This window comes from Gymnoscopelus microlampas, assembly GCF_963454915.1.
Source record: "Gymnoscopelus microlampas genome assembly, chromosome: 24".
Lineage (NCBI taxonomy): Eukaryota > Metazoa > Chordata > Actinopteri > Myctophiformes > Myctophidae > Gymnoscopelus > Gymnoscopelus microlampas.
Genome location: NC_139961.1, coordinates 10,254,795 through 10,398,973, shown reverse-complemented (window position 1 = coordinate 10,398,973; position 144,179 = coordinate 10,254,795). Strand labels below are relative to the sequence as shown.

At 41.6% G+C, this 144,179-nt stretch overlaps 8 protein-coding genes across 12 annotated transcripts; 1 reads left to right on the top strand and 7 right to left on the bottom strand.

Annotated features, from left to right (window-relative positions):
• Positions 1-440: 440 nt before the first annotated feature.
• gucy1b2 (guanylate cyclase 1, soluble, beta 2) lies at positions 441-33,489 on the bottom strand. Its single transcript, XM_084051168.1, has 15 exons — positions 33,408-33,489; positions 31,461-31,621; positions 30,538-30,637; positions 26,402-26,619; positions 25,895-26,000; positions 24,948-25,051; positions 24,601-24,702; positions 6,984-7,095; positions 5,737-5,933; positions 5,441-5,564; positions 5,060-5,208; positions 4,063-4,209; positions 3,156-3,310; positions 1,923-2,101; positions 441-739 (listed from the first exon to the last, which is right to left on the bottom strand). Exons 1-15 carry the CDS (start codon positions 33,472-33,474, stop codon positions 519-521), a joined length of 2,142 nt encoding a protein of 713 aa, XP_083907294.1. The 5' UTR covers positions 33,475-33,489; the 3' UTR covers positions 441-518.
• A 2,073-nt stretch (positions 33,490-35,562) lies between these two features.
• Positions 35,563-39,104, bottom strand: LOC311040829 (calcium homeostasis modulator protein 6-like). Its single transcript, XM_084051187.1, has 4 exons — positions 38,461-39,104; positions 37,224-37,320; positions 36,927-37,061; positions 35,563-35,828 (listed from the first exon to the last, which is right to left on the bottom strand). Exons 1-4 carry the CDS (start codon positions 38,962-38,964, stop codon positions 35,656-35,658), a joined length of 909 nt encoding a protein of 302 aa, XP_083907313.1. The 5' UTR covers positions 38,965-39,104; the 3' UTR covers positions 35,563-35,655.
• Positions 39,105-51,882: 12,778 nt separating this feature from the next.
• Positions 51,883-55,018, bottom strand: LOC311040898 (uncharacterized protein). The gene is made up of 4 exons (XM_084051284.1): positions 54,414-55,018; positions 53,870-53,966; positions 53,640-53,774; positions 51,883-52,181 (listed from the first exon to the last, which is right to left on the bottom strand). The coding sequence occupies exons 1-4, from the start codon at positions 54,915-54,917 to the stop codon at positions 51,913-51,915; spliced, it is 1,005 nt and encodes a 334-aa protein (XP_083907410.1). The 5' UTR covers positions 54,918-55,018; the 3' UTR covers positions 51,883-51,912.
• A 2,126-nt stretch (positions 55,019-57,144) lies between these two features.
• On the bottom strand, positions 57,145-59,753 carry LOC311040538 (uncharacterized protein; the record flags this gene model as incomplete). Its single annotated transcript, XM_084050869.1, has 4 exons — positions 59,145-59,753; positions 58,212-58,308; positions 57,969-58,103; positions 57,145-57,413 (listed from the first exon to the last, which is right to left on the bottom strand). The coding sequence occupies exons 1-4, from the start codon at positions 59,646-59,648 to the stop codon at positions 57,145-57,147; spliced, it is 1,005 nt and encodes a 334-aa protein (XP_083906995.1). The 5' UTR covers positions 59,649-59,753.
• Positions 59,754-67,357: 7,604 nt separating this feature from the next.
• On the bottom strand, positions 67,358-92,535 carry LOC311040873 (glycerol kinase). 2 transcript variants are annotated; one of them, XM_084051245.1, is made up of 21 exons: positions 92,266-92,535; positions 89,038-89,111; positions 88,785-88,891; positions 87,743-87,820; positions 86,428-86,507; positions 85,182-85,319; positions 84,626-84,735; positions 84,373-84,439; positions 82,689-82,706; positions 79,426-79,461; positions 79,236-79,303; positions 78,513-78,555; positions 76,864-76,944; positions 76,505-76,583; positions 75,646-75,742; positions 74,995-75,079; positions 74,231-74,351; positions 73,532-73,675; positions 71,726-71,812; positions 71,066-71,155; positions 67,358-69,882 (listed from the first exon to the last, which is right to left on the bottom strand). In XM_084051245.1, the coding sequence occupies exons 1-21, from the start codon at positions 92,356-92,358 to the stop codon at positions 69,872-69,874; spliced, it is 1,707 nt and encodes a 568-aa protein (XP_083907371.1). In that variant the 5' UTR covers positions 92,359-92,535; the 3' UTR covers positions 67,358-69,871. The 2 variants fall into 2 exon arrangements, with proteins under 2 accessions (XP_083907371.1, XP_083907372.1); XM_084051246.1 differs by lacking the exon at positions 82,689-82,706.
• A 6,802-nt stretch (positions 92,536-99,337) lies between these two features.
• nfkbiz (nuclear factor of kappa light polypeptide gene enhancer in B-cells inhibitor, zeta) lies at positions 99,338-107,214 on the top strand. Of its 4 annotated transcripts, none has more exons than XM_084051056.1 (10): positions 99,338-99,552; positions 100,473-100,570; positions 101,311-102,032; positions 102,424-102,529; positions 103,662-103,808; positions 104,287-104,350; positions 104,492-104,661; positions 105,450-105,560; positions 106,268-106,435; positions 106,628-107,214. In XM_084051056.1, exons 1-10 carry the CDS (start codon positions 99,477-99,479, stop codon positions 106,664-106,666), a joined length of 1,701 nt encoding a protein of 566 aa, XP_083907182.1. In that variant the 5' UTR covers positions 99,338-99,476; the 3' UTR covers positions 106,667-107,214. The 4 variants fall into 4 exon arrangements, with proteins under 4 accessions (XP_083907182.1, XP_083907181.1, XP_083907184.1 ...); XM_084051055.1 differs by having other exon boundaries at positions 100,473-100,582; XM_084051058.1 differs by having other exon boundaries at positions 99,431-99,552; positions 100,477-100,570.
• A 139-nt stretch (positions 107,215-107,353) lies between these two features.
• Positions 107,354-134,160, bottom strand: LOC311040537 (GTPase IMAP family member 8-like). Its single transcript, XM_084050868.1, has 8 exons — positions 134,126-134,160; positions 132,167-133,331; positions 131,876-132,068; positions 121,844-121,919; positions 121,079-121,149; positions 119,936-120,126; positions 110,447-110,460; positions 107,354-110,331 (listed from the first exon to the last, which is right to left on the bottom strand). The coding sequence occupies exons 1-8, from the start codon at positions 134,127-134,129 to the stop codon at positions 108,641-108,643; spliced, it is 3,405 nt and encodes a 1,134-aa protein (XP_083906994.1). The 5' UTR covers positions 134,130-134,160; the 3' UTR covers positions 107,354-108,640.
• LOC311040715 (tyrosine-protein phosphatase non-receptor type 11-like) lies at positions 125,343-127,828 on the bottom strand. Its single transcript, XM_084051059.1, has 4 exons — positions 127,769-127,828; positions 127,201-127,303; positions 126,232-126,366; positions 125,343-125,814 (listed from the first exon to the last, which is right to left on the bottom strand). Exons 1-4 carry the CDS (start codon positions 127,791-127,793, stop codon positions 125,610-125,612), a joined length of 468 nt encoding a protein of 155 aa, XP_083907185.1. The 5' UTR covers positions 127,794-127,828; the 3' UTR covers positions 125,343-125,609.
• Positions 134,161-144,179: the final 10,019 nt, after the last annotated feature.

The following is a 144,179-nucleotide window of genomic DNA, read 5'->3' as shown; positions in this document are numbered from 1 at the left end:
AGTGATCCTGGGCGCTACACTCCCCCCACCAGCCTAGGGGGCCCAGGGCCGAGCTCATGGCTCCTTCAATGCATCAATAAAGATCTTATCTTATCTTTCAGAGTTACTACAGGGGGGCCGTCAAATCTTTCTGTGATAGGATTTTTTTTCCTTATTCTTTTTTACATCAACCTCTTGAACCCTAGCATTTTTCTGAGGAGAACTTTAGCCAAAAATAGCTACAAGCTCACAACGTCTCGCAAAGAGGTTTGGTGTGGGGGGGGAGCAGACCAAGTACAAGTTTTCTAAGTATTGAGGGTTTAAGTGGTTTAACCGTCTGAAAATACACATTAACATGAATCCAACATACAGTAACGCTACACTCTATGAAGTCTATGAAGATTTCTATGAAATCTCCGAAAAAGCTTAATCTGCAACACAATTTGAAACAATGTGTAGAAGCCCTGAATGAAACCTTGTTTCATTTCTCTCTCAGCCAAGGGGTCCGTGGCCTGAAAGAACATTGGAATACCCCTGAGTTAGAGTAAGTGGCAGAATGCGGTGTTGTGTCTGTTTGTGTGTCCGTTGAGTGTCGGGTAGGGCTCTGTGATGTCCCAGGCGTAGGGGGTGACTGCCCTGGACGGACAGAAGGACACGGGGGGCGTGACTCCAGCCGTGGAGGACGAGTGCGCAGATGGGGTCCTGTCTCCTTGTCCGTGTGTCCCGTCGCTCTCCTCCGCATGCTGTCTCTCCTGTGACTCTGTGGGGAACGGATCGAACCATTTCAGGGTTTAGCGGGGTAATGGTTGAACTTAATGCCGTTGGTTCTCAAAGTATTTCATGTCAAGGACTCCCAAATGAATATGAACTGGGAATAAGGTTCATGTAATGCTTTGAAAGATGGAGAAAGGAGCTCTCATATTCAACGCCATGGACAGCACTCCTATCTACATGCATAGTTAAAGGGGCATACCACTCATTTTCAACATTGAACTATGTCATTAATACACCTTAGAGCTGTTGTGTGGAAATAAGAACAAAGTCCCTTCTGTGTTGCCTGGAGAGTTGTTAGAGCATTTTTAGCCAATTGATTTCCATTATCTACACGTACTATGTCTTGTGAAATGTGATATATAACCACATGCCATTATAAACTACTACAAGTCACTGTTTCAGCTGGAAGTCAATGCCTCATTCTAGTAAATGAGGCGGCCTAGAGGGCGGAGCCAAAGAGTACACCGCCCATATGTCACTGATCACATGACCCAACAATCAATTATCCAATTCTAGGCAACCCAGAAGGGGGGGGGGGGGGACTTTGTTCTTATTTCCACACAACAGCTCTAAGGTGTATTAATGACATAGTTCAATGTTGAAAATGAGTGGTATTCCCCTTTAAGCTTCAGCACCATGGACAGCATTCACCTATCTACATAGCTTAATGACATAGTTCAATGTTGAAAATTAGTGGTATTCCCCTTTAAGCTTAAGCACCATGGACAGCACTCACCTATCCACATAGTCTAACTAAACTTTAGCACCATATAACAACCTCATATGACCCTCAAAACAGCTCAAATCCTCAGACTTGCCATGGTATTACCTGTATGTGGTCAATGTGGTCAGTTCAATTTGTTTTTTTTAAACGTTTTTTTATGCATTTGCATTTTTTTTATTTGTTTGTTTACTAATTGAAATGTACTGTATTTTTATATATTTTTTTGTTCCTGTAGATTTTTTTTCTGGACACTATTATTATCAGGTTGGTGGCTTGCATGGTTTCCTCCGCCGTCAGTGTGTGTGTGTGAATGGGTGAATGTAATGCACATCACAAAGCACTTTGGGGAAAGGCGCTATAAAATGCACCATTTTGTTTACGTACAGGGCCCATAGTGATCATATGCTACACACACACACACACACACACACACACACACACACACCTTCCTCCTCGCTCTGCGGGACTTCCTGGTAGAGACACGTTCCTCCGTCATCTCTTCCCATGATGCTCTCCTCTGATGCCAGCAAGTTCCCCAACAGGAAGTAGGTGGTCATCCGACCTTTGCCCTTCACCTCGATCTCCCCACGCTCCCGCAGGTCAAAGCCCGTGCCCTTCAGCACACTGGAGAGAGAGAGAGAGAGAGAGACACACACACACACACACACAGAGAGAGGAAAGAGAAGTGACCAAAAGAAAAAGGGAGAGAGAAAGGGAGGGAAGAGAGGATGAAAGGTGGATGTGAGAGACAAGTGAAAGGGGAATAGTGTTGTACTGTGTGTGTGTGTGTGTGTGTGTGTGTGTGTGTGTGTGTGTGTGTGTGTGTGTGTGTGTGTGTGTGTGTGTGCGTGCACGTGCGTGTGCGCGTGCGTGTGTGTGTTTGCGCGCGCAGGTGTGAATGTGAAATGTGGTTGTTTGGTTCTACTGTAGGTGTTAACAATGTCCCTAATGGCTGGGGTCATGTGGGTACGAGCCACATTTGGCACACACAAGCATATAATGATTTTGCAAACCTTTGAGGTCACTGCATTGACTTATTGATATTAATTGCATTAATGTGACCCTTCGTAAGTCCCTGTGACATAGTACTGTAGTGTCATGTCCAGGGGCCGTACTTGCACATCAAGCCGCCTCACGCAGCACGCTTCACAAACAGGAGATAGGCTCCTGCCCTGTGGGCCTCATGGCTCGGGAACCATTCGTTCCGAAAGGCTACTTACATGAATGTCCTGACCTTAATCCTTCACCCCAATGAAACTACAGTGACACTACAGTAAAATAAATGGGGGAAACACCAATGTGGTCCCCAGTTACACCCGTGTCCCCAATGAACTCGTCTGATGTCCAAAATTGCGATGTGACACATTGTGAGCTTGTAGATCGCCTATTTTCAAAAGAATTGTGAACTTGTGAAATGGGACATTCTGCACAATAAGTACTTTTTACTTTCGGTACTTGAAGTATATTTTGATGCCGATACTTTTGCACTTTTACTCATTTTGAAAACAGGACTTTTACTTGGAACAGAGTATATCTACATTGCAGTATTGATACTTTAACTGAAGTAAAACACTTCTTCCATCACTGCACACACACACACACACACACACACACACACACACACACACACACACACACACACACACACACACACACACACGCACACACGCACACACACCTGTAGGTGTCGGGGCTGAGGTGAATGTGGTCTGGAACTCCATGGCTCTCCATTCTGGAGGCGGTGTTGACCGTGTCACCAAACAGGCAGTAACGAGGCATCTTCTCCCCCACCACCCCCGCCAGCACTGGGCCTGTGTGCAGCCCCACGCGGATCTGGTATATACACACAGACACACACACACACACACACACGCACACACACACACCAAGGTCATTATAGTTAACGAAAACTAATGTATTAACGAAAACTTAAATTGAGTTTTTTTTTCATTAACTTAACAAAAAAAAAAAAGATAACTAACCGAAACTGTATTTTGTGTTTGCAAAAGTAACTGAAACTACTTGAAATTATAGACAAAATGCCATTCGTTTTAATTTTTCTCATTGTCCAACAGTAACTGAATAAATATATTTTTAAATGGTATAGTTTGTTGAGTTTTTAATACACAATACTTACTCTGACCTTTTTGAATCTTGCACCTGACAAATAACCCAGAGTATGAAAAAAAACTAAAAATAACACTAAAACTAATAGAAAACTAAAGTAAAACTAAGCGTTGTCACAAAATAATATATGTATGTATATATATATATATATATATATATATATATATATATATATATATATATATATATATATATATATATATATATATATGTGTGTGTACCCGTAACGGTCCATTTGGTTCCATTTTGTAGCCTACTCTGTCAAAGTTACAGACCTGTAACGGTCCATTTGGTTCCTAACTATGGAATCATTCAGCTGGGGACCCCCTGGAACAGCCCCGAAGGACCCCTGGGGGTCCCCGGACGCCACATTGAGAACCAGTGATGTACAGTCCAGTAAGTTGACAGAAGATGCCACCTGTATGGGTTGCTTGGTGGTAGGGTTGGTGAGCTCTCACCTGTATGGGTTGCTTGGTGATAGGGTTGGTGACCTCCCTGGCAGCGATCCTCATGCCCAGGGCGAAGTTGGCCACTCTCTGGGCGTGGCTGGCAGTGGGCACTGGGACCCCGCCCACCACCATGTACGCGTCGCCTATAGTCTCCACCTGAAACACAAAACACATGGTTATGAGTTGACCACTTTAAGACGTTTAACCCATTTAGACCTGGAACGCATCTGTGTCACTTTATATTTCATTTTTAAAAATCGCCTCAGGTCTCAACGATGTTCCTCTGTAACCATCAAAAAGACGTCCAAACGACATCGATACGATGTCCAAGCCAGATCTCGCCTCAAATAGAATACTGTAAAGTGTTGCCAACTATACTAAACTACAAAAGAACAACTCAAAAGCACTAGAAGACAAATCCGGGGTTGAACAGGAAAGTTACATTATGAAGCGTTTAATGCTGGAGTATTTCAACTTTACTAACTGAATACTAACATACAAATGAGCACTTCAACAGCGCTAAGCGACACATGTTGAGGATAACTGACTGATGGTGTGGTGGTCTTATAGTCTGACTTTCAGCACGGAGAAACAGAGAGACCATGTTCAAGTGCCAGTACATTTTGAAGGCTAAACTCCAAAAGAACAATTCAAAAGCACTAAAAGACAAATCGAGGGTAGAACAGGAAAGTTACATAATGGACACTCTAACCACAAGGCCACCTTTAAGTAACAAAATCGGAGTACTTCTTCCACCACTGTTTACTAATACAACTATTACTATTACTACGACAACCATCCGTCTATCGTCTCTGTCGGGTGGAAACCTCATATGTCCAAAACTGTTACTTTTCAGGATTCAAATTCAAAAACAGCAAAAGTAGCAGATCTACAAGCTCAAAATGTGGTGCTAAGCGACACGTTTCAAGCTTGTGGATCTGTTACTTTTGAGTGACGCTGTAGTATGATCGAGTAGGGCGTTAATTTACGAAAAAACACATTGCACCTTGTAGACATCGTGGACGCTGGTGAGGCGGTCGAACTTGGAGTACATGCAGTTGAGCATGTGGACGATGTCAATGGGTTCACAGGCAGCGCAGATGTTGGTGAAGGTCACAACGTCACTGAACAGGATGGTGCACACCTCAAACTCCCCTGACACACACACGCACATGCACACACATGGATGAATATAGGGGTGCAACATGTTAATCGAAGTGATTTAATCCATGAAAAAATATATTAGATTTTAATAAAATATTTTCTTTGCCATTATAGGTGACAAAAAAAAAGAAATCTAGCAGATCTACACGCTTGAGCTTGTAGATCTGCTATTGCTGCATGACACCGCAAGGAAATATAAAACAGGGCAGATAGATAGACAGACCTGCCTCCACCCTCTTGCCATCTTTCAGCTGGTTGGCGACGTGGCGAGGCAGCATGGCATACAGCAGAGTCTCTGTCTTCTTCTTCTCTACCTCTAGGTGGCGCGACAGGATCCTCAGCTCCTCCTACGCGCGCGCGCACACACACACACACACACACACACACACACGCACGCACTACAAGCTCTTTTGATGCTTTTGTGTGACGCTGTAGTGTGATCAAGTACGGCATTAATTTACGAAGAAAGAAACGACACACAAAAGTTTGAATATGGAGATAAGAGGTTTCCTTCCAGACCTTCTTCCTCTCCAGCTGGTTGGTGAGCTCCATCTCGGCCAGGCGCTGCTGGTTGAGCAGGATCAGGTCTCGGGTGGTGTCGTGCTGGGCGATGTCGGCCAGGTGGAGCCCTCTCTCCTGGAGCTCTTGCAGGCTCCGCAGCTTCGGAGAGCACAGGTACAGCATGCAGCCTACTGACGGCATCCAGATCATCTGACCTACAGACAGACAGACAGACAGACAGGTACAAGCATGCAGCCTACTGACGGCATCCAGATCATCTGACCTACAGACAGACAGACAGACAGACAGGTACAGCATGCAGCCTACTGACGGCATCCAGATCATCTGACCTACAGACAGACAGACAGACAGACAGGCAGACAGACAGGTACAGCATGCAGCCTACTGATAGCATCCATATCATCTGGCCTACAGACAGACAGACAGACAGACAGACAGACAGACAGGTACAGCATGCAGCCTACTGACGGCATCCATATCATCTGACCTACAGACAGACAGACAGACAGACAGACAGACGCTGTCGGGCAAAAACCTCAATTCTTTTGTGTTTTTTTTCCGTAAATGAACGTCCCACTTGATCATACTACAGCGTCACACTAAAGCATAAGCAAAAGTAGCAGATCCACAAGGTGGAAACGCGATGTCCATCAGCTACTTTTTTAAATTTTTGAATCTGAATCCTGAAAAGTAACAGAGACGATAGTATGACCACGTTGTTGGCAGGACAAATGTAGACCAGGGGTCCTTGGGGCGGTTCCCGGAAGCCCCAGCATAATTAGTTAATAGCGTCACAATCCTTTTAGCCACTTTATCCATATTTTATATGTTGGCTGTTAAAAAATAGGGGGTCCTTGGCACGATATGTTCTTGGCCTGTAAGGTAAGGCTTTTTGATTGATTGAAAGATTGATTGATTGGTTGATTGATTGATTACCTCTTTGCCAAAAATAGCCGATCTACAAGCTCGGCTATTTTTGGCTAATGTTCTCCTCAGAAAAGGGATGCTATAGGGTTCAAGTGGTTACGGTAAAAAAAAAATCTTATCACACAAAGATTTGGCGGACCCCTGTAGTAACTCTGAGGACCCCCTAGGGGTCCCGGACCCCCTGTTGAACACCCCTGATGTAAATCTTCCTTCCACAATCTGCACAAGTAACCTGTCTGGCCCCTCCATCCCACCCTGTCCTACCTCACAGTTTGTTTTGTCCCCTCCATCCTAGATTCATTCTACCCCGTCCATACCTCGCAGTTTGAGCATGGCGTGTTGATGACGTTGAGGGACCATTTCCCGGCGCGTCTTGAGAACAAACTGGCTGTTGATGAACTTCCTGATGCTCTCGATGGTAAAGGTCACCTGCAGAGAGACAGAGAAACAGGAGGTCCCACACTGTATGTGCTTGTATGATGGAACAACAAACTCTGTTACATTAATCACGTTAGCCCTATTTCATACCTAGGCTATTTGAAAATAGCAGATCTACAAGCTCACAACGCGTCGCATCGCGACTCGTTGTGAGCTTGTAGATCTGCTATTTTCAAACATTTTAGTACTTTTACTTTTGATACTTTAAGTACATTTTGATACCAATACTTTTGTACTTTAACTCAAGTACATTTTGAATTCCGGATATTTACTTGTAACGGAGTATTTCTATATTGCAGTATTGATACTTTTACTTGAGTAAAATATCTGAGTACTTTTTCCACCACTGCTTGTATGATGGAACAGCAAACTATGTCTGTTCTACTCTATTCCAGTGGTTCTCAAAGTGGGGTCCCAGGTCTCTGAATGCTAACATACACAAGAATGCTTCAACAGTACTAAGAGACACGTTTTCAGAGAGAGAGTTGAATGACGGTGTATCGGTCTAACGATCAGACTCTCGGCAGATAAATTCCGAGTTCAAATCCCAGTCCTCCTATAGTTCATTGCTTTTCAACTTTACCTAACTGAAGGCTAATACAGAGACATGTCCCTTGAGTAACTCGTGAGATGGTGTAGTGGTCTAATTATCAGGCTCTCAACACACAGATTCCATGTTCAAATCCCAGGTCTCCTAGTTCAATCCTGGAGTGCTTTGACGATCAGGCTCTCAGCGAGGTGCCAAATTTTTCAGATGTACGTTTTAAAAGTTAAATATCTCAAAAACGACAAAACATTTCAAAGTAAAACGTTCAAGCATTTGTGTCCACAGTAAGATGAATTATAAAAAGTGTGAATGGAGTTTCTAGGTGAAAGCGTTGTTTGAGGTGCCAATACTTTTAAAGGAGTACATTTCTAAAACTATGAAACATTTCAAAGATTCGTTTTCAGGCAAACATTGTTCACAGTAAGATGAACATTTTAAAGTTTGAATGGGGTTTCTAGGCGTAAGTATGTAGGACTAGTAGCCTGCCAAAGTTTGTACTTTTTACCCTGAAATCTATAAATAAATATAAAAGCAGTGATGGTCAATGAGTGATCAGTGATGGAAAAATGAAATGATGAGAAATGTGCATCAACAGAAGCAGCTATTGCATGCAAGCAATCAAACTCATCTGTGTCACATACTCCCCCTTCTTAGAAACGCTAGTTTTCACATTTCAGTGCTTTTTGAAAATATTCGGATACATAATTGCTTGCAGCAGGATTTTACATGAAGCAGAGGAGTAGATGAGAGACACACGGTCGTAGTCGGGTCTTGAACCTGTGACCTTCTGCTCACCAGATCGTCACTGTGCCCATTCACCTCACAGTGGTTCTCAAACAGTTTCATTTGAAGGACCGTCAAAGTGATATGTATTTGGCCGTGGACCCCCATATGAAAAGATGTAGTACCAGACAGATTTATATTTAAAACTTTTTAGAAAAATTGTCAAGGAACCTTCTTTTTTGTTGTTAATTGTTTTGTTGTCAAAGCAGAATAAAGACTGTAAGAAGACTGTAGTACGAAGAGGTAGCAAATAGCTCAGCCTGTTAAGACGCTGCCTATAAGAATCAAAGGATGTGGGTTCAAACCCCACTCTACTCTTTAACCTGAGGCTTTCCTTTGCAGGCTGACTTCCAGGAGAACAAGTTCAAAGCAGCACAGAAAGCAGTCTGAAGTGCGCTGGACCAATGGCGCAGCAGACTATTCCGCTGGCTATGGCTGTCTTTAGTTACAGTGGTTACATGTCGCCTTTCCGACGTTAACGAACCCTATACCTAACCCTAACCCTAACCCACGCACGCACGCACGCACGCACGCACGCACGCACGCACGCACGCACACACACACACACACACACACACACACACACACACACGTGTCATCATCATCATTAGTGTTTATTGAAAGCAAACTGGGATCCATTCCCTCCAGACTGGATTTGAGCAGTGCTTATCAGATATAAATAGAAGGCAGGTGAGAGATGCCAGGGTGGATCACTTCAGAATGGAACCTGTCCCCTCTGCTGCAGGTAAATACAAACTGTTTGAATGATATGAAAATTACATCTTTTTAGCCTGAATATTTAACATTATTGTTTAAGAATTGGGGTTATAGCCTAAACTATAGCCTACAACTAAACTACAACTACTCAAACCAACTCAATCAGTTGTTTTCAAACCTCTTCCATATCAAGGACTCTCCTATGACAGGGACCCTGTAAGGCTACAAGATGTGTGTTGTATTACAAACAATATTATTAACTTAAATCTTGTATGTGGGTCCCTGGCACATGTTTTCAGATAGGGTCTGTGGCCAAATACAAATGAATTTGGGGGGTCCTTGACATGTAAATGTTTGAGAACCGCTACCTGTCTTTAGTTGTGTATTTCTGAAACCAGAACCAACTATAAGCAAGGTAGTGAAGGCTTCCAAAATGTGACCCTGTAGGCCTACACCTGTGGTTCTCAAACTTTCATGTCAAGGACCCCCAAAATTATATGTATTTGGCCCCATCTCAAATATTTGGTTCCAGGTACCCCCAGAAGCAAAGATTTGAGTTAAGTTTGCTTTAAAAAAAAAAAAAATAATAAATAAATAAAAAAAAAAAAAAAAAAATATATATATATATATATATATATATATATATATATATATATATATATATATATATATATATATATATATATATATATATATATATATATATAAATAAATAAAAAAAATATATATATTTATTTATTTATTTTTTTGAAAAATCGTATATATATATACGATTTTTCAAAAATGGCAGATCTACAAGCTCATAACTTGTACTCGGTGCCACGCTATGAGCTTGTATATCTGCTATTTTTGAATAGCCAAAGTATAAAAGGTTAAAGTGGTTAAAATTATTGTGATGCTATATTAACACCCCCTGGGGGTCCCGGGACCCCACTTTGAGAACCAATGGCCTACACAACTGAACTGTTTTGTCTTTCTTTCCAGAATTTGAAGTTGACCAGAAGAAGACATCTTGAGGACATGCAGGTGGCTGGAGTGACAGAGGAAGATGCAGATGGAAACGGATGATCCGCTGTGACGATCTAGGTTTCTATATCTATGGCTGTTGCTGCAGTGAAGATGGCTGGAAGGTAGGAACTATGATGCTGTTGCTGCAGCGTGTGCAGTGAAGATGGCTGGAAGGTAGGAACTCTGTGCTGCTGCTGCAGCGTGTGCAGTGAAGATGGCAGAAAGGTAGGAACTTTTTTTAAATTCTTTGCTGCTGCTGGTTAGGGTTAGGGAGGTCAATTGCGTTGTGCCATTCGTGTCATAAAATGCGCCGTTCGCGTCATAAAAAAAACAAACGCAAAAAAACAAAAAAAGGCGCTGGTCTGGTTCTCCTGGTTTTACTAGGACAGGGTTCGATTCCCTGTGGTGCCCTGCTCATGGTTTGCGTTGCATTTACATTTATTACATGTTATGGGGGGGGGGGGGGGGGTAGTGTTAAAATGTGTCTAGGAGGGGGGAGGTACAGGTTAAAATGAATATGCGTTACTGCATGCATTTTAATTTTTTCAAAACTTCAGTTCACCAATCCTCTCCCATCACCTGCAAGAACTGCACTGCACCTTACATCAACATGTCCTAAGACACTTGTTCAGACCTAAACTATTCTGTGTTCAGAATGTTCATTTTTTTTACATGCAATAATGGGGTCCTTTAACCTGACGCTACCAGATCCAAGAAGCTTGCTCCACACATTGTTTCACTTCTCGGAGGAAATGATACTCAGACATACTAATGGGGTGGGCCTTGAATCTGTGACTTTCTGCTTACCAGGTGGCCACTCAACCCATTCAGCTATGGCTGTCTCTTTAGTTACAGTGGTTCTCAAACATCTTCATCACAAGGACCCCCAAATTGATATGTATATGGCCGTGGACGCCCATGTCAAAAGATGTAGTGACAGGACCCCCCATAAGTAACATTTATATTAATAACTTGGAGGGAAAAAAAGAGTGTTCCAAATTTGGCAAGATGTTGGGTACACCTTGATACATTGTCAGAACCTGAACTTGAACTTGCAATCTCTCGTATCAAAGGCAGGCGCCATTACTCAGTGAGCCACTGAGCTTTTGTTTAATGCTTCACTCACCCTCACTTTGAATCCATTTCACTGTATACCATTTGTATATTGTTCCTCACACCAGTAGGGATACTATAATACTAGTCCTGTGTAGTGGAAGAAAGCTGGCATCAAAAATTGATACGTATTGGCCACAGACCTCCATCTGAAAAGATTGTGCTGGGATGGCCATAATAAGGGCCGTCAAGATTCTTCAAAATGTTTAATTGTTATTTGTAGGACTTGAACCCAGGACCTTTTCGGACATGCAGAAAGAGTCTTTTCACAGTGAGCTATTGTGGTGACTGCTGGAATAGCCAAATGGAATAGATTTATCACAAAAAAAGACAGAGGATTTCTTCCATAAACATTGAAACATCTAAGCTAAACTAAATAATTTAAACTGCATATTTTGATATGTATTTTGTTGCAGTAATTAAGGAAGTGAAGGGACAGTGGAAGTTACAGTGGATCTTCTTTAATCTGAAGCATGTTTTAAACACCACACTTAAAAACACTAAAGAAACATGTGGAAATGTGTGGAGGTGCCATAGGCAAGCGAGTTCTGACGTGGATACCTAGGCGACCTTGTAAAAAGGCCAAAGCAGGTTCAAGTCCCGCCTAGGCACTGAAGCACATACTCATCGATGTACTCTGTTACCCCCGGTGTACGGGGATGCAGTACAGTGGGGCCGGGGAGCGGTTTAGCTCCCCGGTGTTTCCACACAGTAAAACTAGGTGGTTATGGCAAAAGAAATCACACCTATCTGAACTTTTATGTAACCAAGGTAACAATGACAATTAGGTGAGGTCACTTCCTGAACTGCACTCCTCCCACCTCACTGTACTCCTCCCACCTCACTGTACTCCTCCCACCTCACTGTTTGATGTCTGTGCTGCTGCCCTGTCTGCTGACTGCTGACTGCTGAGCTTTTCTATAACTAAGCTTGTTTATTCACATTGTGATTTATTGAATATTGCTACCCAATGTTAAACATTGGAATGCAGTAGATGGCGCTCACGCACTGTCTTTGGGTTTTCTAGGGTTACATTCAGCTCAGTGATGTTGTGTTTGTCAAGTCTGATACTTTTACTCAAGTAAGAAATGTGAGTACTTTCCAACCACTGGCACACAGCCTATCACTACCTCATGTGTGGAGGTAGTGATGTGTGTGGGCCGGGGGGAACAGTTGTGTTTGTCAAGTCTGATACTTTTACTCAAGTAAGAAATGTGAGTACTTTCCAACCACTGGCACACAGCCTATCACTACCTCATGTGTGGAGGTAGTGATGTGTGTGGGCCGGGGGGAACAGTTTAGGTGACGGACCATTCATTCACAGCATCTGAAGCTACTGAAGGGACATATACTCTAGTCTGTATATACACATTAATAGAGTTATTACAACACATAAATAGAGTTATCAAACACATAATTACACGGAGGCCTTGAAGAATGGGTACGACGGTTTGTTGAAAACTAAAACGGACGTTTGTTATTATGCTGCAGTGGTCACAGCACTAGCACTAGCACTAGCACTAGCACTAGCACTAGCACTAGCACTAGCACTAGCACTAGCATTAGCACTAGCACTAGCACTAGCATTAGCATTAGCACTAGCACTAACACATGGTAGGCCAAAAACTGAACCTTGTAGATCTGCTACTTTGTGTGACCCTTTCGTTTGTTGCAGCTAGTGCTAATGTTAGCTTATTGTTTGAGCACATGTTACTGCTGGCTTTTGTTTGTTTGTTTGCCTATTTTCTGTTGAGCACATGGAGGCTTCCCATGCTCTTTAGCACTTTAATTTAGCCAACATCATTGTGTTTTATTATCTTATTTTAATGCATTTATTTATTATTTCAGTTTTACAAATGAAGTGACCTCCTGTGGTGTCTGTTCTGTCTACCCTACCTGGAGACACGGGTAAAGCAGTATACATTTTATGCATTGCCTCTTTGTGGATTTTAAAGTATTTTAGTTTGTAACATCACTGTCTTCTTTTATACAGCAGCTCTGGTGTTGAGGTTGCCCCCCTCGCCTTGTCCTTGCATTGTGTGCACAGTAGGTTTGTAGGTACACAAAGTAGGTTTTAAGCTGTTTGTTCTTTTAATGATTTGAATATAGTGTTTTATTTAGTGTGATACTAGGGCCGGTAACTAATGCGTCTTGTTTGTTTCCCTAAAGGGACCACACCGGCCACTGTTTTCCACTGTTAATTTACTCTTTTTGTTTTGTTTATTTGAGCCATCTAGCCAAGGTACACTGTAGGCATAGGTTTTAACATTTATCCATATTGGCATATTTTAACTGTTTCTCTCCTCTGTTCTGTTACAGTTTAATTCGTGTAACCCTGTTCAAGGCCGGGTCCGCCCTGCTGCACACGGCTTTCCTCTCAGCTTGGGACTGCATTGGGGACCCCTTTGGTTTTATTGGTGTGTATTGATATAACCTGGCACTGCATGTTTTGTATTTGAATTTTGTATTTATATTGCATGATTTCTTTGAGGCCAGGCCTGTCCCCTTTTCTTTTCCCCTAGTTATTTTGGTATTCACTGTGTGCACGGGCCGACCCGCCCTTCCTTAGACTGCGAGAGGTAACTGTTAGATAGATTGCCATTTTAATACTAAATACCTTGCCTTAAGGACCTTAATTGTCGTGCCATTTTAATACTAAATACCTTGCCTTAAGGACCTTAATTGTCATGCTAGTTTGTAATAGACAACAGTGATGTGTTTTGTGATTTCATGGTAATAAAGTTGTTATATTTTTCCACAAACTGCCTCTAGTAAAGTAATTGTTCCTGTTTAAGGGAAGTTGAACAGTGTAAGGTTTAGGGGTTCCTCCTGCCCCCTCCACAAGCGGGAGGTGGCGTAGTCAGGCATATTACAGTATTACTACTCAGTTACTATGCAATATGGTGTCAACATGGCAAAAAAGCGCTGGTAGTCGGTACACCTGGTTTCTGCTGGGAACAGGGTTCGATTCCCTGCAGCGCTGTGCTTATACTGTTTCACCTTTGTCCTGTTGTGTATGTTTACATAAAATGTTAGCACTCAATTCATTGATTCATAATACCTGAATGCACTTTTTATGCAAAGCTGTTCATGTGAAAGATGGTTGCATACTGAGCAACACCAGAATATTCACCACATGCTGACTGCATGTTTTAATTTCATTGTGGTTCAAGCATAGGATGTTGCTGTGCATTTGATCACTTGGATCTGGGTGTGCTTGCTTTCTTTATTATATATTTTTATGTATTTATCATGTACAATTATTTCATTTCATTTAGACCTATTTGTGTTTGCTATTAGCCTACATATATTATGTGTGCAGTGTGCTTTTTGCAAACTGAAAATGAAATGATGAGAAATGTGCATCAACAGAAGTAGCTATTGCATGCAATACTCCCCCTTCTTAGAAACGCTCTAAAAACGTTCTAAAACATTTTGTTGTCAAGGACCCCCCGAATTGACTTGTATTTGGCAGTGGACCTCAATGTGAAAAGATGTAGTGTCAGGGCCCCCCATGAAAAAGATTTATATTTAAAACTTAAAAAGAATATATATATTTATTCCAAATGTCTTTATTTTCACACAATGTCAGGGTTAAGAATCGAACTCACAACCTTCTGTTTCTCAGGCAGGCTTTAAATCCAGTGGGCCACTGTGCCATGCCTAAATTTGAAGGCCAAATAAATAATGACAGAAAAGCCAAAGGCTTGTTTCCATTGGGGTTCTTTAACATTGAAACATCTAGACAAGTAACAGCACAGCAAACCATAGACAAAGTAATATGCTGTAAAGTTATTTTTTCTTTTCTTTTTTTTAAAGTACTGTTGTGTGTTGTTCGACAAATAGGAATGAAGACCTTCCATAGCAAGGCAGCTGGTAGCACAGTGGGTAAAGACAATGCTAATACTGCCAACATGTTCAGAGATTGTGGGTTCAAACCCCACTGACTCTTTACCCCGAAACCTTCCTTTAAAGACTGAGTTCCAGAAGAACTACTCAGAAGAACTAAGCCGCCCGGAAAGCAGTGAGGATTGGCCGGTACCAATGGCGCAGCGGACTAGTCACAGGGCTAGTGGCGCAGGACACCTTGTACAATGTACTTGGTTCAAACCTCGTGTCAGGTACTGAAAAATAACCCATCGATGCGCGAGCAGTGGGCACCGGGAGGGCCGTGTCCTCCCGGTGGTTTCCAGACAATAAAGCAGAGGGGTTATAGTAAAATTCCAAACGGACAGCTGGAATATTGTGTGTGTGTGTGTGTGTGTGTGTGTGTGTGTGTGTGTGTGTGTGTGTGTGTGTGTGTGTGTGTGTGTGTGTGTGTGTGTGTGTGTGTGTGTGTGTGTGTGTGTGTGTGTGTGTGTGTGTACTAATATACTTACTAATACACAACTAATATACATACTAATATACTGAGAGTTACAGGTTTCCTGGTGGTTTTAACTTGTTTTCTAGAAGTTAGTCTGCAAAGGGAAGCATCACTAAGGATATCAGTCAATTTATCCGTTGCCCCAAGTTACCGGGGACACTTGACTCGAGTGGGAATCGAACCCACTCAAGTCAAGTCATTGGACAGACGCTCTACCAGTTGAGCTATGCTGTTGGCTGAGTGTCACAGGTGTCCTGAACTTGTTTTTCTAGAAGTTAGTCTTCAAAGAAAGCATCACTAAGGATATCAGTCAATTTATCTGTTGCCCCAAGTTACCAGGGATTTCAACCCTGAAGTATGTGACGACTGGGATTTGAACATGGAACCTCGGTGCTGAGAGTCCAACCTTTAGACCACTACTCCATCTCTCCGCCATGCTAAACAGGTCTCTTTGTGGTTTTCACTTGCTCTTTTGTATTTTGGCCATGAAAATCTCAGAGTACAACAACACTGAAGTATGTGACGACTGGGATTTGAACATGGAACCTCTGTGCTGAGAGTCCAACCTTTAGACCACTACTCCATCTCTCCGCCATGCTGAACAGGTCTCTTTGTGGTTTTCACTTGCTCTTTTGTATTTTGGCCATGAAAATTTCAGAGTACAACAACACTGAAGTATGTGACGACTGGGATTTGAACATGGAACCTCTGTGCTGAGAGTCCAACCTTTAGACCACTACTCCATCTCTCCGCCATGCCGAACAGGTCTCTTTGTGGTTTTCACTTGCCCTTTTGTATTTTGGCCATGAAAATTTCAGAGTACAACAACACTGAAGTATGTGACGACTGGGATTTGAACATGGAACCTCTGTGCTGAGAGTCCAACCTTTAGACCACTACTCCATCTCTCCGCCATGCCGAACAGGTCTCTTTGTGGTTTTCACTTGCCCTTTTGTATTTTGGCCATGAAAATTTCAGAGTACAACAACACTGAAGTATGTGACGACTGGGATTTGAACATGGAACCTCTGTGCTGAGAGTCCAACCTTTAGACCACTACTCCATCTCTCCGCCATGCCGAACAGGTCTCTTTGTGGTTTTCACTTGCCCTTTTGTATTTTGGCCATGAAAATTTCAGAGTACAACAACACTGAAGTATGTGACGACTGGGATTTGAACATGGAACCTCGGTGCTGAGAGTCCAACCTGTAGACCACTACTCCATCTCTCCGCCATACCGAACAGGTCTCTTTGTGGTTTTCACTTGCTCTTTTGTATTTTGGCCATGAAAATTTCAGAGTACAACAACACTGAAGTATGTGACGACTGGGATTTGCACATGGAACCTCTGTGCTGAGAGCCCAACCTGTAGACCACTACTCCATCTCTCCGCCATACCGAACAGGTCTCTTTGTGGTTTTCACTTGCTCTTTTGTATTTTGGCCATGAAAATTTCAGAGTACAACAACACTGAAGTATGTGACGACTGGGATTTGAACATGGAACCTCTGTGCTGAGAGCCAAACCTGTAGACCACTACTCCATCTCTCCGCCATACCGAATAGGTCTCTTTGTGGTTTTCACTTGCTCTTTTGTATTTTGGCCATGAAAATTTCAGAGTACAACAACACTGAAGTATGTGACGACTGGGATTTGAACATGGAACCTCTGTGCTGAGAGTCCAACCTGTAGACCACTACTCCATCTCTCCGCCATACTGAACAGGTCTCTTTGTGGTTTTCACTTGCTCTTTTGTATTTTGGCCATGAAAATTTCAGAGTACAACAACACTGAAGTATGTGACGACTGGGATTTGAACATGGAACCTCTGTGCTGAGAGTCCAACCTGTAGACCACTACTCCATCTCTCCGCCATACTGAACAGGTCTCTTTGTGGTTTTCACTTGCTCTTTTGTATTTTGGCCATGAAAATTTCAGAGTACAACAACACTGAAGTATGTGACGACTGGGATTTGAACATGGAACCTCTGTGCTGAGAGTCCAACCTGTAGACCACTACTCCATCTCTCCGCCATACTGAACAGGTCTCTTTGTGGTTTTCACTTGCTCTTTTGTATTTTGGCCATGAAAATTTCAGAGTACAACAACACTGAAGTATGTGACGACTGGGATTTGAACATGGAACCTCTGTGCTGAGAGTCCAACCTGTAGACCACTACTCCATCTCTCCGCCATACTGAACAGGTCTCTTTGTGGTTTTCACTTGCTCTTTTGTATTTTGGCCATGAAAATTTCAGAGTACAACAACACTGAAGTATGTGACGACTGGGATTTGAACATGGAACCTCTGTGCTGAGAGTCCAACCTTCAGACCCCTACTCCATCTCTTTTCGGATTTACCGAAACGAAAAAAAGATTACTAAGTCCAGCGCTCGATGAATGTTAGGGACCAAAAAAAAGTCACTAAAAAGTACTACCAATCAACTTTAAATTGCCTGAAACGTACTCCTAACAGGTTTTTGGGGAAACAATTTTGGCATCCACACTTAGTGATTTTTTCGGATTTAACTTCGTTTCGGTAGTGACACCATTGTGTCACTACCGAAACGAAAAAAAAAAAATAGTTTGTGAACATATAGTAGTATATAGTAGAGTAATGACGCCTGCCTGTGTACCGAGAGGTTGCCCGTACTCACATTTCTTACTTGAGTAAAAGTATCAGACTTGACAAACACAACATCACTGAGCTGAATGTAACCCTAGACAACCCAAAGACAGTGCGTGAGCGCCATCTACTGCATTCCAATGTTTAACATTGGGTAGCAATATTCAATAAATCACAATGTGGATAAACAAGCTTAGTTATAGAAAAGCTCAGCAGTCAGCAGACAGGGCAGCAGCACAGAAATCAAACAGTGAGGTGGGAGGAGTGCAGTTCAGGAAGTGACCTCACCTAATTGTCATTGTTACCTTGGTTACATAAAAGTTCAGATAGGTGTGATTTCTTTTTCCATAACCACCTAGTTTTACTGTGTGGAAACACCGGGGAGCTAAACCGCTCCCGGCCCCACTGTACTGCATCCCTGTACACCGGGGGTAACAGAGTACATCGATGAGTATGTGCTTCAGTGCCTAGGCGGGACTTGAACCTGCTTTGGCCTTTTTACAAGGTCGCCTAGGTATCCACGTCAGAACTCGCTTGCCTATGGCACCTCCACACATTTCCACATGTTTCTTTAGTGTTTTTAAGTGTGGTGTTTAAAACATGCTTCAGATTAAAGAAGAACCACTGTAACTTCCACTGTCCCTTCACTTCCTTAATTACTGCAACAAAATACATATCAAAATATGCAGTTAAAATGATTTAGTTTAGCTTAGATGTTTCAATGTTTATGGAAAAAATCCTCTGTCTTTTTTGTGATAAATCTATTCCATCCATTTGGCTGTTCCAGCAGTCACCACAATAGCTCACTGTGAAAAGACTCTTTCTGCATGTCCGAAAAGGTCCTGGGTTCAAGTCCTACAAATAACAGTGAAACATTTTGAAGAATCTTGACGGCCCTTATTATGGCCACCCCAGCACAATCTTTTCAGATGGAGGTCTGTGGCCAATACGTATCCATTTTTGATGCCAGTTTTCTTCCACTACACAGGACTAGTATTATAGTATCCCTACTGGTGTGAGGAACAATATACAAATGGTATACAGTGAAATGGATTCAAACTGAGGGTGAGTGAAGCATCAAACAAAAGCTCAGTGGCTCACTGAGTAATGGCGCCTGCCTATGATACGGGAGATTGCAAGTTCAAGTCCAGGTTCTGACAATGTATCAAGGTGTACCCAACATCTTGCCAAATTTGGAACACTCTTTTTTTCCCTCCAAGTTATTAATATAAATCTTACTTATGGGGGGTCCTGTCACTACATCTTTTGACATGGTCGTCCACGGCCATATACATATCAATTTGGGGGTCCTTGTGATGAAGATGTTTGAGAACCACTGTAACTAAAGAGACAGCCATAGCTGAATGGGTAGTGTGGCTACCTGGTAAGCAGAAAGTCACAGGTTCAAGTCCCACCCTAGTAGTATGTCTGAGTATCATTTCCTCCGAGAAGGTGTGGGGAAAGGGACTTTAGATGCAGATGGCTTTGAACTATACAGTACATTAAAACACAAACATATTGATGTTGTAGAAAGTAAATGCTTACACCTAATAGCCTTAGTTAAATTAGTTACTATGTATAAAGTAAGTTTGAGTCAGGCATAAATCTATTTAAATAAAGTGAATTACAGTGGTGGAAAAAGTACTCAAATGTTTTACTTAAGTAAAAGTATTGATACTGCAATGTAGAAGGTTACTTTAGTAAAAGTGCTAAAGTATTGGTATCAAAATGTGCTTAAAGTACCAAAAGTAAAAGTACTAAAATGTTTGAAATGTTGAAAGCTCACAACGCGTCGCGCTGTGAGCTTGTAGATCTGCCATTTTCAAATAGCCTAGGTATAAAATAGGACTAAAGTGGTTAATTTATGTTTTATAAAGTAATAAATACTTTATACCTGCAAAGTAACAGAAGGTGCAGTGCATTTCTTGCAGGTGATGAAAGAGGACTGGTGAACTGAAGAAAATTAAAATGCATGCAGTAATGCATATTCATTTCAACCTGTACCTCCACCCTCCTATGACACATTTTAACACTGCTGCCCCACCATAACAATGTAACCTATCAAGTGCTAATAAACCAGGGAAATGTAAATGCAACGCAAACCATGAGCAGGGCACCACAGGGAATCGAACCCTGTCCTAGTAAAACCAGGAGAACCAGACCAGTGCCTTTTTTTGTTTTTTTTTGCGTTTGTTTTTTTGATGACGCGAACGGCGCATTTTATGACGCGAATGGCGCAACGCAAGTGACCTAACCAGCAGCAGCAAAGAATTAAAAAAAGTTCCTACCGTCCAGCCATCTTCACTGCACACGCTGCAGCAACAGCCATAGATATAGAAACCTAGAGCGTCACCGCGGATTCTATCGGCATTTCCTCTGTCACTCCAGCCACCTGCATGTCCTCAAGATGTCTTCTTCTGGTCAACTTCAGATTCTTCTGTAAAGACGACAAAACCGTTCAGTTGTGTAGGCAATTGGTTCTCAAAGTGGGGTCCCAGGACCCTCAGGGGGTGTTAATATAGCATCACAATAATTGTGTGTGTGTGTGTGTGTGTGTGTGTGTGTGTGTGTGTGTGTGTGTGTGTGTGTGTATATATTTTTTAAGCAAACATAACATAATAACTCAAATCTTTGCTTCTGGGGGTCCCTGGAACCAAATATTTGAGATGGGGCCAAATACATATAATTTTGGGGGTCCTTGACATGAAAGTTTGAGAACCACAGGTGTAGGCCTACAGGGTCACATTTTGGAAGCCTTGACTACCGTGCTTATAGTCTGTTCTGGTTTCAGAAATGACTAAAGACAGGTAGCAGTTCGCAAACATTTACATGTCAAGGACCCCCAAAGTCATTTGTATTTGGCCACAGACCCCATCTGAAAACATGTGCCAGGGACCCACATACAAGATTTGTGTTAATAATATTGTTTTTAATAAAACACACATCTTGTAGCCTTACGGGGTCCCTGTCATAGGAGAGTCCTTGATATGGAAGAGGTTTGAAAACAACTGATTGAGTTGGGTTTAGTAGTTGTAATTTAGTTGTAGGCTATAGTTTAGGCTATAAACCCAATTCTTAAACAATAATGTTAAATATTGAGGCTAAAAATATATAATTTTCATATCATTCAAACAGTTTGTATTTACCTGCACTGCAGAGGGGACAGGTTCCATTCTGAAGTGATCCACCCTGGCATCTCTCACCTGCCTTCTATTTATATCTAATAAGCACTGCTCACATCAGTCTGGAGTGAATGGATCCCAGTTTGCTTTCAATCAACACTAATGATGATGACACTAGTGTGTGTGTGTGTGTGTGTGTGTGTGTGTGTGTGTGTGTGTGTGTGTGTGTGTGTGTGTGTGTGTGTGTGTGTGTGTGTGCGTGCGTGCGTGCGTGCGTGCGTGCGTGCGTGCGTGCGTGCGTGCGTGTGTTCTTCATGTGATTAGTGGAAGGTAACTGGGGTCTTCAACGCACGTTTTTCAAGCCACAACGACCCCTGTGTTAGTGAGTGCTACCTACTGGGCTGGCTGCATTTCCAATATTTAACCGTGGGTAGCAATATTCAACTAGACGCGTCGCAATTCAGGGCAATTGCAAAGTGTGGTTGCGCCGACGGAGTTGCGGGTCGCTGCCACCGGGACTCGAGGAATACGCTGGGAAGAATACTGTCAGAGGCTGCGCCAATTACATTGTCACGTAACTCCTGAGATCAATTGCGTTTCATTTTGAGAGGATTGATCCCCCCAAAATAAGGTTTTTGCATCAAACGGTTACATTTTGAGCATTTGTGGCGCCCCCTATGGATCAAAGTGGAAATGCTTTTGGGGATTTGTTGAGTAAACCACCCTTGACATGTGATTCAAATTTGGGATTGACTGGACGTTTCGTTCGTGATTTGTGGCCTTTTTTGTAAAATGGGCCCCTTCCGCTAACTTTGGAAGCCATTTACGGACGAACGGTAATGACTATCAAAATTCCGCTTGGAGTTGTTTCATGTCATGGGTCCAATATTTTTATTCTACGACCTACGGTTCAGGAGTTATAGGCCAAAACGTAAAGTGGCCTGTTATAGCGCCACCATTAGGCCGACTGGTGTAATTATTTTTTTAATAATTTCGCACTAAATGATGAACCTCCCCTCCAAGTCTTGTAACACTAGCCCTTACGGTTTTTGAGAAAGAGTTTTTTCAGTTTCCCATTAAAGTGGATGGGGACATTTAATGCACTAATAAATCAATATCAATTAAACTATGCACCCAATCTCTTAGCAAAATACAAGCGCACGATTCCCGATGAGGCCGGTCATTTTTGACATATGGCACTAAATTGGGAAAAATAAACTGTGGGAGGAGTTACGGTTTGAAATAAAGTTTATCTAGCATAATAATAAAGTGTAAGGATTACTATAGTCTGGTTGCCCTGTTAGGGCAACCAGACTATACCAGACTAATTATAAAACGTGTGAATGGACTTTCTAGGTGAAAGCGTTGTTTGAGGTGCCAAAACTTTTAAAGGAGTACATTTCTAAACCTATGAAACATTTCAAAGATTTGTTTTTAGGCAAACATTGTTCACAGTAAGATGAACATTTTAAAGTTTGAATGGGGTTTCTAGGCGTAAGTATGTAGGACTAGTAGCCTGCCAAAGTTTGTACTTTTTACCCTGAAATCTATAAAAGCAGTGATGGTCAATGGCAAAATGGACGAGAGTTTCTAGGTGAAAGTGTTTTTTTGAGGTCCCAAAGTCTTCCATCGGCCTCCATTATAAATCTCTGAACATTTTAAAGTTTGAATGGGGGTTCTAGGCGTAAGTATGTAGGACTTGTAGCCTGCCAAAGTTTGTACTTTTTTCCCTTTAAATGTCCATTTTGCCAGACATAACCCCCCACCTTTAACTATCAGGAAACAGGGGAGGGACGCAGTGCCCCCAATGGTCCTCCGTGTACATTGATGGCATGGGACTTGAACCTGCGAACTGTCTGTAGCAGAGGCAACCGATCAAGCGCACCACACCACTGCGCCAACGTACCTTTGGGCCCTCGGCAGGTGTCTTCTGGCGACTTTGACTTGCTTTTTTGTATTTTGGCCTTGAAAATGTCAAAGCACTACAACATCGAAATATGGGACAACTGCGATTTGAACAAGCAACCTCTGTGCTGAGAGTTTGATCTCTATACCACTACACCATCTCTCCCTGGCTTAAAGCAGTTATCTCTTGTCAGTTGTCAGCCTTCAGTCCGTTAGTAAAGGTGAAAAGCAATGAACCATAGAAGGACTGGGATTTGAACATGGCATCTCCATGCTGAGAGTCTGATCTTTAAACCACTATATCATCTCTCAGCCACTCCCATCATATGTATCTTCGTACTGTTGAAGCGCTTTAGCCTTCAGTTAGTAAAGTAATGAAAGACTTGAAACCTCTGTACTGGGAGTCGGCTCACCAACCCACTAGGGCATCTCTCACTGATTCAGAACATACTGTATGTCTCTTAGTACTGTTGGAGCACTCTTTTGTATGTTAGCCTTCAGTTAGTAAAGGTGAAAAGTAGTGAACTATAGAAAGACTGGGATTCGAACATGGAACCTCTGCACTGGGAGTCGGATCACTAGCTCACTAGGGCAACTCTCACTGATTCACAACATATGTCTCTTAGTACTCTTGGAGCGCTCTTTTGTATGTTAGCCTAAAGTTTCTAAAGTTGAAAAGTAATGAACAAAGAAAGACTGGGATTCGAACATGGAACCTCTGCACTGGGAGTCGGATCACTAGCTCACTAGGGCATTTCTTCCTGATTCACAGCATATGTCTCTTAGTACTGTTGGAGCGCTCTTTTGTATATTAGCCTTCAGTTAAGTAAAGTTGAAAAGCAATGAACTATTGAAGGACTGGGATTTGAACATGGAATATCTGTGCTGAGAGTTTGATGATTAGACCACTACACCGTCATTCAATCTCTTTCTGCAAATGTCTCTTCGTACTGTTGAAGCGTTCTTTTGTACGTTAGCCTTCAGTTAGGAAAAGTTGAAAAGCAATTAACTATTAGGAGGACAGGGGTTTGAACATGGCATTTCTGTGCTGAGAGTCTGATGACCAGACCACTACGCCGTCATTCAGTCTCCCTCTAGATGTCTCTTAGTACTGTTGAAGCGTTCTTTTGTATGCTAGCCTTCAGTTAGTAAAGTTAAGTTGATATACTATAGCATTGAACTATACTGTACATCGAGCCAATCATGCAGAATTGAGAAACGCGTAGCCTATAGCAAAATATGGTACAATTTCACTTTCTGACCATTCTATTCTATATAATTCTATTCTATATAATGTTTAGTGCTGTACTTGTGGGTGTACGATAGTGAAGTATTGATCCAGTCTGATGTCCATGGTCTGTAGTCCTGGAACAAACTTCTGAACGTTCAACCCAGTTTGTTTCACCTTCAGCTAGAGAGAGAGACATAGAAAAAGATAGCCTGAAAAGTCATGGAAATGCGGGACTGTCCCACGCAAAGGGAGACATCTCACCCTACCTCCAACTGTACAGTACATGTGTGTTTTGACACTTGCTTTGGCAATGTAAACATACAGTATGTTTTCTCATGCCAATGTGTACCCTACAATTCAATTCAAAGTTCCTTTGAATTGAATTGTAGGGTACACAGCTACACAGTGACAGGCATACATCTTACGTCTCTGTCAAAGACGATGTGGAAAGGGAAATTGTTACAGAAAGCCTCCTCTTCCAGCCACAGCTTGTCAGGGTAACATGGTGTGAAGGTGCTCTGGAGCCTGCCTGGAAGGTACATCAAACACACCCATTACAGTGACTTTGATGTGTTATCTTGAGACAACTTGCTGTGATTTAGCAATGTAATAAAGTTTCATTTCATTTCATTTCGTCGGGTGTAAAAAAACTCATATGTCCCAAACTGTTACTTTTCAGGATTCAAATTCAAAAGTAGCAGATCTACAAGCTTGCGCCGTGTTTCAAGCTTGTGGATCTGCTACTTTTGATGCTTTTGTGTGCTGCTGTAGTATGATCAAGTAGGGCGTTAATTTAGAAAAAAACACAAAAAGTTAAAATATGGAGTTAAGAGGTTTCTGCCCGACAGCAACGATTTAATACATGGTAAATGCATGTTCAGACACCAGACTGGAAAGTAGAGCAGATTATGTGAAAACATGGAATAAGCTACAGGCTAGTGATGCACTTCAAATTTGTGTTTTTATGGTTTGGTGGTTTTGATTATTTTGATAATTTTTGGGATTTTAGGTGGTTTTCAGTGTTTTTGTATTTTGTGAGTTAATGCGACGTGCTGCGTGCCATGTAATTGTATTGGACTATTTATTTTCAAATGGCCCAAAGGCCCAATTATTTTCAAATGGCCACATGGAAGTACAGGGCTGGTCTTATGTGTCTCATACTTGACAGTCAAGGGTTTCTTCCTTTGCGTATTTAAACAACACAACAATGCACACACACTAATATGTTTGTTCTTTTGTTTTTACATAATTATTTTAAATTATACTTTTCACTATGGAGCAGTGCAACATCAAATATTATTCAAATAGTACTATTCAAATCAGGTTTAAAGAGAATAATTACAAGCTAATAACATGGAAAATTGGTTCCAACCTTTTCCTAAGAGGACCACGGTCCTGACCAGCTCCCAGCGACTCCTCTTCCCAGCTGGTCGCTCAGGCAGGGAGGCACACCTCTCCTTCATCCTACTCAAGGTCTCCTGATTTCGGCCACACAAAACACAGCAACAGCAACCAACACAGTCACACACACATGATACTGACCATGATACTGACTGTGATACTGACCATGATCTTTTTTTTGGACGAATTTGGAGCCATTTCAAAGATGTGCCCAAAAACAAATAAATAACAAACATATCAAATAGTGTACATTTCCTTAAAGGGAATGAATGTATTTACAGTAATTAAGTCTGACTAGAAGCAAGGATAAAACATATCCCCACCAGGTGATGAAAATGAATTACTAGAAGGAGGATAGCATGGATTCCCCCCCCCCCCCCCCCCCCCAACACACACACACACACACACACACACACACACACACACACACACACACACACACACACACACACACACACACACACACACACACACACACACACACACACACACACACACACACCCTCTCCTCTCTCTCCTGGCCTTGTTCAGTGGCAGCCTGGCAGATGTTGGTGGTGTTGGTGGCCCTGCGAGTCTGTTCCACCACAAACACCACATGCTCCTTCTTCCCTGTGCGCTCATCCTCTTCAGACTGGTCCAGAACCCACATGTTCACCTCACTGTCGAAGAAGTCTTTGGCAACCGCTTCAATGATACCTGCAGCCAGAATAGAATATTAAGACCTGGAACGCATCTTTTTCATTTGAGCTAAAAAGCATTATTTTACACTTTGGCTATTCAAAAAGATATCAAAAAGATAGCAGATAGCAGATATACAAGCAGATATACAAGCTCGTAGCGCGCAAGCTTGTAGATCTGCTATTTTTTTTTTAAATCGTGAAAAAATGTGTGCAAATCTTTGAATATGTAGATAGATAGATAGATCTTTATTGTCATTGTACAGGTACAGGTACAGGTACAACGAAATTAAAAGTGCCAACCAATTAGTGCATCAATCACTCAATATAAAACATCAATCTATAATAAACACATAGCTAAAACACGCATCAACATACAGTACTTCTTGCATTTCACAGACCCCTATTGCACTTAATATGTCATCCCAGCTGTTATTGCACAACCCGCATTGCACATAACTTAAAAACAAAACAGCATAAGAAACATAAATAGCAGCAGCCTATCACTTCATAGCAGCATTGAGTGCAACTACCGCTGTGGGGTAGAAACTATTGCAAAATCTACTGGTCCCTGACATAATTGATCTGTACCTTCTGCCTGACGGCATCAGATGGAACAGGGAATGTCCGGGGTGAGAATTGTCCTTTAGAATGTTCTGTGTTTTTTTGGAAGAGCGGGATCTGTGTAGGTGTTCGAGTGAGGGCAGAGGGCAGCCAATGATCTTCTGTGCTGTGTTAATGACCCTCTGGAGCTTTTTCCTCTGATCTGCCGTGCAGCTGTTGTACCACACGCATATGCAGTACGTTAGAATGCTCTCCACGGAGCAACGATAGAAGGACACCAGCAGTCTCTGTGTGATGTTGTTACCCCTGAGTACCCTCAAGAAGTACAGTCTCTGCTGGGCCTTTTTCAGCAGCTCCGAGGTGTTCACAGTCCAGGTCAAGCCCTCCTCCATGTGGACTCCCAGGAAGCGAAAGGAGGCCACCCTCTCCACACAGTCCCCATTGATGATCAGTGGTAGAATGTCCGTTTTATTTATCCTGTAGTCGATGACCATTTCCTGGGTCTTAGCAGTGTTTAGGAGCAGGTTGTTTCCTCTGCACCACTCAGACAGCTGCCCCACTTCATCCCTGTAGGCAGACTCATTCCCTTTGGAGATGAGCCCTACTACTGTGGTGTCATCCGCAAACTTCACCATGGTGTTGCTGCGGTGGGCGGGGGTGCAGTTGTGTGTGTAGAGGGTGTAGAGCAGTGGGCTCAGTACACAGCCCTGTGGGGAGCCGGTACTGAGGCTGAGGGAGGTGGACGTGTGACGGCCCACTCTCACCCTCTGGCTGCGGTCGGACAAAAAACTCTTAATCCACATGCAGGTGTTATGTGGAAATCCCAGGTCCCGCAGTATGTCCACCAGTCTGTGGGGAAGGATGGTGTTGAATGCAGAGCTAAAATCCACAAAGAGCATCCTCACATAGCTCCCCCTCTGCTCCAGGTGGGACAGTGCAGCATGGAGGGCTGTGGCTACAGCGTCCTCTGTGGATCTGTTGGCCCTGTACGCAAACTGGTGGGGGTCAAAGCCTCGGGGCAGGAGTGATGTGATGTGACCCCGGACCAGCTTTTCAAAACACTTCATCACCACTGGTGTGAGTGCGACTGGCCGGTAGTCATTTAGACTGGAGATATGGCGTTTCTTGGGCAGGGGGACTATAATGGAGGTTTTTAGACAGGGTGGGACAGTGGACTGGGCGAGGGACTGGTTGTAGATCCTGGTGAAGACCCCAGCCAGCTGGTCTGCGCAGTCCTTCAGCACACGTCCTGTGACGCCGTCGGGACCCGCAGCCTTCCTCGGGTTGATGGCCCTCAGCGTGCGCCTCACTTCATGCTCCTCGACAGTGAAGGTGAAGCTGCTGTGGACCGTGGGGTGTGACGTGGTGGCTGTCTCAGGTGGCTCTGCCTCGAAACGGGCAAAGAAGGTGTTCAGCTCCTCTGCCAACGGGGCGTCACCTTCAACAGCTCCGAGGGTGGTCCTGTAGTTGGTGAGATGCTGGACTCCCTGCCACACCTGCCTGCTGTTGTTGCTGTCCAGATGGTCCTCTATCTTCCTCCTGTAGTCCGACTTGGCCTCTCTGATGCCTCTTCTCAGGTTGGTCCTGGCTGTGTTGTAGAGGGCCCTGTCCTCAGACCTGAAGGCAATGTCCCTCTCCTTCAGCAGCCGCTTGACCTCCCGAGTCATCCAGGGCTTCTGGTTGGGGTAGACCCGGATGCGTTTGTCCACTGTGACAGTGTCTGTGCAGTGGTTGATATAACACAGGACACTGTCTGTGAACACATTCAGGTCCTGATGTTCAAAGACGTCCCAGTTGGTACTGTCGAAGCAGTCCTGCAGCTGCTGAGAGGCATCATCAGGCCAGGTTTTAACAGTTTTTATGATGGTAGGTGCAGTTTTCCTGAGAGGGGCATATGCAGGAATTAAAAGCAGGGACATATGGTCGGACTTGCCCAGGTGCGGGAGTTGTTTTGCCCTGTAGCCAAGCTTGATGTTAGTGTAGACCTTGTCCAGAGTCTTAGCTCCTCTAGTAGCACATTTTACATGCTGATGGAATTTAGGGAGCGCTGCTTTCAAGTCTGCATGATTAAAATCCCCTGCTATGATGTATACAGCGTCAGGATGCTTGCTCATTTGGCTGCTAATGCTGCCATGTAACTGTCCAATAGCCGAGCTAGCATTAGCTTCCGGTGGAATGTAAACAACAGTCGTCATGACAACAGTAAACTCTCGGGGGAGATAAAACGGCCTGCATTTAACCGTCATATACTCCAGGTTTGGGCAGCAGTGACTATCTACAATCACTGTATTTGTACACCAGTTGTTGTTGACGTACATACAGAGCCCCCCTCCTGTTTTCTTACCGGCGTTCTCTGTCCTGTCATGACGCAGTGTGGTGTAGCCTTCTAGCTCGATAGCAGAGTCCGATGTGAGTGGGTGAAGCCAAGTCTCCGTGATGAGCAGGATGCAGCAGTCCTTCACGGTCTTATTAGCTGAAGTCTGAAGCTTTAATAACTCCATTTTCTTCGTGTTGAGGGATCTGACGTTGGCGAGATACAGACTGGGAAGCGGTGGTTTGAGCGGCTGCCTCCGTAGCCTGACTAGCACGCCAGCCCTGCAGCCTCTCTTCTGCTTCCTCTCTCCGCGCCGCCTTCGCCTCCTCCCAGCTGGGATAGTGTACCATGGCGAGCCGGGGCTCCTAGCGATATCCTCCGGTGTGTTGTGTACGCGGTGAAACGCGGCTGTAACACTCTGCTTGTTACAAACTCCTATCCTAAGGAGATCCTGCCGGCTATAGGTGTTCGCTTGGCTAAAAGTACACAAAAAGACGAGCGACAAAAAACATAAACAAAGCCATTCAAAGCACCGACCGGGAGAGCACTGAGCCGCAGCAACTGTGTGCGCCGCCATCTTGAATCTTGAAGTATTATTTAAAGCGAACATTTTAACTCTATTCTTTGCTTCTGGGGGGTCCCTGGAACAAAATATTTTGAGATGGGGTTCGGCGGCCAAATACATATGATTTTGGGGGTCCTTGACATGAAAAAGTTTGAGCACCACTGATATAGAAACATACTTTTTTTCAGAATACTGTTGGGATTTAGAAGACATTTGTAGAATCGGCTTCAGGTTTTAATGGGTTAACACAACACAATAGAATAGAATAGAATAGATTCTGCTGTGTCTGTGTAGAGTCATATCAGTCATCCAAGATATTATTTATTTTATTTTATTTTATAGAAATAATGTTATTGAACAAGACAATCAACTAAGCCAATTAAAAATGTATTCATAATATTAAACTTTTCTAAGTCGACCAATTCCTAACAGGCAAAGGAATATGAGAATCTATTTTGTTTTGCCTTGTTAAATAAAGGTAAAATAACGTTTACCTGGTACAATATGATACAAGCCCTTCCTGTCAGAGTAGTAATGCAGTAACATCCTTCCGTCTTCAGTCTTTTCCGTACGGAAAGACGGTGCATTCATCTCCTGAGAACCACAATTAAAGGGAAGTTAACTGTAAGCTCTGCATTGTCAAGCCTTGCCTTGCCAAGCCTCGCCAACTTTTTGCATCGCCAACATGGGAGAATTGCTGCTTGACCTGTTAGTATATGTAAAGTGTTTTGAGACAACTTGTTATGACTTAGCACTGATATCAAATCGATTGATTGATTTATCTAAGGTCTCTGGCATCTCTGCAGTGGTTTGGGTCTGCTGGCATGTTTCAGGAACCAGGAAACCCACACCATATGAGACCCACATCAACTGCCTACCGACAGTGGTGCAAAGTACATTTACTCAAGTACTGTACTTAAGTTTTTTTTTATTTACTGGAGTATTCCCAATTTTCTGTACTTTTACTTCTACTCCACTACATCTCAGAGGCAAATATTGTACTTTTACTCCACTAAAATGATTTGAAAACTTTAGTTACTAGTTACTTTGCGGACATAAATTATTACATTATAAAACATACATTAACCACTTTAGCCCTATTTTATACATACTGTAGGCTATTTGAAAATAGCCGAACTACAAGCTCACAACGCGTCGCGATGCGACGCGTTGTGAGCTTGTAGATCTGCTATTTTTAAACATTTTAGTACTTTTACTTTTGGTTCTTTAAGCACATTTGGATACCAACACTTTTTTACTTTTACTCAAGTAAATTTTTAATTACGGACTTTTACTTGTAACAGAGTACTTCTACATTGCAGTGTTGATACTTTTACTTAAGTAAAACATTTGAGTACACCACACACACACACACACACACACACACACACACACACACACACACACACGCACACACCTCATAGGACAGGGCCAGGTAGCTGTGCAGGGCGTCCAGGTTCTCTATGAACTCGGTCAGGTTTCCCCCCAGTGTTCTCAGCATGGTGTCATAACCCGCCTGCTTGCAGAAGCTGAAGAAGTACTCCCCGAAGAGCTTGAGAACCTGCTCATTGGAGACATCTGTAACACGCACGCACGCACACGCACACATGTTTGTATTACTATACTTGTGAGGACATCAACACTTTAGCACAGCCATGTTATGAATGCCATTTAAATAATAATTGCCATTTTAACCGTAAGCCTAAAGCCGAAAAACAGCAGATCTACAAGCCCACAACGCGTCGCACTGCGACGCGTTGTGAGCTTATAGATTGGCTGTTTTTCGGTGCATGACACTGGCGTGCAACTAAGTATAAATCATGTACTCTAATTCCAATCCCTAAACCTAGCCTCTAAATGTCTAATCCTAACCTGAATGTTTTTCTAATTGCTAACGTATCTCTAAAACATGTTTTTTTTAAACTATAAAACAGCCATTTGTCTTGTGAGGAACAGGAAAACTGTCCTCAAAATGTATATTTCTTCAAATTCTACTATACTTGGTCCTCGCAAGTATAGTAATACAAACACACACGCACACACACACACACACACACGCACACGCACACGCACACGCACACGCACACGCACACGCACACGCACACGCACACACACAGCTGAAGACCAGAATCCTTAGCGAGAACGTCTAAACCCCACCAGACAGTTTCATTTAAAGGAGTAGCTCACCCAAAACATTACTTATTTTCTATCAATTACACACCCCATGAAGCCTTGAATTCATGGAGTTTGTTTTTGTTTTGGTCGCATTCCTAAGCCAATCATTTGATTACTGGCAGAGCCTACGGTAGGAGACTGAAATAGTCTCCTACTGAGTCTCCTATTGACCGATGACCCGGTCATCAAATTATAGATTGATTCTGATTCTGATTTATTAGCCTTATTAATGACTTTGTTTACTTGCTGGTGTCCATCGGCTTGTTTCGACCCTATAGACCTAATCAGGCACCATACAGCCTACAGTCAGTCTCCCACGTGTGGACTTGTTTGTGTTAGTAATGAAAGAGAGAACACTCACAGAGAATCCCTGTAGATTAGAACATAAAACCGATGGGACACAGTAGATTTTCAATTAGGCTATATTGCCAAAGCAGAATGCAGGCTACAATATCAGGGGAATGACCAACACGATCTCTATAGGATAGAAATGCTTTATTAACCAATGTAACTCCCAACCTGATCCACACATACTATAGCAGGGGTTCTCAACCTGTGGGTCGGGACCCCGCATGATTTTGGGGGGGTCCCTAGATGATTTGCTTACGATTTGTTTTCTCACTCTACGGTAAACAAACCAACGTACAGTATAAGTGTATGCCAGGTATCTGCACGTTAGATTTCTTTGGCTATTCAAAAATAGCAGATATACAAGCTCATAGCCCGGCACCGAGTGCCGCGCTATGAGCTTGTAGATCTGCTATTTTTGAAAAATCGGAGCTTGTAGATCTGCTATTTTTGAAAAATCGGAATAGGATTTTGAAAATGTTTAGAAGCGGCCAATGGGTTAATACCTCTAAAATGAAACAAAAAAGAAAAATAAGACCATCAAAAGTAATCAACAAATTAAACTATTGTACTGTATTATCTGAATTGTAGATCTGCTATTTTCACAATATATATCTGTGGAACCGAGTCAAACTACAATGTAATGCCTCAACTCCTACAATTCCAAGTGCTTGTTGTCAGGGTGGGAGGTCCGGTCCCCAGTATGTCATGGAGTCCATATTTCACCAGCCACATTTGATTTATTTGCCTCCAAACTGGACCTGAGGTTTGTATGACCCAATAACATTGAATGTTAACATTCATTCAAAACAGTGATTATGCAGCATTCTAAACATCCTACCCAGCATGCAACAGGCCTCCTGTACGAGCTTAAGGGTCAGGGTGTCATCATATATCTCGTAGGTCATAAAGTGCTCCTGTACACCGGCCAGACACCTGCAACATACACGCAAACATGCTATTAAGCGTGTTATTAAACGTCTTATGTTTAATACATCTTATTAACCCATTAAAAACCGGGGAAGATTTTGTGTAATTTTAGATTTTTTTGCGTTGGCTATTCAAAAATAGCAGACATACTGTACAAGCTTGCAGCGCATCACGAACATCCGTTATATTTGAACATTTTAGAAAAATCTGGAAAGCGTTTGAAAAATGTTGAATAATTTTGAATTACGAAAACGTTTGGGAGCTGCTGATTTAGAGGGCATTTGTAGAATCGGCCTCAGGTCTTAATGGGTTGTATGTGTTATTGCTGTCGCAATGCTATTATTTCTACCACCTATATTATTATATTCCTAGTACCACTACTGTTTTTGCAACTATAGCTATTACAACCACTGCTGCTTAAACAACACAATTACTACTACTACTACTACTACTACTACTACTACTACTACTACTACTACTACTACTACTACTACTACTACTACTACTACTCATCTAACTAGACCATACCCGGTCGACGCATCCGTGGGGGGATATGCGCACATCATCTGGCAACCCTGGAGGCCACATAATATTACACAAGCACATACACCCGCTCACACGCAAGCGCGCGCCACACACACACACGCTCACGCACACGCACACACACACACACACACACACACACACACACACACACACACACACACACACACACACACACACACACACACACACACACACACACACCTCAGTTTCTCCCAGGTCTCCTCTCCAAACTTCTCAGCCACCAGAGACTTAAGGCAGGTGTTGATGAAACCATACTGCAGATAACAACACACATGAACTTAATCATGTTGTTTACATTGGCTGATTTTAACATTCAGTACAGTCTTTATTCACCTCCCCACCAGCTTCCACTACTGCGGTTCCACAACTGTTATTGAATGTATGATTATTAAAGAATAATGCCTATGAAATACCTTTATAAAATATTTGTTTAATTATTCATTCATTCATTCTTTCATTCATTCATTCAATACCTACTGTTAAGGGATGCAGTGTGCCCACAAATCTTTGATTTGGGTAAGTTCACAATGCATCCACAATTCAAATCAGATCATACATTAACGGTCACATACAGTATAAAGGGCTGTCCGTCCTACAGACAGGGACATTATTTGTTGGAAAGAGCCCACAACATGAGGTGGAGGGTGGCTTAGCCATTTTCAATCACTCATAAAGAATCACCATGGCTAAATGTTACAAAGAAAAAGGGGTTATGCATTATTTAATCTGACAGACATCTCACATCTGATGTGAGCATGCTTTCCATTTACTGTAGTCTTGTGAAGATCTGTTTTAACAGCTTAATGTGATCCAAATGTGCAGTAGATATGTTTATTTATGGTTTACTCACCATGTTGCTTCAGCTGGACTCAAGCTCCACTACGATGGCTCAGCAGCACAGTGATTCGTCTTTGAACAGACGATGGGAGTCTCTTTATCCTTCTCTCTTTCAACCTGTTTGATTCTATGTCCATCCCTCTCTTCATCCCTCAGACACACTCAGAAATGTCCCTGGGGCTCTGTCACGCACACGCACACGCACACGCACGCACACGCACACGCACTCAAAGATTTGATGGAATCCTTTTTAATGTGTTATATTCTTTATTGAAATATACAGCTGGAAAATGTCCATGTTGAGAGAGAGAAAATACATAGTTTGAAAGGGTGAGTTGACAGATACACTTTCGATTCTAGCAAACAAGTGAATAAAGCACACACATCCACAGTTTAAAAAGCCAGGTGCTGGGCAGAAGCAAACATTACAAAATAATATAGTCTGCACAAAGCACCAAATGTTTTTGTTTGTTTGTTTTAACCCCCCAGGTGATGTTTCGATTCTGGTAGCTCTTCCTCAGACCAAGGAATTAGATCCACCAGGCTCGAAACGTCTCCTGCATGGTTGAATGAATGAACGAATGAACGAATGAACGAATGAACGAATGAACGAATGAACGAATGAACGAATGAATGAATGAAAGAAAGAAAGAAAGATACACGTGTATCGAGCGGGGGACACTTGTTCGTATCAACTGGTGTGAAAGCAATGATATACTGTGACCCTGTGGACTCTCTTAAGATCACCGGGCAGATCATCTATCTATGATTTCAAAAGCGAAGTTGGAGATAGCCGTCCACTCCATGGTCCTGACTCGTGTTATCACATCGTCCAGCGTCTGCGCTTGGTTTTCTACGTCCACGGCATCAGCACCTGCTGCGGGTCTGTTCTCCGCGTCCTCATGGTCCCCCTCGGTCCACTGCAGCGCTGTGTGTGGACATGAAAAAGTAAACATGCTGACGCAACTAGAAGTAGGGTCCTGGGACCCCCAGGTCTCCTTGAGGGGGTTCCGGGGGTCCCAGGCAAAATGAGTTAATATAGCATCAAAATAAGTTCAACCACTTTAACTTTATTTCTATACTATACTTGGTCTATTGGAAAGAGCCGATCTGCAAGCTCACAACACGAAGACATCTGTAATTTTTGGAAAAGATATTGACAATTCTTGAATAAAAACAACAACGATTGGAATCAGTTTGAAAACTTAACACAATACAAAAACAACACAAATTTTCTCTTAGTGGCTTCACTGGCACAAAATATTTTCATATGGGGTTCCGTGGCATTGCAAGTACCATAATGAAACAGCTAAATGCATTTAAACAGACAAGAAGGCACAAGAATGGAGCTAGAGGAAAGACTATGGGTCACCAAATGTGCCTGTTAGATTATGATATATCTTGTGTTTAAACTTTGTGTTTAAAGCTGTTATTTTGGCCAAAGGGTGGCACTAGAGAAAAGGTGCCACCCCCTGCCCATTAGATTTCGAGAGATATTATTTGCAATTGGATATAAGGGTAGTTCTAGTGGAGGCTAGCAGAAGGAGGGACAGACATTGCTATCTTTAGAGCCATGCCACTCCTCGGGCTAAAATATATATTTGCCAATCGCCGATGAAATTAAACCATATGGGTGACAAATGGCTTTATTGTTGTAGGCTATGCCTTGCAGTAAACTATGTTTTACGTTGTTTATCGTAGAGATGAACAATTACCTGCAATAGAAACGGTCATTGGTTGAGTATTGTAAAATGCACTGTGTTCATTCAAGAGAGTTTGCCTTGCAGGTTGGCAAGTTCATTGTTTTTTTGTTGTTGTTTTTTTTAAGTGAATAATACGGAAATTAAAATATTTGAGTTATGACTTATCAGAGTGTGTCCTTCCTTACTGGTTAGAAAGTAAAACCCTGGCTCTTTGGGATTACCTTTCATCTTGGGGTCCTTGTAAAAGTAAAACCCTTGCTCTTTGGGATTACCTTTCATCTTGGGGTCCTTGTAAAAGTAAAACCCTTGCTCTTTGGGATTACCTTTCATCTTGGGGTCCTTGAACAACTTGGCAGTGACATACTTGTCAGCGGCTGTCTTCAGGCTCATCAGGATCTGTTGGTGAGTTTCTTCTAAGAGGCTGTCTACGAATATGTTTCTGTAGGAGTCCATTGGGCCTGCAGCCAGAGAGGCACACACATATTTATGAAGAAAGATAGATAGATAGATAGATAGATAGATAGATAGATAGATAGATAGATAGATAGATAGATAGATAGATAGATAGATAGATAGATAGATAGATAGATAGATAGATAGATAGATGATTTTATACTTACCAAAGCTTGTCGGGCACATAGATCTACAACACTGGGTGACTGCACTCATGACGAACACCAGAAAAACAAGTGAAGTCAGTATCATCAGGCCAACACCCTGTAGTTTGACAACAACAGGATGGTATTTATAATGGCGTTGTTATCACTTTGCTTTATGGTGGCTAAAGGTATAATATATTTACACACAAGCTAGCGAGATCTACTATTACAGTACATGAGTAGTAATCCTTACCTTTAATGCTAAAAATGTCTCTAGCTGAAAAAAAACCTTAACCTTAAAAATCATAAATGGCCAAACCCCCAAACCCTTTTGTAGACGCTTCAGATTGACTTCAATACATTATGGATAGTGTATTTATTTATATTTATTGAATGAGGTTTTCATCCAGTATGGATGAGGAGATGCTCCTATAAGGTGGATGATGGCTGATTTAAGCAGTCATACCTGGCCTGAGTCAAACTAATTAGACGGTGAGCTGGGTGTGACAACACACCTGATTTGCACCAAAAAAGGATCAATAAGCCATCTGCGCGCACGCGCGCGCACACACACACACACACACACACACACACACACACACACACACACACACACACACACACACACACACACACACACACACACACACACACACACACACACACACACACACACACACACACACACACACACACACACACACATACTGTACACACATACACACACACACACACACACACACACACACACACACACACACACACACACACACACACACACACACACACACACACACACACACACACACACACACACACACACACTCAACAGAGAGAGGGAGAGCCTCAGTCATGATCTATCTTATTGTATCTCCTTATTTCTGTATCCACTTCATGATTACATTGTACCTAATAATGCACTGTAAGAAGTAAAACAAAAATGAAGAGAACTTTGTCATCCCATGAAGACTTGAATTCATGATTTTTTTTTGTTTTTCTTGCATTCCTAAGCCAATAATTTGATGACCAGCGGTAGGCAGCAGTTCCGGTAGGAGACACAAAGGAGACTCTTTGTGCTGCCGGTCATCAAATTATTGGCTTAGGAAAGCGACAAAAACAAGAAAATGTCCATGAATTCAAGGCTCCATGGGATGACTAATCGATAGAATAAAAGTCGTTTTGGGGTTGAACTATCCCTTTAACAATGCCTGGGCTACTAAGGCTTGAAGTTATTGTCTAGCCATTTCTGACAGCTTACCATAGATGTGTTCTTCAGCTGGAAGATGACCTCTTTTTCTGTGTCACTGAGTTTGCTCTTGTCTTTACACGGGATATACGACTGTTCTTCGGGCAGGCTGTACGAACAACAGAGATACCAGTCTCCATGGATCAGCAACACCACCACCCACACCAGCGCTGCGAAACAGGCCCTGTTCAGCAGATCGACGAGTGTCGCGAACAAGTGACACCTGGACCGGGAGTTCTTGCGGCAGCAGTATCTGGAGGTGAAATTCAAACTCCTCTGGAAGCGCTTGTTGATTCCGAGGACGAGGAGCAGGATCAGGATGGCGGGGAGGATCATGATGCTCCAACAGTACCAGAGGTTTGCGGCCTTGTTCGCACAGCTGCACCTGTAGTTCATCCCGATTTGAGAGTGCAAAAGAAAAACGAAACCCATGAGAACGAAGAAGCCTTTCAGTCCAGAGAGGTCCGTGGCCACTCGTTTTATCGCCGTAGCGTCCATGCTCAGGAAGCTCCCCATGATGTTTTACCGGCAGACAATAATGTAAAAGGAAAGATTTTAAAACACACTACTGCACACTAAACAAATTCCTATATGTCTTTCTATGTTAGTTCGTCATTCCTCTCGTTAAGTATTTTAGGACTATTGCTGTGTAGTCGGGTAATGTGAGGCTCACTGTTTGGATTTAACCCTTTAAGGCCGGGAAGGGAACGCATGTGTGTCATTTTAAGATTTATTTGGCTATTCAAAAATAGCAGATACACAAGCTCATTGCGCGGCACCGAGTGCCGCGCTATGAGCTTGTAGATCTGCTATTTTTTTTTAAATCTTGAAAACTTTTAACTCAAATCTTTGCTTCTGGGGGTCCCTGGAACAAAATATTTTTGGATGGGAGGGGGTCCACGGACAAATACAAATTGTTTTGGGGGTCCTTGACATGAAAAAAGTTTGAAAACCATTTAAAATATAGCGACATAAGTAATAAAAAACTTTAGGAAAAAAAAACTGTTAGGATTTAGAAGACATTTGTAAAATCCCCAGAAGCAAAGATTTGAGTTAAAAACTTTCGCTTTAAAAAAGTATATATATATTCAAACTAAAGATTTGCACACATTTTCACGAAAAAAAAAATATATAGCAGATCTACAAGCTTGTAGCGCGGCACCAAGTGCCGCGCTACAAGCTTGTACATCTGCTATTTTTATAGAGCCAAAGAAATCTTAAAATGACACAGATGCGTTCCCGGTCTTAAAGGGTTAGTCTAAATTATGTGCCAGATTCACACCCACATCAGTGGGGCGGCCTGTTGGTAAAATGGGGGTTGATCAAATTCTTCTGAATTTCTGTTTCCCTAGAATGTGTTGATGCAAAGTCATGAATGATGTAGGAAAGGCTACTGCTGATATCTCCATTCAGACTTATCAGTGTCCAGTCAGACGTTCCTGCCCAATAGGGCTGGCAAAGTTCGCTTGGGTGGGGGAGTGATTTGGGGGGCGTGGCCAAGATTCACCATGTTGGTTGGGTCACTACCAGTCTACAGACCCACCCAACAGGGTACACTACTATATAGCTAGTACACACAGTGGCACATACAAAGAATTACATCAACAATGTTAAAAGCCAACTGCAAAAACAAACTTTCAAATGTATAAAATGTATAATAATTTGAAAATAGCAGATCTACAAGCTCACAATGCTTGTAGATTGGCTATTTTCAAATGGCCGAAATGTATGGGCTGAAGTGGTTACAGTATGTTTTGTAATAATAACCAAAATCTACAAAGTAACCACTGTAAGTCAACGTCACATGAAGGTGTCTTTTATTTGAAAACAAGGTACTTTTACAGGTTACTATGTGTATTAAAAAGGTACCTCATCAGACTCAAAGAGGAGTAAAATGGTCTCTGCACATCCATATTATAATGTGATCATTAACAGGTGAGGCAACTGGTGACCTGAGCCATCATCATCATCAGGATTCGGTTATATTTGCATTGAATGAAAGCACTGCATAATGATAGAATGGCCTATGCATTTTAGCCATGTGAAAGAATGCGGTTATATTTGTATATATAATCATTTTATGTAGAAGGACTATGTATTTTATTTGAAAACATGAACAGGTTACTATGTACATAAAAAAGGAACAGATAATGTACTGTATCTACAGAGCATAACCTCATGTCTGCTTTTACTATGCAGAAGGGTACTATTAAAAATAGTTTCAGAACCACACTGGTGCACAAGTTAGTCAGATCACAGCACGCTCAGACAACTTTGTCAAGGATTGTCATGTCCTCGCCCACTCCTGGTTTATGCTAGCCTGATTATCTGCTGACCTCAAATATGGTCTGAGCAGTTTGAGTGCAGGAGTGAAAAAGTACTCCCAGAGATTTTACTTGCAGTAGGCAGTGGTGTTAAGTAACTAAGTACATTTACTCAAGTACTGTACTTAAGTACAACTTTGAGGTACTTTTAGTTTACTGGAGCATTTCCAATTCCAATTCTATACTTTTAATTCTACTCCATTACATCTCAGAGGCAAATATTGTACTTTTACTCCACTACAATTATTTGACAGCTTTAGTTACTAGTTACATTGTAGATTTACGTTATTACATTATATGCTAACTAACACATACATTAACCACACTAGTCCTATTTTATACCTAGGCTATTTGAAAATAGACAATCTACAAGCTCACAACACGTCACATCGCGTTGTGAGCTTGTAGATCTGCTATTTTCAAACATTTTAGTACTTTTACTTTTGGTACTTTAAGTGCATTTTGATACCAATACTTTTGTACTTTAATTCAAGTACACTTTGAATTCCGGACTTTCACTTGTAACAGAGTACTTCTACATTGCAGTATTGATACTTTTACTTAAGTAAAACATTTGAGTACTTTTTCCACTGCTGGCAGTAGGCTTTAATACATCATAAAGTGTGACTACCTACCCTCCTTCAAAACCGACATAAAAGAGCACCTGTGTGCAATTTGCAACTGGACCTAGACAAGTCTTCTAGCTTGCCAAAATAAATGACCACCCCACTATTTTCTGTAAATATACTTTTACTGCTCCTAATATTGATGATCTCTTGAATAGTATTGTCTTTATATGTCTTGATGAATTGAGTACACAGGACCACAATGGAAACAAGCCCTCAGGGCTTTTTTTGTGTTATCCTTTTAGCGTTATTGTATAATCTTACCTCTGTACTTTTTGCAAAGTGTTAATAATGTATTCAATCAATCAAAACAGACAGACAGACAGACAGACAGACAGACAGACAGACAGACAGACAGACAGACAGACAGACAGACAGACAGACAGACAGACAGCTGTCTGTCTGTCTGTCTGTCTGTCTGTCTGTCTGTCTGTCTGTCTGTCTGTCTGTCTGTCTGACACAGAAAACATTCATTCATATTCATTAAACTACATAATGAATTAGTAGTTCTATTATATTATATAACAACTAGTTTACTTTAAAGTTACTTTTCCACAGATACATGTATGCACCGTCATAAGATGTTGTTAAAAATAGCCGATCTACAAGCCCACATCCTTGTAGATCTGCTATTTGTATTCATCATTGTTTTCTCTTCTTTGTCACTCAGAAAGGACAACGGCTCCGTGTCGCCCTCCTGTGGTCCATCATTACCACTACACCCTGAGCTTTGAGTTGCATTGTGAGGCTAAATGCATTAAAAGTTGATAATAGCGCCCTCTGGTGGTGGATCTACTAAGTATATGTCGCATTGGCTTTATTTATTGTTAGCGTTAATTTAACTTTATAATAACTGGTGTTTTTATTCTTGTAATACAACAACTGGTGATTATTTAACACAACTGTTTGATTAATTGAAATAAAGAACAGTTTTACAGCAAATGCAGGACGTTTTACATCATTTGAGGAGCTAGCTAGCAGGCTAACATGCTACCAGATGTAAACACAGTGAGTCAAGTCAAATGTTGTCAAAGGCGAAAGCTCTTACGGACACTTCCGGTGGAAGCATTACAGAATAAAAGCTTTATTACGCGTCAAGTTAACGTGTCAAAAGTCTAACGTCACTCGACGATTTCCGCATTTCTTTCAAAATAATATGAAACCAACAGTTGTGTTAAGTAATCACCAGTCGTTGTATTACAAGAATAAAAACACCAGTTATTATAAAGTTAAATTAACGATAACAATAAATAAAGCCGATGCGACATATACTTAGTAGATCTACCACCAGAGGGCGCTATTATCCACTTTTAATGCATTTTGCCTCACAATGCAACTCAAAGCTCAGGGTGTGGTGGTAATGATGAACCACAGGAGGGCGACACAGAGCCGTTGACTGAGTGACTAAGACGATGATGAAAACAATAGCAGATCTACAATCCCACAACTCTTTGCATCCGCAACGCATTGTGGGCTTGTAGATTGGCTATTTTGGAGCGCAACACCGTTTTAAGAGTTAAGACGGTGCATAAATGTACCTGAGGAAAAGTAACTTTAAATGAATGGTTGTGAAGTAAACTAGTAGTTAATAATATAATAGAAGTACTATTAATGAATGAATTATTTCAATTAATATGAATGAATGTTTTCTGTGTTAGACAGACAGACAGCTGTCTGTCTCTGTCTGCTCCCCCTGCGTGTCTGCTCCCCCTGTCTGTCTGTCTGTCTGTCTGTCTGTCTGTCTGTCTGTCTGTCTGTCTGTCTGTCTGCCTGCCTGCCTGCCTGCCTGCTCCCCATGCCTGTCTGTCTGTCTGTCTGTCTGTCTGTCTGTCTGTCTGTCTGTCTGTCTGTCTGTCTGTCTGTCTGTCTGTCTGTCTGTCTGCCTGCCTGCCTGCCTGCCTGCCTGCTCCCCCTGTCTGTCTGTCTGTCTGTCTGTCTGTCTGTCTGTCTGTCTGTCTGTCTGTCTGTCTGTCTGTCTGTCTGTCTGTCTGTCTGCCTGCTCCCCCTGTCTGTCTGTCTGTCTGTCTGTCTGTCTGTCTGTCTGTCTGTCTGTCTGTCTGTCTGTCTGTCTGTCTGTCTTCCTGCCTGCTCCCCATGCCTGTCTGTCTGCCTACCTGCTCCCCATGCCTGTCTGTCTGTCTGTCTGTCTGTCTGTCTGTCTGTCTGTCTGTCTGTCTGTCTGTCTGTCTGTCTGTCTGTCTGTCTGTCTGCCTGTCTGTCTGCCTGTCTGTCTGCCTGCCTGCCTGCTCCCCATGTCTGTCTGTCTGTCTGTCTGTCTGTCTGTCTGTCTGTCTGTCTGTCTGTCTGTCTGTCTGTCTGTCTTGATTGAATACATTATTAAAAATTTGCAAAAAGTACAGCGGTACGATTATAAACGCTAAAAGGATAGCACAAAAAAAGCCCTGAGGGCTTGTTTCCATTGTGGTCCTGTGTATTCAATTCATCAAGACATATAAAGACACTACTATTCAAGAGATCATCAATATTAGGAGCAGTAAAAGTATATTTACAGAAAATAGTGGGGTGGTCATTTCTTTTGGCAAGCTAGAAGACTTAATTGTCTAGGTCCAGTTGCAAATTGCTCACAGCTCTTTTAGCAGCTCGGTTTTGAAGGAGGGTAGGGAGTCACACTTTATAATGTATTAAAGCCTACTGCTGATATCTCCATTTAGTGTCCACTAAGACAGTGGTTTTCAACCTTTTTCATGCCACGGACCCCTAAATTGATATACATTTGACCGTGGACCCCCATTTGAAAATATTTTGTGCCAGGGAACCCCAGAAGCAAAGATATCAGTTCATTTTCACTTTAAAAATATAAATATTCAAAGATATGCACACTTTTTCAAGGTTTTCCAAAAATAGATGATCTACAAGCTCATAGCGTGGCACTCGGTGCCGCGCTATGAGCTTGTATATCTGCTATTTTTGAATAGCCAAAGCTAAGTGCTTAAAAATGATTGTGACGCTATTAACTAATTTTGCTGGGGACCCCCTGGTACACCCTCAAGGACCACTGGTTGCAAACCACTGCACTAAGACGTTCCCACTTCCTGCCCCATTGCTGACCTCAGATATGGTCTGAGCAGTTTGAAGAAGTAGCCTATACTCACAGAGATTTTACTTGAGTAAAACTAGCAATACCCAAATATAAAAATACTGTGTTACAAATAAAAGGCCTGTATTAAAAATGTTACTTAAGTAGGAGTACCAAAGTAAAATAACTTTTTGAAATTTGTAAAACTTTCAAAAAAATGGCTGATCACAACGCGACGTGGTGTGAGCTTGTAGATCAGCTATTTTCAAATAGCCAAGGTATAAAATAGTGCTTGAGTGGTTAATATGTATGTTGTGCATTAAAGTAGTTCACACTAAAATGACTTGTGTAATTGATAGAAAATAAATCATGTTTTGGGTTTACTAAAGCTGCATAATTGTAGTGGAGTAAAAAGTATAACATTTGCCTCTTAGATGTTGTGGAGTAGAAGTAAAGTAAAATGAAAATGCTCAAGTAATGTAAAAGTATAGGCTAATTACGGTACAATACTGGAGTAAATGTACTTAGTTACTCTCCACCACTGGAGTTCAGAAAAGCTTCTCTCTGCATAAGAAGCCACGGTGAGAGGAAGACTGGAGGTTATCTCGGCTAACAGCTTTACAGTCTAACTCAAACGTAGGAGTCATTGTACATTCATTACTATGTGTCTTAATGTTTTGGTCCAGTACTGCATGAGCTAACAGGTAGTACAGTAAACAACATTATAGGCTAATGTATAATGTTAATAGCTAATAGCAAATACAATACAATACAATACATGATACAATAGATAATGCAATACATGATACAATAGGTTATTATTAAGGAGAAACTGTAGGTGTGTAACTGCTCTTTCTTAATCTTCACTGAATTCAAATGTCCTGTTATAAAGGTGTTTCTTTTGCTTAATGTTTTATGTAAAGCACGTGGAATTGCTTTGTTGTTGAAATGTGCTATACAAATATATACTTATATGATGCATCATGGATGCATGATTGCATGCATTGCTTTTAACGTGACACACCATAATACAATTCATTATTATGTGACACACCATTATCCTGCATATTCAATTTGGCTTCATTCATGCACTCACCAGCACCACACTACATGACCTCATACATACATACATCATACTAAAGACTGCAATGGAAATAAGCTGTAAGCTTTTTTGCGTTATCCTTTTGATTATGGTGGGTCAGATGCATGTTACATGTGACATGTGTTTTATTTCATGATCAATGAAGATATCAATCTTTAATCACAAACAATGTTAATGTTTGCGATTTGTCCAAATATGTGACGTATCATGTCATGTCCCCACTGGAAAATACAGGTGCAATACAATGTTAACAGGTGCGAAATGTCCCAGAACTTGACATTGCTACATCACGTTTCTATATTAGGTTATTAATTAGGTCATTGGTTTAGTGATGTGTCAAGTTCTTTATATGTGCATTTTATAACTTCACCAAGATTCTAATGCTTATCTTTTCAAAAATGTTATACTTTATTGCCCATTGTTACCATACTTTTATCGTCTAAAATGAATCACATATTTGTAGATTAATAACCCACTTCCGGCTAACCAGTTAAAAAAAACCGAAGTTCGACAAAGCATTTCCTCTTCTTGTCCTTCCGGTTAGCAGAACATGCTGTCTTTGGAAAAGGAACTATATTGTCCTATTCCTGCTCTTCAACCACTTGTAATAGTGCCCCTCCCTCTTGTTCTGGCACCTCCGTGCACTTGTCTCTGTCCAATGGTCCTCGATACCGACCATCCACCCTCCTGGTCGCTTCTGGAGCTCTGTTTTGAGAAGCATCCACAAAGGTGGTTGAACTTGAAGTCTCTCTTTTCGCTTCCTTTCTGCCGCCTGATTCAAGTCTTCATCAGGCTTGGCTGTTGCATCCGAGGTGAAGCTGACACGGCCGCTATGGTCTGTGAACATGTCTTGAGTGTCTGTGTCAGATAGTGTGTATCCTTGCATGTGTGTGTGTGCTTGCACATGTGTATGTGTTCCTGCACAGAGTGCTGTCATGTTCAGAAGTGTGAGGATGCTCATATTGACTCTATATGATACAGAGACACCGAGGAGTCAGAACCAAACATGAACCCAGGGTAGAGGGGTTCCGTGAAGTCGGACTGGAACGTGTACAGGTGCGTCCATGTGTCAGAGGAGATGCTGTAGAACGACAGATTCCCGGCGGCAGAGTCCAGATACACTCCTACTCTGTTGGCGCCGGACGGATCGACTTTGAGCTCAGTTGTCTTCCTGTTATGACGGACGCTGCACCTTTTAACATGCCTCCATTTATAACATTCCAGACTCCAGGACTTGTTGTTGTATCCAAAACCACAGTCGCCACCCACTCCTCTCCTGTTGATTCCCTTGTATGCCACCGCTATAGAAACCCGTCCGCTCCAATCTACCTCCCAGTAACAGCGTCCAGTCAGGCCCTCTCTGCACAGCACCTGTTCCCAGTAGTCAAATCTGTCCGCATGATGAGGATACAACTGAATCTCCGTCACGCGTGTCGCCTTTCTGTTGTTCTCGGTCAGAGAGAGGTTTCTGTGTGCCGTGTTCGGGTCCAGTGTGAGTTGACAGACATTTGTCGAGAACTGATCCGTCCGCTTCTCCGGTTTAACGTCGGCCGTGAGAAACTCCGTCCGCTTCTTCTCTGGTTTAACGTCGGCCGTCACGCGTGTCGCCTTTCTGTTGTTCTCGGTCAGAGAGAGGTTTCTTTGTGCCGTGTTCGGGTCCAGTGTGAGTTGACAGACATTTGTCGGGAACCAATTCGTCCGCTTCCTCTCCGGTTTAACGTCGGCCGTGAGAAACTCCGTCCGCTTCTTCTCCGGACTAACGTCGGCCGTCACGCATGTCGCCTTTCTGTTGTTCTCGGTCAGAGAGAGGTTTCTTTGTGCCGTGTTCGGGTCCAGTGTGAGTTTACAGACGTTTGTCGAGAACTGATCCGTCCGCTTCTTCTCCGGTTTAACGTCGGCCGTGAGACACTCTGTCCGCTTCTTCTCTGGTTTAACGTCGGCCGTGACAAACGTCAGAGACGAAACCGCCTTCCCTCTCATCGGTTCGAGATGTTGGAGACTCTCGTCCCTCATCCATTGGTTCCTCTCCCTCCTCACCCTCCTCTGCTCTGCCTCCACGTCCTCCAACCTCTTTTCCATTCGCAGGATGTCTCTAATCCTCCTCTCTTGCAAGAGGTGCCTTTCCTCCCATTTGCTCGTCTCCCCGATGAGTGCCTTGTTCATTTCCTCCAAGGCCTTCAGGAGGGCGTTCTCTTGTCTTTTCTCTCTTTCCTCCATGTAAGAGTAGCCAGCCATTAGAGTTGCTGCTGCCGCCATCGGGAAAACAACAGAAAACAGGCCGACATTAACCATCGTTGATCAACCCTCGAGACTAGACTACGGTGCAACTTCGAATGTGTTAGTGTAGCACTGACATGTTTATTTATGTCTCCAACTCTCTCAAGTTGGTGCGTCACAGCTGGGAACTGATTGGACAGAGTTGACCTATTTAGCGTATTTAGATGACGTCATGATAAATGGTGCATTTATATAGCGCTTTTATCCAAAGGGCTCCACATAGATTGTGCATTACATTCACTCATTCACACACACACATTCAAACACCAATGGCGGAGGAAGTCATGCAAGGCACCACCTGTTCAGCGTCTTGCTCAAGGGGTGCAATACGTTAGTCCGACAGCGCATTCCTCCGACAGCGCAGTGCTCCGACATTAAACAGTAAACCCGAACCAAACCCGCACCCTAACCCTAACCGCACGCGGATGCCACATAGTCGGAGAAAAGGTCTGTCGGATTAACGCATGCCTCCCTTGCTCAAGGACACCTTGACACTAACTCTTGGGGAGCCCGGGATCAAACTGGAACCTCGCGGTTGCCACCCAGCCGCTCTACCGGCCACTCTACCCATGAGCCACTGCCGCTCCATGTCTCCAGGTCATCAGGTCAATCCACATGAACCATGTGTTTAGTCCTTACACACCGTAACCTGACTTTAGAGATAGACTGACCAGCAGCGCGAAGGTCTCCTCTCTTTCAGATGAGCTGAACTGCTTTTATGCCAGATTTGAGATCACAGATAATAAAAATCCACCTCAGACTCTTTGCATGTGGCTGGGGGGCCTTCAGCAGGGCCATAAGGCCTAGCCTGGCGTAGCTAGACTATATCACTGCGTGGATATGAGTCTGGTGCTTCCATGAGGACGTTTTTCTTCCCAAGGGGCGGGATCAAAACAATAGCCCTCGACGCAATTGGTTAGACCTACAACCAACTACCAATTACAGTCTCCCATATTCGAATACTGAGCCCTGATTGGTTCCCCACGTCTCCTGGAACAGGAAATGGATTCTCTATGGAGCGGTGCCAGACCCAAATCGCAGAGTGCAATTTTTTTTGCACTCGCAGATTCGTCTGGTCCCAGGCTACAGATGGCCTGTGTTTAGATCAGGGGTCTTCAACGTTTTTCAGGCCAAGGACCCACTAGCTGAGAGAGAGATGAAGCAGGGACCCCTCTATACAAATTGTTTAAAATTATGTTGCAGATTAAATGTTTTCATAGATTTCATGGATAGTGTTGTCATAGAATAGTTTGACAGCACTATCATCAGTGTTATGTTGGATTCATGTTGATGTGGATTTTCAGACATTTAACCACATAAACCGCCAATTCTTAGTAAACTTGACCTTTCACTCTGTACTTAGTCTGCTCTTTTTTTCCCTCTACAGCAAACGTCTTTGCCGGAAATAGCCGATCTACAAGCTCACAACGCCTCGCAGTAGATCTGCTATTTTTGGCTTAAGTTCTCCTCAGAACTTAAAAGCAAAAGAAATCCTATCACACACAGATTTGGCGGCCCCCCTATAGTAACTCTGAGGACCCCCCTAGGGGTCCCGGACCCCCTGTTGAAGACCCCTGGTTTAGATTATGTGCGATGTAGCTATCAGGAGCTTTCACAGATATTCACAACAATAAAGTCTCCCCTGTTTCACATCAGCTACAAATATAATTCCAGTGAGGAAAAAGGCAAGGTAACCAGCGGTTCAAATGACTGGCTCGCAAATAAAGTTCATCCTTTACCTGGAAAATGTGTGCGGGCTCCTCTTTTCAAATGACTGGTGTACCACGGCCCTCAACCCCATTGTGAGAACATGCTTTGAGAAGCATGTCAAACAGCTGATCAATCGCAGCTGGGTGAAGCTGAAAACTGAATTTCCCCCACAAGAAGCTCTAATTGCCAGACCCAAGGGGTCGGCCTACATGAGGCTTTGTCCCTCTTTCGTCCATACATGGGCATGAAAGGGACCTCGGTCCATTTCGTCCATACATGGGCATAAAAGACACAGAATTTCGTCCCCCTTTCGTCCATACATGGGCATAAAAGGGACCTTGGTTATTCTGGGTCTGGCAGAACCAGGTCTCCTGGTCTTGTTTAATAACACCAATCAACCGCCACGGACAAGAGTCAGCTGCAACATAAACCCCTAATATATCCTTAAATACACAGTTAGAGGTCAACAGATTGTCACTATGAGTGCCTATGAGTCCGGGACTAATTTTGTACAGGAAACATTGCCTAACGAGAAAGGGGCGCTCCGCAGAGCGCATGTCTCTGCCAAGCCAGGTGGCCTAACCCAGGGCTGTAAGAGGTAGAATGTGATATTGGAAGGATTGATGTCAACCCAAGAAACATGGATGTTGTCAGACACTTGCACTTGTATATGGTCTCTGTCGGGTGGAAACCTCATGTCCAAAACTACTACTTTTCAGGATTACAATTCAAAGCTTTGAAAAGTAGCAGATCTACAAGTTCAAAACGCGTCGCTTCGCGTCGCATTTCGAGCTTGCAGATCTGCTACTTTTGATAGTTTTGTGTGACGCTGTAGTATGATCAAGTAGGGCATTGTTTTACGAAAAAAACACAAAAAGTTAAAATATGGAGATAAGAGGTTTCTGCCCGACAGCAACAATATAGTTAATATATATAGTGTGGGTAAAATGACTGGGTATGTGTATGTCATGGACACAGTCTTTCATGGCAGGATTGCATTGATTATAGGTTTGTCTGATACTGGAATTGGTTGATTAAAGGCCCTTACACACACCAAGCTGACGTCGGGCCGTCTGGCCATCGATGTATAATGTTGCATTATGTATGTATACTGTAATTATGTGCTATGTGCCGTACAATACATACTACTTCATATCGTTTACATTTTGACTGCATCCTGAATACAGTTTCTTTTTTATTGACAATCTTATACAAAAAATATCAGGTAATCAACCAGCACACATCAACATGAAAGAAATGCACAACACAGAAAAGGGGAAAAAAAGGAGAACAAAAACAACAACAGTACCATAAATCAATAAAATTAACTTGAGGATTTGGGGAAAATAGAATCGTTTTTTCCAAGTTCCAAGCTTAGAGATCTCATCCTGAACACTGGTGCTACTGTAGCAGGAGGTGGTGGTGACACCAGTTACTGGCTTATATGACGACCTCAGGAGGTTAGTTGGGGAAACAACAACTTGTCAGTTCCAGAATGTCTCTCTTCCATGTTGAGAGAGAAAGAGAAGATAAAGAGATGGAGGGGCTGAGTGGACAGACACGTGTGCTGTGTTCAACCCTAACCCTAGGCCAGGAAAGGGCACACAATGTTGATCCAGTGTTGGGGATCTTGGCTTGTACATCAGTTAGTATTTGTTTATGCATATGTCAATCAACCAAAAGTTTCTGAGCACATGGAACCATGGTGGTTGGTTACCTTGCTCAAGAGAACATTTCATAACCAGCTGGAAACGGTTCAGAGATTTCCAAATCACCATTGCAATTATTACAACCCACTGTTTGTTTCAAGTTTATTTAAATCTGTTATGAAAGGTCTTCTCTTTTTCTTTTGAACCCGCTGTTGAAGGCATGCACACAATAGGACAGACTGAACACACAGTGCATTGAAAGCACATCATTTCAATTAGTGGATAGTATTTAATTTCAAATAAAACTGTCACGTTTATGCAGAGCCAACACAAAAGACGATATTTGTAGACTTGCACAATACCTGTGAGAGAAAGAGAGAGGCATGTCTGCAAATCACCATTCATTCATGAACAAATAACAAACTACTAATTACTACCACCAGACATGTCCTAGTGAAGTTCATTCCTGTGATAAAGACCTCTCTATCCATTCATTGCTATGGTGGTTCATGGTTGATTTTATATTGGAGCCGAGAGGCATCAGGATGAACAACTCCTCAAAGTCTTGGTTTCTGGGTCTTGATTCTGTGTCAATAATTAATTATTCAAATATGTTTTGACACAGAATCAAATGTTTTATTTGATTTATTTGTACGTTTATTTGGGAGGGACAGCACATATTAAAGAACACCACACATACATTGCAACACGCTTGTTTTTTTCCGGGTCATGCTATGCCCTATTCCTCTTGTCCTGAAACATCTGCAGGGTTTGTATCAACTGATATGAGACGCCGATACTGTGACCGCGTTTCTCCGTTGTCTCCGTCATCGCCGGGCAGATCGTCTATGATTTCAAAAGTGAAGTCGGAGATGGCTGCCCACTCCACGGATCTGACATGCGCTATCACCTCATCCAGCGTCTCCACCTTTTCTGCAGCCATGATGGCGGCATCTCCTGTGGATGTGTTCCCCGTCTCCTTGTGGTCCCCTGGGGTCCACTGGAGCGCTGTGTGTGGAACATGAACATGTGAGGAACATGTATAGTATGGGCCCCATGCTCATCTACAGTATGTGCTTTTTAACTAAAAATAGAAGCATCTTCAACTCAATCTATATAGTCTACAGCAGGGGTCTTCAACGTTTTTCAGACCAAGGACCCCTTGCCTGAGAGAGAGAGAAAGCAGGGACCCCCTTTATATATTGCATACATTATTTTTTTTTATAGATTTCATAAGCAGCTTCGTAGACTTGTTTCACAACACTATCATGTTGGATTCATGTTAATGTGTATTTCCAGACATTTAACCATGCACTTAAACAATACTTAGTAAACCTGACCTTTCACTCTGTACTTTCTGTACTTTCACTCTTTTTTCCCCCTATACCAAACCACTTTGCCGAAAATAGCAGATCTATAAGCGCACAACGCCTCGCAGCGCGAGCGTTGTGTGCTTGCAGATCTGCTATTTTTGGCTAAAGTTCTCCTCAGAATAGGGATGCTTGGTTGAAGCGTAATGTTTTAATCACACAAAGATTTGGCGGACCCCCTGTAGTAACTCTGAGGACCCCCTAGGGGTCCCGGACCCCCTGTTGAAGACCTCTGGTCTACAGAAAAAGACATAAAGAGTCTAAAAGCCCTGCTAGTGGACCCGAGCTGACCTGCTGAACATTACCCCCAATACTATAGTCAGTTCAAACCGAAGCAGTTTGAACTGACTGCTATTGGCATCCGCATAGTCCTGTGCTCTAGTGGTGATGGGAGTATAGTATATTCACTGAAGGGTTAACATATACTGTAAACAGCAGCAAAGGCCTTAAAGTTAATTAAAATAAAGTACCTTGATAATGACTTTTATGTCACAAGTGTTTGTTTACTATAGACTTGCAATAGCAATGGTCATTGAGTACTGTAAGCCATTGGCTCTCAAAGTGGGGTCCGGGGACCCCCAGGGGTCCTTGGGGTGGTTCCAGGGGGTCCCCAGCAAAAGTAGTTAACCACTTTATCCATTTATAAGCTGGCTATTCAAAAATAGCAGATTTACAAGCTCACAGCGCGTCACTCTGTGCTGCGAGCTAGCTTGTAGATCTGCTGTTTTTGAACATTTTTGAAAAATCTTGAAATTCTGTACAAATCCTCTCATCTGGGGGTCCCTGGCACAAAATATTTTCAGAAAAAAAAAATCAATTTGGGGGTCCTTGACATGAACAAGTTTGAGAACCACTGCTGTATGCTAAATACACACGTTCATTCAGGGGAGGTTCAACTACAATAAGAGTTGTAGTTTGCAAGCTAGTTGCTTTTTAGACAAGTGAACAGAACTTATTTGAATGATAACTTTGTGTTCTTATAGCCTGGTAAACCCTCCCTCTTGAAATCGAATTGAAATGAGATTTCCGGAGGGAGGGTTTACCAGGCTAGTGTTCTTACTGGTTAGAGAGTAAAACCCTTGCTCTTTGGGATTACCTTTCATCTTGGGGTCCTTGAACAGCTTGGCTGTGACATACTTGTCAGCGGCTGTCTTCAGGCTTGACTCGATCTGTTGGTGAGTTTCTTCCAAGAGGCTGTCTTTGAATCTATTTCTGTAAGAGTCCATTGGGCCTGCAGCCAGAGCACACATGTACAGTATGTATGAATATATTTCAGTATATTTAGGAATATTTGTAGATAGATAGATAGATCAATCTTACACTTACCACAGATTGTTGGGCACACATATCTACAGCGGTGAGTGACTGCACTCAGGATGAACACCAGACAAATAATTGAAGTCAGTATCATCAGCCCAATACCCTGTAGTTTGACAATCACAGGACAGTGTTAGTTATCACTTTGCTGCATGGTAGCTTGGAATCCAGACGGAAGTCTGGTTTGACTCATTTTGTGATGGGTTGTTGTCTTAAAATTGGAACGTTGGAACATATTGGAAAAGTGCAATTGGGTAAAACAAAAAAACGAATAAAAAAAACGAATTAAGAGGTTTCCAAGATTATAGGCCTACAGTACGTGTATGTATGTATGTATAGCCAAACTAGTGTTGCCTTTTTGTCATGTATTTGTCATGCATTTGTTTCTCAGCTCATCACAGCATAATTTCACATATTTTAAAATGAACTTGTCTCTAACTAAACAAAACATGATACAAAAGAAACAAATATTTTCATGAAAAAAAAAACATTTTAAAACATTTAAAAAAATATATAGTGGAAATGAACTCATGACTAGTGCATAATAGCTTACCGTAGAGGTGTTCTTCATCTGAAAGATGACATCTTTATCCTCATCACTGAGTTTGCTCTTATCTTTACATGGGAGATGTGACTGTTCTTCGGGCAGGCTGTACGAACAACAGAGGTACCAGTCTCCATCGATCAGCACCACCACCACCCACACCAGCGCTGCAAAGCAAGCCCTGTTCAGCAGCCCGGTGAGCGCCGAGAGGAAGTGACACTTGGACCGGGAGTTCGCGCGGCAGCAGTATCTGGAGGTGAAATCCAAACTCCTCTGGAAACGCTTGTTGATCGCCAGGACTAAGAAAAGGACGAGGACAGCGGGGAGGATCATGACGGTCCAACAGTACCAGAGGTTGTCGGCTTTGTTCGCACAGCTGCATCGGTACTCCGTCCGAATTTGAGAGTGCAAAAGAAAAACAAAACCAATGAGAATGAAAAAGCTGCTCACTCCAGAGAGGTCTGTGACCATTCGTGCCAGTGCTGTATTTCCAATGCTGAGAAAGTTACCCATGGTGTCCACTTGCAGACAATAATGTCAAAGAAAGTAAGGTTTTTAAAACACTGCTGCACACACAAAAAAAAAATCACCTGTAGGCTATTTCATGAAGTCTAGTGACTATATTGTGTGTCAAAATCCCAGAATGAGCCGGCCTGCAAGTGTCTCTGGTTCTACCTCCCCATGTGTGGCTCAACTTCCTCCTCTATACTCAGGATACTTTCTGCAACCTTCTCGTCACTGTTATTTCCTGTTTGTCTATAATCGGGCCACCACAAGCTAAGATAACACACCCTCAACTGCAGGTCCGTTTTCTCTTTGAGAGAAAAACGGCCCTTTATTAAATTATTAAATGCAAATAAGGTGCCACAATTGCATGGTCATTGGTCATACTGTTCATACAGGACAAGATGCATTTAACCATGGGGTATCAAGGATCATGGGTACCCTAAAGGATATGGGGTACCCTGAAATATTTTGTATTTCAACATAGGAACACTTAAAACAAGCCTGTCAAGAGAAGGATACCTGAAACATAGGGTAAATTTGAGGCAAACATAATGGGGCTTGCTGCCATTCCATTTTATCACCCACAGCTAGCGCTTTAATCCCACTAATATCACTGTGGTTTCGATCCTAAGCCATGAAAGGGCACACAACATCGATCCAGCGTTGGGGATATTTGCTCGGACATGACCTCTCTGAGCACTATTAAGGGTAGTTGGTTTCCTTGCTCAATTTGTATGTCATAACTAGTTGGGAAATGGTTCTGAGACTGACTCTCATTTTCTCTTTTACAACGCTGTTGAAGGCATGCAAGACTGCAGTGCACATCATAGGATCGACTGCACAATGTAGGAAAGCACAACAATAGGCTCTATTCACAGCAGCCATATTATGAAGACATTCACAGGTGTTACCAATGATACTAATGAAGGCTCTGTACCATTCTGGTCAAACAGAGTCAGGGTGCTGGTATTGTGCATGTTGGCCCACTGGAAACACTCTGTTACACCAGTGGGTCTACAGTTGGTGTCCAGGGACCCTCATGGGCTTCCAAATGGCCCCTTACAGGTGTGTAACTCTGAGAGTATACAAATGGAACCAAATGGACCTTTACGGGTCCATTTGGTTCCATTTGTACACTCTCAGAGTTATGGGGGTCGTGGAAACTACTGTGCTACACTAAATGGAACAGAGCCTTCATTAGTATCATTGGTAACACCTGGGAAGGAAGTGATAATATGGCTGCTGTGAATAGAGCCTATTCAAATCACCATTCATTCATGAACAAATAACAAACTACTAATTTCTACCAGACATGTCCTAGACCTAGTGAAGTTAATTCCTGTGATAAGGACCTCTCTATCCATTCATTGCTATGGGGGTTCATGGTTGATTTTATATTGGAGCCGGGAGGCATCAGGGTGAACACATGAAATCATTATTTAATCAGCGTTTACTGTTTAAGCCAAACATTCTCAAAGAGGTCTTCTGCTCTTTTGGGCCATTTTGTGGTGCCACAGATTGAAAACCCATTACTTTTCCCCATAGAGATTTCCACAAATATTTATATAAATCATTTTAAGCCTGGAACCAAGCCATCCAGGCTCCTGGTGAATCATGACCATAAAACATTTGATTCAGTGTCAAAAAACTATTTCAGAAAAGCACAAAAAAAAGGGTATTTATTAAATATAGTATATGATATAATTAAATATTCAAATATGTTTTGACACAGAATCAAATGTTTTATTTGATTTATTTGTACGTTTATTTGGGAGGGACAGCACATATTAATTAACACCACACATACAACCCACTGAGCATATTTCGGGCTATTAGACGTCTAAAATACGTCTAAGGGCTAGGCTAAAATAGGGTTATAATTGATATAAAAGTGAAAGTTTTTTCGACGTCTCGGCTTAGCCCAGAAGTTGATTAGCTGTTTTTTAAGCGTCTATTTATAGACCGTCTCTATATTATAGCCGTTGAAATGACGTCTATAATATAGACGTCTATATATAGACGCTTAAAAAACAGATAGGCTAAGCCTAGACGTCTAAAAAAAGTTCACTATTAGACCAATTATAACCCCGTTTTAGACGGAGGTCTAATAGCCGACTATGGCTCACTGGGAATGCAATCTAAATACGCCAGATTTAACAAGAATGCTCATTTCCATCCGTATAGTCCCCAAAGCAACATGCTTGTTTTCTGTATTTTTGGGTCATGCTATGACCTATTCCTCTTGTCCTGATACATCTGCAGGGTTTGTATCAACTGATATGAGGCGTCGATACTGTGACCGCGTTTCTCCGTTGTTGACGACATCGCCGGGCAGATCGTCTATGATTTCAAAAGTGAAGTCGGAGATGGCTGCCCACTCCACGGATCTGACCTGCGCTATCACCTCATCCAGCGTCTCCACCTTTTCTGCAGCCATGATGGCGGCATCTCCTGTGGATGTGTTCCCCACCTCCTTGTGGTCCCCTGGGGTCCACTGGAGCACTGTGTGTGGAACATGTACATGTGAGGAACACATAGTATGGGCCCCATGCTCATGTGAGTGTGGAGTCTACAGTATGTGCCTTTGAACTAAAAATAGAAGCATCTTCAACTCAATCTATATATACTGTAGTCTACAGAAAAAGCCCTGCTAGTGGACCCGAGCTGACGTGCTGCACCTTACCCCCAAACCAAGTTCAAACCAAAGCAGTTTGAACTGACTGCTATTGGCATCCGTATAGCCCTGTGCTCTAGTGGTGATCGGGGTATAGTATATTCACTGAAGGATTAACATATACTGTAAACAGCAGCAAAGGCCTTAAAGTTAAATAAAATAAAGTACCTTGATTATTAGTTTTGTATGTCACAAGTGTTTGTTTACTATAGAGTTGCAAGAGCAATGAGTACTGTAAGCTAAATGCACACATTCATTCAGGGGAGGTTGCATTGTAGTTTAAAAGCTAGTTGCTTTTTAGACAAGTGAACAGAACTTATTTGAATGATGATTTTGTGTTCTTACTGGTTAGAGTGTAATTAACCCTTGCTCCTTGGGATTACCTTTCATCTTGGGGTCCTTGAACAGCTTGGCTGTGACATACTTGTCAGCAGCTGTCTTCAGGCTTGACTTGATCTGTTGGTGAGTTTCTTCCAAGAGGCTGTCTTTGAATTTGTTTCTGTAAGAGTCCATTTGGCCTGCAGCCAGAGCACACATGTACAGAATGTATGAATATATTTCAGTATATTTTAGGAATATTTGTAGATAGATAGATAGATCGATCGATAGATCGATCTTACACTTACCACAGATTGTTGGGCACACATATCTACAGCGGTGAGTGACTGCACTCAGGATGAACACCAGACAAATAATTGAAGTCAGTATCATCAGCCCAATACCCTGTAGTTTGACAATCACAGGACAGTGTTAGTTATCACTTTGCTGCATGGTAGCTTGGAATCCAGACGGACTTGCTACGTTAATTTTTTGGGTCTTTTCACTCAAACCAAAAGGTGAATGTCATATTTTAAAATTAACTTGACTCTAACTAAACAAAACATGATGCAAAAGAAACAAATATTTTCATGAAAGAACATTTTAAAACATATATAGTGGCAATGAACTTATGCCTTGTGACAATGAACCCAGCAATAGGGCTGGTTGTCACAATGTGGCAGAGATACTTGTACTTAATCGACATTATATCTACCATAAGCTATGGATAGAAACCTACTAGTTCTTACTCAAACATTTCAATCCATTCTGTTGTGGATGTTTGTACTGTGATCTATATTTCTTGTACTGATTTTTATTTTATTTTTTGTTGTTGTTGGGGTAGTTACTCACCCATCTGTGTAATGTCAAGCACCAATCATGTATATATATATTGTGTTATCTTTTGGTCCAATGTAAGTATGTGTAATCTATATTTGTATCAGTGTCCTTGTCCTTTTATAACGTGTCTGAGCTGAGCTGTTTGTCTTGTCTTGTCTTGTTTTGTCTTTGTGTAAAAAAAATAAAATCAATAAAAATACTATTGAAAAAAAAAAAACATTTCAATCCATGTTGAAATAACTCTTTTATAATGTTCTGATGCTGAGAAATGCACAAACGTGTGCAAAACATGCGGTCTTCCCCTATATACACTATACAAAATTGAACAAATTAATTAAACTAAAGATGTACCTATATTATATTATATATTGCTAGTACTTTACTAGTGCGTAATAGCTTACCGTAGAGGTGTTCTTCATCTGAAAGATGACATCTTTCTCTTCATCGTTGAGTTTGCTCTTATCTTTACATGGGAGATGTGACTGTTCTTCGGGCAGGCTGTACGAACAACAGAGGTACCAGTCTCCATCGATCAGCACCACCACCACCCACACCAGCGCCGCAAAGCAAGCCCTGTTCAGCAGCGCGATGAGCGCCGAGAGGAAGTGACACTTGGACCGGGAGTTCGCGCGGCAGCAGTATCTGGAGGTGAAATCCAAACTCCTCTGGAAACGCTTGTTGATCGCCAGGACTAAGAAAAGGATGAGGACAGCGGGGAGGATCATGATGGTCCAACAGTACCAGAGGTTGGCGGCTTTGTTCGCACAGCTGCATCGGTACTCCATCCGAATTTGAGAGTGCAAAAGAAAAACAAAACCCATGAGAATGAAAAAGCCGCTCACTCCCGAGAGGTCTGTGACCATTCGTGCCATTGCTGTATTTCCCATGCTGAGAAAGTTACCCATGGTGTCCACTTGCAGACAATAATGTCAAAGAAAGTAAGGTTTTAAAAAACAGCAGCACACAAAAAAAAACACCTGTAGGCTATTTCATGAAGTCTTTTTAGTGTCTATATTGTTTAAAAATCACAGAATGGGCCGGCTTGCAAGTGTCTCTGGTTCTACCTCCCCATGTACGGCTCAACTTCCTTCTTTATTCTCAGGATGCTCTCTGCTACCTTCACGTCACTGTTATTTCCTGTTTGTCTATAATCGGGCCACCACAAGCTAAGATAACACACCCTCAACTGCAGGGTCGTTTTCTCTTCTTGAGACTCGTTTCTGGCAAAATAATGTAAATGCAAATACGGTGCCACAATTGCATAGTCATACTGTACATACAGGACTAATATGAATGTAACCATGGAGTATCAAAGGATCATGGGTACCCTAAAGGATAAGGGGTACCCTAAAATATTTTGTATTTCAACATAGGAACACTTAAAACAAGCCTGTCAAGAGAAGGACACCTGAAACGTAGGGTAAATTTGAGGCAAAGATGATGGGGCTTGCTGCCATTCCATTTTATCACCCACAGCTAGCTCTTTATTCCCACTAATCTCTCTGTGGTTTCGATCCTAAGCCATGAAAGGGCACACAACATCTATCCAGCATTGGGGATATTTGCTCGGACATAACCTCTCTGAGGACTATTAAGGGTTCCATTTCATAACTAGTTGGGAAATGGTTCTGAGACTGAATCTCATTTTCTTTTTTACTCGCCGTTGAAGGCATGCAAGACTGCACATCATAGGATAGACTGCACAATGTAGGAAAGCACAACAATTGAAAATGGTGGATAATATTTTATTTTCAACTGAAACTTGAGCCAACATAAAGATGATAATATGTACACTTCGAAGATGGCAGAGAGAGGCATGTATGCAAACCACACATTTATTCATTCACGAACAAATTACAAACTTCAAATTTTGAGTTTCATACACAGCAATTTCAAGATGATAAAGACCTCTCTACCCATTAATTTCTATGGGGGTGTATGATTGATTTTAAATTAGAGCCAGGAGGTATTAGGAGACAGTATTCAATAATACTCAAAGCTTTTGTTTTGCTCTTCTGCTACAGTATTCAAACATGCAGGGGTGTGTAGTGCCGATACGGTGACGCTTGGTCTTCACCGGGCAGATCATCTATAACTTCAAAAGCGAAGTTGGAGATGGCTGTCCATTGCAAGGATCCGACTTGTGTTACTTGGTTTTCTGTGGTCATGAAGTCAGTACCTAGTAAGGCTGCATGATCCGCCACCTCCTGGCCCCCTGTGGTACACTGAAGCACTGTGTGGGGACAACCATAGACATATAATAAAAGGTAGACACCTCCTCCGACTCTGGGGGCGTCTGTATCGCGGCCGCCATATTTGGAGAGGCACACTGCCTGACTACTGGCCAATCACAGTGCATCTTTTCCGGGACTTGGCAGAATATAGTCGTATAACTAGAACCAGGAGACCTGGTACTGCCAGACCCCTAGTGATTGAAATCTGAATGGCCGGGCTTCGCATGACGTGTGTCCCTTCTATGACGAAAGGGGGACAGACTTTTTTGGCTGGGGCCGGGGGACAAAGTGACATACCATGTATGGAGAAAACAGATACAAAGCCTCATGTAAGCCCGACCCCTTGGGTCTGGCAAAAATATAACGGGATATCTTTATACAGCTAGATTCTGACAAGTACCGGAAAAGACGCGCTGTGATTGGCCAGTAGTCAAGAAGCTTGCCTTCTCCAAATATGACGGCCGCGATACAGCTCGCTCCAATGAACTTCAGCGGCCAATGAGGTATCTAGGTTTCTATACTGTATCTGAGGACAACAACATGTGAGGAACACGTATTCGAGTATGGAGTTTGTACACACCTGCATATCGTTGTGGTCGGGCAGAAACCTCCTATCTCCATACTAACTTTTTGTTTTTTCGTAAATTAAACGGACGAACTTGATCATACTACAGTGTCACCCAAAAGCATCAAAATTAGCAGATCCACAAACTCGTAACTTGTAGATCTGCTGCTTTTGCCATTTTTTAAATTTGAATCCTGAAAAGTAACAGTTTTGGACATATGGATTTTTTCCACCCGACAGAGATGATATGCCAGTGGTGGTTCTCAAACCTCTTAATTTCGAGGACCCCCATAACTCTTAGTATACAAATGGAACCAAATGGACCCCATTTGTATACAGACCTGTAAAGGTTGAGGCCCCTCAACAAACCCTGAGGGTCCCTGGACCCCACCTTGAGAACCACTTACATATGCCTTTGAATTAAAAAGAGAAGCATCTTTAACCCAATCTACAGGCTACATAAACACAAGACGAGAAGACAGAGTCTACTGTAAAAGTCCTGCTATTGGCTCCTAGCTGCCAAGTGTCCCCACTGGTTAGAACAAAGCATTGGTTCTCAAAGTGGGGTCCCAAAAAGTCCAAAAGTGGGGTTCCCCTTGGGGAGATACCAGGGGGTCCCCAGCTAAATTAGTTAATAAGGCGTCACGATCATTTGAACCCCTTTATCCATATTTTATACTTTGGCTATTTTTGAAAAATCTTGAAAATGGGTGCAAAGGCGAACATTTTTAACAAATCTTTGCTTCCGGGGGTCCCTGGCACAACATATTTTCAAGTGGGGGTCCGTGGCCACATGCATATGTTCTCCGGTATTACCTTTCAGTCTGGGGTCGTTGAACAACTTGGCCGTGACATACTGGTCAGCGGCTGTCTCCAGGCCTGACTTGAGGTGTTGGTGAGCTTTTTCTAAGAGGCTGTCTTTGAAAGTGTTTCGGTAAGAGCCTATCGGACCTGCAGCCAGGGGTACACACATGCATTTAGGAACGCTTTAGATAGATGTTGAAGGGTGGGTTAAGTGATATCTTTTGGTTAAAACAACAAACCTTTTTTGTTTTTGTTAAAAAGGTTAAAGCACTATATGCAATAGTACTCATTGCAATAGAATATCCCCATCTCTCCAGCTCTTAAACAAACAGGGAATACATTTTCAGGTGGGTCTGCAATTTCTATCAATCAGGAAATAGTACCCATTTATCAGCTTAAAATTGTATAGTGTCCCAGTTCCAGGTTTGTCTGCTAATTCCTTTGTGTCATCACTTCTAATTTCACTCGTTTATGTGTGTGTTCTCTCTCCTGATTGGATACAATTGGTATCCTGACCTGAAAATGCATTGTCTATTTACCAAAGAGCTGGAGGGCAGAGGAAACCCCTGTTACTGATTAATCATTCCATGGCAATGATAACTAGAATACAGAGGTATTTAACAATTATTTTAACAAAACAAACACACAGAGAGACAAAGACAGAGTGAGAGAGATACAGAGCGAGAGACTTACCACAGAGTGCTGGGCACAGAGATCTACAGCACTGAGAGACTGCACTCAGGATGAACACCAGAAGAACAACTGAGGTGAGTATCAGCAGGCCAATAGTCTGTAGTTTGACACAAAAGAGGACAGTAGTTATGAAACATTTATCATCACTTTTCCGCATGATACCGTACAGTAGCTACTGTACAGGCATACATTTTTCTAATCCTCAGCTCACATTATCATTTCACACATGTTAAAACTAGAAAAGTGCGCTCCTCAGAGTGCAAATCCCCACCAGGCCCGTTTGCCTTGGCTGTCAGTCATGGGGTGCAGCCATCAGGACACAAGGAAGCTGCGGGGGAGATTTGGAGGTTTGTACGACTGTTTGCGTTTGTGGTAGAAGTGGGCAGAACACGTTTAATTGACTGGACATGGGGTTACAGATTATTTAAAAAAAAATCTCAATAAAACTTTCAATCCACGTTCAAATATTTTTTGTTTGATGAGAAATTCAAACAAGTAAACAAAAAGAGAGAATCAAAACAGAATTGTCTTATATAAAAATAATTAACAAACTAAAAGACAAATTTGGAACAATCAATGCAGTATCGATGAAATGCTCCTTTAATGCCAACAATGCAACACTACTGTACTAAGACTTCCAAGTGATTGTCTAGGATTTCTGACAGCTCACCATTGACGTGTTCTTCAACTGAGAGACGACATCTCTCTCGTCATCACGGAGTTGGCTTTTATCTTTACACGGGAGATATGACTGCTCTTTGGGCAGGCTGTACGAACAACAGAGGTACCACTCTCCATGGATCAGCAACACCACAACCCATGCCAGCGCTGCGAAACAAGCCCTGTTCAGCAGTCCCATGAGCGTCGTGAGGAAGTGACACTTAAACAGGGTGTTCTTGCGGAAGCAGTTTGTGGAGGTGAAATGCAAACTCCTCTGGAAACGCTTGTTGATCCCGAGCACGAGGAACAGGAACAGGATGGCGGGGAGGATCATGATGCTCCAACAGTACCAGAGGTTCGCGGCTTTGTTCGCGCAGCTGCACCTGTACTCCATCTGCATTTGCGAGTGCCAAAGGAAAACGATGCCCATGATGACGAAAAAGCCGCTCACTCCGGAGAGGTCCGTGACCACCCGTTTCATCGCTGTGTTTCCTAAGCTGAGAATGCCCCCCATGCTCTCTACCTGCAGACAACAATGACAAAAGGAAAGAAGATTTTAAAACACTGCTGCAGACAAAACCCAAGTCTTTGGGTGGCAGATCAATATGGCAATATGGACTTTATCTGTTTGACCAGTACATGTACCGATTCACTCTCATCCAATAGTACCAATGGTACTGACAATGGACTAATGGCATAGCACTGTAGCTTAGTGGGTAGAGTGGCTGTCTGGTACAGGTTCGCCATCCTGGCCCCGGTCTATGTATCGAACCCACAACTCGTCATAACCATCTCAGCAGCCATCAACTGAGTGAAGCTGAAAGCTGAGTTTACCCTGTGGGATTAATATGGTAATCAAATCTGTGTAAAACATACCAATATACTTGTGACCCCATGCACGGTCACTGCTTTATCAGGACACTCCAAATGACTTGATGCAACTGTCTAACTACATGTACTGGTCCAGGGGTGGGAAACTTTGATGATGGAGAGAGCCACTATATTTCCACACTCACTCCAGAGGGCCATATTGCATATACAGTCGGGCCATTCTATGTCACACAAAAGTAGCCAAAATAGCCGATCTACAAGCTCAAAACGCGTCGCAGTGCGACGTGTTTTGAGCTTGTAGATCTGCTATTTTGGCTATTTTTTCATTGGAATCCTGATTTTTTTTTTGCTATTTTTTAATTGGAATCCTGAAAAGTATGTATTTTTAAAATTTCAAATGCATTTAGTTATACTTATGTTACCTTTATGAACTTAAATACAAAAACATTGGACATAGAAAAGACAATAGAATTTTAATACTAGTCATTAAGCTACTAATATATACATAAGTCATTAAAGCGGGTCATGTTTGCATGTTTGGAATTGTAACAGCTGAAATCAATATCAGGATTCTGATATTAACCTGCGGCCCCCGGGCCGCCAGTTGCCCATGTATGTACTGGTCAAACATAAAGGTCAAGCCTAACAGGTCAAGACTAAGATATATCATAACAGCACTTCATGAAGTATCTTATTGGGCAGGTCTTGTAACACAAAGTGGGTCATACTTTGCTCTCCCCCACTGTGGGTGAGAACACACCATTTGTCCCCATTGTAACAGTACCATTGCTTACAAATTAAAAAATGTTTATTGGCTGTGTTATGGATTAGATAAGTTTAATCTTTTTTGGATGATGCTTACCAAAGTATGCATGTGCTCAAAAGAAAATTGGGGGAAAAACACAAATCACTTCCTGTATTTATACACTGTGACATCATCAGTGATGTCACTGGATCAACCCAAGTACGCGGTGGGGGGTCAGGTAAGTTAGGTAATTGATTGATGTTGTTTGTGATATGATTATGTAAGGCTGATGTAATTGTATATGTGTTCAATGTAAACCATGTGAAAGTGTGTCTATTTTGAAGTTGGTGAGAAGGAATAATCCTGTTTTAAGGCTAATGTCTTAACCTGCAGGAATGCTTTAGGTCCAGTAGAAGTACTCCTGCTGATTCCTAACTACTTTTTCCTTGGGTTGTTTCATTCTCAAGATGTGAAAGAAAGGCAATTTGTTTTTTACTGGTTACCTACAGCCAATGCAACCTTTGCTGCTGTGTGCCAAGCAGGGAGGCATTGGGTAATTTGGTTACTATTTTTATAGTTCAGTCAGACAACTATTGGATTGGATTAGAATATATATTTATTAAGCAAGCTTGAGCATAGATATAGGAAGCATAAAGAAGCATAGTTTGGCGTCAGGTCTCTGAATCCATTCACTCCCTGTAAGAATAACATTTTAATAAATGTTACATGCCAAATGGCATTTACAGGGAGTGAATAAAGACCCCCACGGGGATCTAGAAATAGAACCTACAGGTGGATGCCGGGGAGGCGGTGGGATGAGACAATTCATGGTAGCAGCATACGTAGGTAAGCAAAGGCAGCAGATCCGGCAGGATCTCAGCAACAGCGCAGCAGCAGCGTCGGCACGACAGCCCATTAGAATGCAACTAGAATGCGCAACTAGAATGAACAGGTAGGCAGAGCATTACTTATAACCCACCGACCAGAAGAAAAAATGCATGTGACTAGTCACCTGGTCGGATGGCCCAATCCCTGAGTTGCCTGGCCTGAACTAGCTCCGTAAACTGCGCCTCATTTCTTCATATGACTCAGCCGGGGTTTGAACCCCGGACACTCCACAAGGCCAGGGTTCATCGCCATGCTGGCTTGTGGTGGACATTCTATTTTTGCCATGGACATACAAATGAGTGGAAAAGTATATTACCAGAAACACACAAAGAGCTATAGCCTTAAATGACCTTTACAGGCCTGTAACTCTGAGATTGGTTACACATCAACACAGCATGGAATTGTGGACAAGATCGTATCCAATGACAACAAAATATTCAATGTCTTGGGTCTGAGTCTAAATCTCATCAAATGGTGGTCCGTGGCACAAATGCCAAATAAATAATGGACCTTGATATGAAAAGGGTTGAAAACCACTGAAATAAAAGGATGAATAAAAGATATGACAACATAACACATTGACCGCAATAAACCCATTTCCCACCTCTCAGAGACTGGAGACACCCACTACTGTACTGCATGTTCTCATGGACTGCTTCATCCTCCACCCACTCTGCTTGTCTTACCATACATGGGCATGTACAGTATGCCCATGTATATGGGTTCAACCCATATAGAAGGAAAAGGGCCTGAATAAATACTTCACCCAGACATAATTCTATGAAACCCTGTGAGTGTTACTGCTGAAATCTGAGTGGGCTCCAGACTACCTTTTTAGTGTGTTGATGAAATGTTATGGAGATCTGTCTATGTGTGTGTATGTGTGGGTGCACACATGCATTTAATGTATGTGTGCACTCACACATACACACACAGACCGATCTGCTAAATGTATGGTGCAATGGTGCGACCAATGAAATGTTTTAGTTGCACAGGACAGGTTCTTTGGGTGCATCCGCGCCCAAAATGGGTGCACTCTGGAGCCCAGTATGGACACTCAATGAGAGGGGGGGGGGACCAGGTAAATAAGTAGGACAGAGTGGCTTATTGTTGGCATCAGCTGAGCAATGAGGTCGTTGTGTCAATCACAATCAATGCAATCCTTTCAAATAATAATAAAATAAACACACAGAGACATTTTTCCCTTTGTATTCAATTCACTGACAAGTAAATGGATCCCAACCCTGCATTGTACATAAGTGTTGTTCAGATAGATAAAGGCCGCCTCATGCCTTTGTTGTACTCTGTAATGTTGTCATTTGGGCACTTCAACAAGAGTGGCTAGATCATTAAATAAATAACTGTCCAAACAGTACAAACCAATAACACATCATATGGAAGAATATCGTCAACATAGCAAAAAAAAGAAAAAACACTCCCCACCCCCCACTGTACACACACACAGTAAACAATGCAAGTGCTGCCTTTCATTGTCGCTTACAATCTCCCAAATGCAAGCTTACCGTTGTGACATAAAATGTGCTTGGGACATAATACTGCAAACATGGGACAAGCAGGTGAATGCTAATCGTCGTAAAACAGAAATTTAGCGTTGTTTCTTCCTGCTTTTCAAAGACTACATGGCCTACCGTAGTTTATAAGAGTCTCATCAGGGTTGACGGATCCTGTTAAGATTCCCTTTGCAAAGCTCCAGCAATTCTTGGGTGAAAACGAAAACACAGGAAAATCTCCGGAACAGTAGTCTGCGATACAAAAGCAAAGTAATCTCGAGAAAGCTGAACACTCAACTTTCAAATGTGTTGGCTTACACTACAGCAGTGATACAGTGACAAATGTTAGGCTAAGAAAAAACATTCCAACATTCAACTCACTTCAACTCACCATCAAAACTGCTGAAAACTAGGATTTTCTGCCAATTGAATAATTCTAGGTCCCATTGCAACATCTAGCTCAGTCTGATTTATTGAAGAATGGTCAAAAATAACAATAGGAATACGTCTCAATTTGGTTAGAATTAGAGCCCAACCGATATGTCGGCCATTAATTGACTGTTTTAACGTCATGTCATGGGTACTTATGGAGCCAAAGTCTTATACTCTTTCAAAGGTTTTCAAAAATAGCAGTGAGACGCGTTTATGTTTATTTTTATCTATCAAAAAGTTGAATTTGATAATGTTTTTGCTAAAAAGTGAATTGCTCTTAAACAGAAACTTGAGTTTTTAAAATTGATTTGAAAATGTTGCACTTTTTGTAATTGGCAGTCCAGGACTCTTCGGTCCAGGATCGGTATCAGACCCAAGAATCTGTCAGGCTCTGTAACTGTCCCATTATACTTTTGGTAGTGTACTGTAGATTGCCGATTTCTAAAAGGAATCTACAATCAAATTGCTTGTTACATAAGACACACACAAGACAATAAACTGTATTATCTATAACATATTCTTTTCACATTTCCCTCCCGTCAATCCTTTCAAGTCAACAACTATTTTCCTTCCAAAATTTAAGTCAAGCTTCTTCCAGTGTGTTCGTCTAAACTCGTACAAAATATAATATTGGCGCTCTTTAAACATGACTCTATGACAAAAACTCTATAAAGTGCTCTAACATAAAAAAAATAAAAATCCATAAAGGTGTGCGTCTCAAAGAATGTCACATTACATTGCCTACACGCTGAATTATTAACAATGATTAATAACCACTGTACTGCATATAACAGTGCAAAATAATAATAAAATAAACACTTGTAGAGTATTATAAATAAAGAAAAAATATCTGACAGTGCACACAAGATCTAGGATTCACATCTAGTCTGCTGATGGAGACAACCATGCGTATAATACATTGTCTGACGCAGAGAGGAAATTACAATATATACATATATAACCACGTGATGATTGATGAACCCTCGTGTCCCTATTCTGAGTATGGCATAATAGTTGAAGATTCCACGAAAATAGCAGATCTACAAGCTCACAACACACATCGCAACGAGCTTGAAGATGGGCTATTTTCGGCGAAGAGATTTTGGTATAGAGGGGGAAAAAAGGTAACTAAGTAAAGTACAGACCATTGGGAGGACCCCAGTCAACAAAGTATATAGGGTTTAAGTGGTTTAACCCATTAAAACCGGGAAAGCATCTGTGTCATTTTAGATTTTTGCGTTGGCTGTTCAAAAATAGCAGACATACAAGCACACAGCGCGTCACTTCGTGCCGCGCTGCGAGCTTCTACATCTGCTATTTATTTTTTAAATAGTAGATGCGTTCTCTTCCGGGGGTCCCTGGCACAAAACATCATCAGATTGGGGTCCGCGGCCATATATATACATATCAATTTGGGGGTCCTTGGCATGAAAAAGTTTGAGAACTACTGACTTAGAAAGCATTTGTAGAATCGGCCTCAGGTCTTAAATGGGTAAAAAAAAAATAAGGAAAGAAAATAATGGTTCTGTCCATATGCCCCATTACCCAAGGCTCATCTTGGCTTTTGAGTCCTGACCGTTCAGGCTGATTATCCAACCAATAGCAGGGTTTACAGCGGCGTGCCTCTGTTCATCTGGAATGCGTGTTTCGGAAGACGGCACAACCGTACGGTCGGTTGGTGGTGTGATGAGACGAGAGGACGTTTCCACTGGCCTCTCGTTCTCTTCCAAATCCACTGTGTGAAGCCTCTGGAAAGGGTCTGGACCTATTTGCTCCCTAATGGGATTGACAGAACAAAACCCAGAGTCAACAATGTGTGAGATATAAAAGCCTGACCAATATTTCCGTTTGGCCGATACATTGGACATTGTTTGACTTTTTGGACATCGGTATCTGCAATTAGGCAGCCTATAGTAAACCGATTCTTAACTACTTTAAACCTGGAAACCCTAACCCTGACAGAGACAACTTTTCCAAGACAACACATAGAGGAACAAGAAACCTTAACTGTTAGCTCAATTGTTATAAAGTTATTCAATAGAAATTAAAACATTTTAAATGCCAGATTTTGCTACAACGTCTGCAAACTTGCTCGTTTGAGCACGGGTAGAGAGCCTATTTGAAACAATCAGATTGCTTGGTCGTAACTACCTGTTCTATAAATGTCAATTTGACAGTCAACATGTGAAAAAAGGAATTCACGTTGACATTTGCTTGCCCATTGTGCTTTATTCACAAGGTGCTTAGGATGTGCATTCCTATAGATGGCAGTCACAGAACTGCACCCACGTACTGGTAACATCATCGAATCATAGTCATAGCACCACCTGGAGTTTGCAAGTTATCGTCACTATAGAGTACTGAAGTCCTGACGTCACTCGTTCATCCCCTGGTTCGTAAAGTAATTTTGCTATGGAGAATAACATTGGGTCGTCTTAGAATCGTCTCATATAAGAAATGGGGTCCAAAAATAAACAAACTGTCTCGGCGATATTGTCAGGGAGGAGGCTCTGTATCGTTTATGATCGTCAGTCACTTATATTTGTCCGTTTCTGGCAAAAAATTAACTAATTCGGCGGAAGTAACACTAGCGTTTTCTCACCGTCAGTTGATGCTTCATATCCATATGAGTAAAACCGCCGGCGTCATTTGTTTATTTTTGGAACACAGTTCTTATTTGACGCGATATTAAACACGTCTATGGGAATTCAGAACGGGGTGGGGAAACCGCGACCCTGGTAGGATGTGTAAATTACGTCAGACTTCGGTGCTCTATAATGTATATTTGGCATCATGTTACTCTGTGGAAACGGCACCTTGTGATGATTTGATTGACGAGCTACACAACCAATAGCATTCATTCCCCACGCCCGTTCTGGTCCCAACCAATAGCATTCATTCATTCATTTTCGCCTAGAAACGCGTCCATCCAACAAACAAACGTGAAGCAGACACTGACCTGCGATGTATTTTGCACCGATTAACATCATCATGCTGCCCATGATGTAGAAGCCAAGTGGAGCACTGCTGAAGATGCTGCTCTCTCCTCCTGGGTGACAGAACCACGGCAAGAGACACATTCATTATTTGTTTTTTATACAAAACACAAAAGAATTACAGTAGCCTGAACAGAAATGTACATTTTTACACAGAACACTGCAATGGCAAGTGACCGTCCCTAACGATATTGTATGTATTAGTATTACTGATGAATTGAGTACAATAGACCACAAAGAAAACAAGCCCCCAGGGGCCTTTCGTGTTATCCTTTGACGGTACTACCTGTGATGTTAACAAGCACATTAAGGAAGTATTCAAGCAATAAATCAATCACTCACACACACAACCAGTGTTTGGAATTGGTGCTAAATGTTCCCATAGTGTTTATAACTCTGGTTACTTTGTTACCGCTTTGATTACTGCAAACCTGAGCTTCTCCTTATCAGGTGTCATATGCCGAAATGCCGAAAATAGACAATCTACAAGCTCACAACGTGTCGTGAGCTTGTAGATCGTCTATTTCTGGCAAAGAGGTTTGGTGTAGATTTGGTGTAGATAGGGGTTATCCCCCCCCCCCCCCGTTCAATGAAATATATGGACCAGGTTTTGGGACACCTACCGTTTACGTTACCGACAGGCTCCGTCGTCTCCCAGTTCATGGCCTTCTGGACTGCTTTCTTCCATCGCGCGTAGCGAAACTCACTCTCTACGCAAAACACACACATGCATGTTATTGTTGCTTCAGAATCAGAATCATCTTTATTGTCACATTACAGTAAAACGGAGGGTAAAATTTGTTTTTGTACAAGCTCATTTTTTTGTTGTTTCCAGAAATAAAAAGAAAAGTAAGAGGGGGCTGATAATCTAGAACTTCTAGAAAATCTGGGAACACTTCCGTGTCGCTTTAGATTTCTTTGGCTATTCAAAAATAGCAGATCTACAAGCTCACTGTATGTGACCAGAGACATTAAAATCGAGATTAACGACAGGAAAGCTGCGTTTAAGAACAAGGACTTGGCCAAACTTAAGAGTTTGGACAAGAACCTAAAGAAGAAAATTGGGGAGGCGAAACAGGCTCATAGGAAGCGTTTAGAGGATTCATTTCAAGCAAATAACCCTAAAAGACTCTGGGACACTATGAAAAGTATGACCGGTATGTCTCCTTCCAATAAGCCAATTGTGACGGACAACGAACTGGTGTTTGCAAATGATTTAAACAGCTTTTTCTCTCGCTTTGAGTCTGTAAACGATGGTCTAGATAAAGGTATAGATTTAATTGATGCGTTGGTGCCCTCTAGTGGGGATAGAATCACTGTCAGTGAGGAGGAAACCAGGCGCATATTTCAGCGTTTAAACGCAAAAAAAGCCCCTGGTCCCGACCTAATAAGCCCCCTTATTCTGAAGGATTTTGCCACAGAATTGGCCCCTGTCTGGCAGCCCATTTTTCAGCACATTGTTGATAATCCACATACTATACCACAGGCTTGGTTGACCGCTCACATAAAACCACTGCCAAAAAAGCCAAACCCTAAAGAACACAATGATTATAGACCAATAGCACTCACATCTGTTATCATGAAAGCTCTGGAAAAAATTATGGTTCATCATCTCAACAATGCCATATTTAACTCACAGGACCCATTTCAATTCGCTTACAAGCAGGGTCGTAGTACAGAGGATGCAGTTGTCGCATTGGTTCACGTCATCTCTAAACATCTTGACAAACCAAAATCCTATGCTAGAGGACTTTTCCTAGATTTTTCTTCTGCTTTCAACACAATACAGCCGGACTTGCTCCTCACTAAAATGGTTCAGTTACACATTAATCCTTTTGTTATTCAGTTTTATCTTAAGTTCCTCACTGACAGAATTCAGTATGTAAAGGTAAAACGCGGACAAATGCATATCATTTTGGGTGGTCCTTGACATGAAAAAAGTTTGAGAACCGCTGATATTATAGCAACATATGTACACTGTTAGGATTTAGAAGACATTTGTAGAATCCCCAGAAGCAAAGATTTGAGTTAAAAATATTCGCTTTAAAAAACATATACAAAGATTTGCACAAATTTTCAAAACAAAAATAGCAGAACTACAAGCCCATAGCGCGGCCGCACTATGAGCTTGTAGATTTGCTATTTTTGAATAGCCTAAAATATAAAATAGTGGTTATAGCTAAAAGAAAACCTAAAATGACACGGGTTAATATTGAGGAATATCTAGGTTCTAGTTTTTTTTTATCCAAAGCCATGACACATTCCTTCAATAGAGTTTATATCAATGACATTTTTAGAGACATTCAGTTACATACCGTCACTGTCGGGTGGAAACCATGTGACCTTTGTACCGTACGTCCAAACCGTTACTTAAAAAACAATCTGTGTTCCAATGGATCCAAATGTAGCTGACAACTGGCACATCATACCTTCAGGGTTGATCTGCGGCTCAAACTTCTCGGAGGTGACCTCGCTCAGGTCCTCGGGGTCGAGGCTCCACACGCTGACGCCTTCGGCGGCCCCCGCCGCCATGGCTGCTCCCAGAGCCGTGGTCTCGGGCATGGACGGCTTCACTGAGAACACATGATCATCATCGCCTTCATTATCACCATAATCAATATACAATCAATATACAATACACAATAACTTAGTTTTTCATCCCACAATTTTTTCCTGGGTGCTATTCTCCAGCCTGAGGAGAGCCCCGAACTGAGCTCATGCTTCCTTCAATGCATGAGGAGTGAGCAGGCCGCTTCTTATCACCTGACAGAGGAGAGTTTCCCCGCTAGGACGTAGTGTGTGGAAGGAACAAGTTATTCCACCCAGTTCCTTTCCCCTCCATCAGGCGCCCCGGCTGACCAGGGGGAAGCGGTATAGAGACCAGGAATACTGCATGTTTTTTGTGAGGGTACGGACACGGGGAAAACATGCAAACTCCACACAGAAAGGCCCTTTCGGCCACCCCTCCCTAGGGTATGGGCACTGATGACGCGGAGGAGAGAACACGCCCCCAGCGTCCACAGCGTCCCCGACGGCACTATGATTGTTATATGAACACCTTCATTATCATTTTCATTACCAGCATCTACGTTATCAATGTCTTTATCATCGTGATCATCATCTCTTACCAACAGGGATGCAGAGGATGTCAGCCTGCAGCTGCATCAGCAGCCTGTTGGAAGTCATTCCTCCGTCCACCTGCAGCTGAGTCAGAGGAATTCCACTGTCCTGGTTCATGGCATCCAGAATCTGCACACACACACACACACACAAACACAAAGCCCGGAATAAGAGGTTTTCAGAAGTCAAATTGACCTACCTTCAAGCAGTGGTGTAAAGTACATTTACTCAAGTACAATTTTGAGGCACTTTTACTTTACTGGAGCATTTCCAATTTTCAATAATTCTACCTCACTACATCTCAGAGGCAAATATTGTACTTTCACTCCACTACAATAATTTGAAAACTTTAGTTACTAGTCACTTTGCAGATATAAATTATTATATTATGAAACACACATTAACCACTTTAGCCCAATTTAATGCATAGGCTATGAAAATAGCCGAATGCTCACGTGAGTTTGTAAATCTGCTATTTTCAAACATTTTAGTACTTTTACTTTTGGTACTTTAAGTATATTTTGAGGCCAATACTTTTGTACTTTAACTCAAGTAAGATTTTGAACACAGGCCTTTTACTTGAAACAGTATTTCGTATTGCTACTTTTACTTAGTAAAATATACTTTTTCCACCACTGCCTTCAAGGTGCTCTCCAAGCGCACAGTAACATCCGATTCAGAGGGAACCCCCACATTATAGCCTGTATCTTGTGAGAGTATGTCAACAGTATGTGAAATAGTAAAGATATGCATGTAGAAAGAGACAACTTGCCTCTCGTGTCTGGAAGCAAACGGCTTCTAGTGCTGCAAAGGCTACATGGCTCCTGTTTGTGAACTGAGTTAAACCACATATAATCCTGAGAGAGTGAGAGAGAGAGAGGGAGAGACAAAGCAGACACAGGGATCAAAGCACCGTTTCCCCAAAAATGTTTATGGGACGCGAGTAAATATCTAGATATCTATAACAAACAGTACTGGGTTTGGTGATGTTCTATATTGTCTGAATCAACTTTGTTTGCATTCGTTTATGTGCTAAAAGAGTGACTTTGAGAGCTGTTTCACCGCACAATGAGGAGCATATTTTGAATTAGCAATGTCTAATGAATGGAGCAATTATTTTATTTTTCTTGTCCAGGAGTTACATCATGGCAAAGTAACTACACAACCCAAACCTCTACCAAAGTGGTCTCGCCCTTTAATCTTGCTTTTTATAAAATATCTGAGACCATCAGGGTGAGATGGAGTAGAGAGAATAGAGACCAAGATAGACGGCAATACATATTTAAAAAGGGCGCACATGAATGCACAAGAATTATTTATGCATCCTTTGTAAAACAGCTAACTGGATTATGCCATGCTTCTGAAATAGACAGAGACCTTCTCATGGTGTACTGTATGTGAATGAATGGGATGCAGGCCTTACCCTCTTGCACTGGGTTCCCAGTAGGGGGCGTACAACCCGGAGAACGCCGGAACAAAATAACAGCCGTAGGACGTTCCTACCGATGCAGCCAGTTTCTCTACATGTGGAAGACAAAAAGAAAGAAAGACACAATTGGTGACACAGGTTGACAACTGGTTGTTGGGTCTGTTGTCGGCCACATTAATCCTCATCCCCATTTTGGGCATGTCATGGGCAAATGTACAAAAAGTGTCAAAAATGTTCTACATTTAACCACAACTTTCAAAATATTTAGAAAATAGCCGATCTACAAGCTCACACGCGTCACCTAGCCTAAGTATACAATACGGCTTAAGTGGTTAACAGGCTGTCAGGCATTAGACATAGTTGTAGAGCATTGGTTCTCAAAGTGGGGTCCGGGGACCCCCAGGGGTACTTGAGGGGGTTCCAGGGGGTCCCCAGCTAAATGATGGACAGGAACCAAATGGACCCTTATGGGTCTGTAACTCTGAGAGTGTACAAATGGAACCAAATGGACCCGATTTGTACACTCTCAGAGTTAAATTAACATTGGTTTTACAATGTGAATTGGGGTCCCAGAGGTATAAATGCCATTAAATGGGGGTCCGTAGCTTAATGCATGTCAAACTGGGGGTCCTTGAAATTAAAATGGTTGAGAATCACTGCTAGAGAGCCGTAAAAACCTTCTCTTATTGGGGTCCCTGGCTTATCTTTTCAAATGGGGGTCCGCGGGGTAATAAGTGTCAATTAGGGGGTCCTTGACATGAAAAAGTTTGAGAACCACTGTTGTAGAGTAATGGTCGTGAATAAGTAACATTGTTTGTGCACAACATTAACTTTAGTAGTAGAAGAGACATACCCAGCTCAGGAGAGCTCTGAATGATGCCCAGGTTGTCTTGCAGCCATCGAACCACAGCTCCTGCGATGGCCACAGAGCCCTGGGGAAACAAAGAATAAATGGTGAAAATAGCCGATCTACAAGCTCACGACGACACGTCGCATTGCGACACGTTGTGAGCTTTGAGGAACAATTTAAGAATTGTGAAAAAATATGGAATCATTTTTCTCTTATGGGGGTCCTCATTGGCACAAAATATTTTCAGATTGGGGGGGTCCATGGCCAAATAAATACACATTTCAGGGTTAGGCGTTCCTTGGTATGAAAAAGATTGAGAACCTCCGGGTCAGTCTAATGAAGGCCATATGGATGTCAGGTACCTCCAGTGCATAGCAGGCAGGTTTGTCTCGGCCGAGCTTGTAGGCCACAGTGGTCAACAGTCCATGGTCGGACATCACAGGCTGCAAAGCCCACAAAAAGACACAACAACAAATTAAGTTAAAGTCACTCTAACCCATTCAATCCGGGAACGCATCTCTGTCATTTTAGATTTCTTTGGCTATTCAAAAATAGATATACAAGCTCATAGCGCGGCACTCGGTGCCACGCTATGAGCTTGTTGATCTGCATTTCTTTTTTTTTTATCGTGAACATTTGTGCAAATCTTTGAATATATATTTTTTAAAGCAAACATTTGTAAAATAGTTTGTTCCAGGGACCCCCAAAAGCAAAGATTTGAGTTACAAATGTTCGCTTTAAAAAAAATATGAGCTATGAGCTTGTAGATCTGCTATTTCTGAATAGCCAAAGAAATCTAAAAATGACAGATGCGTCCCGGGATTGAATGGGCTTGAACAAAGAAATGTGAAGTCTGTAAGTAATACCAGCAGGAACTCTACTGTTCCTACATAATGTCCTACATATAAATATTCCTACAGTAATGAGCAAGAAATTATGAAAATCGCACCAAAAAGTAGGTACTTCCAGGCATGTAAGAGCATTATGTAGTAGTACAAGAACTATAACAAATATATTTTTTTTCCTGTTTGTTTCTGTTTGTTGTCTGTGAAAAGCCAGTGTAAAATGCTACATGATAACTTGAGACTAACTTGAGATACAGCAGTGCTGTATAGAGTTATCAATTTCTGCCCGACCTGACCCAAGGTTTTCGGGCGGGGCCCAATATCGATGCTAATTAGTCGGGCCGGGCCGAGCCTCGGGTTCCGTGAAAAAAGGAGAAAAAAAAAGAAAAGAAGATCTATTACCCCCAAAAAAGAAATTTCAACTGCCCCTAGCGGCCTAACGGTAAGGCTGACGAAATAGCAGTGGATGTGTTGGATGCAGCTCAAAGTGAACTTTCCTCAGGTATTCCTAGCCTGTGTTATTAACGCATTGACTGCCTGAATTATTTTCACTGCCAATTATTATTCATGCCAGAGATTTTTCAATGAAAAAAAAAAAAAGTACTCAGGAGCCGAGATACACAATTTTAAAGTTTTAAGTTAACAAGGAAGTGGATGAGAGTCTAGATTTTCGAAAAATCATATCTCCTTGGTCTTTGGGTCAAATAAAAATAAAAAAAAATAAAAACGAGTTAATTCGATCTTGGCAAGCAAGTGATGAAAAGCTAAAAACGAGTTAACTCGTTCTAGGCAGTCAATGTGTTAAAGAGAAACGGGCGACAATGGCCAAAACTTAATCGAAAATTGGGATCGAAAATCGGATAAAGTGGCCGTTTTCAAGATGTTTTGGCCATTATCTCTGGAACGGAAGGTCCAATCTGCTCAGTTCAAAGCGTGTTGGATGCGTGACTTTGAGGACATTAAGCTCAAAATGACACAATTTCGATTTTCGTGGGTTTTCGGGCCTAAAGGTATGGTAATTGTTCGGGCCAGGCCGAGCCTCGGGCCGGCCCAGGCCGGGCTTTAATTTTCAGGCCTGTTGAGAACTCTAGTGCTGTATTGAAGACATGGATGGCAGTAGTGCTGTATGAAGACATGGATGACAGTCAAGGCATCAGCTAACATACCTTAGTTCCAGTGTTTAGAAGCAGAAAGCAGCCAGTTCCATACCTGAAAGCCACAGTAAGCAGAGGTTCATTTGTTTTATACACCACAGAGCACAGTTAACTACGCGAAGCCTGGGCATGTCAGGCTTCGCAGGCGAACATTTGGCAAACCTAAAAGAACATTCAGGGAAAATAGAACGTTCAGCAAAAATAGGCCAACACACGTCAAGAATAGCCGTATGATTTTGGGGGGACCCAGATGATATTGTTTTTTCACTCAACAGTAAACAAACCAACATACAGTATAAGTGTATACAGGGTATCTGCACATTTCTAAAGTGACAATGAAAGGACTTTTAAGCTTAACCTTTTTTATACCTCTAACAGAGGTACAGTATTACTACGTCAAAAGTAACTAACAAACTATACTATTGAAAAAATGACAAACTTTGGGCAAATTGCAATTGCAAGGCGTTGTGAGCTTGTAGATCGGCTATTTTCACACTATGTATCTGTGGAACCGAGTCAAACTAAATGTAATGCCTCAACTCCTACAATTCCAAGTGCTTGTCAGGGTGGGGGGTCCCCACTTCACAAATATGATTATCTTGTGAGGGGGTTACAGCACTAAAATGTTTGGGAACCCATGCCCATGTCAAACGGCAGGGTAAATAATGGTCACATACTGTACGTAGAGTGTAAACTGCAAATAGAGACACGTAAAAAAAAAAAAAGACTTCTTACGTGTTTTTGGCCTGTCCGTCCTGAAAGCACATCTGTCCAACGAGCGCTGCTGATTGGTCCCCGAGACACTGTGTTTGACAAATACAAGCAAATGATTGGATGGAGCAACTGGCGGTCGCTGGCGACGCAGAAAGCAAAAACATGGAGTTGATGTTAATCAGACTTATTAAAAATAAATAAATGTACTTACCCCTGAAATAGGTATACCTGTGAGAGCACCCGATTTCTGTCAAAAGATAAGTTAAACTAAGATTAAGTTGAACAATAGGACTTTTTCTGTATCAACTTAACAGATTTGGACATGTAGCATCTTTTCAGAATGTATTTCTTTTAGCACTATGGGTTCATCCTTTGGTTTGCTTATTTAATTTCCTTGTTTTCTTATGCAGCACAATACAAACTTGAAATTAAACAGACTTTCAGACTTGTTCAAACAAGTCTCAGATGACACAAACAATAGTGATAACGTCATCATATTGTTTTATGTTCATCTCTAAGAATCAACTTTCATGCTTTTTTCCCACGTGATTGTGGACACTGCTTTGGGAACAAGAACAAAAAAAAAAAAAAACTAGGCTGACACCAGATATGTCTCGTGCCACAGAGGAGCGAGACAGAAAACATCAACATGTTCTGGGCACCACAGACAGACAGACAGACAGACAGACAGACAGACAGACAGACAGACAGACAGACAGGTAATGCAACCCCTAAAGTCTTACCGACATAATGGGTGAGACAAAAAGGTTAACTGTACACAATATTGAACCACACAAAAGCCAGAAAGCGAACTACGAATTTTTAGCCATGTGTATGTCAAATAAATCTACTGTAACCTTTTGAACATAAAAGATATTCTAGCGATGTCGACTCAGTGGTGGTGGTGGTGGGGGGGGGGGGCTGTGAACTTGCATAGATCAAATGTCTTCACTCCTCCTCGACTCCCAAACGGAGACAATGACACTGACAGGTCTGGGTCAGTTTAACAATGACACTGACAGCCAGGTCTGGGTCAGTCAGTGCATGGTTTAAAATGTCCACCTCTGTTCAGAACAACATGCACCAGGGTGCAGCTGTGGTGACAATTCATTAAAGGCATAGTATGTAACTTTGCCCTGTGTTTACATGCAGAAACACACTGCCCTCTCGCTGCATTTTGGTGTTTTCAATAAAAAAAAATCAATAATTTTTCCCATAATACCAGCAGTTATCAGCCACTAGAGTAGTGTAGCAGTAGTAGTGTGCTGTATTTTGGCGTTTTCAATATTCGTTTTGGTAGACGGGGACGTTTTTGTTTTACCAAAACAAACAGTGAAAACACAAAAATACACTGAGAGGACAATGTGTTTCTGCAGGTAAACACCACCACACTACGCCAGTGGCTGATGGTTGCTGATAGAGGGAAATGAAAAATGTATACCGTTTTGTTGTGTAAACACAGGGCTATGTTACATAATGTATTATGCCTTGTTAAAACACAAAATGAATAAAGATGCTTTACATAAAAATAAAATTCAAAAGAATCATATGGATCTCGGGGATCCACATGGAAACCACGCGGCCCCAGTGTGGATCTCTGACTTAATGCTGTCGGGCGCAGACGGCTCCTGTCTCCATATTTTAACTTATTATTTTATTATTATTTCGTAAATTAGCGCCCTATTTGATCTATATTTTGATTGACCTATATTGAACAAATAGCAGATCTGCAAGCTCGAAACACAGCACGAAGCGACACGCTTTGAGCTTGTAGACTGCTACTATTGCCATTTTTTTTATTTGAATCCTGAAAAGTAATAGTTTTGGAGGTTTCCACCCGACAGAGACGAAATCTATGACATATGACTTAAACATTTTAGAGCCCCTTTGTGTTCCGTAATAAAAATGCAAAAAAAAAGGTATAAAGACAGACACACAGACAGATCCTCTTATAGTCGGCTAGAATCCTGCAGAGCCACAATGTAACAATACTTATCATTATCATAATAGTAATAAACTTTGCCCAAGAGTGAAGAGATTTTTGGTGTGTCTATGTGGGAGAGATAATCTGCCAGGCAGGCTGTGGAGTGTGGTATAGCCGAGTAGCATGCTGCAAGTCTGAGACAGGCGCAACGTGAGGTGATGATGGCCAATGGCCATCCAGCACATTTCCAATAAGAGGGGGATTTTATACTGGGCACGTGAAAACATGCTATAGCGGCGATTCAAACCTGGGTCTCCCACGTGGGAAGCCAAACATCAACCCAAGGGGAAGCCCTACTCCGCATATGAAAGGCAAACCAACTTTGATACATACTTACATACAGTATATAACAAATGTATACATACATACTACCTACGCATACTAATGGTGGTAAGGGAAAAGGGGACATTTCACATTATGCACACTTAAGCCATCCTAACTATTAGGGCGCTATTAATACAGTGCACGGAGAGCAGTTAGGGGTTAAGCGTCTCGCTCAGAGACACTTCCAACACATCGACCAGGACCAAGGGGCGATCGAGGGACCCTCTGATTCTTAAGACGGCCTCTCTCTCTATCCATTGTGCTGTCTATAGACGAATCCACAGAGCGCTGCGGTGTCAGACTCCTGCAGCGGTGTGCATTCTGACACCGCGGTTATGATTGCGCCAGGGGAGCGCTCTATGGTTTCGTCTATACCCATGCTGTGTATTTGGCTTACAGCACTAATAGCCACTTCCGAGCCAAATATAATTACCAAATGCTGCTGTATAAATAACGGTTGTGGCGATAGAAGCACTCTCATCATTGATGAGAACGTGCAACGTTAACTATACGAAGAGTCTCTGAGGGTTGTAATTCTGGTTTGCTGATCAGTAAGCCGGTCCTTTTAAAACCACTTTAACACTGACATCCGTACTCAGGGCATGTCATAATTAGGCGAACATTCTGCGAAAATAGCCGATCTACAAACTCGCAACGCGTGGTGTACAGGGAAAACCAGAAGCGGACCAAGAATAGACGCCTGGGAGACCCTGGTCAACCAAGTGTATAGGGTTCACAATTCCATCACGCCCCACTTTGCTGTTAGTAAATAGATCATTGGTTCTCAAAGGGGTCCTTGGGGGGGGGGGGGGGGGGGGGGTTCATATAGCGTCACAATCATTTAACCCCTTTAACTTTGGCTATTCAAAAATAGCAGATATACAAGCTCATAGCGCGGCAATGACCTTGTAGATCTGCTATTTTTGAAAAATCCCTGGCACAAAATATGTTTGAGATGTGGGGGGTCCGCAGTCAAATACATGTCATTTTGGGGGTCCTTGACATGAAAAAGTTTGAGAACCACTGAAATAGAAGCCGCAGGGTTTCAGGCTTTTGGAAATGCACTGTTGTGATTGGCTTGTTGCTTTGGCCTCAGAGAAGCGAGTTAGGGCAGGTTAGGCTTGCGTTGGTAAGGAGGAGGGTCACGGGAGGTGGTTATTACTTACCCGGCTAGAACATATTTTCTACCAGTGAGAAAGGAGACAGACATGGTACACACAAAAGTAAAATGCCTACAACGACTCCTCAAACAACCCATCATGCACTTGAAGACGGCTTAGAGCAGTGGTTCTCAACCTGTGGGTCGAGACCCCCGGGGGGGTCACCAAATGATATTTTTTGGGGGGGTCCCCAGATAACAGTTAAGTGCACAATTCAAGGACTTTTTAATATTCAAAAAAAGAAAGAAAGAAAAAAGACCATTACTGCATCAAAAGTAATCAACAAAATATACTATAAAAACTGGTCAAACATTGGCCAAATTGTCAAATAATATAAGAAAGAGGCAAAACAGTTGAAAATAGACGATCTACAAGCTCACAACGCCTTGTGTTGGGAGCTTGTAGATTTTCACAATATTTATCTGTGGAACAGAGTCAAACTAAATGGAATGCCTCTACTCCTACAAGCCAAGTGCTTGTCAGGGTGGGGGGTCCCAAGATCAAATATGATTATTTGGGGGGGGGGGGGGGGGGTCGGAGCCTGAAAAGGTAGAGAACCACTGGTTTAGAGCACACATGGTAACACAAACAAATTCACTGTTATTAGGGGTGTAAGGATACAGTAACTGCATCGATTTGATTTATCGTAATGCAAATAATCGATTGTATCGATAATAAGAACTTGTGCGCTGTATTTAGCTATTTTAAGAAGACAAACAAAACAAAAAGGGGTTTAATTCCTTTTCAATTCATAGCTACACTTAGTCTATCGATAAATGTGTGTATTCTCTGTGTTCATGTCAATGTGTGGGTTTGTCCATATGTGTTCAAAATACAATGTCCATGTATTTGCCAGAGAATCACTGTATTTACTTATTTATATCCATAATAATAAATGTTTCCCTTAAAACACCTGCGCTATCCACAGATTTAATTTCTTTGCTAAATAGTTACTGTATCGATTTTAATTCGATTTTTTCATTGAATCGTATCGTATTGCCATGAATTAACCAATATCGTCCATGTATCGTATCGTCAACCATGTATCGTGATGCGTATCGTATCGTTAAAATCGTTACACCCCTAACTGTTATACTCTGAGCAGCCTGTCTCTCAAGCCAAGGCGTGTTGACTCCCACAACTTTCAAATGATTCCGCCTACCTGTCCATAATTCAGAAAAAAAATCTTGAAAGCGTGAGAACTACTGATTTAGAGGGCATTTGTAGAATCGACCTAAGGGTTAATCGGTTGGAATTAGTACAGTCTCTGGAGCATTTGAAGATTGTGAAAGTGATAGGCTGGCTTGAGAGACTACACAGACATTTTAAGTTTTTCCTCAACAAAACAAGACTCACGTACACAGCAGTATGTCATTACGATGGTGAAATATTTGACTATGATTAAGATCTACTCTACTGTATGCATGTTCACCTCGCTTCTGTCAAGCATGGTGTTTATTTTATTTTCACTAAGACGTAGAGATGATAAGAATCCTTCCATGACATATACACCATTTGCAAAATGTAACTGAAGCATAAATTTAAAACAAAATATATGGTGCTTAAACAGGGACAGTAGGTGACTAGGTTTAACAAAATACAAACACACTAAGAACACGACTACCATCACCTAGAACTTTTGAAACACATTTTGCTTTAACTTCAAAAAGGAAATTGTCGCCAGACTTACCATTAAACCGTATATTTCTGAGGAACTCCTCACTTTTGGCAATATCTCCATTGGAATATCAAAGTATCTGTAGGTCATTGCGAAAGACAAGGAGATATTACAAAACATGACAGTAACACGTTGTTCCACATGTGTGAAAACAAATGGTAACAGTAGTAGTATAAGTATTAGTTATAGTAGTAGTAGTGTAATTGTAGTAACAGCAATAGTAACAGTAGAAGTTGTACAGGTACTATTCCTATGGTGAACATACTTGCACAGGTCTGGGTCCCAGTCCATAGTGTGAATGTTGAAGAGCATGGTTCTGCTGGCGTTTGTTACATCAGTGCAGTGAACTCCACTGGACTTCCCACCTGTCAGGCACTGCAGAATCACAGTCACAATCCTCTTTATTTTCAGATGTCAGCACCATAGTCAGCACCATACTACTAGCACCATATTCAGCTTGAATAGTCAGCTGAATAGTCAGCACATTAGTCAGCTACATAGTCAATACCATAGTCAGCACCATATTCAGCTGAATAGTCAGCACCATAGTCAGAGGTTCTGAGGTCAGAAGTTTACATGTGTAAAGAAGTGGGTGAATGAAAATGTATGAAAATGTCTCAACATGGAAATAATTCTGATTATCTCAAATAATTTCAACCAGGCCATTATGTAATAGCTGTCACAGGCCTACATACATACATACTGTACATCATACTTGTAGCTCTACATACATGTAGTCACAGAGCATTGCCACTTGAGCAACTGTGGAGTTCAGTGCCTTGCTCAAGGGCGCTTGTGGCAGTAGCATTGCCGAGTCTTACCCAGATGAGCCAGGAGTCGATGGTACCAAACATGGCGCGTTGAGACCGGATCGCCTCCTGGACCTCTTCCACGTTGTCCATTAGCCAACGCAGCTTCACAGCGCTGAAGTATGTGCTGATGGGAAGACCTGTCTTATGCTGCAGGGAAAGAACACCAGATTTATTTTAAATAATTATAAAAAATATCATTATAATTATAAATGTAGCAATCATAGATTAAAGCAAAATAAAATCTTGCGACAACTATTTTTGTCAGGCCAGGTTCTACTCTGCGAGTTTAGTGAAACAGCATGAAAGGCGTTCCCCACACTAGAGCTCTGGTTGCTAAACAATTAGCACAATACGTAGAATTATGCTTATAATAATTCTACATATTGCCTGTGCCATGTTTAGTCATCGCAGGAAGTTGCAGCAGTACTGACACCTGTGGTCGGGTGTTGAGTGAGAAAACATGGCACAGGCTGACTGAATCAGCGATGTAATCGTTTGTTTCAACACGTCGCTTACATTTTCTTTTCCAACAAAATTGCAGAAATCTGTTTGTGTCGAGGATACTTTTTGGATAAGATATGCGGGAAAAGGTAAAATGCTCACATGTATTCTTGTCCCCCTTCGTTTCATTAAATGTTTACAGTACATTATGTTATCAAAAGTTGCTTCAAAAAGCACTATGTAGTTTCGGGTATCAGTGGCCACTTAAAATACAAATACACAAATAAGATGGCAGCCTTTGCCTTCATTACCCAAGATTCTCTGCATCCCTGCTCAGTCACACAAGTGACGTGACACTCTATCCTTGACTGTTTTGTCTGAATGGCCGTGGCTTTGGAGGAACTAGCAGTGAATGACGCTTTGGTAAGCTCCATGCCCGTGCCTGTCTGCTCGTGCACAATTTGGTTTTACACAGACACACGTGGGGGGGGAAACAAACTCAGACCAACGACCACCTGCGGACCCCCCCTGTGCGACACTGGAGCTTGAAAGTCCGGATGAAACTCATTGTCCCCCCCTATACATAGTGATACAGTCAAGCCGCTAGCAGGGACCCCCTTGAGTCTATACATTTATGGAAATATGTTTGTTATTGCTTAAAAAAAATTACTTTATAATTTTATGCGACATAATATGCTATATAGTTGTTAAAAGGTTAAATAGAGCTGCTTTAAAGTTCATTATTGTTATACTATTACAGATTATTCAAGCCCCTTCACTGAATCTCAGGAAGTGAAACATGATAGCGACTGACCTTGAGGTGGTTCATATTTCTACCGGGGGTTTTGCTGATGAGTCGCTCCACCGTCGACTGGGTCCGCATGTCCAACCACACTGAAAGAAAAATCAAAATATTTATTGCAAAAGAGACGCAACTTTGTGTTTGTGAGTGAATGAGTGATGCTGTTTTACCACTTCTGTTTTATTTCATCATCATTATTGTATTCTTCTTTGCTTGGGGCAGCCCGTATCAAATGTCTCGTCTTTTTCGATATGTCACCCCATGGAGACTTGAATTCATGGATATTTTTTTGTTTTTGTCGCATTCCTAAGACAATAATTTGATGACCGGCAGCGGTGCCGGTAGGAGACAGAAAGGAGACTCTTTGGCCCCATTTACACTGGCAACCAAATCCAGCCTGAATCTAGCCTGAATCAGATCTATGCCATATCCAGATTGGAATCCGATCTGTTTTATGTAGTCTGAACAGAGACAGGTCACATAGAATCCGATTTTTACAAATCCGACCTGAGCCACATTCAAAGGTTGTTTAAAATCTGATTTCTAAAGATGCGTCTCAGTCTGAAGGCAGTAACCTGATCTAACCACCCAAGCCGCATATCAAACTGTCCAAAGCGTCACTTGCAGTGCGACCCGAGCACCACTGACGTCATTACAGAGTGTGAGAATTGGATTTAGATTTACGAGAGCACAAGGGGTGTAATGAAAACAAAACAATAGTGCATATTGGCCTAGGTTTTACAGAAGAAATGGCGAGCGGCATTCAGCGGACAGACGATATTCAATGTCTCCTAGCACTTTGGGGGGATGCCTCAGTACAAGTGAAACTTGTAGGAATGTATAGGAACAAGGCAATATATGAAGACATATCTCGCGGCATGGCAGAAAATGGGTTCACAAGGTCCTATCTGCAGTGTCAGAGGAAAATAAAGAATTTGAGGAACACATAAAGAGATAAAAGTCATGACGTCAGGACGCCTACGTCGTTACCACGGTAACAACGCAGGGCGGCTTTGGGTTGACGTTGTTTAAATCAGTCTGAACACACAGATCTGTGATCTGGTCACTTGCAAATGCGGTGTGAACAGTCGGGTCAAAAAATCGGATTTGAGAAATAAATCGGATTTGACTGGATGTGACTGCAGTCTAAACGGGGCCTTTGTGTCTCCTACCGGAACAGCTGCTGGTCATCAACTTTCATTTGTTTGGGTGAACTATCCCTTTAACACTGTGCATGTGATGAAACTGAATATATCAGGCCATTCTGGACAGGGGTGAAAAACAATAGCATGTTGGTATCTCATATGGACACTCATAGGCACTTTACCGATAGCGTTGTAGAGAGGTTCTCCTGTCACTTTGTCCCAAACCAAAGTGGTCTCTCTCTGGTTCGTCACTCCAATAGCTAGAGAAGAGAAAAAAATGAGACTGGGTCAGCGCTGCTGTTTGGAGAATGTGCTTCTTAAATGAATAAAATTGTTTAAAAAGGAAGCTTGACGTGAATAGAAACACATACACATATTCACCAATTAAAACCTGTAGTGTATACTTTGTTAACCCATTAAGACCTGAGGCGGATTCTACAACTGCCTTCTGAATCTCAAACGTTTTCGTGACCCAGGGGGTCCATGGCCAAATAGATCCTTTTGGGTGTGGGTGGCCCTTGACATGAAAAAGTTTGAGAACCACTGATTATAGCAACATAAGTTCTCTTTTAAAACTGTTAGGATTTAAAAGACTTCTGTAGAATCCCCCAGAAACAAAGATTTGAGTTACAAATGTTCGCTTTAACACATCGGGTGCCAAACACGGTAAAAAACGTGTTTTCAAAGAGTAGCGCTTAGGTGCCAAACGCGGTAATAAAACGTGTTATCAGTCTTTTTGTTTTTTTCCACAAGGGGGGGGGGGCTAGCGCAGCTCTGGAATCACCCACGGTGACTCTGAGAAGGAAGGGACAGCTGGATCACCGTGCCAAAAAAACATGGCTCCCCGTCCGCTCCCGTTCTATCTCCTTGATAAAATCCTCTGTATCTCCTTAACTTTTTACATTGGGGAAAACGAGTCATTTTCGATGGGTGATTACTCCGCAATGGCGACTCGCGTGAGATTTGTTTTTGTTCCAGGCGTTAGACGTAATCCGTTTTAATAAAACGCTGGCACCCGTTGTGTTAAAAATAAAATGTGTTCAAATATTTTCACAATTTTTCAAAAAAATTGCAGATTTACAAGCTCATGGAGTGCCACGCTATGAGCTTGTATATCTGCTATTTTTGAATAGCCAAACTGCCAAAGTATAAGATAACGGTTAAAATCTAAAAATGACAGATGCTTTCCCGTCATGGTTAAAATTTAAGGTCCAAATACTGTACCTTTGATGTTGGAGATGTCAATGTTGAGCTGGGTGAGTTTCTCACACGTTCTCTCCATGCATTCGTACACAGAGTTGAGAATCTCTTTGGGGTCCTCCTCCACCCATCTGAGAAAAGCAGAGACGACAGATCACACCATTTAAGTGAATCAATGTTTTCACTCCATCCCTAATGTAAAATCACCATACTTCTTATTTTCTTTCGTCATTTAATATGTTGCCTGACATTCTATCCATGTATTGTCACAGCTTACCCTTCTTTGGGGAAGCTCTGTTTGATCTCCACTTGATGATGGCTGAGCAGTTCTGCTGTTTTGGAGTTGAACACCTTCAAAAGATGGAAAAAAGGCACATGGTTTAAGTGTAACTGTTTAACCCATTCAAACCGGGAACGGATCTGTTTAACCACTTTTATACTCTTCAAAAATAGCAGATATACAAGCTCATAGGCATAGCGTGGCACAGAGTTCCACGCTATGAAGTTGTAGATCAGCATTTTTTTCATTTACAGAGTGTTTTACAGATTTACAGAGTGTACAAATGGAACCAAAGCATCTTCAACATTTGTGCAAATATTTGAATATATATTTTTAAATGGAACATTTTAGACTCAAATCTTTGCTTCTGGGGGTCCCTATTACAAAATATTTTGAGATGGGGGTCTGCGGCCAAATACTGTAAATGGTGCATTTATATATAGCACTTTTATCCAAAGTGCTTTACATAGATTGTGCATTACATTCACCCATTCACACACACATTCATACACCGATGGTGGAGGAAACCATGCAAGGCACCAACCTGCTCATCGGGAGCAATTACGGGTTCAGCGTCTTGCTCAAGGATATTTGCATCAAAATCAGTTTAACAACTTTAACTATTGGAAAATAGCTGAACTACAAGTTCGTATAACCACATATATTTTGTATATCTGCTATTTCAAAATACATTTTTGAATTATTTGGAATATTCTTTAAACATTTTAAGAACTTAAATAAATATTGCATGGGGTTCCTGGCACAACATATTTTCAGATGGAGGTCTGCGTTCAAATAAATATTTAAATGTATTAGACAAAAATATTAGACAAAAAGCAGTTGCTGGGTAAACTGCATAGGCTTGCTGGCTAAAACAGCTGTAAAAATATGATAGTAGAAATAACATTAGATTCACTGAAATAAAGGTTACCAAGTATCAGGTGCCAATGTAATCCTAGCTAAATGTAACTGATAAATTAAGCCTGTGACAGGTATAATTTATCAGTTAAAGATAGCCAAAAGCTACCCATACATAATGTACATTTTTTACGATTGTAAGAGCAGACAGTACAACAATACAAAGTACACTCGTCCACATTTAAGTCACCTCATGGGACCCTGCCAGTAACATTGTAATGCTGATCACGCACACACCTTGTACACACATAGTATTGTAGTCATGTTCATCACACACACTTAATTGAGTTTTTCAGGAGCATTATTGCCATGAGAAAACATGTTTTACATTGCCAAAGCAAGTGTCAAATGAACACACACACACACACACACACACACACACACACACACACACACACACACACACACACACACACACACACACACACACACACACACACACACACACACACACACACACACACACACACACACACACACACACACACACACACACACACACACACCTTGTGTGACCCTGATAGCATTGTAGTAATGTTGATCACACACAGACACACACCTCGTGTGTGTGTGACCCTGACAGTCAGCCAGTATGTATAAAGCCTGATTGTATACTTTAGCTGCACGCTGATGTTGCATGCCGTAAATAGCACATATACAAGCTCACAAGAGCTTGTAGATCTGCCAAGACTGTCATATATTTATGACCAATGACCGCCTTGATCCAAGGCTAACCTGAGTCTTAAAGCGGTAGTTAGTTCACCCCCCAAAACATTACTTATTTTCGATCACTTACGCACACACCATGAATTCAAGGCTTCATGGGGTGCGTAATTGATAGAAAATAAGTCATTTTTTGGGGGGGTGAACTACTCCTTTAACATGGGTGAGTAGTAGTAGTTAGTTGTGTATTACAGTGGTTCTCAAAGTGGGGTCCAGGGACCAATGTGAGTTCCTTGAGGGGGTTCCAAATGGACCCTTGCAGGTCTGCAACTCTGAAGAGGGTACAAATGGAACCAAATGGACCCGTACAGGTCTGTAACTCTGAAGAGTGTACAAATGGAACCAAATGGACCCATACAGGTCTGTAACTCTGAGTGTACAAATGGAACAAAATGGACCCTTAAAAAGGGCTGTAACTCTGAGAATGTACAAATGGAACCAAATGGACCCTGGTCGGGTCCATTTGGTTCCATTTGTACATTCTCAGAGTTATGGGACTCCTTGAAATTAAAATGGTTTGAGAGACACTGGACTGTCTCCTACCAGGAATCTGGTGGAGCTGCATGGTTCCCTGGTCTAGTAGTTCATAACATGTCTGCGGTGGACTTTTATGAAACAAAGACGTTGCAGAAAGAGGATAATTCAAGCTTTCCGTACAGCTGCAATGTTGGTGATTTTAACGTTGTTTAATACGATCAGATCAGATGGGACTTTTCTGTTTGTCTGCATGGGCTGTCAAGGATTGGTATTTCAACTCTAGATTCCAGATATTAAAAATAGGATCTAGAGTTGCTTGCGGCTACTAGTGTGGTAGTAGTTAGTTAGTAGTGTCTCCAACCAGGAATCTAGTGGAGCAGGTTCCCTGGTCTAGTAGTAGAGTTAGTAGTATTGTCTCATACCAGTAATGTATTGGTTCCCTGGTCTAGTTAGCAGCAGTGGTTAGTAGTTGAAGTAGTAGTAGTAGTAGTAGTAGTAGTTAGTGTGTAAAGTCTCCTACCAGGAATCTAGTGGAGCTGGTTCCCTGGTCAAGTAGTAGTTAGCAGCAGCAGTAGTAGTAGTAGTAGTAGTAGTACTAGTAGTTCGTTTGTAAAGTCTCCTACCAGAATCTAGTGGAGCTGGTTCCCTGGTCTAGTAGTAGTTAGTTAGTAGTAGTAGTTAGTTAGTAGCATGTTGTCTCTTACCAGGAATCTAGTGGAGCTGGTTCCCTGGTCTAGTAGTAGTTAGCAGTAGTTAGTTAGTATAGTGTCTCTTACCAGGAATCTAGTGGAGCTGGTTCCCTGGTCTAGTAGTAGTTAGTTAGTAGTAGTAGTTAGTTAGTAGCATGTTGTCTCTTACCAGGAATCTAGTGGAGCTGGTTCCCTGGTCTAGTAGTAGTTAGCAGTAGTTAGTTAGTATAGTGTCTCTTACCAGGAATCTAGTGGAGCTGGTTCCCTGGTCTAGTAGTAGTTAGTTAGTAGTAGTAGTTAGTTAGTAGCATGTTGTCTCTTACCAGGAATCTAGTGGAGCTGGTTCCCTGGTCTAGTAGTAGTTAGTAGTAGTTAGTTAGTAGTATGAGTAGTTAGTTAGTAGCATGTTGTCTCTTACCAGGAATCTAGTGGAGCTGGTTCCCTGGTCGATGGCAGCGACCAGCGGTCCCATCAGAACTCTGTTGGAGGACGCGGCCATGGTGAGGTTCATGTGCGGTGGTCAGCGGGTCAGCGGCTCCGCCGGGCGCTCAGTCCGTCGCTGCTAAAGCTGCTCAATGACACGCACGTGCAATACACACACATGCAGACCTGACACACGCACACGCACCGGTGTGTGTATGTCACGTACTAGGGCGGCTGGCAAATCTCTGGATTTAGGTCGCGGACATTGTGCGTCAGCAGTGACGCATTTGGCTGTTACTGATGACGTATACAGCCAGCAGAAGGATAGCCCTGGTCCAGAACGCTCTGCCAGGCGCGCTGCTCTGCTCATAGACACTGCCGTGCCAGGTCTCCGTCTTTAGTAAAAAATAAACACAACTGCTTCGCTACTCACCAGTGGCGTTCCCAGAAATTACATTTAGGGCAGGCGAGATTTTTTTCTCTACCTACCCCCCCCCCTCGGGGAAACTCGGGGAAAATGGGGGAAATCTCAGGGCACACAAGTTAACAACAACAATAAAAACAATATGCAAGTATAATCAATGAATCAATCAATTATTCAGCGGTGGTGGCTCAAGCTGCTCTCAGACTCAGAGCCCCTTTTATGCCAGGTGAGTAGGCCTACGGGTGATGGCCCAGACCCCCACACCTGGCACTCCTGGCACCCCATGAAGATAAAGGCAACATTTGCATCACTATAGGCGACGTCGCTCTGCTGAATGGATACGGTAGTGATTGCCTGCCCGCGTGAAGGTCCGACGGCCACTACTCTCTTTGGATTTTTTTCACTGCCAGTTTTTCAGTCTTTTACTTTATTTTCTAGGGGAGGCTAGATTTTAGTTGGGCAGGCGGCCGCCTGCCCTGCCTCTATGGTGGGTACGCCACTGCTACTCACCGAAACAAAGGCTGTTTTGTGTTGTTGAAAGTCTATTCTCCAGGGTGGGAAGCCTCTCCGCACCACACCTTCTCTGTATAATACACTTTTTGGGCATAAAATAAAATGTGTCCGCGAGATGGAAATTATTGTATTTGCTCCACTGCGCCCTCTACAGATCTGATCAATGGTAATTTATATTGACCAGATCTGTAGAGAGCGCACTGGAGGAAATAAAATAATACAAGTTAAAGTAAAATAAACTAAAATCACAACTTTTCATTAATGAAAAATATTCCAACATTTTCCAAAAGTATTTCATAAAGAAAACCTGAAAATTAATTTCCATCAATAAATCTAAAAACGCGTTGTAAGCTTGTAGATCTGCTATTTTCACTAGTTTGGGTCAGAGATAAACGTCTAATTTCTCTTTTGGGTCTGACAAAAGACACTTGTGTTCAAGGCCAGTCCACACCAATGCAACTACTTGCAACTCCTTGCAACATGCAACTACTTGCAACATGCAACTTAAAGAGTACTTTTACTTTTGGTACTTTAAGTACATTTTGATTTGATAGCAATACTTTTGCACTTATCCTCAAGTACATTTTGAATTCCGGACTTTTACTTGTAACAGAGTACATCTACAGTATTGATACTTTTACTTAAGTAAATAAATTGAGTACTTTTTCCACCACTGCCATTCAGCCACGGCCGCTCCCAGTTCAAAGGGTATGTTCATCCGAAGATGTGGATCCACCCATCATGTTCAGAGACAGAAGTGTCTCTGCTGTTGCATCATTTCTAAGATTAGCTGAATTAAGGTGTGAATGTATATTGTGTACATAAAAGGGTGTAACCTGTGACTGAGCAAATGCATGATGCACAATGTGGTTTCAGCACAATATGTAAATGATTCAAACCACCTGCAAAACAGCTACAACAAGTTTTATGGGTGGACAGCTGCCAACAGCCACACATTATTACATTTGGGGGTTAAAGGGATTCACCCCCAAAATGACTTTATTTCTATCGATTAGTCACCCCACGGAGACCTGAATTCATGGTTTGTATTTTTGTTTTCGACATATTCCTAAGCCAATAATTTGATGACGAGCGGACCGGTAGGCAGCGGTTTCGGTAGGAGACACAAAGGAGACTCTTTTTGTCTCCTACCGGAACCGCTGCCAGTCATCAAATTATTGGCTTAGGAATGTGACAAAAACTAAAAAATATCCATGAACTCAAGTCTCCATGGGGTGACTAATCGATAGAAAAAAAGTAATTTTGGGGGTGAACTATATCCCTTTAAGGGTATCCCAAAAGAGCATAATGCTGTACATTGTTAATTGGTCATATCTGATGGTTATACATCAAAGAACACCTTAGAAAACTAATCTATAGACATTCATTATATGAAAATTACATTTTTAGAAGCAGATATTCTGTGTTTGACACTGAGATGTGACGGACCCAGATTTTGAAGTGACCTTGACCTGAATTGACCTGGTTGGTATACAATGATATACTTTTAACATGTTATCTGGATGTGCCTGGGAATCACATACAACTTTGGTGAAAGATTGCTATTGCAATTTCTCCTGCAGGTCAAACCACATATTGACTAGATTATCACATCTTTTCAGAGAGTTGGTGGGCCTGCAGTGCAGCTTATCGAACTGGCTTGAGCACAGGGCACCAACCTGGGGGGGGGGGGCACCAAACGCTCCCGGGGGGCACCGAACCGGGTCCAAGCACCGGGCACCACGAAGGGTTAATCCGCCCCTGTGGGCCAGCATTAGTTTGTTTTGCCACTAGCCAAAGATGATAAACAGGCAGTCAGAACTTTAATAGGAAATGCATTTAGACTTCATACCATTCATATAGGAGTACCGTCCATCAGCGTGAAGCCAAATGTATACTTTGTCACTGCTGCATGCCGAAAGTAACGCTTCACATCGTGTCATTTTATATTTTAGCGTTGGCTAGCTATTCAAAAATAGCAGATCTACAAGCTCACAGCACGTCACTTCGTGCCGCGCTGTCAGCTTGTTCATCTGCTATTTTTGAACATTTTCGAAAAATGTTGAATAATTTTGAATCAAGAAAAGGTTTGAGAACAACTCATTTAGAAGGCATTTGTAGAATCGGCCTCAGGTCTTCATGGGTTAATCAGTTATTACTTGAGGTGAGCCACTCGGTTGTGTCACCTATCCTAATCAAGTCGTGACATCATGACATCCCAAACCCAGTTGTGATATCTGATACCCAGCCCCTTCATACCCTCTGTCTGCACTGATCTGACCACACCCATGTTTATATAAATGTATTTTATTTTATTTTTTTAATGTATTTAATTTTCTTCATTTTCCCAAAAGAATATTAAAAATAAATGAAAAAAGTTATGGAAAAAACACGGCCCCCTCACGTATTAGGAGGGCAGGGTGAGTCACCAGAACCAAGGACGGGTGTTTTTGAAGAATCTAACATGTTAATAATGGAGTTTGAAGTTATAATGGGTTTGTATAGGAAGGGGGCGTGTCTGATAAAATTAATATCAAATATCTAAATACTGAATCAAGCAACTTAAAAACGGTCTGGGGGGCTCACAAAAGCCTGAGTAGACGATAGAATGACCAAAAGTTTTTTTGAAAGTGAAATATCCCTTTAAAATCCTTGTCAAATAATTGATTTAAAAATACCACTGTTGGTCTATAAAGCTTTGAATGGTTTAGGCCAGGGCCTAAATACATTTCTGATGATTCTACAAAATCATGAACCATCCAGACTTCTCATCTGGGAAAGGTCTGCTGTCTGTCCCTAAAACCAAAAATAAACGTCGGTAAGCAGCATTTATTTTTTAATGCACACGTATCTGGAACAAACTCCCAGAAAACTGCAGGTCTGCTGCCACTCTTATTTCTTTTAAAACACAACTAAAGACCTTTCTGTTTGCCGCTGCTTTTGATTGAGTTACTTTTCTTTTCTTTTGTTTTTTTGTTTTACTTCTTTCGTTTTATGCCTCCTAATGTCATTGTATAACTGTGGTGCATTTGCTTGATGTTCTGTGCAATGCAAATTGAGTTGCCTTGTTGTTGAAATGTGCTATATAAATACAACTGCCTTGCCTTGCTTTGCCTTACACGTCAACTAAAAATCAGGGTAAAAAGTGACTGCTTTAAATGCCTGCAACACTGCAAAGTGCTTGGTTTCTTTCCTCAACATACTGTACACTGAGACTTGTTCTACCTGCTTTCACGATTAGATTGCAGGCCTAGGCTTTGATAATATGCGGAACATAATGTCAAAAACATACAGTACCTCTAATGTGGGAAAACCCCAAGCTATACAGGCTCTTGAGGAGTGGTTGGCACTCAAGTAAATTCTTAAGTTTTTAACTCGACAACATTCTGGTATGAGTTCCTGTTTGGTATAAGTTCCAAACGTGTGTCCTCACCAGTGTTATAGTTATAGAGTGGCAGTAATAAATGTTGTGAAGTCAAAAGGACCATATTTGTCTTTGGAATGTAATACAGTATGTAGTGGAGTGAAAGTCATATACGTATTCAAAAATACAAATACAAGTAACGTGCAGACACTCCAAAAATGTACTTAAGTACAGTACAAAAAAAATGCACTTTGTTACTATACCCATCACTGTCTATAACCACCTGTTCACCACTCAGGTCTAGACTTTTGACTTCCATTTGACTTCACATGGTATGGTGAAGCAATGATCTGGGGTGAGAGGGACTGGTTTTTCTAGTTGGAAAATACAATCATTTTCGTTCTGTAATCTAATCTGACTGACACACTTGCAGAGGACTGGACCGTTGCCATGAATTCTGGTACCCATGCAAATATAATGCTGCCGTGCCCTTTAAAACATACCTATAGCCTAATGTGTGCTGCCTTGAGGCCTGTCATTCATTATCACGTCACACTGCTTTCTTCTGGTTGGGACTGACACCTGTCCAGTGAATTGACAGTAAATTTAATTTCTCTGTATACACATGTATTTCTTTTTCATGACTCAACAAGAGACAAATCTTGTCTTGAGTCACAATATTCATAAAAAAAATCCTGTCCTATATAATAAGTTTGTTTCTTATTATCATACTGTAGCCTACAATATTTTTGGGTGCATGATGCAGCAAAACTTGTGTGACAGAAAACTGACTGAGTGTATTGCTTGTATTATTGTTATTATTTTCTCTTTGAGATTGTATATCATGCGTAGGACTATAACATTTGCAACTCATTTGCATTATGGTCTGACTGACTGCAATTGTAATGCAAATATTGGGTGGTTTGCAACGTGTGTTCATGAGAAATGTCTTTGTACTCTTGTCTCCTGTTTCTTGATGTAGCAGTTCTATCTCGACTTGGCGGTTTACCACAAGCCTACTGTAACTGTCAGTGGTGGAAAGTAACTAAGTACATTTACTCAAGTAGGCTACTGTACGCAAGTACAATTGTGAGATATTTTTTTCTTTACTGGAGTATTTACTATTTTCAATATGTTTACTTCAGAGGCAAATATTTTACTTTTTACTCCACTACAATCATTTGAAAATTTGTGTTACTAGTTACTTTGAAGATTTGTTATTACAAAAAAAAGGGACATTAATGATAATGTACATTTTGATACCAATACGTTTGTACTTTTAGAATGTCTAATTATTTCTACATTGCAGTGTTGATACTTTTACTTAAGTAGAACACGTGAGTACTTTTTCCACCATTGGTAACTGCCATCCAGGACCAGAATGTTGTGTGCAGGCAGTGTCTGAACATATAACCTAGCCTGGCTATAATACCTATCTATGTTTTGGGAATGTATTTTTAAACGTCATTGTGTCGGTTATCTGTTACATTTTCAAAAAAGATTAGGCTATTTTTATAGCTGTTTGACGTTTGTGATAAGAAATGGAGAGCAGTCAGTGTGTAGCCAAGCCTTCATAGGTCTACTGTATGGTGAAGACAATTTCAGAAATTGTAATGGAATGCCACACGTTTGGTTTAGTTGATTAACCCCTGCAGGGAAATGTGGATGGATTCAATTCTGGATCAGCAGTTAGTAGGCTATAGCAGTGGTTCTCAAAGGCTGGTCCAACCAGGGGCCCCCAGGGTTCCACGAGCGGGTTCCAGGGGAACCCATGCAAAATGATAATCAGTTTAAGCCCTATTTTATTGTTCAGCTATTCATAAATAGCTGCTCTACAAGCTCACAATGCATCACAATGCGACACATCGTGAGCTTATACAGTACATCTGCTAGCTATAATATAATATAAATGTTGAATCTTCACAAATGTTGAGAAATCTTCTCTTTTGGGGTCCCTGGTACAAAATATGTTCATGGGGTCCACAGCCAAATATCAATTTGGGGATCCTCAAAACATTTTTTTCCCCCGGAACTACAGGGATATATGACAATACCTAATAGACATTGCCATTCCATTTCAAACCTAATTTATACTCCAATGCAAGAGGCTGTATCACTTGCCGCAGCACCTGTCTGCCGCCGGCGCGTAATTACGCACCATCTGACCATTGGACGTTGTGCAAAGCTGCCGAGCAACGGCCTGCATTGCATTTAATTGTCATAATAGGTCAGTGGTTCTCAAACTTGTCAAGGACCCCCAAAATGAAATGTATTTGGCCGCGGACGCCCATCTCAAAATATTTTGTTTCAGGGACCCCCAGAAGCAAAGCTTTGGGTTAAAAACGCATTAAAAACATTTTGATTTGCACACATTTTCACAATTTTTCAAAAATAACTAGACTAATAGCTTTCTTTGGCTATTTTTTAATAGTTTCCCTATACTCTTCCATTGAGACAATAAGTGTCAAGGACACCTGTTGGTTGATCATTAACATGCCTGAAGCATAATATGCTATTCTGAGCATGTTATCATCCGCCCTGGATAAGAGTGGAGACTGCGGCTTTAAAGAGTGCTGGACATTTTGGTCTCTCATGGCAATTTTATGTCGGTAGGACATCATCAAAGTTACGTATTGCAGCTTCAACAACTTTAAGAGTAGCCTTTGCCTTTAACCAGGATGGAAGCTGCATGCAGTGTGTTCGTCCCACCCACCTCATGTCAGCTATTAGTGTGTGTGTCATGTTTTGGTTCCTTGTTCACACTCACTCAGGCATGGAGGACAGGGTGAACGTTGGTCCGTGAATAACACGTTATGAACAGTAATATTATTATCCTACTCTCTAACGGGTGAATGACAGCAGGTGTGTTGTGAAGGAAAACAAAACCCTAGATGTTTGACTAGACATGATAAATCCAAGTAGGACTAATGGGAGAGTGCAGCAGCGAGACGCAAACAGAGGTGAACATGTTTTCGGACTCGGTAGGTTTTTTTTGTATTATTTATGTTTATAGTATAGTAATAATTTATGCTCTGTCGTATGACGGTGCAATTAGTTGGCTGTTTTCGGACAGTGTTCATAGAAGTAAAGCCAACTGTTCTTACTTCCTACTTCCTCGTAACCCAAAGATAAGATACAGTAGCCTACTTAAAAAGAAATATATACTGTACGCATAGGCATATATTATTCATTTAAACTTTAACCAGGTAAAATTCTCCTTTTCCATTTGACAGAGAAAAAAACATACAAAGACTTCATGATCCAGAAAATATGGAGGAGCAAAATATGTTTTTGCTTATAGGCTATTTTAGTGTCAGTTGGAATTTATTTAAATTTTCTTCCCCAAAATAACAAATGCCTGCTTTGGAATCTGATTAGGAATTTTATTTATTTATTTATAATTTTTCATATTAAAGGAATTGCAGAACTGTGGTGTTGTTTTGTTTAACAACATGGCAGGTCATGAATCATTAACATGACAGAAAGTTGGACAGCATACCAGGAAAGAGCTCTTAACCAAAACCAACATTTCAGTCTCTTGACAGCACCACTGTCAGCCACACTCAAAGTGAAATAAATACATAATTAGCAGATCTAAAATAGTTGATATACAGGGTGTGTGTTGTGAGACCTTGTGCTGTGAGCTTGTAGGTTCTGCTATTTTCACTATTTGACATACAACAGTAAATCCGGTTTCAAGTGCTTAAACAGTGCCTGTGGTGCAGATTACATTTCGACAGCACACCAAGTGTTCCATTTAAAAGGTTTTGTTCACAAATGTTTTGTAAGTTACAATACAATCATATCAGCAGCCAGCTGTACATAGGGAGAGGTCTGTTTGATGAAGGATTACATTAGCTAATCTGTTCCATTTTCCTTTTGCTGGATGTGGGCCACACAGGCAGTCCTAGAGCACCAGGATACATGCAACCAGGAATTACGAGGAAGACTGTGAAAGAACTCATCATGATGAAACGCCAGGCCATGCAGAAGCAGCAGGTATTTCAACAGGTACATTACAAATCCACCGGATTCCATTTTCTGGCATGGGTGCCTGCCATGGTGCAACCATTTAGTGCACTGACCATTATGTTCTTTGAGAGTATTACTATTAAGTTTGAATCCGACTTTCATTGTCTGCCCTCTGTTTCTGTTTCTCTCTGAAAAGCATAAAATGCCTAAACAAACTTTAAAGATTAACTGACATGTTTCAATCTCATAGAGATAAATACAAAGAGGTTTTTCTTTTACTGACATTTCAGAGGTATTGGATATACTTAATTTAATTTAGTTAACAACTTTTCTAATAAATTGCCAATTAGCCTACAGTACACTTGAATTACAAGTTAGGAGTTTATTAATGCCTAAATTGTAGATGGTAAGGCAAAGCAAGGCAAGGCAGTTTTATTTGTATACTGTAGCACATTTCAACAACAAGGCAACTCAATGTGCTTTACACAGAACACCAAGGAAACACAATTATAAAATTACATTAGGATGTATGAAACAAAATATTTAAAAATGCATAGATACAGTTACAGTGCAGAAGAGAAAAGAAAAGAGAAAAAATAAAAATAACGTCCTAAAATGTAACATTTTTGTGGTCCAGAAAATGTTGTCATTGAACGTTTGTGGAGAAATGTACAGTGATAACATTTCCTCTGGTGATTGCATTGATCAAAAACAGCGGCAAACAGAAATGTCTTTAGTTGTGTTTTAAATCTCTATCTCTCTTTCAGAAATGCAACCCCCCTCAGAAAAAGCCTCGCGTACGTCAACCTGACTTTGAACCCATTAGCCTTGCAATACTTAAAGAAGTCACTGCAAACGAGACCATACGTGCTCAGTCAAGCACGCCACCTCCCACAACGCCTGGTGCCACAAATCTGTTCCCCCCTGGGCCGAAGAATTACCCTGTGCCCCTTCCACAGCAACATGTACGATGTTCAGCACCAACCAGTGCCCTGTCTCCACTCGCTGATGGCCTATCAAAACAACATGTAAAATGTATAGCACCAGCCAGTGCCCTGTCTTCACTCGCTGATGGCTTATCAAAACAACATGTAAAATGTTCAGCAGCAGCCAGTGCCCTGTCTTCCCTCATTGATGGCCTTCCACAACAACATGTAAAATGTTCAGCACCAGCCAGTGCCCTGTCTTCCCTCATTGATAGCCTTCCGCAACAACATGTACGATGTTCAGCACCAGCCAGTGCCCCGTCTTCACTCGCTGATGGCCTTCCAGAACAACGTGTACAGTGTTCAGCACTGGCCAGTGCCCTGTCCTCGCTAATTGATGGACAATCAAAACAACACGTGCGATGTTCGGCACCAACAAGTGCCCTGTCTCCACTCGCTGATGGCAAGATGACGTTCTTCCAATGGCAAATACTCCAGGAAGCCCAGAAAATGGATAGAATGGACCCTGAGGTCCTGATGACGCAGGATGAAGACGGAGACACGTATGTATGCTGATCAGTTTGTCTGGTCCTTAACCAGTTAACCACATGAACCCTAGCGCGTCCGTATTCTAGGGTTGGACATTCAGCGAAAATAGCAGATCTACCAACTCACAACGCGTCACAATGCGGCACTTTGTGAGCTTGTAGATCATCTATTTTCGGAAAAGAGATAAGTCATTAAAACGTTACCAAGCTTACCAGAATAACTGAGTCAATGTTGGCACTTCATATTGAACTGAAGTAAAATTATAAAGTAGGCCTAAAGCTTAATTTATACTCCACACGATGGTGTCACTTCCCAACAAGAAGTTCTTGTCGGCAGTGAGTAACCCATAAATCCTATACATATAAAAGTATAAATTAGGCTTAACTGTTTTTCTTCCACCTCCAGGTTTCTTCACATCGCAGTGGCGCAGGGAAAGAGGGCCCTGGCCCATGTGCTGGCCAGTAAAATGGCCACCACGGGCTTCCTGGATGTGAAAGAGAATAAAGGCCAGGTATTCGCCACTATCTATCATTCATTCTCCATTAAAGCAGCACTAAGTAACTTTTTAACAACTATAGCATATTATGTCCCACACAATTATAACGTTACATGTTTAAGCAATAGCAATCATCCGTCCATAAATGTATAGACTCAGGGGGGACCCTGCTAGGGGCTTGACTGTATTACTATGCATAGGGGAGACAATGCGTTTCATCCTGGCATTTACCAAGGCACCAACTGCCAGTCAAATTGAAGACTGGCCAATCACAGCATGTCCTCGCAGTACATGCTTGCAGAGAATCTTGTCTAATGAAGTCAAAGACGTTGGCTGCCATGTTATTTGTGTCCAAAGTGACCACTGATACTGATACCCCAATAATAATGAATAAACTACTGCTGTTTTTATAAATTGTGAACCCTAATGTCTTCCATATATTGAAATAATACTATAATTTTAAAATAAACATTACACTGACTGGTCTGTCCCCTTTTGCACATGTTTCAACTTTCAACAATTGTCAGTCAGTCGGTCAGTCACATCCACTATTACAGGCCGTCCCACCTAGTGGTCCCGTAATAACATACTAGGTCAAGGCCCAAGGGTTCCCAAACCTTTCAGGCTACGACCCCCAAAAATAATCATATTTGAACTGTGGACCCCCCACCCTGACAAGCACTTGGAATTGTAGGCATTACATTTAGTTTCGGTTCCACAGATAAATATTGTGAAAATAGCCGAACTACATGGAGCTTGTAGATCGGCTACTTTCAAAAATGCTTGCTTCTTTCTCGCATAGGCTAATATTTGACAATTTGGCCAACTTGGTATTAACAAGGTTTCACAGTCATTAAATTGTAACTTTAAAAATGTGCAGATATGCTGTATACACTTATACTGCATGTTGGTTTGTTAACTGTTGAGTGGGCAATGTTTCACATTTCACTAATCATCTGGGGACCCCCCAAAAATAATTTTGGGACCCCCAGTTTGGGAGCCACTGTACTAGGTAATAAATTATTTCACTACATGTGTAGGTTTTACATTCACACCCTGATTCTCTGGTCCCCTGTTAGAGGTATTTTCAAACATGGTTGCATTACCTTTGGCTGCTCTGTAAAATGATTGCTGATTTTGTACACAGACGGCACTTCAGCTGGCAGCTGCAACCAACCAACACTTGATTGCCCAGGACCTGCTGTTCCACGGGGCCCAGCTCAACACTGCAGACTGCTGGGGACGCTCGCCTCTGCATGTGTGTGCCGAGAAAGGCCATGACCTCACTCTGCAGGTATACCGTAGGCTCATTTCTCTTAACCACATAAAGACCTGAGGCCGAATCTACAAATGCCTTCTAAAAATCAGTAGTTCTCAAACTTTTTCATGCCAAGGAGGAGTGCCCCCCCAGAAGAGAAGATTTGTGTTAAAAAACTATTCTAAATTATTAGAATAGTTGCAGACAAGTAGCAGACAATTAGCCAATGCTAAAATCTAAAATGACTCTGTAAGCCTGGCGTCCCTAAAAAGGTCCCCCAAAAAAGTCAAAAATTGCAGATCTACAAGCTCAAGCTTATAGATCTTCTATTTTTGAGGTTTTTTTTTAATAGGGGTTACGTTGTTAAAGCATATTACGGCGTCATATTCTGTGTCAGTGCGATTGGTGTCGATCCACAAGATCTACTCTGTCTGATTGTACTTACTAGGGAATATCTAGTAAGATGCCAAATATCCATCTATTCGTTAACTAACTTGTACATATCGATGACTAGATCATCCACAGAGTCCTCAATGGGAGCTGGCAGCCGACTGATGTTGAGCGGGTCAATTATGACGGCAAGTGGTTCTTTTTTAAACCTTTACATGTGCAATAGAATACAAAAACATACACCAGGAGGTTCGTCAGACTCATTGTAAGTCGCTCTGGATAATAAGCGTCCCAAAGCGTAAATGGCTTGTGTCTTTTCCCCGAATAAGGCCTGACTCCGCTCCATACGGCCACGCTTTGTCACAATGCTGTGATCAAAGAGCTGAGATGTCTGCCAGCTCCTCCCTCACACAGGGCAGAGGAGCTCAGACTGAGGAGCAAGATGTATGGAGGCTGCATCAGAACTCTGCTGCTAATGGGAGCATGCTGTGGGACACAGGTAAGCTGTATGGAGGGTGCCAGTGGTTCTCTTCCATATTATAGGAGTAGTTCACCCAAAATATTACTCATTTGATGACCGGTGGAGTCTCCTACTGTAGCTGTAGGAGACTCAACTGCAGGTTAATTGGGTCTCCTACTGGAGAATCCACCGGTCATCAAAGTATTGGCTCAGGAATGCGACAAAAACAAAAATATCTCCATGAATTCAAAGCTTCACGGGGTGTGTAATTGATCATGTAATTTTTTGGGTGAACTACTCCTTTACCTCTCATAACTCAGAGAGCGTACAAATAGACCAATCTGTTGGTCCATTTGGTTCCATGGTTTTAAATGCATCACAATAAAATGTGCAGCATTTTCCGAAGCTGAAGAATTTTTGTGGTCCTGACTTTGTGGCTGGTGGTTGCTCACATAGACATTGCCCATGACACAACAAAGTTCTGTGAAAGTGAATAACTTCATTATTAATTTAAGTAGTGAGTAAAGCCACACAGTCTCGTAAATCATGTTTTGGGGTGAGCGTTCGGCACAACTGCCAATCAAAGTGACTGTACTGGCCAATCACAGCGCTTCTTCTCCGGGACATAGCAAAACACGTAACAGCATAATATCTGTTTAGATATTGGCCAGGCTTTTCGGATCAATATAAAGAGGAACATGACATGAGCCTATATGTTATTTAGTCCGGACTTGTCCTTTAAGTGACTCATAAAGAAGAGAAGCCACCATGAACCCTCTCTGAGACATAAAAATTGACCTCTGACCTCTGTGTGTCGTGTTGTACAGGATCTTAAAAGTGGGCGTACCTCGCTGCACATGGCGTCTGAGGAGACCAACATGGACCTCTTGCACATTTTCCTGGACCAGCCTTCTTCACTGTCTGTTGTAAACATTAAGGTGGGTCTGTTGTTGAGCAAGATTTGTTTTTCTTCAAAAAGGTTCAAAAATAGCAGATGTACAAGCTCGCAGCATGATACAAACTGAGCTTGTATATCTGCTATTTTTGAGAACCACTGTTCTAAACCAATGTTCTATTAAAATCCTAAGAGTTTTATGAAAAACGTATGTTGCTAAATACCGTATACTGTATAGCTAAAATCTAAAATGACACAGATAATTTCCCGGTTTCAACGGGTTAACCCTGGTGTCCTTATTTTTGGGTATGTCATTATAGGTGAAGATTTCCCCCCAAAAAGTAAAAAATACCAGATCTACAAGCTCGAGGTTATAGATCTTCTATTTTTGAGATTTTTTTAATATAGGGCTTAAATGGTTAATAAGCATATTCTGTGTCAGTGCGAAGGTGTATCAGTGTTAATGTTATTTATTGTACTTACTAGGGAATGTCTAGTAAGATGGCAAATAGAGACAGGTGAACACAAGAAGGCAAAACATGTCACACACAATCAGTCAGAAAGACTATTGCGGAGGAATTTATTATGGGAGGTGGCGCAGTGTTAAGCGATGAATGCACCAACACAAATACACTGACATACAGGACTAGCATACGGTGCAATGGCGGAGGAGAGAACAGTGAAGTGACGTCATATTATATTAGACTAAACACTCTTACATTGTGCAAACGGTTTTGATGTGTTCTGTAGATGTTCAACGGGAACACGGCGCTGCACATCGCCAGTTCTCTGCAGAATCGCAGCTCTCAGGTGGAAGCTGTGAGGCTGCTCTTGAGACGAGGCGCTGATCCCAGCACCAAAAACAATGAGAATGAGCTTCCTGCTCAGCTGGTGCCCCCTGGACCAGTAGGTGATAAGGTACATCACTGTCACTACCACCACCATCACCATACTATACAGTATTACTGTCTAATATACAGTACTGCACTATTCAGTAATATCCTGAATATTACATTGTATACATGTTCAGAATATGATGACCGATTAATCGTACATCCCTAGTTGTGTATAGTTTTCAAACTGATGGTATGTGTTGTCTATCTACTACAGGTGAGGCAGATCCTGAAAGGAAAAGATGTCCGTTCTTGATTCGAGTTCAAAACCACTGTCAGTCAGACAGTCCAGGCTATGAAGAGAGAATTTGCCGGTATAAGGCAGATGAAGAGTCGTTTCAATGAAACATGCTCAAATGTTCGCTACAAAGTAGTGAGTCGTTATTTTCGTTTTTCTTGAGTGGAAGATCAGTGGAGAAGCTTGTATCTTTATCTTTGATTCTTTGAATGTCCTTTTGTTTTTTTTTACATGACCATGTTGTGGAAATGTTATTTACTGTAAAAACCTCACAAATTTAAATACTGAGTTTGAATGTTAGTCAAAAAGTAATCAAAGTTGACTTTGATATGATTTATTGTTTATATTAAGTAGTAAGGTATTCCACAGGGCACGGTATGATTGTCTAGGTTATTGAAATGTTTGATAGAGGTAATTCTAGGCATAATGTGAGAAATACTATAATCTACTATAATCATAATACATTTACTGTATGCTGTTGGTGAGCAGCAATTTTGTTCAATTTAACTGCATTTAAAAGGTGACAATACGTGTGACAGACACAAATAAAGACAGACATTTTTAAATAGGAATGTCATTAGTAATGTGTATTTATGCATGGTCACTCAATGCTAAATGCTGAGTCCATGTTTAAAGCGTTTGAGAAATGCAATAATATGGTCTATGATGACACCAAGTGAAATTAAATTGTACTGCATCTGAAACAAACAGCCTCAGCCTAGCTTGGTACCATGTGTTCACCTTCTGTGGCCATAGAGATTGTGGCAATCACTTACACATTTTACTGTACTATCTATTTTCCATTTTAATGAAACGCTGAACTCACAAAGTGTCCAATATTGTATAGATACACACACACACACACACACACACACACACACACACACACACACACACACACACACACACACACACACACACACACACACACATATATAGCACCATTCGTCTGTATTTGTAAGATGTACAATAATCTGTGAGAAATAATGTAATGATAATATCATTACTGCAGATAGGAGCTTCAGTTCATTTTATATGATAGAAGTAGCCTAACTGAAAACATTCTGGATAAAGTTATAAACCTCCATGCTTAGTTGATATGATTATGATTATGCCTATGTACGAAATGTACCCACACCAGTCTATAATGTTCGGTATAGTGGATATGATTGTATACCCAGCTATCAGAGGAATGGTGAGTGGTCATCGGCCCACCAAAGACCAAATCGGCATCCCACTGTAGGGAGAAATGACCACTGATAGTGGTCCAGTGGCGGGTCGATCGCTGTAGGCACGCTGCAACCAAAGTACTGTTGTTAGTGGTCCTTGGTGTCATGAGGTTCAAATGGGTTCATGCTGCAACTCCCCCACCCCACGCTATAACAATGTTATTCTAATGGATGTAATAAAGGAGAACAGATACATTAACTTTTATTCATTATTTTATTTAAAGTAATTTAATAACAAAATCAAAAAAGTAAATGCACGCTTAAGTGTCTTTGTAAATCATTAAGCCTACTCCAAACAAGATCAAAGAGATTCTTAATATTACATCCCATTATACAATTGTGTGGGTTTTGTCTCCTTAATGGAGGCAGCAGCTTATACTCTAATGACTCATAGGGAGGCTTCACATTGTGTCACACTCCAAAAATAGCCACTACTTCAAGCTAACGATGCAATCGTGAGCATGTAGATTTATAAATCAGAAAAAACTGTTGTAAGATTATGGGTGCGTTCGGAAATACAGCACTGAGTGCACTGGCCAATACAAACTTATAGGCGAGTGCGCTCCGGTGAGCAATTTCCGAACACACCCTATATCAAAATTAACATTTGTTTAATTGGAAAAAGTTACAGAGGATGAATTTTAAAGAGGAACGATTCAATGGTGCCTGTCATCACATAAAATACAATTTCACACTAGGCTATTTTCACACAATGACATTGATTAGAAAACCACGATGTGGTTAGGGTCAGTAGATTGATTATTTACTTCCAAAGAGCACCAACCATATCTGTCACACCATCTATGACTTTTAGTGGAGACTTTGCGACCTCCACAACTCCTCCCGCTATTTCTGCTCCTGCTACACCTACAATAACTCCTGGAATATCAGAAGCCTCTAGTTCACCTCTCCTTTCACGATCCTCTACGTATTCTTTGCCACCTTTGACTATGCCTACAGGAACATCCACAACTGCCTTAACCAGCCCAAGTGCTGCACCAGTTACTAAAGCTACAGGTGTCATTAATATCTTTCCCATAATATTGAATGGGTTATTGTTCTTTGCCTCCCTCTCCCTCTCCTCTTGCCTTTCCTTCTCTTCCTCCCTTCTCCTCTCTTCTCTCTCTTCAGATCTCTTCCTATCTGCCTCTCGTTTCCTCTCGTCCTCTCTCTTTTCTTCCTCTCGTTCCTTCTTCTCATCTCTCTTTTCTGCCTCTCGTTTCTTCTCCCACTCCTTCTTCTCCTCCTCTCTACTCTTTCTTTCCTCTTCACGTCTGCTCTCCTCCTCAAGCCTCCGTCTGTTTTCTTCCTCACGCCTCTGTTTCTCTTGTCTCTCCAACTCTTTTCTCATGGCCTCCTCTTTCTTCCTCTGTTCCTCCTGCCTTTTCCTTTCCTCCTCCTGTCGTTTCACATCTTCCTCCTTTCTCTTTCTCTCCTCCACCTCTCTCCTCTTTCTCTCCTCCTCAAGCCTCTGTCTGTTTTCCTCTATAAGCCTCTTCCTCTCTTCCTCTTGTTTCTTCTCCCACTCCTTCTTCTCCTCCTCTCTACTCTTTCTTTCCTCTTCACGCCTCTTCCTTTCTTGTTCTTCAGACCTTTTCCTGTCCTCCTCTATTCTCCTCTCGTACTCCCTCCTGTCCTCTTCTCTCCTCTTTCTCTCCTCCTCAGCCCTCTTTCTGTTTTCTTCCTCAAACCTCTTCCTGTCTTCCTCACGCCTCTGTTTCTCTTGTCTCTCCAACTCCTTTTTCATGGCCTCCACTTTCTTTCTCTGTTCCTCCTGCCTTTTCCTTTCCTCCTCCTGTCGTTTCATCTCTTCCTCCCTCCTCTTTCTCTCCTCCTCCTCTTGAATCTTTCTCTGGGCCTCTAAGTACATCTTATCTGTGTAATGCTGTCCACCATTGGCCTTTACCATCTTATCAATCTTGGCTAGCAGACGGGTCACCTGTGCCCGGTCTTTCTTTTTGTTGTCAAAAGCATGGAACCTTCCCTCACACTCAATAATTAGCTGATTAAGCTCTGGGCTTTTCTCTATATAATCGTCCATCGATCCGTCTATGGCGTCTTCACCAGTGAACAAAACCAATGCGTACTTCAAAGCCTGCTTGGAGAAGTTCTTCTGAATCCATTTCATGGTCATCTGTTCCTCTTGGGTGAACCTTGTGCCCAGCCTGATCACCAGCAGGAAGACGTGGGGACCGGGTACGGTCATGTACACGCACTTCACAATCTCCTCCTTCATCTCCTCATTGGTCAGCGATGTGTCAAAGAGCCCGGGTGTGTCGACCACCACCACCTTTCTTCCCGACACTTTGGTTTCACATTTCCTGCACTGGCTGGTCACTGATACAGGTGAGGATTCCTCAACGAACTCCTCTGTGCCCAGGATGGTGTTCCCAGAGGCACTCTTGCCCACGCCGGTCTTGCCCAGAAGCACAATACGCACATCAGATCCAGCTGCTGACACAAATGATATGAAGATATATGATCTATAGCTGCTGCTGCTGAATGAACTAAAATAATATGACAAGCAGTTTGTGCTCAAAGCAAAAAATATCTAAAAAGAACAACTCACCCATTGTGTTCCGTCACCGTGTACTTTTGTTTTCCACCTTGTGTATGTTGCGTGTATTCTTTTACCTGAAGAAACACAGTGGTAAAATTATTTTAATGAATGAATGAATACATCAATACATATACTGTACTGTACTGTGTGTGTGTGTGTGTGTGTGTGTGTGTGTGTGTGTGTGTGTGTGTGTGTGTGTGTGTGTGTGTGTGTGTGTGTGTGTGTGTGTGTGTGTGTGTCACGCACGCACGCACGCACGCACGCACGCACGCACGCACGCACACACACACACGTACGGTACATAGGCCTACATACATATATGCATATATTTACATAAACATCACAACAAAATAACACTGCTCTGTACAACTGTAATATTTTTTCTGTCTTTTTTTAGATAAATTAAATGAACAAAGAGTTGCACGATATAATCTGTAGCGTATCGAAATCGGCCAATATTGGCCGAACAATGCCATATCTGTATCAAACCGATCTCAAAATAAACCTGATTATTTTCACCGATATTGATGACGCTGCAGTGCTGATGCAATAATAATATTACCATCAATGGCTTTTGTACTCGCAGAGCAGCCAGTCTGCCTGTCTCTGTCTCTTTTAGAAAGTCAGCCGTGCCTTACCATATACAACCCTAACCCATATACACACACGCTGCCTTTATCTCACAGAACAGCAAGCTGTTGCATGTGTTGGTGAGAGAGAAGCTTATAGTAGTCAAAAAGCCAATTAAGACAGTGATAAACTAAACAATGATTGTATTTATGGTAAGCTTAGTTTGTGTATCACACACAGTGGTGGCTCCAGGGAATTGTGATTGGGAGAGCTAAGGCAGGCTGCATTGTTTAGAGCAGAGGCGATGAATATAGGCAACAGACAATAATGAATAACACTTATAACAAACAAGATTCAATGATCTAAGTTTCATATGCCACATAACATAAATATGCATTAGCCTACTAAATGTTTTGTGTTATACAACAATTCAAATAATTCTGTAATAAGCAGATGGCTTATTATAGCATACAAATATGATGGCATAGTTTAGTTTGTTACTTAAAAGTCAGTCAATTGTCTTTCATATATATATTTAATCAATGTATTTATTCCATAAAAAAAAAATCATCACAGTAGGGTTAGTGGGGAGGGGGGCTTACCATCAACTTTCACCAGCAATACAACAATTTAAAATGAAAAGATTCAGCAATTAGCTCAATATAAACATAATATATAATAATGTAATATATCGGTATTGGCCAATATGACCCTGCAAATAATCGGATCGGATAAGGTCCATAATTTCATAATCGTGCATCTAGATATACCAGAGTAATGAAAACAGGAATAGCACACCAGAATAATGATATTTTTCACCAACCTGAATGAGACCATACAGCTAGGCTATTAGTCCTTCTGTCGTCCAGCTTCCAGGACATTTGACTCTTAGTCCAGCAGCCTGCCACGCTATATAAGCAAGCTTTCACATACTTTCACTTTCAGTTGTGTCGGTGGTCTTTTCTTGTAAATGGTCTGATCTACTGGAACACACACACACGCACGCACGCACGCACGCACGCACACACACACACACACACACACACACACACACACACACACACACACACACACACACACACACACACTCACACACACACACACACACACACACACACACACACACACACACACACACACACACACACACACTTGAAATATATTTATGTCCACATAAACAGAAGTACAAGAACGTCTTGTACAAAGGACATAAACAATGCAGTCAGACAATAGGAAAACAGACAGTGCCTAGACGGCAGAACATTGCTACATAATACAATATAGTTGACATGCTTGTCAGACACAGGAGACATAAATCATGGATAAAGGAAACAACGCGTCCTCCAAATTGAGCGGCTTCCTATTGCTGATACTGAGCAGTAGCCTACTTTGCTAACTGTTTGGCCCTCCTTTTGGAGAGGCCGGCCATTTGAAGGCCCTCACAACCAACTTGTACACATGGCTACCAAAGATAAAAAATTAAAAGCTTACTTCGGTAGTCTATAGCTGAGATGGTCTGCTCTAGCTTATGATATTTTAGCACTTTGGTTGGAGAGGTCGGCTGAAAATAAAACTACAGCCGACCTTGAGAATGAACACCTCCCTAAGGTTTCTAACAACAATGAGATCAGGGGTCTTAGCTGTAATGTTAGAGAACACAGAACCGTCATTACACAAGCTAAACATGTTCGGCTTCACAGTGGTATGCTCACAGCATGATGGAGGTCCTGAAAATGGAAGAGCACACACACACGCACGCACACACACACACACACACACACACACACACACACACACACACACACACACACACACACACACACACACACACACACACACACACACACACACACACACACACACACACACTTTAAAGGATGTTGAAAGCAACGTGGGCATGGCAGCTACTTCACTCGGTGCGATTGTGCCTGCAAATCACTTTTAATGTAAAAGTTCCTCATCACACTAAAATGTTTAAGAATCTAAAGGAGATACTGGAGCAGCTCGGACATTTAAGCGTCTTGTATTAGTAAGGTGGTAGGACAAGAGTGACTGACGTTTCCATGTGAATTACATCTTCCTCAGAGTTAAGGCAGCAGTTGCACATAGCATTAGAAGTGGTATAGGAGAATCAGCAGCTGTAGAATAATTAACAATACAGTAGCAGTAATAGTAGCACTAGCAGCAGTAGGAGTGGTTGTAGTGCAACAGCAGTAGTATCAGGACTAGAAGTAGTAGGCGGGGGACGCTGGGGGCGTGTCTCCTCCTCCGCGTCATCAGCGCCCATACCCTAAGGTGGGGTTGGGGAAAGGGCCCACTCTGTGTGGAGTTTGCATGTTCTCCCCGTGTCTCTCAGGGTAGTTAATACCCTCAAAAAAACATGTAGTAATCCTGGTCACTATAACTCCTGCCCCATGACAGCCGGGGCGCCTGATGGAGGGGAAGGGAACTGGTTGGAATAACGTGTTCCTTCCACGCGCTACGTCCAACCAGGGAAACTCCCCACTGTCAGGTGACAAGAAGGTCAGTTGGCTCTCATGCATTGAAGGAGGCATGAGCTTGGCCCTGGCTTCCCTAGGCTGGTGAGGGGAGTGTAGTGCTTAGGATCACTTAGCAAATTGGCACTGGGTGAAAAATAAGGGTTACAAAATCGTGGGATAAAAATTAAGAAAAAAAAGAAGTAGTAGGCATACAGTAGTAGCAGTAGCAGCAGCAAAAGCCATAGTAGTGGGATGGATTGAAAGAATAACGGATAGAGGTAGGCATGGATAAATGCAGAGACGAAGGGAGCAAGCAGGACCTCAAGGTGAACTGTGGTCACTGGTCAGGCCCTTAGACCCAGTGTGGAGGGCCTCAATGCACAGGGCAATGAGGAGGAAACAGAACCAAGTTGGGAGTGGGACATTGACATAACACACACCTAAGGCACCGTGTCCACTGAGGCTTTTTGTCCCGGCTGAAAACGCGGCGCTCCCAAACTATAAACAATTAAAAACATGCTCTGCGCTCAGGAAAAAACGTCTTGGTGGACACGTGGCCTAAGTGTTTACTTTGTCCACCACTCCCACTCCCACAGATAACATTGGTCTCATAGTAACAGAAGGCAGATAGTTGCATACTTTCACTTTCATTTGTGTCAGGGGGTCATTTCTTAGAAACGGCCTGATCTGCTGGAGCACGGGATTGTACACATTCTCTCTCTCTCTCTCTCTCTCTCTCTCTCTCTCTCTCTCTCTCTCTCTCTCTCTCTCTCTCTCTCACTCACTCTAGCACACATGAGGTCGAGCCGAGTCAAATTCGTCAATAAATAACACTGCATATAATGATTAATGGACGTTATATTTAACTTAAAATATCATAATAGTATGAATATTACTATTTAATGAAATAATAATTATTATTATTACCCTTATTATTATGGGGCCAGGCTTCCAGCATGGACCCATATTGTTATTGGCATTATTATGGGGCCAGGCTTCCAGCATGGACCCATATTGTTATTCGCATTATTCCATTTCTTCTTCTTCTTCTTCTTCTTCTTCTTCTTCTTCTTCTGCCACTTTTGGCAGTTCTGGCTGAACCGTGCAGTCGCTTTTTATGAAACTCGGCCATATGATAGATGGTCATGAAAAACGATCAAAAAATAAATCTCACAATCTTTCGTCAAAAGGTGGCGCTATAGCACTCAGTTGAAAATGACAACTTTGAACAGGTACAACTCATGCCCTGTTTCACCTACAGCCATGAAACTTCGATGCACACATGCGTCTCCTCATGCTGAACAACTTTCACACTCTCACTTTTGACCTCTGACCTTTAGATCTCCCACCATTTTGAATTATATGAAAAACAGTTAAAACCTATCTCCTCCTGGGATTTTTGAGTAATCTTTACGAAACTTTTTACACATGAACTTTGGACCTATACCAAAAAACGTTTGCAAAATATCTTCCATAAGTGAAAAAATGAAGCTTTAATGAGCCAATGAATATTGCAGTTTTATGACAATTATTCATCTGCCCCTAACACATACATGCAGACTTACCATTCTTTGAAACTTTGCAGAAATGTAAAGGGCCATTCCAAATATCACTGAAACCAATCTTACTCCAATTGGTCAAACGGGGGCGCTATAGCAATTTTTTGAAAATTGAAACTTTAAACAGGCAAAAGTCATGCCTCGTTTGGCCGACAGCCATTAGACCTGCTTACACATGTGCCTTGACTAATGAGGAACACATCTATCACGTTGACCAGTAAGCACCGCCCTTAGATTGTCCGCAATCTTGAGCAGTTTGAAAAACACTTAAACCCAGGATTTTTCAGCTATTTGCGTGAAACTGTATGATCTCCTTTTTCACAGGTTCTTGTCTGTTGGTGGCTTCTCGCTTAAATGTGTGCCCCACAACCTGAAGGTCACCAGTTCAAGCCTCACTTGGTGCAGACTTCATCTAAGTTGCATTTCACACAACATGACTATCAATGAATACATCTGCAATTGTTAAAGATAACATGAAATACTTAATTGAGTGTTTTTTACATACAGCTGATCTACAATCTCACAACTTTTCAGATAGCAATGAGAGTATCTTTTTTCAATGTATAACATACTTCATTGTGAAAATAGCCAATGTACAATCTGACAACTTTTAATGGTTTGTGAGCTTGTAGATCGGCTACTTTCACTAATTTTGGTTCTGAGGAGATGTACAATTTCTTCATTGGTAAATGGTTTGTGAACGAGTGATCTTAGTGTTAGTGAAACAGGGGCTTGGGTCATGACAGAAGGCAAGAGTTTGTGATCCTCAACAGACAATATCAGCCTGGACAAAGATATAGCACTATAGGTAGTGTTGCAGCTACCTAAGAGTGCTTCATGACCGTAAGGTTGCCGGTTCAAGCCTCACTTGATGCAGACTCATTTAAGTTGAAATGCAAAAAACATGACTCAATCTATTCCGTTTCCATGGCGCTCTCTCTCTCTCTTCAATCTATTCCATTTCCATGTCTTTCTCTTCAATCTATTCCGTTTCCATGTCTCTGTCTCTTCAATCTATTCCATTTGTCTCTCTCTATGTCTCTTCAATCTATTCCGTATCTATCTATCTATCTCTCTATATCTCTCTCTCTCTCTCTCTCTCTCTCTCTCTCTCTCTCTCTCTCTCTCTCTCTCTCTCTCTCTCTCTCTCTCTCTCTCTCTCTCTCTCTCTCTCTCTCTCTCTCTCTCTCTGTCTCTCTCTCTCTCTCTCTCTCTGAGGGGTGGCCATAGCTGAGTGGTTAGTGAGCCCGCCTAGGGAGCCAGAGACTCTGCTTGCCCCAGGTACGATTCCAGGCCAGGTCAACAAATGTGTCGATGAAATGAAATTTGTCCCTGAGCAAGACTCTTAACCCCTAATTGCTCACAGGCACTCATTGGAAACAAGACCGCAAGGACTTTCATGAACTGACCTGTTAAAGGAATTATCATTTCTCTTTCTCTCTCCTGGCCCCATATTATCGCTGCTTGCAGCTATATTTCCATTTCTTCTTCTTCTTCTGCCGTTTTTGCCAGTTCTGGCTGAACCGTTTAGTCGCTTTTTATGAAACTCGGCCATATGATAGATGGTCATGAAAAACGATCAAAAAATAAATCTCACAATCTTTCGTCAAAAGGTGGCGCTATAGCACTCAGTTGAAAATGACAACTTTGAACAGGTACAACTCATGCCCTGTTTCACCTACAGCCATGAAACTTCGATGCACACATGCGTCTCCTCATGCTGAACAACTTTCACACTCTGACTTTTGACCTCTGACCTTTAGATCTCCCACCATTTTGAATTATATGAAAAACAGTTAAAACCTATCTCCTCCTGGGATTTTTGAGTAATCTGCACGAAACTTTTTACACATGAACTTTGGACCTATACCAAAAAACGTTTGCAAAATATCTTCCATAAGTGAAAAAATGAAGCTTTAATGAGCCAATGAATATTGCAGTTTTATGACAATTATTCATCTGCCCCTAACACATACATGCAGACTTACCATTCTTTGAAACTTTGCAGAAATGTAAAGGGCCATTCCAAATATCACTGAAACCAATCTTACTCCAATTGGTCAAACGGGGGCGCTATAGCAATTTTTTGAAAATTGAAACTTTAAACAGGCAAAAGTCATGCCTCGTTTGGCCGACAGCCATTAGACCTGCTTACACATGTGCCTTGACTAATGAGGAACACATCTATCACGTTGACCAGTAAGCACCGCCCTTAGATTGTCCGCAATCTTGAGCAGTTTGAAAAACACTTAAACCCAGGATTTTTCAGCTATTTGCGTGAAACTGTATGATCTGTGTGATCTCCTTTTTCACAGGTTCTTGTCTGTTGGTGGCTTCTCGCTTAAATGTGTGCCCCACAACCTGAAGGTCACCAGTTCAAGCCTCACTTGGTGCAGACTTCATCTAAGTTGCATTTCACACAACATGACTATCAATGAATACATCTGCAATTGTTAAAGATAACATGAAATACTTAATTGAGTGTTTTTTACATACAGCTGATCTACAATCTCACAACTTTTCAGATAGCAATGAGAGTATGTTTTTTCAATGTATAACATACTTCATTGTGAAAATAGCCGATGTACAATCTGACAACTTTTAATGGTTTGTGAGCTTGTAGATCGGCTACTTTCACTAGTTTTGCTTCTAAGGAGATGTACAATTTCTTCATTGGTAAATGGTTTGTGAACGAGTGATCTTAGTGTTAGTGAAACAGGGGCTTGGGTCATGACAGAAGGCAAGCGTTTGTCATCCTCAACAGACAACATCAGCCTGGACAAAGCTATAGCACTATAGGTAGTGTTGCAGCTACCTATGAGTGCCTCACGACTGCAAGGTTGCTGGTTCAAGCCTCACTTGATGCACACTCATTTAAGTTGAATTGCAAAAAACATGACTCAATCTATTCCGTTTCCATGGCTCTCTCTTCAATCTATTCCGTTTCCATGCCTTTCTCTTCAATCTATTCCGTTTCCATCTCGCTCGCTCTCTCTCTCTCTCTCTCTCTCTCTCTCTCTCTCTCTCTCTCTCTCTCTCTCTCTCTCTCTCTCTCTCTCTCTCTCTCTCTCTCTCTCTCTCTCTCTCTCTCTCTCTCTCTCTCTCTCTCTCTCAGGGGCGGCCATAGCTGAGTGGTTAGGGAGCCAGAGGCTCTGGTTGCCCCAGGTACGATTCCAGGCCAGGTCAGCAAATGTGTCGATGAAATTTGTCATCGACACAAGCAAGACTCTTAACCCCTAATTGCTCACAGGCCCTCATTGGAAACAAGACCGCAAGGACTTTCATGAACTGACCTGTTAAAGGAATTATCATTTCTCTTTCTCTCTCCTGGCCCCATATTATCGCTGCTTGCAGCTATATTTATTATTATTATTATTATTATTATAGTTGTTGTTATTAAACCACATCAGCATTCGCTGTAAGTGATGGGGACCTCTGCTGTTGTTAGACAACATTTGGGAAGAAACACAATATTTACTAAAGAATGCACTTTTGGATAAAATATATTTCATATATAAACTAGACGCGTCGCAATTGGCAATTGCAAAGTGTGGTTGCGCCGACGCCGGTCGGGACTCGAGCAATACGCCGGGAGGAATACCGTCGGAGACTGCGCCAATTACATCGTCACGTCACTCCTGAGATCGCTTGCGTTTCATTTTGAGAGGATTGATCCCCCCAAAATAAGGTTTTTGCATCAAACGGTTACATTTTGAGCATTCGTGGCGCCCCCTATGGATCAAAGTAGAAATGCTTTTGGGGATTGGTTTAGTATACCACCCTCGACATGTGATTCAAATTTGGGATTGACCGGACGTTTCGTTCGTGATTTATGCCATTTTTTGTCAAACGGGCCCCTCCCGCTAACTTTGGAAGCCATTTACGGACGGACGGTACGGACTATCAAAATTCCGCTTGGATAGGTTTATCGCATGGGTCCATAGATCACGTGTACCGATTTGTGTGAGATTTGGAAAAAAATTGAAGGAAAAGGAGCAAAAAGTGTGTTTTGAAGAAAATTCAAAATGGCGGAAAATCTATCGTGACGCAAATGGGCGTGGCCTATATGGGGAGATGCGTCGTGACCCAAGGAATCCAGGGGAAAAGAAATTTTGATTTTACGACCTACGGTTCAAGAGTTATAAGCCAAAAGGTAAAGTGGGCTGTTATAGCGCCACCATGTGGCCGACTGGTGTGATTATTTTCTTAATAATTTTGCAAAAAACTATTAACCCTCCCCTCCAAGTCTTGTAACTGTAGCCCTTACGGTTTCCGAGAAAGAAATACTTGAATGGGATTATTTGCAATTCCCATTAAAGTGGATGGGGAAATTTAATGCACTAATAAATCAATATCAAAAAATCTATCTAGACGCAAATGGGCGTGGCCTATATGGAAAGTTGCGTAATGACCCAAGGAATCTAGGGGAAAAGAAATTTTGATTTTACGATCTACGGTTCAAGAGTTATAGGCCAAAACGTAAAGGGGGCTGTTATAGCGCCACCATGAGGCCGACTGGTGTAATTATTTTTTCAATAATTTCGGACAATATTATGAACCTCTCCTCTAAATGTGGTAACTCTAGCTCTTACGGTTTTTGAGAAAAAAATACTTGAATGTGATTTTTTTCACTTTTACATTAAAGTGGATGGGGAAATTTAATGCACTAATAAATCAATATCAATTAAACTATTTAACCAATCTCTTAGCAAAATACAAGCGCACGATTCCCGATTTAGACGGTCATTTTGATATATGGCACAACATTAGGGGATAAAAACTGTGGGAGGAGATGCGGTTTGAAAAAAAGTTTATCTATAAATAAATAAAGTGTATAGAGTACTAATAGTCTGGTTGCCCTGTTGGGCAACCACACTAATTAAAAGAACGAGCGGCGGTGGCTCAGGAGGTAGGGCGGTTGCTTGGGAATGAAGGTTCTTGGTTCAGCGCCCGGCTCCCCCTGTGTGAATCTGTCCTTGAGCAAGGCACTGAACCTCTGACTGCCCCCGATGAGCAGCTTGGTGCCTTGCATGGTAGTAAAGGTGTCAGTGATGGCAGCCTGCAGTATGGAGCTGAGAAGCTGAGGAAGTGAGAGGGAAGATGAGGCTATAGGGACCAAAGTGAAACCTGCAAACAATGGATGTTAACCGATTGAGACCGGGAATGCATCTGTGTCATTTTAGATTTATTTGGGTATTAAAAAATAGCAGATATACAAGCTCATAGAGCTATAAGCTTTAGATCTGCTATTTTTGAAAATTTGTGAAACAAATCTTAGAATATATATTTTTAAAGTGAACATTTGTACCTGTCAAATGTCTCAATAAATGTCTTCGCTATATCAGTGGTGCTCAAACCATTTCTTGTCAAGGACCCCCAAAATGATATGTTTTTGGCCGTCGATCCCCATAAAAATATGCTGTTCCCCAGGGATCCCCCAGAAGTAAAGATTTTAGTTAAAAATGTTGTTTCAAAAAATAATATTCAAAGATTCGCATAAATGTTCAAGATTTTTCAAAAATAGCAGATCTACAAGCTCAGCTCGTAGCGTGGCACTCGGTGCCAGGGGAGAGGAGACTGATGGCTTGGAGGCCGAGGTGTGTCAGGCAGCAGTAGCAGTTGTAGCATTAGCAGTAGCAGTAGAAGTAGGAGTAGTAGTAGCAGAATCAGGATCAAGTAGTAAAACAGTAGCAGTAATAGTAGCACTAGCAGCAGTAGGAGTGGTTGTAGCAGTATCAGGACTAGAAGTAGCAGGTGGGATGGATGGAACGAATAATGGGTGGAGGTAGGCATGGATAAATGGAGAGACGGAGGGAGCAAGCAGAAGCTCAAGGTGAACTGTGGTCAGGCCCATAGGCCCAGTGTGGAGGGCCTCAATGCACAGGGCAATGAGGAGGAAACAGACGTGTTACTGTGCGGCGCGTTCTATTCTCTGGTTACCTGTAAGAGGTATTTTCAAACTATTTACATTATCTCTCCTCGCTGCTCTGTAATTGATTTGTGCACGAGGCGGCACTTCAGCTGCGACCAACCAACACTTGATTGTCCAGGATCTGTTGTTCCACGGGGCCCAGCTCAACACTGCTGGGGAGTTGGCGGCCGACTGATGTTGAGCGGGTCAATTATGACGGCATGTGGTTAATTTGTAAACCTTTACATGTGCAACAAATAAAGAGAACAATAAAACACACACACACACACACACACACACACACACACCTGGAGGTTCAAACACTGGCCGCGCCTACAGCTCTTGAACTATATCTACACTATATCTATGAACGATTACGAAAGTTGGACCATGAACTTGATTGTGACCTTGATCTCTGACCTTTGCATGAAAATCTACTCCTCCATTCTCAAATTATTTAGTTCACACACAGACAGACAGACACTGACACAGGACTGTTTACAATACTGCATTCATGTACCATAAAAAGCTATTTAATGAATGAAAAGAAAAGTCATAGCCGCAGTGAAATGTCACAATAATTAACCACATACCCTTGTAACCTAAATGCTACATCCTATATTTTGGCAGTAAACACAATGTGTATTGTGTTCTTCTTTGTGTACTTTGCAATTTTCTCATATTATGTCTTACTTGCTACTACTTGTTATGCAAGTTATTGTAAACAAACTTAATGTAAATCGGTCAGGATTATAAGCGTCCTAAAGTGTAAATAACATGTGACGACGTCTTTTCCCCGAATAAGGCCTGACTCCGCTCCATACGGCCGTGCTTTGTCACAATGCTGTGATCAAAGAGCTGAGATGTCTGCCAGCTCCTCCCTCACACAGGGCAGAGGAGCTCAGACTGAGGAGCAAGATGTATGGAGGCTGCATCAGAACTCTGCTGCTCATGGGAGCATGCTGTGGGACACAGGTAAGCTGTATGGAGGGTGCCAGTGGTTAGTTTACTACCAATTTTCAACCAAACGTTTCGGTCACTGGGACCTTCATCAGGGTAAGGTATGAATGTCTAGGTTATTTAAATGTTAAATAGCAGTAAACCTAGTGTTACTGTCAGAAATACTTTGTGATTGTATAAAATGATCTGATATTACAATATATGCTACTTGTGACCTATTTGTCAATATTTTGTCAACATTAATTGCATTTAAAAGGTGATGACAATTATAAGTGTGACACGGATCTTATTATAAATAAAAACAGAAAATGTAAAATTAATCTCATCAATAATGTCTATTGATCCATGGTCACTCAATGCAAAAAATATGGCCATGTTTAAAGAGTTTGAGAAATGCAATAATATGGTGTATGATGCCTCCAAGTGGATTTAAATTGTACTGCATCTGAACCAAACAATCAGCCTTGGTAGAATTTTGTTAACCTTCCTGTGACTGTACAGTATATTAGGCAAAGAGATTCCAGAACAAGAGACGAAAGTCCTTACATTTTTTTAAATCACCACTAAAGGGCGCAGTGGTAGCTCTGCCACCATCTTGGAGTGCACAGGACACTTCTTTTCCAGTGAGTTGCACATGTATAACTAATGTAATATAATATAATATAATATAAAATATATAACTGGAAAGGCTCTGTTCTAAATTAATCAAAAAAGTTAAATCGTGTGTGAGCAACATTTTCAGGCACATGATCACCCAACTAAGTGCCAGACAGTGAAAACCACCATTGCTGTTACATATTATCATAAACTGCTAAACAGATCAAGAAAGCATAGAACTATCTAAATATAAAAAGTATGTGTCAGTGATTTAGCATGAATAATACATTTAGCATTTGTCTAATGTTATTGTAGTTTATCTGTTTGACATTAGTCTGGCATTTTGTGGAGTGATTTACAGTAGGTATCATGTGTTTCTGTTTGTAATGCTCCATTGGAAAGCACTTTGGGGCAACTGTTGTTTATACATTAATAAAAATGATGACTGGACTTGATTTTAAGTTCTGACTGTAATGTCTGGGGAGAAAGGTCTCATGTACATCAAACTATAATGGTTAACAATAGCAACAATATTCTGCCTGATCAGTTGGCATACTGTGGCTTACAGCATTGTGATATGCAGTCTCACATATACATTTATATTGATGCAGTCGCTTAGTCCTTTCTAACAGTTTGTCATTGTTATCAAGTCAAATGTAATTAGAAAGCACATACAAAGTAAAGTACCGCACAGAGCAGGATCAGTAGCTACAAGTATAGGATATTTTACAGCAGTGCATGTTATATAGAATACAATGTATGTGCCCCACTTCTGTCTGCATGTGACTTAAACATGTGCCAGTGCGTGTGACTTAACCATGTGCCAGGCAGCAGCCATGAGATCATCCCATGTATACATACAATTGTATTCTGCAGGTTATTAGATTAGATCTAAACAGTATATCAACGGACTACGAGTTGTCTTCGGGAGACGGCCGCACCCTCGAGGTCCTCCACGTTTCGACGGACAAGATCTCAAGTTTTGACCTGACTGTCTCCTTCTTGAATGTAACAATGATGGAAGCCAAATAAAACTAAGAACTACTCATCAACTTTGATCCTCTGATTCCGAGTTCATCTTTTTCTACAAGCTGTTGAAAATAACCAATACAAGAAACATACAGAAACCATCATCAACGTGGACGTAATGCCATTTATTTCTATTTGGTACATTATATAATTAAGAACCCATGAGTTTCAAGATTCGTTTTTTTCATGAATCAAAATCTGAATGAATGTTAGGCTACTGTAAGATGCACATGCATGCGCACACAAGCCACGCACGTGTACATACTGACATTCTGAATTAATGTTAATGTAACACCTCATACAAACACGCACATAAACATGCGCAGTCGCACACGCACGTGCACACATCACCCTGAAATTCTGAATGAATGTTACTAATTTCTGCTATGATCCATACATAAATTTGATAAATAAATGAGTAAATAATTATAGTAGTATTATAATAGTTTTTTTTGCTGTTCAACACAGACCAGTCCTGTAGAAGCATTAAATATGATAGTAGAACAGAATAAAATCAAGTTTTTGTTTGTACAGCATTACCTTTTAATGTTTTTTTAAGCAGCCAATATAAGAATAGCAAACGGTATTGCATCCGACAACGCAGCAGCTATGTACCATTGCTAATGAGAGCGACAGACAAGTTGGACATAGAAGTACTTGCTGCTTGCTCGACAAGAAGCATTGATAGAACACAGCTTGACGCGCTTGACTGCGCGTGCGTGTCAAACTAGTCAGCAAAAAAAAAAGGCGCTGCAAGTCGGCAGAGTTAACCCCAGAATCTTAACTCTGATGTCCTAAGCCTGAGTAAGACAATAGTGAAGACAACATCAGAAATCTAGTTCCACACACCCAACAGAAAGCCAGAGGTTCTGTCACTTCTAATCTTTCAAGATTTAGTCTGAGTAAACTCAGTGGATTAAGTCTCTGATTCTCAAAGTCCAACTCAAAGCTGTATGATATGCAGGGGGAGGATGTTCCAAATCCTTGCCGCATAGCTACAAAGGCAGCATCACAACGTGAACTCTGACCTTCGCATCTGAAATTGCTGTTTAACGATTTTTGCGATTGATTAAATCCATTGTTTGCATGGTTTTCAGCTCATTTATGGGAAATGCAACAACTTTCTGTGTAGGTTTAGCGCTTCTGTGACAATGCCTTAACACAATTTCTGGTCCATAGCGTTAGAAGGAGTTCTCCTTAACGCTTTGGTACTTTCGAGCAGTTGCCCGCAGGCTGCACAGCCTCTAATCTTAAGTCAAAATTTAAAATACACTTTCGCTACTCACCAAAACAAAGACGGTTTTAAGATGTTGAAAGCCTACTTTCCTTAGTGGGAACACTCGGAGACCCACACCTCATGTCTGAAATACACATTTTGGCCAGAAAAGAAAATATTTTGCCTGAAGGACAAATCTGGTCAATAGAAAGATTCCATTGACCTGTGAAATTCCTTCCAGTGAAATATTTTCTTTTCTGGTCAAAGAGTGCATTCTAGACGTGAGGTGGGGGGCTCAGAGTGTTCCCACTAAGGAAAGTAGACTTTCAACAAAAAGATTCATGAAGATCATATTCTCAAGTTATTTCTCGAACGAACGGACAGGACTAATAAAAAAAAATTACACACAAAGAAATAACTATTTCTTGAAAGGGTTGCTTAAATTCACAGGTTCCATGAAAACTGTCCTCCCACTGCATGGAAAATAGAATTAAGAGTGTTTTTTGAAACACCGAATGACAATGCGGAATGTGTCGGATCAAAATAATAAAACCATGGAAATAGCTAACCCTATAGCCCCAATTGCAATTATTGCATATAACAATGAATGATCATTATTCATAACACATACATGCATTACATTTACAAAGACAGTGAACTATTGCATCGTCATATGAACTCTGCGGAGTAGAGTCTGAGAATATCTAAATCATCTTAACTGTGTAAAATGTTTCTTAAGTAGTTACCAAAATCATGGCACCATGCTAAATGAGAAACATCTCCAGAGAGGCTCCAATAATCCAGCAATCCAAACTATTCCCAATGGTATATTCAAAGATAGCTACCAAAATTATAGAGGGTCTGCACAATTTAGTGGATATTTGAGCTCGATAACATCTCCATTTTTCTTTTTAAGTTGCCCATGATGGTCGATATAATGCTCGACCAGTTCAGACAGTGAGGCAAACTCCTTCCCATCATCATCATCATCAAGATCAAGAAGATAGTACTCTCCTGTGTTCTGGATCTTAATGTGTGTGACTGCTCCATTACTTCTGTAAACAACAAGCAACCATTTAGAGAAATTACACATTGTGAAAGATTATAATTGCAATTATTTATTATATTTTTTAGACTTTGGCCATTTAAAAAAAGCCGATCTACAAGCTCACAACGCATTGCGATGTGACGCGTTGTGAGCTTGTAGATCTGCTATTTTCAAATGATTTTAATACGTGTTATGCACATGATACCATGTGAAACGGGACATTCTGCAAAGAGTACTTTTACTTTTGGTACTTTAAGTATATTTTGATGCCAATGTTTTTGTACTTTTATTCAAGTAAATTTTGATTACCAGACTTTTACTTGTAACAGAGTGTTTCTACATTGCATTATTGTTACTTTTACTTAAGTAAAGAAATGTTGTACTTTTTCCACCCCTGACAGACAGAGACATTATCAACACTCACCGTACAGATAAAGTAAAGAGCCCAGGTTTACTCTTACTGGACCACACCAAGAAGCTTCCACCCACTCCACAAGTCAACAAGAGGTTCTCTGCTTCTGCACATGTGATGTTGGGATAGTACCACCTAACAGGAACTCTGCTGAAGTTAGTGAGACATGTGTTTATAATAGACAAATGTGTTATAAGTGGGACATAGCTGTTAATGCTGATCAGTGTTTCAATCGAGCCTCACACAAGGATTAGTAGGCCTACACTACACACTAAATCAGTGGTTCTCTAAGTGGGGTCCCAGCAAAATGTGATAATATATCATATCAAAATCAGTTTAATCACTTTAAAACGATATAAATCGGTTATTTGAACATAACCTATGTACAAGCTCACGTAGTGAGGTTATACGCCTGCTAATTTAAAAAACTCTGAAACATTTTAATAACATCAATCGTGTACTAGTCCCTAGTGCACACAATCGTTTCAGATGGGGGTATGCGGGCAAATACAGATCAACTTGGGGGTCCTACAAAGTTTGAGAACCACTGAATTATGCAATTCATGTGGAATGGAATCCACAGCCACTTCCAGTCAAAGCACTCTACTCACACCAGTACAGAAGCACCCTGCTTTATACTGACAACACATGATTTGAAATGGAAACATAGTGTGCAATAGGAAGTGAAAATGTAACTGAAACACACCAAGTCATAAGTCAGTAATAACATTACAGTGACAATGTGTAAATATTAAGATTCAACACGAGTGTTTTACCAACATGTACAGCAGTTGTGTCTATCCAACGCAATCATATTACTATAACTATAACTACTATAAGTGGCTATTACTGTCATGTAAAGTAACTGTTTATCAAAGGTATAAGTATATTGCTGTTGTGATGTATAGTAGCTGTGTCTCTCAAAGGTAGTGATGTTACTCTAAGATAAATACTAGGGGTGTAAGGGGATGTTCATTTTACCTCACTGCATTGGTGTAACTCTCATGTTCTCTAGACAGAGTGGTTTTAGAGGGAGGCCCCCCCTCCTCTCTCTCCACAGACACACTCATAGTAGAGCAGAGACCTTTGCACAAACACATACAACATGCTGTTAGTTGGTCTCATGGAAGCTTCAGCCCTATATACATTTCGGCCATTTGAAAATAGCCAATCTACAAGCTCACAATGCGTCGCATCGACGCATTGTGAGCTTGTAGATTTGCTATTTTCAAAAGATTTGATACATTTTATACATTTGAAAACTTGCATTCTGCATAATGAGTACTTTCAACTTTTGGTACTTTAAGTATATTTTGATACAAATACTTTTGTACTTTTACTCAAGTTCATTTTGCTTGTAACAGAGTATTTCTACATTGCATTGATACTTTTACTTGTGAGTACTTTTTCCACCACTGCTGTTATGAAATGCATTCATATTACAGTATACGATAGAGCCTAATAGTTACCACATAAACTACTCATGAAACATATTCCCTGCAAGGATCTTGATGAATTCAGAATCCAGATAAAATCATTAATATTTTACCTTCCTCTGTAAACTGCTTGTTCATCTTCAACAATCGACTGTATGCATCGGAGTGTGCTGTCACTGACTTCCTCAAACTCAACGAAACATCAAAGTCTGAAAAGCATCTGTGAGGTGAAAGTGGTTTAAACAGAAAGTAATTGTCAGGCATAGAAATAAAGTGTTGCCTTTGCTTGTTGCACAATCATCTTTAAAAGTAATGGATAGCATTGTAACAGTAATATATGGTCAATGAATGTCACTCAATTAATGCTTCTTCCATTGCAATCTGACCTAGGCTGCACTGCATTAGCAACGAGTTTTACTGCAGGCAACATAAGTCTGATCAAAACTCAACCTGGCATAGGATTGAATAATTGACTACTTATTTGACTTGATACAATGTTCAGCCCCTCCCCAACCTGAGAACAGGTTGCTGAAACTTTTATTAAGACATGAAAGCAAAAATGACGCTTTGGCAAAGGTTTGGGTTGTGTAGTTACTACAGTAGTTACCTTGCCATGTGTAACTCTAAATATTGGTGAGATATCTTCAATCTTCTCTGTTGATACGAAATTGGTGTTTTGGCACAAAAAAAGAATGCAAACACACGCATGCACGCGCATACGCGCACACGCACACACACACACACACACACACACACACACACCAACTGGTGACTGCAGAGGAATCCCATGCAAGGCATCAACATTCATTGTCTTGCTCAATGACACTTCGACACCAACACCAGAGGAGCCAGGGATTGAGCCAAAGAAAAATGTCAACTTCTTGTTAATTTTACTATTTGAAGATCAAAATCTTCAATTGGCTCTACCTTTGTGTGTGACTTGATTTATTCTTATTTGTTTTATACAAAGTATATTGGCTATTGCAATAATTGTGCTCTATAAATTAATATTAAACCTCAATGATTGTATTCTGACTGAGGGAATTTTTACTAACTGTAGACACTGCGTAGAAATACACACTCAGGTATTTATTTCATTATTTTTGTTAACATTTATTTTTGAGTGATTTCAAAGTCTAGAGTCTAGAGTCAACATCAGAATATGGTTCTTCGTAGCAGTGTATTGATACAGTAGATGTGGATTTCTAGAGTGATTCTGAAAAGGTATACACTATACACTCTATACCAAGGGGATAACAGTTTGTTTACCTGAGTAGTGCATGCCAGTTACTGTATACATACTGTATGTACCTGACGGGAACAGGTTCAGAATCAGTAAACAGAGGAGCTGACAGCCGACATAAGCAAGTATGGTGTATTCACATTTAAAAACAAACAATAGCCATACGATTGACTCATTAATTAACTTTGATGTTTAGCTATTTTCTGTCCTACTTTCAGGTTAGCACTGTGTTGCTTCCAGTCATTATGTAATAGTGAAAACCCCCTGCTGAAACAACCTCACTCCACCATTTCCTTTTAGGGTCTGATCACTCAGGGCGCGTTGTGGCAGCTAGGGTCTTTTTTGTGAGTGCCATCAATGAGAGTGAAACTATATATTGTTGCAGAAAAGGAGTTCTACCGTGCATCAATCATCAATATAGTGCGTGTCCGTGGCAAGACTTAGCCTTGTATGTGGCAAATGTTTACCCAATTTCTGAATATCAGTTCAGCTCAGTTTTCTTCAGAATATGTATGACACTGATTTACTATGACACTACGGCACAGTAGGAGTCCACTAGGACAGTCACTTTGTAACGCTTCATCTTCAACGACCCCCATAACTCTGAGAGTGCACAAATGGAACCAAAGGGTTCCATTTGTGCACTCTCAGAGTAAAGGTCATTTAAGGCTATAGCTTTTTATGGTAACATTATTGTCCGCTCATTTGTATGTCCATGGCAAAAACAATATTTTGCCAAAAATGTCCACCACAAGCCAGCATGGTGATGATCTCTAATCAAACAGTTTAGGCATATGGCAGGTCCAGCGCATCACAGGAGCAGGACACATCAGCAAAAAAAGAGAAATAAAGCACAGGAGCATCTGGGACGATTTAAAGGCCTTTTGTGATTGACAAGATGCCAAGCGTCAATAAAAGGCATCCGAGATGCTCCACTGCTATATTCCTCCTGTTTGAAGCTATTGCTGCTTTCGCGCCCGGGACGCCCTAAGCTGAAAAACATTCAACTCAAATCAATTCAGTTTTTTTTTTACTATTGTGCAACTTAAGACACTTTTGGTCATTTGTATGTGTTGTCAACTCTTCCGGGATTAGTTGAATTAGTTCGAATGGCCTTCTGTGGTACAGTAGTAGCAAAACAAATGAACAAACAGTAGATAGTTATCTGGAATAGCAAACTCTCTCTGTTAAAGATCTATGTGCATACTTCTGAGTTACAGGCTACCTCAACAAGAAGAGAAACTGCTATGTGGGTTTCATAAAAAGTCTGGGGCTCTGCTTCTCAGGAAATCAGAGAGGAAGAAGCCTCGAAACGGCTTGGACTCCTCTGACTTTACACGCTTAAAGGAATACTTCACCCAAAAAATGACTTGACTCCTAGGCTAATAATCCAACATTTGACTTATAGGAGACCAATCTTAACAAGAGCAATACTATATTTGAAACATTCTCTTTGAACCTGGGTCATCAGTAGGCCTCTCAGTGAGTAGCTGCGTAAGTAGTTGTTTTGAAGTTTATATTATTATTTTATATAGTTTTGCTTTGGTCTCCTACGGTCCACACCAGCACGTCAGCAAATATTGGATTAATGGATCAGGAATGATTCATGGGGTGAGTAATTGATATAAAATAAGTCATTTTTGGTAAAGCATTGTTATGCTAAAGTCACTTTTTAAGCTAAGCAATAACTTTAGCTACCCGTTCTAGTTCCAAACTGTCTGTCTTTGCACAGACTGACAATTGTACAGGTAATTTCAACTATTTCCACTCTCACAAGGCTATCCCCGGTCAGGTTCTAGCGCACCCAGATGTTCACTCTGTTAGCTCTTGTCTGTATACTGTATGTAGACACTAGGGTTTTTGGTGAAACAATTGGCCAAGGCCAACAGATTGGACAATGTGAAAGAGCAGACTAACACAGTGGTTCTCAGTATCGGGTCCTAGGACCACCAGGGAGTCCAATTGGACCCTAATGGGTCTGTAACTCTGAGAGTGCACAAATGGAACCTGATTTGTCCTTAAAGGAATTTAAAAAGGCTACTGAGGCATCAGGTAGCAAATCTTACTGAGTCAGGGTTTGAAAAGAGTCCAGTGTCCAGGCAGAATTAACAGGTTTGCAGTGTTTTATTCCATTTCAGCTTTTACAGGAAAAAAAAAGCTTGTGATGTTATCTTCTGCTTCTGATCTGACCCTGATACTGGTTTAAAAAACAAACAAACATGTGCACCTTCCCTGTGCCAAACTGAATCTGATTCTGTGCCTGTCTGATGACTGTTAAATACTTTCATCTGTGCACCCCAATTGCCCAATACCTTCAAAATAAAAGCATTTAGCTGGAACTCAAAATTAACTGAAATAATAATGCATACAGTTGTAATCAAACTAATTCTACAAAACAAAACAAATAAATGAATTTGAATACATAATACATACAGTAACAGTGAATAACTCCAACATAATTTGATTTGATTGATTGGTTCAAAAGCATTGCTTTTAAAGTGTAGATTGGGGTCCCAAAGTTAAAAAACAAACAAACAAAAAAAACAACGTTCTATTTATGCATTCTAAGAGTCACAGACCTGTAAGGCCCCTGGTGGGCCCTGGATCAGACGCTGATAAACAGTGGACCAACACAATCTGCAGGCTTTAAGTGCAGAGACAACTTCTCTATAACAGATGACAGATAGATACCTGTAGATTCCTACTATTACTCTTACCTGTATCACTCCAGTGTTTCATATAGGCTACTGCTGTTGCTGTTATGACACCTAAATATGTCCCCACGGGGATCGATATTATCTTACTGTCAAATCACTCAAAAAAGGCAAAATCATAGGGTAAAATGCAGGAAGCGCAATGCATCACTAGAGGGAGCACTATGTGTAATTTTCAGTTCAACATGGGACAGTAATGTGACATTGAGATTAGAGTAGATTGATTATTTACTTCCAAAGAGCACCAACCATATCCGTCACACCATCGAAGACTTTGTTTCTCTTGTCTCTCCAACTCCTTTCTCATGGCCTCCTCTTTCTTCGTCTGTACCTCCTGCCTTTTCCTCCACCTGTTGTTGTTTCATCTCTTCCTCCCTCCTCTTTCTCTCCTCCTCCTCTTGAATCTTTTTCTGGGCCTCTAAGTACATCTTATCTGTAATTCTGTCCACCATCGGCCTTTACCATCTTATCAATCTTGGTTAGCAGACGGGTCACCTGTGCCCGGTCTTTCTTTTTGTTGTCAAAAGCATGGAACCTTCCCTCACACTAATTACATGATAAAGCATGCCTTTGCCTCTTCCCTTTTCCTCTCTTCCTCTTTCTCTTGTTTCCTCTCCTGTTTCCTCTCCTCCTCTCTCTTTTCTTCCTCTCGTTTCTTCTCCCATTCCTCCCTCTCCTGTCTCCTCTCTCTATTCACTTCGTCTCTCTTCCTTTCTTGTTCTTCATACTTCTTCCTTTCCTCCTCTGCTCTCCTCGCCAACACACAGTTGAATGCCTGTTGCATCTGTCTGCATCTTTCCTCATACCTCTCCCTTTCATGCTCGATTCTCTCTCTCTCTTGCAACCACTCCTTCCTCTCCTCCTCTCTACTCTTTCTTTCCTCTGCACATCTCTCCCTTTCTTGTTCTTCAGACCTTTTCCTCTCCTCCTCAAGCATCCGTCTCTTTTCTTTCTCAAACCTCTTCCTGTCTTCCTCACGCCTCTGTTTCTCTTGTCTCTCCAACTCCATTTTCATGGCCTCCACTTTCTCCCTCTGTTCCTCCTGCCTTTTCCTTTCCTCCTCCTGTCGTTTCATCTCTTTCTCCCTCCTCTTTCTCTCCTCCTCCTCTTGAATCTTTCTCTGGGCCTCTAAGTACATCTTATCTGTGTAATGCTGTCCACCATTGGCCTTTACCATCTTATCAATCTTGGCTAGCAGACGGGTCACCTGTGCCCGGTCTTTCTTTTTGTTGTCAAAAGCATGGAACCTTCCCTCACACTCAATAATTAGCTGATTAAGCTCTGGGCTTTTCTCTATATAATCCTCCACAGGTATGTCTATGGCGTCTTCACCAGTGAACAGAACCAACGCGTACTTCAAAGCCTGCTTGGAGAAGTTCTCCTGAATCCATTTCATGGTCATCTGTTCCTCTTGGGTGAACCTCGTGCCCAGTCTGATCACCAGCAGGAAGACGTGGGGACCAGGTACGGTCATGTACACACACTTCACAATCTCCTCCTTCATTTCCTCATTGGTCAGCGATGTGTCAAAGAGCCCGGGTGTGTCGACCACCACCACCTTTCTTCCCAACACTTTGGTTTCAAATTTCCTGCACTGGCTGGTCACTGATACAGGTGAGGATTCCTCGACGAACTCCTCTGTGCCCAGGATGGTGTTTCCAGAGGCACTCTTGCCCACGCCGGTCTTGCCCAGAAGCACAATACGCACTTCAGATCCAGCTGCTGACACAAATGATATGAAGATATATGAACTATAGCTGCTGCTGCTGAATGAACACAACTAAAATAATATGACAAGCAAGCAGTTTGTGCTCAAAGCAAATATTTAGGTGGTGATGGGAATGGATGGGAATTTCATTCCACTTTAAATTCTTTGTATGATTTCGAATATAAAAAACTTAAGTGTTATCTGTTTAGTTAACTATCAAAATTGACCAACCAAAAAATATCTAAAAAGCACCGGCTTCGAATGCTATCAATGCATTGAATGGGAGATTATCACGTTTTATCAGACCATTGAATGGGCGAGTAGGTGACGAGTAGGCGATACACAGACCTACCCGCGATTTGTCAGACCATTCATTGGGCGTAATCAGGAGCTACTGACCTACTTTGGAGGCGGAGCAGTCCCCACAACAATATTTACGATTCTGTGCCTATCGGTACATAACTCCAACGGCGCCGAGTAGGCTCAGGCGAGCGTCGCACCGCTCAGGACGGCAACTCGGTCGCTTTAGCTCCCTCGGTGGTCCTTCGCGGGGCTCCAGCTCGCCTGAGACTGCGCGCCTCCGTCATGGTCCGAAACCAAAACAACCAAAACCAAAACTGAACTATTTAAGTCATCTCCGTTGGTAGGTCAGTATGTCTTGATAACACACAATGAATGGTCTGATAAATCGCGGGTAGGTAAGTAGGTCGCCTACTTCGCCCATTCAATGGTCTAATAAAAGGTGATAATGTCCCATTCAATGCATTGATAGCATCCGAATCAGGTGCTAAAAAGAACAACTCACCCATTGTGTTCCGTCACCGTGTACCTTTGTTTTCCACCTTGTGTATGTTGCGTGTATTCTTTTATCTGAAGAAACACAGTGGTAAAATGATTTGAATGAATGCATACATCAATACAAATACTGTGTGTGTGTGTGTGTGTGTGTGTGTGTGTGTGTGTGTGTGTGTGTGTGTGTGTGTGTGTGTGTGTGTGTGTGTGTGTGTGTGTGTGTGTGTCACGCACGCACGCACGCACACGTATGGTACATACATACATATGGATATATTTACATAAACATCACAACAAAATAACACTGCTCTGTACAACTTTTTTAGATAAATTAAATGAAGAGTTATAATCTGTTAGCGTATCGAAATCGGCCAATATTGGCCGAACAATGCCATATCTGTATCAAACCGATCTAAAAAACAAACCCGATTATTTTCACCGATATCGATGACTGCAGTGCTGATGCAATAATAATACCGTCAATGGCTTTTGTACTTGCAGTCTGCCTGTCTCGGTCTCTTTAAGAGAGTCAGCCCTGCCTTACCATAGCCCTCCTCAGTCCTCACACACACGCTGCCTTTATCTCACAGAACAGCAGGCTGTTGCATGTGTTGGTGAGAGAGAAGCTTATAGTAGTCAAAAAGCCAATTAAGACAGTGATAAACTAAACAATGATTGTATTTATGGTAAGCTTGGAACTCAATAAACACCATATAAGGTTTCCCCATTCAAGCTGTCAAATGAATGACAAACACAGAGTGTATAAAATCATAGTACATACTGATCTTTATTTAATAAAATCTATGAGGTTAGAAGAGCAAAATATAGCAGGACAAATAGACAATTACTGATCAACATTAGGAACCTGGGCAGTCCAGCGAACCCTAGCCCAACCAGGGCTAAGCGAACCCTGTCCAGTTGGGTCACACCATTCTGCACATAGTATTCATCTAGGCTACGGATGTAATAACTGATGCTCTGTCAGGATAAAACTGTGCTCAGATGGGAAGCAGCCAGATTAAACAAAATACAATAACTAAAAAAACACAAAACCATATAAACTAATAGGGACAATAAACCATGGGGCAGCGGCAGACAACGCCTTGGAAACCTGTGTTACATATCAATGTCAATAATACATCACAATTATTCATTAGATTTAGAATGTTGCCATGGCGTGTGCCTATCTACTACTATGGTCCACTGATCATGCCACAGCAGCTCTCAGCTCACAGCCTGTGCCAAGCCCTACATAAACAAATGCAATTTAAAATACAAGTATAAAATCGATGAACGTTACAAAATTGCTGCACATATAAATGTTTGCCTACCAATGTTCCTCCCCAGCTCAGCGTGACGGCAGGTGATTTCAACACTCATTACCGCACCGCTTAGCTTCCTACCCGATAGTTTTATACTAATCATTAGGCATTGGTTGCAGCTGTGAACTGACGCCGGTACACACCGGCTGGGAGGTCCCACAGGTTACACATATGTGTATCACACACAGTGTAGGAAATTGTGATTGGGAAAGCTTAGGCAGGCTGCATTGTTTAGAGCAGAGGCTATATACTGTAGGCAACAGACAATAATGAATAACACTTATAACAAACAAGATTCAATGATCTAAGTTTCATATGCCACATAACATAAATATACATTAGCCTACTAAATGTTTTGTGTTATACAACAATTCAAATAATTCTGTAATAAGCAGATGGCTTATTATAGCATACAAATATGATGTCATAGTTTAGTTTGTTACTTAAAAGTCAGTCAATTGTCTTTCATATATATATTAAATCAATGTATTTAATCCATAAATATTTTTCATCACAGTAGGGTTAGTGGGGAGGGGGGCTTACCATCAACTTTCACCAGCAATACAACATTTTTAAATTAAAAGATTCAGCAATTAGCTCAATATAAATATGATATATAATAATGTAATATATCGGTATTGGAATTGGTATCGGCCAATATGACCCTGCAAATAATCGGAGATCGGATATCGTCCATAATTTCGTAATCGTGCATCTAGATATACCAGAGTAATGAAAACAGGAATAGCACACTAGAATAATGATATTTTTCACCAACCTGAATGAGACCATACAGTTAGGCTATTAGTCCTTCTGTCGTCCAGCTTCCAGGACATTTGACTCTTAGTCCAGCAGCCAGCCAGGCTATTTAAGCAAGCTTTCTGGTCTTTTCTTGTAAATGGCCTGATCTACTGGAGCACACACACACACACACACACACACACACACACACACACACACACACACACACACACACACACACACACACACACACACACACACACACACACACACACACACACACAGGCTTTCTGCTCTTCCTTGGACCTATGTGGATTACACCAGGGGCAAGTGACTTCGGAGAGGCCGGCCATTTGAAGGCCCTCACAACCAACTTGTAAGTTGTACACATGGCTACCAAAGATAAAAAATGAAAAGTTTACTTCTGTAGTCTATAGCTGAGAGATGGTCTGCTCTAGCTTATGATATTTTAGCACTTTGGTTGGAGAGGTCGGCTGAAAATAAAACTACAGCCGACCTCGAGAATGAACACCTCCCTAAGGTTTCCAACAACAATGAGATCAGGGGTCTTAGCTGTAATGTTAGAGAACACAGAATCGTCATTACACAAGCTAAACATGTTCGGCTTCACGGTGGTAATATCAAGTCAACTATTCTGTCATGCCTACTTCTGTAGGGACCCTTGTATACATGGCAACCATTTAAGATGTGGGACATGGTTTTGTTCATGACCATAATGTAGTACACACACACACACGCACGCACGCACGCACGCACGCACACACACACACACACACACACACACACATTTTACGCGTCTTGTATTAGTAAGGTGGTAGGACAAGAATGACTGACGTTTCCATGTGAATTACATCTTCCTCAGAGTTAGGCAGCAGTTGCACATAGTAGCATTAGAAGTGGTAGGAGAATCAGCAGCTGTAGAATAATTAACAATACAGTAGCCTATAGTAGCAGTAATAGCACTAGCAGCAGTAGGAGTGGTTGTAGTGCAACAGCAGTAGTATCAGGACTAGAAGTAGTAGGCATAGTAGCAGTAGCAGCAAAAGCCATAGTAGTGGGATGGATTGAAAGAATAATGGATAGAGGTAGGCATGGATAAATGCAGAGACGGAGGGAGCAAGCAGGACCTCAAGGTGAACTGTGGTCACTGGTCAGGCCCTTAGACCCAGTGTGGAGGGCCTCAATGTCAATGCACAGGGCAATGAGGAGGAAACAGAACCAAGTTGGGAGTGGGACATTCACATTAACACACCTAAGGCACCGTGTCCACTGAGACTTTTTGTCCCGGCTGAAAACGCGGCGCTCCCAAATATAAACAATTAAAAACATGCTCTGCGCTCAGGAAAAAACATCTTGGTGGACATGTGGCCTAAGTGTTTACTTTGTCCACCACTCCCACTCCCACAGATAACATTGGTCTCATAGTAACAGAAGGCAGATAGTTGCATACTTTCACTTTCATTTGTGTCAGGGGGTCATTTCTTAGAAATGGCCTGATCTGCTGGAGCACGGGATTGTACACATGCTCTCTCTCTCTCTCTCTCTCTCTCTCTCTCTCTCTCTCTCTCTCTCTCTCTCTCTCTCTCTCTCACTCACTCTAGCACACATGAGGTCGAGCCGAGTCAAATTCGTCAATAAATAACACTGTATATAATGATTACATAATGGACGTTATATTTAACTTAAAATATCATAATAGTATGAATATTACTATTTAATGTAATAATAATAATAATAAAAATTATTATTATTATAGTTGTTGTTATTAAACCACATCAGCATTCGCTGTAAGTGATGGGGGCCTCTGCTGTTGTTAGACAACATTTGGGAAGAAACACAATATTTACTAAAGAATGCATTCACACACTTTTGGATAAAATATATTTCATATATAAATTAAAAGAACGAGAGGCAGTGGCTCAGGAGGTAGGGCGGTTGCTTGGGAATTAAGGTCATGGTTCAGCGCCCGGCTCCCCCTGTGTGAATCTGTCCTTGAGCAAGGCACTGAACCTCTGACTGCCCCCGATGAGCAGCTTGGTGCCTTGCATGGTAGTAAAGGTGTCAGTGATGGCAGCCTGCAGTATGGAGCTGAGAAGCAGAGGAAGTGAGAGGCTATAGGGACCAAAGTGCAAACAATGGATGTTAACCGATTAAGACCGGGAATGCATCTGTGTCATTTTAGATTTCTTTGGGTATTCAAAAATAGCAGATATACAAGCTCATAGAGCTATAAGCTTTAGATCTGCTATTTTTGAAAATTTGTGAAACAAATCTTTGAATATATATTTTTAAAGTTAACATTTGTACCTGTCAAATGTCTCAATAAATGTCTTCATTTTTTGCGAAAAAATACTTTCGCTATATCAGTGGTGCTCAAACCTTTTCTTGTCAAGGACCCCCAAAATGATATGTTTTTGGCCGATTTGAGTTAAAAATGTTGTTTCAAAAAAGAATATTCAAAGATTCGCATAAATGTTCAAGATTTTTTTTAAATAGCAGATCTACAAGCTCGTAGCGTGGCACTCGGTGCCGCACTACGAGCTCGTTGATCAGCTATTTTTGAATAGCCAGAGTATAAAAATAATAGTTATAGCTCAAATCTAAAATGACACAGACAGATGCGTTCCCGGATTGACTGAATGGGTTAAGACGTATAGTATGACAGTAAAGGCAATGAAGAGCAGGACTGCAAGCACCAGGCGAGATGAGACTGATGGCCTGGAGGCCGGGCTGTGTCAGGCAGCAGTAGCAGTTGTAGCATTAGCAGTAGGAGTAGGAGTAGTACTCATACAGAATTAGCAGCAAGTAGTAAAACAGTTACTAGCACTAGCAGCAGTAGGAGTGGTTGTAGTGCAACAGCAGTAGTATTATGCCTAGTAGCAGTAGCAGCAAAAGCCGTAGTAGTGGGATGTATGGAACAAATAATGGATGGAGGAAGGCCTGGATAAATGGAGAGACGGAGGGAGCAAGCAGGACCTCAAGGTGAACTGTGGTCAGGCCCATAGGCCCAGTGTGGAGGGCCTCAATGCACAGGGCAATGAGGAGGAAACAGACGTGTTACGCTGCGGCGCGTTCTATTCTTTGATTACCTGTTAAAGGTATACTGTATGAATACCAGCATTATTCATCATCGGTAGCACTGACCCAGTGATTTAAAGTCTTCTCTATACAACTGTAATATGTTCTTGTTTGTATCTATCTATCTATCTATCTATCTATCTATCCATCCCCCCCAAACGTACTTGCATTGTTGAGATGAACAATGCCAAAGAACAACACTTTTTCAGCATTCATAAGACAGTTACACAGGCCACTTTCACATTTGACATGCTAAACCTTTTTACAGTTGGGTGTGGATTCAGTAGCCTATTTTGTCTCTGTTTGATGCTAAAAGTATAAGTTGACTTTTGATATGATGTATTGTTTATATTAAGTAAGGAATTCACGGTGTAAGGTATGAATGTCTAGGTTATTGAAATGTTTAATAGCAGTTATCCTACAGCTTACTGTGAGAAATACTATGTGATTGCTTAAAATAATCACAATACATTTACTGTATGATGTTGGTGAGCTGCAATTGCCAAAATTAACTGCACTTAAAAGGTGACAATAACTTTAATATGCATACACATCTTGTTGAAAATGAAACATTAAAGTATGAATAGGAATGTAATTATGAATGTCTATTTTATTGATGCATGATCACCCAATGCTAAATATGGGTCCATGTTTAAAGCGTTTCAGAAATGCAATAATATGGTCTATAATGCCACCAAGTGGATTTAATTTGTACTGCATCTGAACCAAACCAAACAGAATCAGCTTTGGTACCGGGACTCCCTCTTTCCTTGGTGTTTTTCACCTTGATTGCGTCTAAACCCTAACATTTAACCTCACTAAAACTATGCCTAGCCCTAACTCTAACCTTAACCTCACAAACACTATGCCTAACCCTAACCTTAAAGGAGTAGTTCACCCCAAAAAATACTTTTTTTTTTTTATCAATTACGCACCCCATGAAGCCTTGAATTCATGTAATTGTTTTATTTTTTTTTGCATTCCTGAGCCAATAATTTGATGACCGGCAGACTCTCTGGTAGGAGACTCAATGGAGACTCTTTGAGTCTCCATTGAGTCTCGGTCATCAAATTATGTAATTGATAGAAAATAGGTCATTTTTGGGGTGAACTACTCCTTTAACCCTAACCCTAAACTCACAGAAATAATGCCTAAACCTAACCTCAAAACCCTGTCCGCCTGGGTGAAACACCGGGATCAAAGACACTCTCCCCCTTGGTAACATGTGTTCACCTTCCTGTCATATAGAGTCAGACAATAGAGAAGATAACCATAAAGATATCCAAAATCAGAGAGCAGAAATCTATTTCCACATGTAATAGATATTTTAGAATGCCAATGTGTTCTAAATCTTTTATTACTTGTATTTGGCCTCTGGAGTGTTAGCTTCACAGCAGGGGTCTTGTCACAACTCCTGTTCCTGTCATTCAACAACTATTCCAATGTCAATTTCCGCCCTATTCTCTTCTAGCTGGTTCAGCAATACAACATACAAGTATATGTGACTTAACCAGTCAGCATTATTATATATTGTACTGTCACTAATATAGCCTGTTTATATTCATCTCCATTTAAGGATAGCATCTCTGGGTATAAGAGGTGTCCATGTCAAGATGACTCTTGGGGGAGGCGGTTGCCCTGCTGGGGCCCGAGGTCTGGCCAGGAGGCCAGAGCTTTGATGCTGTAAATGCTGTTTCTCTGCCTGAATCTTCCTAATAAATTGTCAACACTTCACCCTGACTGGATATTCATATTTTCCATAATACATAAACTCAACAAAAAGCCAGAGGTTCTGTCACTTCTAATCTTTCAAGATTAAGTAAACTCAGTGGTTTAAGTCTCTTATTCTCATCTCTCTTCATTTCAAAGACCCACAATTTGATAAGTGATAACACCATGGACCCCTGTTATATTTTGTCTCTAGGACTCAAATTAATCACTTCTGCGTTTGGTGCAAATGCTACTGCTGTTATGACACCTGAATATCCCCACAGGGATCGATAAAGATTACATTTTATTTTATTGTCAAAGACAAAATGCAGTAAGTTAAATGCATCACAAGAAGGAGCAATACGAAATAATAATTTCAGTTCAACGAGGGACAGTAATGAGACATTGAGATTAAGTGAATCACTGTACACAATACACATTATACTGTACTATATATTTTCCTTGAAAATGTCAATGTTAATGAAATGCTGAACTCACAATATTTTATATGAGCAATGGATAACAACAACAAATTCTTTAAAAAAAAAACTTTTGTTTATTGGATTTCTAGTATACCTAAACACATACCATTGCATTGCCCCATATAACAATTTTTCTAAATAGACATGCTATTCCTACATGAAAGTACTGAAGTTATGAGCTTGATATCACTTGATAGCAACAATTATCTGTATTTGTAAGATGTACAATAAACTTTGAGAAATAACAATATTACAGCAGATAGGATCTTCACTTCTGTTTATACGAAAGAAGTGGCCTAACTGAAAACAAGCCCAAAAAAATAAAAACACAACCCTTAACTACCAATATTTAGCAAAAATAAGCCCAAAGTTGTTTATAATAAGCAGACATGGCAACACTGGTTGTTAGTGGTCCTTGGTGGCATGGTTCACATGGGTTCATGCTGCAACTCCCCCACCCCACACTATAATACAATGTTATTCTAATGAATGTAAAAAAGGAGAACCTGACATATTTAAAGTAATTTAATAACAAAATCAAAAAAGTAAATGCACCCTTAAGTGTCTTTGTAAATCATTAAGCCTACTCCAAACAAGATACAAGAGTCTTAATATTACATCCCATTATACAATTGTAAAAGAGTGAAATGATTGGGTTTTGGCTCCTTAATAGAGGCAGCAGCTTACTCTAATGGCTTAGTTATTCATGGAGGGAGGCTTCATTGTATCACACACTCTTCACGCTTTCTCCTCTCTTCCTCCTGTCTCCTCAGCTCTGCTGCTGAAAATAACCCTAACCCTACCCCGAATATAGTAGCTGTTGTTGAGCTGTTGTCGTTCCTCCTTGCCTCCCTCTCCCTCTCCCTCTCCCTCCTCATGCACTCTTGTTTCTCTTCCTCTCGTTTCCTCTCCTCCTCTCTCTTTCCGTTATCTTCTCTCTTCTCCCACACCTTCAGCCCAGCTGTTGCTACCTTCTCAAAAATAGCCAATGGGTTCTCTTGCGTTTTCGTCCTATCTTCCTCTCGTTTCCTCTCCTCCTCTCTCTTTTCGTCATCTTTTCTGCTCTCCCACGCATTCAGCCCAACTGCTGCTACCTTCCCCCAAATAGCCAATGGGTTCTCCGCATTCTTCCCCCTCTCCTCTTGCCTTTTCTTTTCTTCCTCCCTTCTCCTCCATTCTTGTTCCTCATATCTCTTCCTATCTTCCTCTCGTTGCCTCTCCTCCTTTCTCTTTTCTTCCTCTCGTCTTCTCTCCCACTCCTTCCTCTCCTCCTCTCTACTCAGTCTTTCCTCTTCACGTCTCCTCCTTTCTTGTTCTTCCTCCCTTCTCCTCCATTCTTGTTCCTCATATCTCTTCCTATCTTCCTCTCGTTTCCTCTCCTCCTCTATCTTTTCTTCCTCTCGTCTCCTCTCCCACTCCTTCCTCTCCTCCTCTCTACTCAGTATTTCCTCTTCACGTCTCCTCCTTTCTTGTTCTTCAGACCTTTTCATGTCCTCCTCTCTTCTCCTCTCGTACTCCCTCCTGTCCTCCGCTCCCCTCTTTCTCTCCCCCTCAAGCCGTCTGTATTCTTCCCCAAACATCTCCCTGTCTTCTTCGCACCTTGGTCTCTCATGTCTCTCCCCCTTTCTCTGGGCCTCTAAGTACATCTTATCTGTGTAATGCTGTCCACCATTGGCCTTTACCATCTTATCAATCTTAGCTAGCAGACTGGTCACCTGTGCCCGGTCGTCTATCTTTCTGTTGTCAAAAGCGTGGTACCTTCCCTCACACTCGCTAATTAGCTGTTTAAGTGCTGGGCTTTTCTCTATATAATCCTCCACCGGTATTTTGATGGTGTCTACATAAGTGAACAGAACCAATGTGTACTTCGAAGCCAGCTTGGAGAATTTCTCCTGAATCCACTTCGTGATCATCTGTTCCTCTGTGGTGAACCTCGTGCCCAGTCTGATCACCAGCAGGAAGACGTGGGGACCGGGTACGGTCATGTACACGCACTTCACAATCTCCTCCTTCAGCTCCTCGTTGGTCAGCGATGTGTCAAAGAGCCCGGGCGTGTCGACCACCATCACCTTTCTTCCCGACACTTTGGTTTCAAATTTCCTGCACTGCCTGGTCACCGATTCAGGTGAGGAATCCTCGACAAACTCCTCTGTGCCCAGGATGGTGTTCCCAGAGGCACTCTTGCCCACGCTGGTCTTACCCAGCAGTACAATACGCACATCAGATCCAGCTGCTGACACAAATGATATAAAGATATATGAACTACAACTGCTGCTCCTGAATGAACACAACTAAAACTAGAAAAAGTGCTCCTCGGAGCACAGGTCTCCGCCAGGTCAGGTAGGCTATTGTGGCCTCCTGGTGGCGCTATAATAGGCCAACGTGAAAAGGGTGCCATTTCTTCTTAGGCCTTGCACGACAATCGGACACTGACTGCATTCATGATTTGAGAAATGTTGTTAAAAACATGTGTTTCGCTAAATTAGACCTGTTGGTGGCGCTATAACAGGCCAATGTTAAAAGGTTGGCATTTGTTCCTCAACATAGTGTGAATGTGCGTGCAAAGTTTGAGCGCAATTGGACGGTGCGTTCATGATTTGCAGAATTTTGTTCAAAACAAGCCAATAATGCAAACTTTAGATGTCAATCTTAGCCAATCAGTATGGAATATGAAAAATCAAACACATCCGTCGTGATCCCATGACTATAGAGA

Bases quoted from the DNA above. Each gene is read 5' to 3' on its own strand.
- gucy1b2 (XM_084051168.1), bottom strand. From the start codon at position 33,474: ATGACCTACGAGATATATGATGACACCCTGACCCTTAAGCTCGTACAG. The intron at 24,703-24,947 runs GTAAGATGTATG...CTCTCTCTCTAG, and splicing joins ACATCGTCTTTGACAGAGAC to CTGAAGGTGAAACAAACTGG. The intron at 2,102-3,155 runs GTGTGTGTGCGT...CTCTCTCTCCAG, and splicing joins CTCAGCCCCGACACCTACAG to TGTGCTGAAGGGCACGGGCT.
- LOC311040829 (XM_084051187.1), bottom strand. From the start codon at position 38,964: ATGGGGAGCTTCCTGAGCATGGACGCTACGGCGATAAAACGAGTGGCC. The intron at 37,062-37,223 runs GTAAGTATAAAA...CTCTGGCTGCAG, and splicing joins TATGTGCCCGACAAGCTTTG to GCCCAATGGACTCCTACAGA. The intron at 35,829-36,926 runs GTAATCCCAAAG...GTCCACACACAG, and splicing joins CAAGGACCCCAAGATGAAAG to CGCTGCAGTGGACCGAGGGG.
- LOC311040898 (XM_084051284.1), bottom strand. From the start codon at position 54,917: ATGGGTAACTTTCTCAGCATTGGAAATACAGCACTGGCACGAATGGTC. The intron at 53,775-53,869 runs GTAAGTGTAAGA...CTCTGGCTGCAG, and splicing joins TGTGTGCCCAACAATCTGTG to GCCCAATGGACTCTTACAGA. The intron at 52,182-53,639 runs GTAATCCCAAAG...TTCCACACACAG, and splicing joins CAAGGACCCCAAGATGAAAG to CGCTCCAGTGGACCCCAGGG.
- LOC311040873 (XM_084051245.1), bottom strand. From the start codon at position 92,358: ATGAACCTCACCATGGCCGCGTCCTCCAACAGAGTTCTGATGGGACCG. The intron at 87,821-88,784 runs GTACAGTATTTG...TCTCTTCTCTAG, and splicing joins TGACATCTCCAACATCAAAG to CTATTGGAGTGACGAACCAG. The intron at 71,156-71,725 runs GTAGGTGTCCCA...TCTGTCACCCAG, and splicing joins GCCTGTCGGTAACGTAAACG to GAGGAGAGAGCAGCATCTTC.
- nfkbiz (XM_084051055.1), top strand. From the start codon at position 99,477: ATGATAAATCCAAGTAGGACTAATGGGAGAGTGCAGCAGCGAGACGCA. The intron at 100,583-101,310 runs GTACATTACAAA...TCTCTCTTTCAG, and splicing joins AGCAGCAGGTATTTCAACAG to AAATGCAACCCCCCTCAGAA. The intron at 105,561-106,267 runs GTGGGTCTGTTG...TGTGTTCTGTAG, and splicing joins TGTCTGTTGTAAACATTAAG to ATGTTCAACGGGAACACGGC.
- LOC311040715 (XM_084051059.1), bottom strand. From the start codon at position 127,793: ATGAACAAGCAGTTTACAGAGGAAG. The intron at 127,304-127,768 runs GTAAAATATTAA...GTTTGTGCAAAG, and splicing joins CAAGCAGTTTACAGAGGAAG to GTCTCTGCTCTACTATGAGT. The intron at 126,367-127,200 runs GTAAAATGAACA...TAACTTCAGCAG, and splicing joins AGTTACACCAATGCAGTGAG to AGTTCCTGTTAGGTGGTACT.
- LOC311040537 (XM_084050868.1), bottom strand. The intron at 121,920-131,875 runs GTGTGACGGATA...TGTGTCCCACAG, and splicing joins GAGAAACAAAGTCTTCGATG to CATGCTCCCATGAGCAGCAG. The intron at 121,150-121,843 runs GTGAGGGAGGAG...GCTCAACATCAG, and splicing joins TCTGAGCTCCTCTGCCCTGT to TCGGCCGCCAACTCCCCAGC.